The following is a 135,015-nucleotide window of genomic DNA, read 5'->3' as shown; positions in this document are numbered from 1 at the left end:
CCGCCGCAGTCGGTTAGGTTAGTTGGGGTACGATAACCGAAAAGTACCATTTTATTAATTGTAATGAAGGTACGTAGTTTTTAATATAGATTGTACATTTTTTTCGTTACCTGCCTATCTATTTATTTTTTATTAAATCACAATGTGACAAATACAATTAGTTTTATACTGTTTCAAAACAGATTATATCGTTAACACGTCCACGCTCCTGTCAAAATCTAACATTGTTAATGATAAATGTCATTTAAAAAACATAACTAAGTTCCTTCTTTACATAAAAAAAATAAAAAAAATACGTACTCGTGTTGACTGTAAATGATAACGTTCAATTAATTTTTAACTATATGTAGATACTTAATATTTTTCATAAATAGATTACAAGCATACTATGATTAATATAATGACTCTAGATATTTGGGGAAAAGTATTTCGATTGTTGCAGATGTTTTCAAATAACAAAAATTCTGTACAAATACGTACGTAGGTGATCTGTAAATGATAAAGTTCAATTAATTTCTACTATGTAGATACATAATATTTTTCATAAATAGATTACAAGCATACTATGTAATGTAATGACTCTAGATATTTGGGGAAAAATATTTCGATTGTTGCAGATGTTTTCTAACCTTTTACTGATTAAAGTTATCTGACAAATGAAATAACTTCTTTTCTAATCAATATTTTTAAAAAAAAGAACATTTTTAAATACTAAAAATTTATATTTTTTTTATTATAATGTTTCTAACATAAACTAGATCGTAATTTACTTAACAAGAAAATTGTTATTTAAAAAGTTATTAAATATCATCCATTTGACTTAGATATATTTTTTTAGAATATACATTTTTCTCATAATAAGATTTACAAATTGTTTATGTAGGTAATAAAAAATAACAAATCGAATTTCTGTAGTTATTAATCACTTTTGAAAAAAAAAACAAGTGGCATTCGGGGATTGCCGCGATAAAGTTATTGCATATTAAATAAATAAGAAGTTGATAATATTTTAAATTGTTTTATTATTATTCTAGTTATACAGAAGTTTGTATCATAGAAACTATAGGCCTATGATAACTAAAATATGAAACAAAAGTTTAAGATTTAATATTCTCCAAATATCTGGAAAATACGGCGTCGATGGAGGTCCCATATTTTGTAGTAGATTCTTGTGGATCATTATTTATACGTAAATTTAATTTTTCTAAGAGAAACGTTGTTAGTCGCTCTGATTTTTTATCAGTGAAGTTGATGTTGAAATCGCCAGCCAAGATAAGTGGAAATTTATGGGAATTTCCACCAAGTATTTTTGACCCTTCTACAGTGTACTCGTTAGGTAAATTATAGTAATTTATAGTTAATACGTCACATATTATTAAAATAAATACAATAAAAAACTAATTAGATATTAACATGCACTTATCTATTTAAAAATGTTCTTATAAAATATTTTTAAAAAAACTATTATTATCTGAAATTACAAGATTTCTAACATAAACTAGATCGTAATTTACTTAATGAAAATATTGATATTTAAAACAATTGTAAAAAATCAGCCATTTTACTTAAATAAGTGTTTTTACCATATAACTTTTTCTAAAAATCAGATTTACAAATTGGCTATATTGAATATTTCGAAAAAAATTTTTATCAATTTTAAGTTTTTTATTTTCAGTATTAAAAAATAAAAAATAATAAAATAAAAAATGTATTCTAAAAATGTAGTGCAAGTGTCTATGAATTATATTCAAAAGAAATTTTTTTTAAATATTGATTAGAACAAAAGTTATTTCATTTGTCAGAAAATGTCAGATCTCTGTGGGACACCCTGTATAATATATTATATGTATAATCTGTAAGTTAGGTATATATGTATTTTTATAAAATACTTACACATTTTCTTGCAATATTTCTGCACCAGATGCACTTCCTTCACTTTCCATTTTTTTTTATATTATATTATATTATAACACTACCCTGGCGTGCACACTGCACGCGTTGTATATAGCAACTATATATCGTCGCTAAATTAACCGCATATCTCAAAATTTGACAAAATGAGTTTGTTTTGTTGGTAGATAAGTGAATAATAATAAAAATAATAATAATAAAAAAAAAAAAAAACAATAACGCAGCATGTCTCATACACTGTGTAATTTTATCATAATATCCACTATCCAGATATAAATATATAAATGTATATTATATAATATAAACCGTATAATTATTAATTATAGGTACATTATTATTCCTTGGAAATATATCTGCAAACAATAGCCGCTGACAGCGGAACTTCGACCGCAGATAGCACGGTATGACAATACGGTTCACCGCGCGTTAGACAGAGAGGGGGATTACGGGATCCCGCAGGTAGTCGTTACGAAAAATTTTTTTTCAGTCACTACACCAGACCTGCGATAAAAGCTATGCAATAGCTTAAAAATTAAACTTAGAGATATTTTAATCATTGTCGAGTTTAATTATACTTATGCAAACGTTGTTGCATAGTAATATTAATCATATCAAATGCAGCGATAAAGATAAAACGATTCTGAAAAAACCAGCAACAGTGTATATGTCCTAGTTAATTTTGGATTAATTATCTAATCATTCCAGAAGAAGATATATTACCTATAACTATATAAGACAATAAACATACAATATACTTACTTGTTGATGCTGTAGAAAATATACATAATATACAATTAATCATTGATAAATAAATTATATTAAATTTTAAATGTTAGTGATGTTCGTCATTGCAGGTTTTATCTACCTATACTGATAGCGAAACAATATAAAATATTAATTACGTACGATATGCGAACATTCATAATATTATATTTATATTGTATGACAATTATTATATTTCTACGTTCATATTTTCGAGTATTATTAAAAATAATGTATAACATGGCCGATCTAATAACATTAAAAAAAAATCAAAGCCAAACCTAGAAATATACTTAAGACCAGCAAAACAAATTCATGGTGTAATTTCACTACATTGAAGTGTGGTGTACCGTCGTGTGAGGTCTATCTTAGTTGTTAGTGTCAAATGAAGTAACACAGGTGTTGGTTATAGGTATATATATTATATTATAATTACTGATTTATGAACTTAAAACTGGATAAATCAATATTGATATGACTTAAACACTAAAGAACTGAGTATTTAAATGAATTACACACTAAAGAAATGAATATTAAAATACTAATATTACGAGAGGATCTGATTGAAACTATACGAGGTTCTGCTATACAAATTATAAGATGCTCTGCCGAGTAACGCGGGTGTCACTCACTCTTTTGACCAGACTCGACTGCCTACCAACAGACGGGGTGCGTTGCAACGGTCCGTCCGAGGCCTTCAGTATGTGCTGACCCAGCCTTTTTGGTCACGTAGACCATCGTGAGAACCGAATCGGTCACACAGTCATTTTATCCTGAGTCAACACATTTGAGCGTTATATATATAAATATATACGTAGTACATACATACATACCTATATACATACACACAGGCATGCATATACAACAACATCTTTTTCATCTCGGTCCAGCTTCAATGAGTTATGGACAATTAATCGTCAACATAACCATTATAAGTTAGAAATAATATTTAGTTGACAGCAAATCAATATTCGATAACCTTTTGCGATTCACAACTACAAGTATATTTGGTTTGATTTTATTGTGATATAATTTATCTTATTTATCCATTACCCTTAGCTTAGATTAAACTTTCACAAGATTTTATTAGCATTTTGTAACGAAATGTAACTACGATTTACGATTAATATATGGTTTGTAACTTTTAACATTAAATTTACTACAATAATATCACAATAGTATTGTCTATATTATATAGTATAATGTACTTATTATAAATATATAATAATAAAGTAATATACCTTCTTATAAATAATACATACGAGTATTTTAGATCTAACTAATCTTACTAATCTCTATTATATTGATATATATTTTTGTTATGTTTGTTTTTATTTATATTATAAGTAATAAGATTATTCTTATATAAATCATTTAATCTCTACTGCTAGAAATAGTTTTATAGTAGTGACAAAAAGCTAGAAAAGAAACGGATGAGCTCATACTTATTACGGACAAACTCGAGTTGGGTCCCAGATTTCAAAAACAGCACGAGTTGGGTCCCGGTTTACTTTATGGAGTACATTAGTTGGGTCCTGGAATATTTTATGCAAAGGTGGGCAAGTTAATGAAAATAATTAACTGAAATAAATTAAAATTAAAGTTAAGATATAAAATAAAATTAACTTAACTCAGTAAAAAATTTTATTTAATTTTTTCCAAGTCATAATTAAGTCATAAATTGCACGAGTATTTTGGTTTGTATAAACATTTATTAAGTTAAACTTTACTGTTGTAAACATAAAACTTAAAATTATTATTATAGTACATACTACATTATTATTTTTTACTAGAAAGTTATAGGCCACATCTATACAATAATGATAAATAACTATAATATACAATATATTCAGTGCTGGTGGAAGGCGTGTGCGACCGGCACTGACAATATTACCGCGGACCCAATTCGAGTATTATCAAATGATAACACGGACCACACTCGTGTTTTTTTTAAGGGATCAAATATCTCGGGACCCAACTCGCGTTTTACCCTTATTACTACATTTTTAGTCTTATTTGCAGTATAAAATTAAGACAATTACGATAAGGTTATTGGGACAACGTTCAACATTTTGTGTGAAACTTCAACTTTTATATGAATTCATATATTATGTAGATATGTTTTTAGTCACGGCTGAATGTCATTGTGTGTGAAATCGGAAGTCCAGCCCGTTAACCATTTTATTGACGACCTAATGCTGCAATTTAACATTAATATTAATAGCTGTCACCAACCACACTAACGGTCAACCATTCAAAAGATTGTAGACCAACTATAATATAACATTGTATGTACGCGCCAAACTATTTTGGGCATCAAGCAACACTAAGCCACTGCCTACTTGACCGCCGAGTATTGGTCGGGTAAACTACTTGGTATGCCTACGCCTCAATTCCGTCCGGATAGGCAACGACACGACGACACCGAGTAGCGGGACAATGGAGTTTGGACTTAGGATGCTTCAGTTTAGTTATGGGGCGGGGGTCTCTGTTGTCGATCCGGTCTGGTGCAATGACCACAGAGCTCACAAAACCAGGGACAATACTTAAAACTAAAACTTAAACTATTGAAGTCCGGTCACGGTGGTGGTCTGCCGAAGATGTGAACAGTACTGCGGGACTCGACGACCTGGACGGTCTCTCACACACCCACAGTGGGTGCTGGCGGACTTACGCAACGGAACTCACACGCTGATGGAAATATGGCCTCGACAGCAGCGACAGTGCGACACCCATATTCGGGATACACTGGCCAATAATTGAATGACGTGAGGTAACAATAAATAAACTTACGAGATGAGCCTTGGTGTAAACAGTTAATTTATTTTCTTCACAATGAAGGTACACACAAAAACTCAGACGTGTGTTTATCACGACAATAATAAGTTTTAAATATGCGCTCAATGCGACTTACAATACAATATATCTCAAACTAAAACAAGGTACAAAGACGCTACAATAGCGGGAAACAAAAACAACTTACGTAACACAATTTTGAGTCGCTTTAATAGCGAACATCAAAGACGACACAACGGCAGGCAGCACGACGCCAAAAAACAGCAACAATAATAATAATAATAATAATAATAGTAATAATAATTCAGATAATAAGGGCGTTGGCCGCAGAACAGATAAAACGAGAAAAACACAATGAGAATATAAATTAAGGCAAAAAGGCCGAATAATAATTAATAATTGATTACACAAAAGACAAAAACAAAGAAATTAAATAAAAATAATCAGTGTCACAATAATTGGAGCCAACATGGCTAAGTGGTGGATGGAGGAGACGGGAGACCAGATTACGACAGATGCCGTCGCACAGCGATAGCCCAGTTTAATTGCGGCGCTAACATTGTATATAGAGTCCAGTATTTCCCGACTACTCAAAATAATCTACAACCTACACAATTATGCACATTAAGTAGGTTTGACAATTAACATATAATTTAAGTTAGCAGTAGTTCTTGAGATTAGGGAGGAATGGAGGATACTCATTATTAACACCCTTCGAGTGATGATCATAAATAGATTTATTTGCATTGTTACGGAACAAAGCCACTCACATTTAAAAAAGGTCTTTCTCAAGACCACCAAACAAATTGATAGGGCAAAGTGAAAATCACACCTTTTAAATAGAAACGACCAAACAACGGTGTGATTTTCATCTGCCAAACGAAGACCCGCACGACCAACCAGCGCAGGACTAGATTGTCGAAAAGGGTATAAATACCAGACACTTTCGACAATGAGGTCAGTCCACTTCAAGCCTTTAGACTGTCAACATCATCAATCTAGCGAAACCACAGCCGGGGGGACGGGCACGGATTAACTTCGGTCGCCCGTCCGCCGCTGGGGTTTCGGCTGGCCGGGCGTGGAAAACCCGGCCAGCACACGAGCGTACCTCCCCGTGGTTCTGGATGGAAACACGTGCATATGACTGCACGTGGCGAAAGTTGCTCATCTCTAACCGTCTTCGGACGGGTGCGAACTACCCGGCTAGCGGCGTAGGCCGCTAGTCGGGTTTTTCTCTTTACAAACTCGAATACACCGCTACGCCAAATCTTGCATAACAATGCAGCCAAACGAGAGAGTTCACCGGGGGAAGTTGAAGGCCGACCGCGGCGGACCTCCGACAGTGGTCGGGGCGCTCGTCGCGGTCGGACTGATGCACTTCCTCGTGGAAAGAACGTCGGGTCTGAACAGGCCGACGGATAAATGCGAGCGGGTGATAACCGAGTGGTTTACTCGGGGAAGTCTCGGGCCGGTCGCGGCGGACCTTCGGCGGTAGCCGGAGCGCTCGTCCCGGGTGGCTCGACTCGCTTCCCCGTGAAGGACCCTTCTGATGGTCAGTCGGGCCCCGGGCGTCCGGGCGGGTCTGACGCGCCTTGGTGTTCTTAAATATCGTGCATATTCGTAAAAGCCCCCAAGGGGACATGCCGCATAGATGCGATAGTGAGTGGTCACGCCGGACTAGCGAGCAGATGGCATCGTTCCGGAGACTTCGGTCCCCAGTTACGACGCGTTAGCGCCGTCTCTGGTGCCGCGTAAGAAATCCGACAATGATAACTCACTGTCCTGATCCGATTACTCGGTGGCTATGATCATGGAATGACATGCTGGATGTTCGAACGGGAAAGGCGCGGCGGACCCGCGTTGACACACCGGCGGCACGGGACAGGGCCGCCGCCACGCGGGCAGCGGTGGGCCGGTATATCGGCGCCGGCTCGCCGGCTGGGCGCGTTGCGGTGGCTAATGTTTGACGATCGAGAGGGGCAGAGGTTGCACGAGATCGATTACAACTTGGCGAGACCGGAGTTGTGGACCGGCTCGGATAAGGACTGTGTCGAGAATGGGCGGAACCTAACATGGCTAAGCCCGACCGAGAACCCCAACCGGGTTTAGGGAGCGCGGAGACGGCCGAGAGGCTGGCCGTGCCCGTGTGAAATAACCCTAATACCGGTGGGATTGCGGCGCTGAGAGCGTGCGCCGTGTCCCTCCGTGGCGCCGCGCGGCTCGTCGATTTTGGTCGGCGGGCGGGCGGTGCGCCTCGGGGGATTGGCGCGGGCCTCGGATTGACCGTATTGAGCGCATAAACACAATTTGCACGGCTCTAAGACTTAAACCGCGTAAGCGGGCGGCGACCCGGGACCACATCCCGTGCCGCCGGGCAGGCCTGCATCTTAGCGATGCCGACGAAGGACCGGGACGGACTGGCGTGCCGGCCGGTGGCTGGCGGCTGGCTGGTTAAAGAAACTACTGGCTGGTCGTCCGGTGGCCGGTCGGCGCGTGGGTTTCCTCTCGCGGGACTCGTAAGCACCGCAAATACCTTGACACGACCGGGGCGCGTGAACGGCCATGGAGCCGCGGGTGGTAAGGCACCCGCCGGACGGCTGGGACGGTGTGCCTACGCCTAGCCAAACGAGGCACCCGTTGACGCGAGTCAACGCGAAACGAATTGCCGGTGAGGGCGGGGCGCACATGGGACCAGCGTCTTACGCGCGCGGCTTGGTGGCTCGTGCGGGGGCCCGAGGAAGTGACGAGGGAAGTCTTAGCATTACGCGCAAACCGGACGCGCGGGGACGGATCACGTCGCCTGCGACTTGCTGGTCATTCCCCCCGCGGAAACGAGGCGAGTGACGCGGAAGACTTAACGAAGCTCGTTCCTAGCTTCAGATCCATGGGATCGAGATTGCGTAAAAATTTGAGGCAGGTGATGTAGGGCGTAACACGTCTCCGCTAACCTCAAGGACTTATGCACCACCTAATCTCCGGGTGGCGAAGAGTCAGGACGCTTGGGATATACCAGGCCCCGTAAACTCTACGTAGGGAAAGGAGTCGGGCGGGCGATCGCTTAAGGCCGTACCCTTGGTCGCCCGCCTGGATAAGCCCAGCTTCGGTTGTACCGGGACTGATGATGGGCGAAACCGATCGTGGGATTGAGGACACGGTCATGCGAGTTCCAGACGGAAGCGGAACTGGGAAGGCTGGCAGCGGCCTACTCGGGTCTCAGGACCCCGCACCACACTCTCAACGCCGGCGGAGGGCGCATCTCCGAACCGGCTCCCCCGGTGATATGGGGAGAATTCTGGAGAGTGGTCGACTCCAGTCTTAGAAGACCCTAAATCCCACAAACGCATGGACAAAATAGCGAAAAGCGCAACTACTCCGTGTATGCCGAACTGCGGTTCGGAAGGTGGGGATCGGATTGCGGAGTCCCACCACCCATGTGTCAAAGATTTAGGTCTTTGGACGGTGCTGAGCGGCCCGTCGACAGAAAGCCGCTTAAGCCAGGCTGCGGCCGCAGCTGTTAGCTGCGACCCAGTGCGGGCACCGGCTCGCTCCCGGAAGGGAGTGAGACGGAAAGTACTCAGGTTGAGAAAACGGGCTAAGTGCCCAAAAAAGACTGTCGATCCCGGGGATGTGGCACCCGGAGACTTACCAACCGAGTCAGGTGGTTTGGCAGATGCGGAAACCACTCTAGCTGTCCTCGCGGAGGAGCCAGCTCAAATTGAGGGTGACTTTGATAAAGAAGGAACGGCTGGCTCAGATGTCAGCGCTGCATCTGACGCCAGTAGACTTGAAAACACGGTCGGCCAAGTGCCACCGGAGACGCTAATTAAAATTTATCAAATAAATGCAGCCAGAAGTAAAGCTGTCATGCATGAAATTGAAAGACTATTAGTCAGGAACGAAATAGATGTCTGCCTGATACAAGAGCCAGCGACCGACGGCAGAGGGGTCTACCTACTGGATAGGCGCCCCTTTAGGGTGATAGCGACCGGTCGCACGCCCATGGCTGCGATCGTCGTCGTGAACCCTGCCGTAGGACTCCTGACTCTTAGACAATTTGATTCCAGCCACTTTGCCGTGGCCGTGCTGAGCTATGGAGACGTTACCTTGACGTTGGTCTCCGCTTACTTTCAGCACAGTGAGCCGACCCAGACATACGTTGACGAGCTAGACGACATTCTAGGCAAAGTCAATGGTGCCGTATTGATCTGCGCGGACGTAAATGCACGGTCATCGGTGTGGCACGACACGGTCTCGGACGCCCGCGGAGACATGGTCGTGGACTTGATTGGTCGGAAGGACCTCTCAGTGCATAACAGGGCGGGGCACCCTCCGACGTTTAGGAACAGGGGGTCGGCCTGCCTGGACGTGACGCTGACGCGTAACAACGTCAGGGTTGCGGACTGGTCGGCCACTCACGACCTTACGTCGAGCGATCACGCGTTGATCAGCTTTAATATAATAACGAGGGCAGACGTGCGCGTCGAGACCCAGGATACGGCAAGGAAATATAATTGCACCAAAACGAATTGGACTGAGTTCCGGAAGTTCCTGAGGGAATGCAGAGACGCGAAATCGCGAAGTCTCGAGTCGCCAGACGTTGAAACTTGCACGGCAGCACTCGCCGAAGTGCTGGAAATGGCCTGTGAGGTCAAAATGACCAAGAGGACCCAGGCCAGACGGAGACCTCCCCCGTGGTGGAACGAAGCGCTGGATAGCGAATTGAGTGCACTCGGCCGCTGGAAGGTCAAGCTTAGGAATGCAAAAACTGCGTTCAGAAGACGGGCTATCCGTACTGTCTACATGGGACGTAAGCGCACGTTCAAGAGGCATTGCTTCAGAGCGAGAAGAAGCGCTTGGCGAAAATTCGTCACGGACGCGGGAGATAGCGACCCGTGGGGACCCGTCTTCAAATGGCTGAAAACCGGAGGGACTAAGCCTTCGGAAGACCTTCCGGCCTCGATCCGTAAGCTGGACGGATCGTACACGTTAACTCTTAAGGAGACAGGCGATGCACTCATGGATGCCTTAGTTCCAGGTGATACGGAAGTAGGCGAGAACCTGGAACAAAAAGAAACCCGGGAAAGAGCGGGGGTCGGCCTGGGAACATTTCGACCGGAACAAGTAGAGTCGGGACCGATTGACCCTTGCGATGTGGAGGAGGTCAAGGGAGCCATCTGGAGAATGGCTCCGAACAAGGCACCAGGCTTGGACGGCATAACGGCGAAAATACTGAGACAGGCGTGGCCTGTGATAGGCAAGGACATAACATGGGCCTTCAATTGTTGTCTTAGGACGAAGCGATTTCCGAAATCGTGGAAGATTGCACGTCTAGTAGTGTTCAGGAAAGCCCCGGGTAAGGACCCGGCGGAGCCGAAGTCGTATCGACCTATTAGCCTGCTGCCGGTGATCTCGAAAGCGCTTGAGCACATTATAGTAGAGAGAATCCGCAAAGATACGGATCCCCGCATGTCGAAAAGACAATTCGGGTTCACGAAAGGCCTCTCCACGATCGACGCGATCAATCACGTACTCAGCTGGACCGAAAACAGGACAGAGAAATACGTGCATGCCGTATTCCTGGACATATCGGGCGCGTTCGACTGCCTCTGGTGGCCCCAGCTCATACTCGATATGCAACAGGCAGGCTGCAGCAGTGGGCTCATCGAACTGACAAAGAGTTATCTCGACGGCCGTCGGGCCGGTATGAGGATCGGCGGCGTCGACATAACGAGGACCCTAACTAAGGGCACGCCGCAAGGATCGAGCTACGGCCCGGACTTGTGGCGATACGCGATGAATCCGTTGCTAACGCAGGAACTGCCTGAGGGAACAGAAATTGTCGCGTATGCAGACGACATCGCGATTCTAGTCTCCGGTAAACACCGACCGGAAGTCACTAGCAGAACAAATGCGTTACTCGAGAGAGCGTCGCAATGGGCGGAGCAGCGAAAACTCACCTTTTCCGCGGCCAAGTTTCAAACGCTATGGCTTAAAAACTCGCTCTCGAAGCCGCTGGAACTCCGACTGGGCGGAGTAAAGATAAGATCGACCGCCAAGGCGAAATACCTTGGGGTCACATTTGACCAAAAACAGGACTTCAGCCTTCACCTAGCGGAGAAGGCGGAAGCGACGAAAAGCCTGTTCAGCAGACTGCATGGAGTCGCCAAGACCCGATGGGGACTTAAGAGCAACGTGGCACTACGGATCTACAAATCGGTGTTCGTGCCCCAGATGGGGTACGCGGCATCGATTTGGGCGGAGAAGTGCATGGCTTCGGGACACAGGAGAGCGAGAGCAAATATGGCACAGAGACAACCGTTGTTAGCGATAACGGGGGCCTATAAGACGACGTCCACGGTGGCGTTGCAGGTCCTAGCGGGAGTGCCCCCGCTGGACCTCGAGCTAAAGAAACTGGCCAGAATTGAAAGGGACAGAGCCGCGGTAAGGCGAGGCGCGATGACGGCCCTCGAGGCAGCGAATAGGGAGGAAAGATATACCGCTGAAACCATCCTCCTTTGGCAGCAACAGTGGGTCGCCTCTAGTAAGGGAAGGTGGACTGAGAGGTGGTTCCCGGACGTCCGGACGCGGCTGGACCGTGGGTGGTGTATCCCAGACCACTTCACGTCTCAGCTAATGTCGGGGCACGGGGACTTCAATCATTCACTCCACCGTTTCAACCTTACTGGCGATGCAGCTTGCCGTTGCGGGTTCCCGACAGGAACCGCCGAGCATCTGCTGTTTGAATGCCCACTTGCTGACCGAGAAAGAGAACAACTCATAGCTGCGGCGCAAGCGACCGGTGCGGACTGGCCGTGCAGCTTAGAGCACATGACCGAATCTGATGTCATGTTCCGGGCGCTTCAAAGATTCGCACATGAATCGCTTGAGAAGCGCACTGATGAAGGGCTGGCTCGTTAGGCGTGTTTCGGCGTTAATGTAAGATTCCGACACGGAATCCTGGGGAAGCCAGGATCGAGGGTAAAGAGGGATAACCCCTTCCTAATCCACACGAGGAAAACCAGACCCGAGTAGGAATAGGGGCACAACTGAAAAGAAATGCCCGCAGATCTGCGACATACCGATGGGGAAATTGGGCGAGTGGAGACGGAAGGATCGGGAGAAAGTAACCACGCGTAGGTACCTCACGCCAGCCTATCCGTGGAACTCCGATCACATGCCGGCTATCACTCGTCCGACTCCGATCGAGAGTCCGACCAATTGAACCCAGACCGTTCAGGACGCCTAGTGCACGGAGAAGACCGGCTCGGGGTCATCGCCGCTAGTAAGCACCGCCGAGAAATCGGTGCGGGAACGGAAACCCGCGACAAAAACCGTACCGCTCCAACAAGGGTTGCGCCGCGGCGGACTAAAACTTCGTCCCCGGCGATAATGCCAGCGGGAAAACGGTCGTTGTGGGTACCGGGAAGAAAGGCTTCCGAAATCCCATTCCACGGGAACCAGAAATACGCCCCGCCGCGAAGACCGACAATGCCTCACGGCCCGGAAGGAAAGCGGTGTTCTGGTTAGCAGTGGAGCGCGTGCCCGGCGGGCCGCACGCGTGCGCCGGCCAAGCCTTGCGCCCGCGCCCGGCTCGTCGCACACCCGCGCCTATGTGGACGGCCTCGTGGAGACTGTGGGAGTAACGTATTAGTAGAAGGGGAGAAACTTGTCCGGAGGTAAGATACCGGCGGTCGCCGACACGGGACTCGAGACCCAACGATCGATCTCAGAAAGAGAGCCGCCGGCGGGCGGGAGGCGTGACTGGCGTCCGGGCGCCCGCGCATAAAACTCGCCGGAGGGATGAGACCGTGTCACGAAGGCGAGGAGAGAGTTCGCCCGTGCAAGACGGATAAGGGCTTGAAACACAGCCACCGGGGTCAGAGCCTCGTTTCTCCCCGTCACAAAGTTGGTTATGTCTGTCAACATCATCAAGAGTTTCAGACAGCAGAAGGATCTACACGAGGCGATCGCTCTACAGTAATAAGAATTGGGAAACAATCCAAAACAGCGGATATCATAATTGATTCAAGAAAACGGCCCTCTTCAGGGCCATCACCTTATTTTGACACGACACTTAAATAAGTTGTTCGTTCCGGGCCAGGTTCGACGTCGGGATACCGCTTTATTAAGTTTGTACCGACGACGGCCGGCTCCCTCTCCCCATTATTTGTACATATTCAATTAGACAATGTCACATAATATTGTAAATAGTGTTCGATAGATACCCGACGAAACACAAGCACCACCTATTGTGTTGACTCACTTAGTAGTATGTTTTAGTATGTTCTGGGTCCCCCGCGAATCCGGCTACCCCGCCCGCCATATGGTTCGAGCTATCGCGACCGTGCTCGGCCGTACCCCCTCCCCTCTCATCCATGTCATGCCCTGCCCATCCCCCTCCCATCTATACTTATCATATACCCCTCCCCCCCTCCCAGAAAAAAAATAATAATAATACTGTTTGAATAGTATTGAATAAGTAAATTAAATAATATACTCTCCCCTCTCATCCATCACATACCATACACTTCCCATTCCCCTACCATCCATGCTCGGCCTTACCCCCCCTCTTATCTATTCCTATCATATACATACCCCTTTATTTATGTATATACCTTCCTCACCACCCTCTTCTATATAGTAGAAATTATATATTATATATATTCAAATATAATACATTGAGATATTGTATACAACTACCAGCGGATGAAAGTATTGGAAATGTTATTTAGAAAGTCTTCCACTTTTAATTATCCTTTAATAAATTCTGAAGTGTTAATATCCTTCGATAATATTATAAACAATCAAATCTAATTTAAATGATATTCAATTATCTTATTTCGATTGTAATATACATTTAAGTATAAGATTATATGTATTTCAATATAAATAATATTTATACATATTTAATACATATTATGTAGAGTGGTGTTTATACATAACATTACCAATACCAATAATATAATTAGCTACTATATTTTTTCTATTAGCCTAGAAATTTCACATTCAAACAAAACTCATTAGAAAAATTACATTATTATATTTATATTAACATGATAGATCAAGTTTTCTAATAACTTAACTGTAGATATCAATATGTTATGATAAACCTATTATGAAAAATAGATATACCATATACTTTAACACTATGTAACGAGGTCAGATATAAGAGGGCTGATTTCCTATCATATACATACAACCTCCTCCTAAAAATCCTCTTCCATTCTCCTATCAATATAGGTACGGTCTTACGCTTACCTCCTCCATCCATAAATAGTCTTACCCCTCTTATTCATGTTTATTATAGAAAATATACTATATTATTATACATATCCATACTCTACAATCTATCTATACCTATCTGATTGATCATATACTTCGCGATCGAGTTCATGTGTAAAGAAATAATATCGAGTAGGTATTATTCATATTCAATTAAATAATATTGAGTATAATATCTATTATGTAAATTCGAATATAATATTATATTAGTATAATTTATATTGATATTTTATTATGAAAGTGTATCATTTTAATTATCCTTTAATAACTGTTGGAGGGGTAATAGCTATCGATAATATATTATAAACGATGGATTCTAATTTAAATCATATTCGATTTTCTTCTCTCAAAAATAATATATACCTACATAGGAGAAAAATTATATTTAACTATCATATAAATATATTACACTTTTAATTTTAATGATATGTGAAATATCTCTCTATAATGTAATGATTAAGCATTATGTAGGTATATGTTACTATAGGTATCACACATTGATATATTATATAAAACTAGTTGGAATAAAACTCTTGAAAATGTTATTACAGACTGTGAAAAATTGTTTTTACTTATATAATTATCCTTTAATAACTAACGATCTTCTATCGAAAGTAATATGTTCTTAAGTGGGAAAATTATATTTAATTATCAGTTAAATATATTACATTTAAATAATATACTGTTCATGATGTTAGTGATATGATTATCATCATTTAGATATCTATGATAAGATAATATCTTACATGTATATGATTGATATGTATGAGTGTATGAGAGAGATGGATGGTGAGGTGAGGATCAACATGTAAGTGATAAACTTAGGTTATATTTAAATAAATTATATATATATATATATATATATATATATATATATATATATATAATATACATATATATTATATGCGTAGAGTTTTCCATAGCATTAAGATATTTTTAAATATATATACTATATTATTGTAAACATATCATATCATATTAAAATAAATGCTTAAGAATTTAGGTAATGGATGTAATGATTCTATATAAATTATATAGGAATAACGAGAATATTTATTGTAAATTATTATTATTATATGAAAAAAAATTAACCTAGTTTATAGATATCTATCTATCTATGTATGATGCGAGTATGTATGATAGTATAAAATTTATGAGGATATAAATTCATAATCAAACATAGTGTAGATAAGTTTTTTTTTTTTTAAATAATTCATTATTTGAAAATATCAAGTTATTATATAATTATATCCATATCAATTTTATACTATCATACATACTCACATCATACATAGATAGATACCTATAGACTCACTTAATTTTTTTCATATAATAATAATAATTTACAATAAATATTCTCGTTATTCCTATATAATTTATATAGAATCATTACATCAATTACCTAAATTCTTAAACATTTATTTTAATATGATATGATATTATGTTTACAATAATATAGTATATATATTTAAAAATATTTAGCTAAATATATTAGAAATCAATAATCCTATACTCTTTTAATTATAAATAATAACTCAACCTCAAAATAATTGAAAATATTATATCAATCATATCTTTTATATACTTAACACTATTTAATAATCAGATATATAGATATTATATTTATATATAATATCAATATCCCATTATCAAATCAAACATTTTTCTAATATCACAACATCATTACAATTATGATGCTAGCTAACAACTTAATGATTGAAAGTTATCTAATTCAATCAATGGAATATATCGTAAAACTCATACATATTATCTAAAATATCATCTTAGATAGGTGTTCATAATGATAATTTAGTAAAACCTATGATATTTAGTTGATAGACTTAAATATATTTAATTACCTATTAGACAAATATATCACACTTTAATATACTGTTTACTATAGTATCAAAAATTAAATATGTTATTATGAGATGTGTAGGTGTTATTACACTTTCAATTAACCTTTAATGTCTATCGAAACGTTAACAGTCATCAATAATATTATAAACGTTTAATTAAATTAAAATTATATACATCATACGGTATATCTTCTATCAATCTAGTGATTACATACTATACGTAATATCGATGATAGAGAATACAATATACAATGAAAAAATTATTAAGAGAAGATTTATTAAGGTTAATAGAAATTATAAGTATATCAATTTTAAATAAAGGTTGTATTAAGTTAAATACTAACGAATTAACAATGATTAATTAATTAATTTAAGATAATTATTTATGATAAACATATATATATCATGATTAATTAAATTATATATTTCTAACTAACCTGAATAAGAAAATTAAATAATATTATACTACTATTTATAACATACCGTCAATATATCACCTGATAATATTTAGTGATATTATGTAACTTTCACTCGAAATTCTTAAAATTGTATTATGAAAATATGAGAGTGTACAACTTTTAATTGTTTTTTAATGATCTATATATAGTAAACAAAACTATTAAACCTATTTCATCACAATATTTTAGGTATAAATAAAGCATACCGATGTCGAGAATATCATCAGATGTGATACCTACAATTGCTTTACTGATAAGTTGTTATTCTATTTAATTAAAATCATTTTTATACCATTAAAATTGTACAAGTGTTTCCAAACATGGCTGGTTCAATCACGGATAATGTGGCTATATACAAGAAAACCTTTACATATATCTCACCGACACCACCTTCAGGGCTCATCGATTCTACTAACTATACGTTAAACTTCGAGAAACGTAAGTTAATACACATTGGAATCAATCCTAGTGATATGTTCAGAGTAGCAGTGCAAATAATAACCCCATCACGTTATGTTAATATTTCAAATGAGTTTCTCAAGCAGATATTTTCACTAATGGATAATATCTTATCATTCATTTTAAAGCAGCCGGGGAAGTATAAAAGAACCATATTTCTTGAGACAGAGAATTTCAAATTATCTAGTATGATGTATAGCGGAGAAAACACCTTAGTAATAGAGTCTAAGACATATGATGGATGTCGAATTCTTTTAAATCGTACAGAACTCATACGACTTCAATGTTTATGTTAATTTTGGAAAAAATAATTCAGTTTACAAACTACTTTTTCAAGATAATGCCAACATCTTGCCTGCAGGGTGTTCAGCACACATGGTACACAATGTCATCCGTCATGCTATGGAAAAGTGTGAGTTTGACGTGGAAAATTTGGTACTTAAAGTGTATGGGCACTTATCCTACCATGCCCAAAGAGTACAAACTCTAAAAGAACATTTTGCTGATGCTGGAATAGAATACCAAAATATTATAAGACACGTCAAAACGAGGTGGCTATCATTGCATCCCGCTATTGGAAAAATTCTACGCGGATTTCCAGCGTTGAAGTCTTATTTTATGTCTCTTGGAGATAACTGTCCAGTGGCATTAGGAAAATATTTTAATGAAAACCACGCAAAAAAAACAGAATGTTTTCTTGGATTTCTAGATAATACTTTAAAAATATTTCAGAATGTCATCATGTTTTTGGAAAAAGATAATGCTTTATCTTGTGAAACTTTTAACATCTTAACAGATTTACGCTTAAAAATAGAACAAAGAATCAACGACAAATTCTTTGGATTTATTTGTACAAATTCCCTGACCAGTTTTACAATTGATGAACAAGAATCCATAAAAATTGTTTTGGTTACATGGTACAAAAATGCATTGAAATATCTGGACGATCACTTTAATTTTTCGGAAGATAATAATTTGGCTACAATGCGAATATTTGCTTTGGAAAATACATTTATCTACAAGGATCTCTCTATGTGTCGTGAAAAATTATCACTCACCAAACTCATAGATATGGACGAACTTTATAATGAGTTTTGCAGTATTAAAGAAACTCTGGATAAAATTATTGAGGAGCGTAAGCAAACACATTCGTCGAATAAAAAAAAAACTATTTATGAAACTTGGCATGAACTGTTTCGGCATTTGAATATACCGAACTTATTAAAGATTTTCCAGTTTATTGTGTCTATTCCATGTTCAAATGCCGCTGCTGAGAGGGCATTTTCACTTTGCGGAAACGCCTGGACTGATTCAAGAAATAGACTGAGTGTTGAACACGTAAAGGCAGAACTGCAAGTAAAAATTAATTTTCAGTACAATTGCAAAGATTTTTATGACTATGTTATAAAAAATAAAAAATTGCTCAAATGTGCCAAATCACAAGATAAGTACTCTTTCAAAAATAAAAACTAATTGTCTTGTGATAAGGTAGGTACTCTTAACTGAGCAAAATGTTTTATTTAATGATTAATATTGTGTTAAAAAACTTAAGACGATTATTCTGTTAATTTTATTTCAAATTTTAAATAAAACTGATAAAAATGATAAAAATTGTTTTTCTTTCGATTTTGTAAATTTGTAGTATTGTCCCGTTTTTTTTTGTCGAGTCCCGCTTGTAAATATCTGGTTTCCCGCTTATCCGCAAATAAGAGTTGGCAACCCTAGTTACGAGACATTTACTATCAGTCGTCCAGCGTTTACTAAAGAATCGAGAAGAATCAGCTACAAAGACGAGAACCATCATCAACATAGCTTTGACGACTACGAAAGCTGAATATCTATTGTTAGCAAAGGTATATTACGGGAAATCATCTGCAACTTGATAACTATTGAGTGAGTATTTATTAGATATTCATATATTATGTATTGTATATAAATTATAGATGTGTATTAATATATAGAACACATGATCACCATACATTTCACATGTAATAATTATAAAATCTGATTATAGACTATACACATCATGGACTTATTGAAGAAAAGTTTAACCGCACAGTGTAATGTGAAATTTATCTCAGTCGGAGACTTAGTCCTCAACAGACCTTATCCTATCACCCGAATGCAGAACAAGGATACGCAGTATGGACGGGCAGTGTTATGTACATTATCTGGAGAAGGAGGGGAGCTGGTAGAGGTGTATCTTCCACGACCAATCGAGCTGGCTGATGAAGATATTTTGGAGTTCAACTGTAGGGATCAAAAGGATCTCAAATTATTATTCAAGGGTCGTAGAGGAAGAGCATTCGATATCACATTCGAATGAAATATTTAATTTTTTTTTTCCTTTATAAAATAACTGGATATGCTTGATAAATAATAATAATAACATAATTTAATTGGAGAATGTTTTTTATTTATTACAACAATCTGAGTGTAACCCCATTGTCTTCTTATGAATATATAAATATATCAAATTAGCAGCGTTGGGTATTCTAGTAATTTTATCATAGGAATGATATAAGGTAATATAAAAATTATATATATATTAAGATAATAGTGTTTTAGTTATTAGCATACATATTTTACTGAAGGTGATAGCAGTATTCGATATATTTATTAATTGAAACGATTGAGTGTAATGAGGGTAAAACAGAGGTCAACTCAACCTTCTATATATTTCAACACTTAAATACGTGCTCAATGATTTTGATGTACGTATATGTATATGAAATAAATTAAATATTATTACTTAAAAATGTTTTCCATATTATTATTATTATTTTATAATAAGTATAACCCACTCAACTCACCACTACGTTATTTAATATGATGAATACACACGAGTAGAGCTAATAGACTTTTACTCACATACAATTCTCTAAACAGTTATAATATCTAGTGATAAGTATATATCGTATGATTAAAGACTATTCGATCGAAAGTGAGCTGTTGGTAGTGGTGGTGACAGCGATGGTGTACGAGTACTCTAATTAGTATATCGGAGTAGCATATAATAGACTAGCTGGGCGCGGACATACAATGAAAATCTTACTAATATTTTCATATATCGAGTTAAGATTTAAAATAATAACTTTAAAAATTAATTTAAGTATATCAGAGTCTTTGACGACATCATCAGTGACGTCGGTGATCATGATGATAGTAAAATTTCTCCCCATATTGTAAAAAATTTAATATCTATGTGTAAAATAGATGTGTAGAGCGGTTTGGTATAAAATATTATTTATATTTAGATATTATAGTCATGTATATGAAAAGTAAGAATTAGCTCTAATGATGTTATTATTACTATCCATATCATAACGAATGAGGTATCACTATACATGTCTCCACGAGCTTTGATTTCACTCAAATATTATACACGTAGATACGAGTGCTCTACTCTAATTACCGAAGCTAACGGTAAAAATATATTAATACATATCCTAGGGAAACATGGAACCGGTCCTTAGAGTTATTATTATTATTATTAGTATTATTCCATGTTTCCCTAGGATATGTATTAATATATTTTTACCGTTAGCTTCGGTAATTAGAGTAGAGCACTCGTATCTACGTGTATAATATTTGAGTGAAATCAAAGCTCGTGGAGACATGTATAGTGATACCTCATTCGTTATGATATGGATAGTAATAATAACATCATTAGAGCTAATTCTTACTTTTCATATACATGACTATAATATCTAAATATAAATAATATTTTATACCAAACCGCTCTACACATCTATTTTACACATAGATATTAAATTTTTTACAATATGGGGAGAAATTTTACTATCATCATGATCACCGACGTCACTGATGATGTCGTCAAAGACTCTGATATACTTAAATTAATTTTTAAAGTTATTATTTTAAATCTTAACTCGATATATGAAAATATTAGTAAGATTTTCATTGTATGTCCGCGCCCAGCTAGTCTATTATATGCTACTCCGATATACTAATTAGAGTACTCGTACACCATCGCTGTCACCACCACTACCAACAGCTCACTTTCGATCGAATAGTCTTTAATCATACGATATATACTTATCACTAGATATTATAACTGTTTAGAGAATTGTATGTGAGTAAAAGTCTATTAGCTCTACTCGTGTGTATTCATCATATTAAATAACGTAGTGGTGAGTTGAGTGGGTTATACTTATTATAAAATAATAATAATAATATGGAAAACATTTTTAAGTAATAATATTTAATTTATTTCATATACATATACGTACATCAAAATCATTGAGCACGTATTTAAGTGTTGAAATATATAGAAGGTTGAGTTGACCTCTGTTTTACCCTCATTACACTCAATCGTTTCAATTAATAAATATATCGAATACTGCTATCACCTTCAGTAAAATATGTATGCTAATAACTAAAACACTATTATCTTAATATATATATAATTTTTATATTACCTTATATCATTCCTATGATAAAATTACTAGAATACCCAACGCTGCTAATTTGATATATTTATATATTCATAAGAAGACAATGGGGTTACACTCAGATTGTTGTAATAAATAAAAAACATTCTCCAATTAAATTATGTTATTATTATTATTTATCAAGCATATCCAGTTATTTTATAAAGGAAAAAAAAAATTAAATATTTCATTCGAATGTGATATCGAATGCTCTTCCTCTACGACCCTTGAATAATAATTTGAGATCCTTTTGATCCCTACAGTTGAACTCCAAAATATCTTCATCAGCCAGCTCGATTGGTCGTGGAAGATACACCTCTACCAGCTCCCCTCCTTCTCCAGATAATGTACATAACACTGCCCGTCCATACTGCGTATCCTTGTTCTGCATTCGGGTGATAGGATAAGGTCTGTTGAGGACTAAGTCTCCGACTGAGATAAATTTCACATTACACTGTGCGGTTAAACTTTTCTTCAATAAGTCCATGATGTGTATAGTCTATAATCAGATTTTATAATTATTACATGTGAAATGTATGGTGATCATGTGTTCTATATATTAATACACATCTATAATTTATATACAATACATAATATATGAATATCTAATAAATACTCACTCAATAGTTATCAAGTTGCAGATGATTTCCCGTAATATACCTTTGCTAACAATAGATATTCAGCTTTCGTAGTCGTCAAAGCTATGTTGATGATGGTTCTCGTCTTTGTAGCTGATTCTTCTCGATTCTTTAGTAAACGCTGGACGACTGATAGTAAATGTCTCGTAACTAGGGTTGCCAACTCTTATTTGCGGATAAGCGGGAAACCAGATATTTACAAGCGGGACTCGACAAAAAAAAACGGGACAATACTACAAATTTACAAAATCGAAAGAAAAACAATTTTTATCATTTTTATCAGTTTTATTTAAAATTTGAAATAAAATTAACAGAATAATCGTCTTAAGTTTTTTAACACAATATTAATCATTAAATAAAACATTTTGCTCAGTTAAGAGTACCTACCTTATCACAAGACAATTAGTTTTTATTTTTGAAAGAGTACTTATCTTGTGATTTGGCACATTTGAGCAATTTTTTATTTTTTATAACATAGTCATAAAAATCTTTGCAATTGTACTGAAAATTAATTTTTACTTGCAGTTCTGCCTTTACGTGTTCAACACTCAGTCTATTTCTTGAATCAGTCCAGGCGTTTCCGCAAAGTGAAAATGCCCTCTCAGCAGCGGCATTTGAACATGGAATAGACACAATAAACTGGAAAATCTTTAATAAGTTCGGTATATTCAAATGCCGAAACAGTTCATGCCAAGTTTCATAAATAGTTTTTTTTTTATTCGACGAATGTGTTTGCTTACGCTCCTCAATAATTTTATCCAGAGTTTCTTTAATACTGCAAAACTCATTATAAAGTTCGTCCATATCTATGAGTTTGGTGAGTGATAATTTTTCACGACACATAGAGAGATCCTTGTAGATAAATGTATTTTCCAAAGCAAATATTCGCATTGTAGCCAAATTATTATCTTCCGAAAAATTAAAGTGATCGTCCAGATATTTCAATGCATTTTTGTACCATGTAACCAAAACAATTTTTATGGATTCTTGTTCATCAATTGTAAAACTGGTCAGGGAATTTGTACAAATAAATCCAAAGAATTTGTCGTTGATTCTTTGTTCTATTTTTAAGCGTAAATCTGTTAAGATGTTAAAAGTTTCACAAGATAAAGCATTATCTTTTTCCAAAAACATGATGACATTCTGAAATATTTTTAAAGTATTATCTAGAAATCCAAGAAAACATTCTGTTTTTTTTGCGTGGTTTTCATTAAAATATTTTCCTAATGCCACTGGACAGTTATCTCCAAGAGACATAAAATAAGACTTCAACGCTGGAAATCCGCGTAGAATTTTTCCAATAGCGGGATGCAATGATAGCCACCTCGTTTTGACGTGTCTTATAATATTTTGGTATTCTATTCCAGCATCAGCAAAATGTTCTTTTAGAGTTTGTACTCTTTGGGCATGGTAGGATAAGTGCCCATACACTTTAAGTACCAAATTTTCCACGTCAAACTCACACTTTTCCATAGCATGACGGATGACATTGTGTACCATGTGTGCTGAACACCCTGCAGGCAAGATGTTGGCATTATCTTGAAAAAGTAGTTTGTAAACTGAATTATTTTTTCCAAAATTAACATAAACATTGAAGTCGTATGAGTTCTGTACGATTTAAAAGAATTCGACATCCATCATATGTCTTAGACTCTATTACTAAGGTGTTTTCTCCGCTATACATCATACTAGATAATTTGAAATTCTCTGTCTCAAGAAATATGGTTCTTTTATACTTCCCCGGCTGCTTTAAAATGAATGATAAGATATTATCCATTAGTGAAAATATCTGCTTGAGAAACTCATTTGAAATATTAACATAACGTGATGGAGTTATTATTTGCACTGCTACTCTGAACATATCACTAGGATTGATTCCAATGTGTATAAACTTACGTTTCTCGAAGTTTAACGTATAGTTAGTAGAATCGATGAGCTCTGAAGGTGGTGTTGGTGAGATATATGTAAAGGTTTTCTTGTATATAGCCACATTATCCGTGATTGAACCAGCCATGTTTGGAAACACTTGTACAATTTTAATGGCATAGATTAAATAAAAATGATTTTAATTAAATAGAATAACAACTTATCAGTAAAGCAATTTTATCACATCTGATGATATTCTCGACATCGGTATGCTTTATTTATACCTAAAATATTGTGATGAAATAGGTTTAATAGTTTTGTTTACTATATATAAATCATTAAAAAACAATTAAAAGTTGTACACTCTCACATTTTCATAATACAATTTTAAGAATTTCGAGTGATAGTTACATAATATCACTAATTATTATCAGGCGATATATTGACGGTATGTTATAAATAGTAGTATAATATTATTTAATTTTCTTATTCAGGTTAGTTAGAAATATATAATTTAATTAATCATGATATATATATGTTTATCATAAATAATTATCTTAAATTAATTAATTAATCATTGTTAATTCGTTAGTATTTAACTTAATACAACCTTTATTTAAAATTGATATACTTATAATTTCTATTAACCTTAATAAATCTTCTCTTAATAATTTTTTCTTTGTATATTGTATTCTCTATCATCGATATTACGTATAGTATGTAATCACTAGATTGATAGAAGTCAGAAGATATACCGTATGATGTATATAATTTTAATTTAATTAAACGTTTATAATATTATTGATGACTGTTAACGTTTCGATAGACATTAAAGGTTAATTGAAAGTGTAATAACAACTACACATCTCATATTAACATATTTAATTTTTGATACTATAGTAAACAGTATATTAAAGTGTGATATATTTGTCTAATTGGTAATTAAATATATTTAAGTCTATCAACTAAATATCATAGGTTTTACTAAATTATCATTATGAACACCTATCTAAGATGATATTTTAGATAATATGTATGAGTTTTACGATATATTCCATTGATTGAATTAGATAACTTTCAATCATTAAGTTGTTAGCTAGCATCATAATTGTAATGATGTTGTGATATTAGAAAAATGTTTGATTTGATAATGGGATATTGATATTATACATAAATATAATATCTATGTATCTGATTATTAAATAGTGCTAAGTATATAAAAGATATGATTGATATAATAACTTGATATTTTCAAATAATGAATTATTTCAAAAAAAAAAACTTATCTACACTATGTTTGATTATGAATTTATATCCTCATCAATTTTATACTATCATACATACTCGCATCATACATAGATAGATATCTATAAACTAGGTTAATTTTTTTTCATATAATAATAATAATTTACAATAAATATTCTCGTTATTCCTATATAATTTATATAGAATCATTACATCCATTACCTAAATTCTTAAGCATTTATTTTAATATGATATGATATGTTTACAATAATATAGTATATATATTTAAAAATATCTTAATGCTATGGAAAACTCTACGCATATAATATATATGTATATTATATATATATATATATATATATATATAATTTATTTAAATATAACCTAAGTTTATCACTTACATGTTGATCCTCACCTCACCATCCATCTCTCTCATACATATCAATCATATACATGTAAGATATTATCTTATCATAGATATCTAAATGATGGAAATCATATCACTAACATTATGAACAGTATATTATTTAAATGTAATATATTTAACTGATAATTAAATATAATTTTCCCACTTAAGAACATATTACTTTCGATAGAAGATAATCGAACATCATTTAAATTAGATTCGATTGTTTTATAATATTATTACTGATTATTAAAACTTTGTTAGTTATTAAAGGATAATTATATAAGTAAAAACAATTTTTCACAGTCTGTAATAACATTTTCAAGAGTTTTATTCCAACTAGTTGTATATAATATATCAATGTGTGATACCATTGATTATAAATACTATAGATTGCTCATTGGCCGTATTTTCGGTGGCGTACAATAAAACTCTCGGTAGATGGCGATAAGAACCAATAATACTAATAAATTCGTATTTTATTCCAGCCGCCGTAACTATGTTGGAGTGAAGTGCGGGGATAACTGGTTTTTATCCGTTTATCGTCGTAATCGTGGTGTCCCGCCGCGCCGGCCGCCTGTTAACCACCGCTCCGACATATTTATATTAGGAAAATTATTAATTAGGATTTATGAATGAATTTGGCGGAGTGTGGTGCTGGAGAAAACAGGCGTACTAACAGGCTAAATAAGCCTAAATATATTTTTTTTGTTTTACAGAAAAATAGTGAAATGTTATAAGTTATAAGCAAATAAACAATATTTTAACAGTTTAAACTACACAACAAATTTTTGATTGCACGTAGGTACCTTAATAAATTCGTGTTATTTAACCATACTGCAGTGGCGGCGTGAACTATTTTTTCCTATGAAGCAACTGCATCATAAAATAGCTTTTCACGCCACCACTGAACCATAGAATAATCTATGACTTAGCTAACTACTTGTATATAGAGTGTAGTCACACTTCGTCAATTTAAATTCGAAACATAAAGTAAACTTGCCATTTATTATTAATTATAGTTATATAATTATTATTAGTTATACTACTTGTATATAATATATATATTTCATAAAATTATTTAAATGTTTAGAATATACTCACGGGCAGTCACGGCGACTTAATACAAGTTGTAAAATACTAAAATTAAAAATTAACATTAATATTAATTATAATAATAAAAAAAAAATATAATATTATCATTTATTCTGTAATATACGTAACTTATCCGTGTCCTGCACTACTCGCTTTCTTACGTTAGTATTTTCCTCTTTACATTCTTTATATAATTTTGTTCTAAACAACAACTCAACAATATACATATAATGATTGTGACATGTGGAGTTCTCGACATCAGGATATTTTTGGTATATTATTGGTAGAGCCTTTTCTTTAAATGAAAATATAATTTTTTTTTCAGTCTTGATTTTTGGAAAATAATTTTCAAATACATTTAAACAAATTTCAACTATTTCTACAAGCTTATCCGATGGAATTTTGAGACCTTGCGCCAGTCCAACGTTGTCGAACGTTTTTTTTAGAATTAAAATTTGAGGTGGTTCGTTTAAATATTCATTTTTGTTTTTAGTCAAATCACAATCTGTGCATAAAAACTTATCCAAACACTTTTTTGCTAAGTAGCCTGCAAAATAAACTATGGAACAAGATTCTAGTGATGGTTGCTCGCAGTACACTTTTCGATTATTTAAATCTTCCGGCGAAGTACTTAATTCAACTCCTGTTTCTTCTGTATTCGTAACTAATTCTTCAACTGCAGGATCAATCGAAACATCTTTCAAAACGTCTACAGTAAGAAACTCGGCTTCATCAGTTTCACAATTCTTACACGTTGAGGTACATTGCATCAAACTGTATGAACATATATGTCCAAAACAGCATCGGAACGTTCTAGCGGTAGGATTCCTGTTATACCTGTTAGCATTTAAATATTATTATAATCACAATTAATTTTTAATTAAAATACGATTTTTTTGTACGAATAGTGTAACTACACACATTGTATAAAAAGAATGAATTAAATTAAAATAGTAATTTTTATATTTAAATTTATAATTTATAAATTTTAATAATTAATAACATACCTATTTATTATATAAATAGTATATAATAATAATAATTATTATTAGGTAGCTATTATACTATTATTATAATTTATAATTTATAATCAGTGAAAATATTAAGCTAATAAATTATAAATTATATTTTCTACATACCCATTCTTCTGACGCATTATTGAAAAAAAATTTTCTAAAGCATCTTGCGTTAAGCGATTTGTCAATAGAAAGTACTCTCTATTTGTGAAAGGGGCTACTGCAGACATTTCTAATTTTTCAGATTCATAAAGCTGCTGAATAGCTGTTGTTGTCCAAACAATTCCAATAAAACATGGCGGAATGCTTGTTTTTTTCGTTCTGTGACAAATTTTGATTGTGTTTTTAAATAGTTTTTTTGCCTTTTCTAAATTCTCAAATATTTGTGGATTACGGTTAGACATTGGTCTTCTATTTGGATTTGGGTCACACAAATTTTTACTATTAGCCGAATCAAACATTTTGTTAACTACGTCAATGAAATTAGCTGTATTAATAGCTGTTGATGACTTAATCTCACCAGTGGCAATGCAAGTTTTTATTGCTGCAGAAACTGAATTACTCAATAATTGTATAGCCAATTTGCAATTCATTTTCTGAAATGGATTTGGATTTAAATGAGTCGGTGTTATTTTAATCATTGCCCTCGCGGTATTTTTTGCATCTATTTCATACGCCTTTCTTATATCGTTCATTGACACTTTTGTACTATTATTTATCTCAAAATCGCCATTTAATAAATTGTTCCTCACACTCTTAATAAGGTGTGGCATGTCATAAATTAAAAATAGTTTTTTACCACATATTGTGGTCGAAGGTTGATCTTCGTTTCCTCCGAGTAAAGTATACATACGACGGTTTTGTGCTCCCTGATCGCAAATAATGCACAGTCTTTGATTATGTTGACCAAATTATCTCCTTTTACACCACTCCCAGTGAAAAAGTAGCATAAAGGAAACTTCCAGTTTGAATAAAGACCGCGAACCATAACAACTAATGCTTGAGAACCTATTTTATTTGTTCTCCCTAATGTCCCCAAGTCTTCATATCCTTCAATTTTATCCAACACCTTATTATACTCCAACGTTTTCATAATAGCTACTTCATCAAGTAAAATTGTACATTTTTTTTCATTTTCACTCATTCCGGAAATCTTTAATCTTATCTGCTCCATATACGCTTTAGGAAATCCAGTAGAAAAACTAATTGAGTTAAGCCAACGTCTAACAGTAGTCTCACCTGGTAGAATTATGCCATTTTTACGCATAAATTTGTAGGTGGACGGTGACTTGTAATATAATGATAGAGCCATATTTTTTTCAGTTTTAGACCACGGTTTGCGTCTTTTATGTAACAATTGCATTGATATTAGAGCCTTAGAATTAATTGACGGAAACTTGGTCCCTTCAAAAAAACGGTGCACATTAATTTGTTTGTTTTGTTTAAGTTTATTTTTTTCATTGGTTTTTTTTAGTGAAGTAATAATAGCGCGTTTATGCTTGATTAATTTTTTCATGATTTGTAACTTTTTTTGTAAAATTTTATTCTTTGCAGCGATTTTTCTCGGACTATTTATTATTTCATCATTAGATCTATCTGATGGTTTTTGAGGACTTGGTAGGTCAATTAATTGCGATACCCATTTTTTCGTTGAAGGAGATATTCCTAATAATTCAGGACTTTGATTAAAAATTGAAATGTTTGGAGTAGATGTTTTTGAATGTAAATTATTGTATGTATAATTAGGCGTTAACACTTTAAGGTGTTCAGGTGTAGATGACGCATTTTCTAAAAACAGAAATAAGTTTCTAATAGTATAGGTGGAACCTACACACGAAATGTTTTTGAATTATAACAAAATTACTAACCTAACATCATTATTCTTTGAAGCAAGGCTGGGCATTTACGAGTTAAAAAGTTAAAGTTAATTTTATTTTAACTTTTTAACTGAAATTATCTCATTAACTTAACTGTTAACTTACTAAATTTCTCTTTTAATTAACGTGAAATCAACGAATTAATTTTTCATTTTAAGAAGTAAATTAAGTAAATTAATTTTGTTTTTAATTTTATTATACTTAACTATTTCAGTCTATTTCGTTTTCATGTCAAAAAATATTTACCGTGAATTGTTTAAAGTTAAACATGTGTATCATTCAAATCTAACTTATTGGAAATACTGTATAATATACATATAAACACTATATTATTATAGTTTATGATTTTTAGATTCTGAACGAAGTGATGAATGTATTGATTTTACAATGATGTGTGTTTTTTTTTGTTTTTTTTTTTGTGTCTGTGTACAGCATAACTAGTCGAAATAATGCTTCGATTTCAAACTTTGGGGGTGGTTTCCGATGTAAAATTGAAGATCCTTGGTGCATTATAGAGGTCAAAAGTAAACATTTTCCAACAGTTTTCAAAAAAATCGAGAAAAACAAAAAAAAAATGACAGAAAAACGGGAATTTTTACGCAAAATCAGTTTTCGACCAAATCGATTTTTTTATATGATTGTAATTCAAAAAATAATCACTTTAAATACTTGAAATTTTCACCAAATGTTTATGTTAGTGTTCTGTATATACAGTTTAATTTTCAAAAATTTTTGACATTTTTGAGTTATTTATAGACCACTGAAATTTACACTTTTTTTGAGAATTTTTTTTTGAAGTGTCGGTAAAAAAATGTTGGACGACCAAAAAAACTTGAAAATTTAATACAAGGTTCCTTATGAGTTTTTCTTATTGTAGCTAAAAAGTAGCAATTTTTTTTAATAAGCTTTTATAGTTCAAAATTTTACGAAATCTGTCGAAAACGCGAAAATTTGCAAGTAATTTTGAAGTTCAAAATTCATAATATTGTTTGTATTTATATCTAAGGTTATACAATTTAACACCAAATTTTCCATAAGTTTTGCTTCAAATAGCTATAGAGAAAATTTGAAGTGTCATTATAGGAAAAATGTTTTGAGCGTTTGAGTTTTAAATTTTTATGAAATCGCGTAATGATAACGATTTATCCTCAAACCAGGTATTCGTATATCTATGATAATATAAGGTATTATGAATTATGATAACTACACTAATTAATTAACCGTGCCTTATGCAAAATGCGTCTTAATTGAAAAATAAAATATTTGTTTCAAAATAGAATATATGACAATATTTAAATATAATATATCCTAGACTGACAAATCATCTCCGTTCAGAATCGTTTTTCGTATACAATGATACCTATCATTGCATTCAAATTTAATCCCATCCATTACAGTAACCTACTGTACAGCAGAGCGACATCCACGACTTACCCGCTTTTTTTTTTTGATTTTTATAGAAAAAAAAAATTAAATTTGAAAACAGTTCATAGCTTAAAAAGTGTTAAGATATTTTCAAAATTGTGTAGTGTATATAAAATGAAAATATAAACATTCAGTGATATTTTCATAATTTCATGGTTCTACAGGTATTCGTTTTATAATTACAAAATCGCTACACGAGAGAGAAATCGAGTGAATATCCAATCTTAATAAAAATAAAGCTCGCATAAAAATGTAATTTCATTTGCTTGTTGACATTTTTTTTTTGATAAAGGTAGAAAAACTTAGGAATCTTGTAAGTAATACATTTTCAAATCTTAGTTTTAAAAAGAAAAATTTTTATGAATTTCTAGTTTGAAATAATTTGCGAATTTTCGTGATTTTTACGTATTTAGTCAAAATTTGAACTTTAAATGCTTATAAAAAAAAATTGTGACTATATATTTCTTTTATTTTTCAATTGCTATTGTAAAAATTTATAATGAGCCTTGTATTAAATTTTCAAATCTTAGATATAAAAGAAAAAATTGTGACTATGTATTTATTTTATTTTTCAACTTCTATTGTAAAAATATGTTAGGAGCCTTGTATTAAATTTTCAAACCTTAGAATTAAAAAAGAAAACTTTTATGAATTTCTATCTAAGATAATTTGAATTTTTTACTTTTGACCTCCCAAAGTACCAACTAGATTCACTTTCTGATCGAACGAGGTACTGAAGTCAAAAATCGAAGCATTTTTACTGCCCCAAAACGTGATGACAGACACAAAAAAAATTAAAAAAATTAAAACACACATCATGGTAAAATCAATACATTCATCGCTCCGCTCAGAATCTAAAATCATTCATCGCTCCACTCAGAATCTAAAATGTTATGAATTTCTAACTTAATTTGGACATTTTCGTGAACTTAACGTATTTTGTCAATAATTGAACTTTAATGCTTATAAAAAAAATTGTGCCTGCATTTTGAATATTTTTCATCTGCCTTTGAAATAATATATTATAGGACCCTTCTATATTAATCGAATACAATTTTACTGATATTTATAGAAAAAAAAACTAATAAAATTGTAAACTGAAAATTGTACGTAAACAGCTCAAAATTTTGTCGATATACATAAATTCTAATACGTGTATTGATTATTTATGTAAATAAAAATGTTCTCGTCGTTTTATTATAAAATAAATTTAAATAAATCATACCTTCGTCCATTTTATTAGTGCGCCTTCGCGATTTTGTTGGCGTCGTGTTAACTGTCTCATTAACACATACATCTTCAGATAAAATTTGTGTGTTACCCTCGTTTACTCCTAGTTTTGATACACTCCAAGTCCAAGCTCTAGGAGATTTAACTACATACGTTTCATCTATACATACAATTTCAGCAATCATTATATTATTCAAGTATTAGATATTTGTTTGTTAAACATAATATTCTTATTAAAAATGTTTACCATTGACGGAGTGTATTCGTTTTAGTTGTGGACTGTTTTGTATATGATTCGTACCTATAATTGGTGTGGCATCAATATTTAATTCTATTTTATAAATGAAACATTTTTTTTTTTGTTATACACTAATAATTTTTATTGACTTCCTATATTATATAAAATGTATTATGTTTATTTTAAATATAAACCTGAAAACTTTACTGGTACAGCATTTGGCATTAGCCGGGATTTCGGATCATTAGGATTCATATACATTTGTCTTTCGAAATGATCCGAACAAATGAATCTTTTTTTTAATGTTTTCGGACTTAACCCTTCTAAGCGTATGTTTCCTAAAAAATGTTTAATGCATATTAGCTATTTGCTTAGGCTTATGTATATTTTATTTTTCTAGTAATTATTTAGTTTCCAAAATTACTTACCTGAGTTTATTATCCATTTCCTATATATTTCTAGATTAGATGATGGGATTAAATGAAAAACATTATTACTCGTTTTTCGAGTTTTATTACAATTAAAGTAATAACATTTATCACCACCAGACATAGTTAATATCTACTTTAGATAAATTAAAAACAAACAAAACAGAAAATAATATGCACTATATATGGTCGACAATAATAAATACGTAACTGTTGATCGGATATTCAAATTTCATTTAAATAACAAGACCTATTCTAATATTTGTTAAGTTGTAAATAATACAAAATTATTTAGAATCAAGACGATGTGTTCACGACGACACACAAACGTATACAACTCTATTTTATAAATTTATAATAATAATTATTATATCGAATGGTTAAAAATAAATTTTTCTACAACCCATAATATTATGACTATGTAAGAAATATCCAAAATAACACTTATAAGTTATAAATAATTTATACAGAATATTATATAATATCATTGACGACTACAATTCAGAATAACATTTACTATAACATATATTAATTAATTAAGAAGATGCTACCTGTGCGCGCCCATACGGGAGCTGGGCAAAATGAAGGACCACTCGGTAATGCCCGAGAACAATTATTTGAAAAGCGACTCCTATTAAAAGTCGAATAGGCAACCAAATGTGACAACTCCTGATTCTGAGTGGGTCGGCAACCAAAGATACACGACGACGACGATGTCAGGACGGGAACTTGCCTATCATGGGAGGTAGGATGATGCAATTTAGTTTTGGGGGAGGGGGTCTCTGTGATCGATCCGGTCTGGTGCAATGATCACAGAGCTCACAACAAAAAAACGGGACAAACTTAAAATTATCTTAACCTAGTGAGGTCTTGAGGGGGTGGCTGGACGCAGTACTCAGCAATTGTTGAACCTGGACGACCGGGGCGGCCTCACACACAACACAATGTTGCTGGCGGACTTACGCGGACCCGTTTACAGCAATTTTGACCACTCGCAGTATTGCCGAGTGTACTGAGTCATAGGAGTTATATAAAATGACAAACTTACTACGGTGTTTCAAGGTAATGAAGATTGTCCATATATTGTTGAAAATGATGTGTACACTGTGCATCCAAATGATAATAGGCACAACCAATTTATTTTTTTAATACACAATTTAGAAGTGAGATCAAATGTGGTCGCTTTAATAGCTGACCAGAACAAAACAAAATAAAAATGTCGCTGTAATAGCGGAAAAAAAGGTAACAACTATAACTGGTGCCGAACGACCAGACAAGACGTCGTCGACAACAAGTGATAACAAAAAAGAATAATAATTCATAACAAGGGCGTTGGCCGAGCAAAGACAGTATAAAGAACAAATCACAAAGAGAACATACAATAACTCGGCGAACCCATAATAATAATAATTATAATAATTAACATAATTAAACAATACATTGACTGAGGTGATTAGGAGTGATACGGAACAAAAACGGTCGTCGTCGCCGTACAACGTTGCGTAACATGATAACGGTCTATTGCTTGGCGCGAACATCACCGCCCACGTTGAAGGAATATCCCTTCAAGATATTGGGAGTGGACATGCTTTCGAGAATCGTAGACAGTAGGCGATAATGTGAAGAATTTTATCGAACGACGAGAAACGATGCAGAACATCAGTAATTGAGCATGTAGTCTTAATTTGGAGAACAGTACAATTTCGAGCTTCAGTGGAAACATGAGCACCTGTGTTGTCTGAACGAGTAACAACAGATGGCCAATTTTCCGGTGATTCTACCAGAAACGCAGGGCCAGTCCACCACAACGGGTGATCAACAAGTTCCGACGGGAATAGGCCACGGGAAGCACAATCGACCGGGTTTTGCTGAGTGGGGACGTGATGCCAAATGTCTGGTGAGGTGAGTTCATGAATTTGACTTGTTCGATTTGCCACGAACGTGGCCCAACGATGTGGTGAGGATTGTATCCAGGCTAACGCAGTTGTTGAGTCCGTCCAAGCATGCAACTCATCAATTTGAAGACTCTTTGAGTAAGTGTCAGCAACGAAACGTAATAGTTTGGCGGCTAATACAGCTCCACACAGCTCAAGACGTGGGATAGTAGACTTTTTTAGAGGTGCGACTTTGAATTTACCTGTTACAAGGTGACAATAAGCTGAAGTAGCTGTTTCTGTTCGAAGGTAAACTGCCGCCGCGTACCCTTTCTCTGAGCTATCCGAGAAAGCGTGAAGTTGCATTGTGGTTGCCTCGTCAACCGTTATACGACGAGGGATAGAGATCGATTCAATCAATTTCAGTTCGGATTGATATCGGGTCCACAATTGAGCAAGATCTGTGGGTATTTTGTCATCCCATTTGAGACCAGCGGTCCAGAGCAATTGCATGACGTGTTTTGTCCAGAACGTGATGGGAGACAGCAAGCCTAACGGATCGAAAACTCTGGCAATGTCAGAGAGAACTGACCGCTTTGTCGGATCCGTTTCCGATGGTTTTGTACCAAATGAAAACACGTCAGCTCTCGGATCCCATTTCAAACCAAGTATTTTTAATTCACATTCATTTTTGTCATTGTACAGAAGTGCTGGAGACATTGCTTGAGCTTCTGCGGGAACAGCGTGTAAGATATGACTATTATTGCTGGCCCATTTTCGGAGCTCAAACTTGGCTAATGAGCACAATTGTATAAGTTGCGACTGATATTCAAGGGCATCCTTTTCGGTGTTAGCTCCAGTGAGAATATCATCCACGAAGGTGTCGTTCAGGAGAATTGACGCAGCGATCGGAAATAATTTTCCATCAACGATTGCCAATTCCTGAATTGTACGAAGAGCTTGATATGGTGCCGCTGATGTGCCGTAAGTGACCGTACAGAGACGGTATTCCTGCACTGTGGTATTTTTCGAAAATCTCCAGAAAATTCGCAGGTAATCTCGATCAGCAGGCCGCACCACAATTTGCCGATACATCTGTTTGATGTCTGTCATAAATACATATTTCCACAACCGTGCACGAAGAAGAACAATTTGAATGTCGGGCTGAAATTTCGGACCCGTATACATGCTCTCATTCAAGGAACACCCAGCACTGGTACGAGACGAAGCATTGAACACAACACGAAGCTTGGTGGTGCTACTGTCCGGCCTAAGTACACAATGATGTGGAATATAATAATGAAACACATTGTCTGTGTGTTCGAGTGGAACTAGCTCCATGTGACCAGCGTCCAGGTAATCTTGCATGAAGTCTGCGTACTGGCGTTGAAGGGTTGGATCATTACTCAGTCGGTTTTCGAGTGCCTGGAAGCGGCGAAGGGCAACAGATTTTGAATCGCCCAACAGAGGTGATGCTTTCCGAAATGGAAGAGATACCATAAATCGTCCTGTACTCAGCCGAGTTGTTGTCTTTTTATAAATTTCCTCGGCAGCACGCTCATCTGGACTGAGGTGGCGAACAACAGGTAACTCTTCAAGTTCCCAGAACCGCCTGATCGACAAATCAAAAGTTTCAGAAACAGATAAACACATAGCCGTGACAGTTGACTGAGCATTTTTGTCGACAGGTCCCATCAAAATCCAACCGAAAACAGTCTCGAAGGCAATGGGCTCGCCAGGTTTGCCTGTGGCTTTTCCATTGAGAAGTAGCATTGGCAAGATATCGGCCCCCAACAACAGATCGACTGCCTGAGGACGATGGTATAACGGATCAGCGAGGGAGAGGTTTTGAATATGCCTCCATTGTCCCGGCACGATAGGAGCTTGAGGAGTTGGCCCTGTGATTTGTGGGACGATGTAAGTGTCCACACAAAACGACGGTGCCTGTTGGCCACGTGGCATCACAGTGATGGTTGTTTGACCACGGACTGGGGAAGTTGTACTACTGGCAAACGTGTTAATTGCTACTGTCGAATGATGTCGCTTTAGCATCAACACACACGCAGTGTGTTCAGTTATAAAACTCGCTTGAGCACCACTGTCGAACAGGGCTCGAATTGAATGACGGGTGCCATCAGCAGCGACCACATCGAGTAGGACAGTGGAGAGTAAAACTACATTCTGAGGCTGTCCTCTGACAATCATTGCTTTGGCACTCTGACCAGCCTCGGGTTGGTCTGCTGAGGGAACCGTAGACGAGGAGGGAGGGTTCTCCTTTAAGTCAAAGTGAAGCAAACTATTATGAGACCGAACACAAATTGGGCATTTATATTTTGAAGGGCATAATGAAGTAGCATGTCCTGTGAACAGACAATTTATGCACAAACGATGCTTCTTGGCTAACTGAAAACGATCAGTCGGTGATTTTGACAGAAACGTTGGACACTTTCGGATCGTATGTGGTTTTGTACATAATGGACAGGTAACCACGGTGGACGAGGTGGTAGTAGCAGCTAAAACCTTTGGTGCAATTGGGTGACGAGATTTGGAAGTTACCGATTTTTGCAGAGGTTTTTGCTGAGACGTGAACGACGTCAAACTCGATGTGTACTGTCCAGCACGTGCTTCCGCTGATCGTACATGACTTCTTAGAAATTCAAGAAAATCGGCAATCGATGGTTGATGGCGGTCACCCACCAAATGATTTTCGAAAATGTGGACCAAAATTGGGCTCCACTGCCGAGTGATAAGAGTTTTAATTGAAGACGCGTCGTTTGCTTTGACTGTATGTGGGGATAACAGAGCGTCCAGATGGATACGAGCTAAGTCACGCTTATTTCCGTATCGCGAACGTAATACTTCCCAAGCCTTTTGATAGTTTGCCGATGTCAACGGAATATGTGCGATAAGCGTCAAGGCCTCACCTTCTAGCGAAGTTTTCAAAATCTCGAATCGTTCGACGTCCGAAAGATCAGCTGGGACGTGGGATAGAATTGATGTAAACAAGTCTTCGAAACCCTGCCATTCAGTCAGAAGTCCAGAAAATGTAGGGAACTTCCGTGTTGGAAATTTGTAAGTTGAAAGGTTTCCGAAACTAGCTGAATGATTTTGTACTGACTGAGAAGAGGATGAGTCGACAATTTGAGACAATGAAAGGCCATAAACATCTGCGAACGCAACCAACTCGTAGTACAAATTATCAAACTCAGCAGAGAGCTTGAGACTTATGGAGTTATCTACCACGTCCACTGGTGCTAATTTCTTTCCAACAGAAATCTCCATAACTTGGATATCGGATTCTGCAGTCAAACGAATTTCTTTCAGCTCTAGTAGCATGGCTACGATTTTGGCTCGTTTACCAGGACTATTTTTGTCAGCTGAAAACTCGCCCGCAGCCTTGACAAAGGTGGTGACTTTTGCAATGGCACGGACCATCCGTGCCTTTGCATCGACATACGTCATCGAAGCTTCAACAACCATGATGACAGAAGGACAATTGGGTCGATACTAAGGTTGAACGAAAATGAAACACAATGGTTCAATTCGATATGCAATAGTTGTGTGATAAACAAAGAAAATATAATGAACGTGTATTTTCTTTTCGGTCACGGTTTGTAGTTACATCCGGTTTGAAGGACCAAAAATGTGCGCGCCCATACGGGAGCTGGGCAAAATGAAGGACCACTCGGTAATGCCCGAGAACAATTATTTGAAAAGCGACTCCTATTAAAAGTCGAATAGGCAACCAAATGTGACAACTCCTGATTCTGAGTGGGTCGGCAACCAAAGATACACGACGACGACGATGTCAGGACGGGAACTTGCCTATCATGGGAGGTAGGATGATGCAATTTAGTTTTGGGGGAGGGGGTCTCTGTGATCGATCCGGTCTGGTGCAATGATCACAGAGCTCACAACAAAAAAACGGGACAAACTTAAAATTATCTTAACCTAGTGAGGTCTTGAGGGGGTGGCTGGACGCAGTACTCAGCAATTGTTGAACCTGGACGACCGGGGCGGCCTCACACACAACACAATGTTGCTGGCGGACTTACGCGGACCCGTTTACAGCAATTTTGACCACTCGCAGTATTGCCGAGTGTACTGAGTCATAGGAGTTATATAAAATGACAAACTTACTACGGTGTTTCAAGGTAATGAAGATTGTCCATATATTGTTGAAAATGATGTGTACACTGTGCATCCAAATGATAATAGGCACAACCAATTTATTTTTTTAATACACAATTTAGAAGTGAGATCAAATGTGGTCGCTTTAATAGCTGACCAGAACAAAACAAAATAAAAATGTCGCTGTAATAGCGGAAAAAAAGGTAACAACTATAACTGGTGCCGAACGACCAGACAAGACGTCGTCGACAACAAGTGATAACAAAAAAGAATAATAATTCATAACAAGGGCGTTGGCCGAGCAAAGACAGTATAAAGAACAAATCACAAAGAGAACATACAATAACTCGGCGAACCCATAATAATAATAATTATAATAATTAACATAATTAAACAATACATTGACTGAGGTGCTTAGGAGTGATACGGAACAAAAACGGTCGTCGTCGCCGTACAACGTTGCGTAACATGATAACGGTTTATTGCTTGGCGCGAACACTACCCATGTATTTGTTGTCTCCGTCTTACACACGTACGGCATCGCAAATTTTAATTCACTAGTTTCAATAGTGTGCTGTTAGTTTTGATATTAGAGGGATTTGACCTATTTTATATTTTTTAAATAATAATATTATCTGTCCTTAAGAGTTGACTTTTATTCGATATTTTAATTTTCAAGCGAGATATGAGCATTTTTAGTTTTTGATATTTCACATTTTCTTGCTTGAAAATGAAAATTTCGAAAAATCGGAAATGCTTAAGCACAGATAATGTTCATACCTAAATGTTTTCAATGCTTATGTTAACATCAATACATCTTAATATTGTAATATACTAATATCATATCAAATAAATGTAATTTGTAGATGTATCAAAAATATAATGATTCTACAAAAATCAGTCATATTTATTAATTTCTGATAGGTTAGGTTAGGTACTGCCATTAGGTATTTGGCGCATTGTAAATTGCGAGTCACAACTTTTAACTTCATGAAATAACTCGTGAAATAAGTAATTACTAATTAGTAATGAACATAATATTAAATATTATTATGCGCGATATGGCATTGTGATTTGTGGCACTGCAGCCACCACCCACCACTGTATGTGTAGACTACTACTAGCGATTACAACGTTATCCGATCTAACTAGCCAAGCGTCCGCAGCGCCTTGTAGCGGCACCCGATTATTACCACGCCGCCGAAAACACGGCCAGTGAGCAATCTATAGTATTTATAATCAATGGTGATACCTATAGTAACATATACCTACATAATGCTTAATCATTACATTATAGAGAGATATTTCACATATCATTAAAATTAAAAGTGTAATATATTTATATGATAGTTAAATATAATTTTTCTCCTATGTAGGTATATATTATTTTTGGGAGAAGAAAATCGAATATGATTTAAATTAGAATCCATCTTTTATAATATATTATCGATAGCTATTACCCCTCCAACAGTTATTAAAGGATAATTAAAAGTGATACACTTTCATAATAAAATATCAATATAAATTATACTAATATAATATTATATTCGAATTTACATAATAGATATTTTACTCAATATTATTTAATTAAATATGAATAATACTCGACATTATTTCTTTACACATGAACTCGATCGCGAAGTATATGATCAATCAGATAGGTATAGGTAGATTGTAGAGTATGGATATGTATAATAATATAGTATATTTTCTATAATAAACATGAATAAGAGGGGTAAGACTATTTATAGATTGGAGGAGGTAAGCGTAAGACCGTATATTGATAGGAGAATGGAAGAGGATTTTTAGGAGGAGGTTGTATGTATATGATAGGAAATCAGCCCTCTTATATCTGACCTCGTTACATAGTGTTAAAGTATATGGTATATCTATTTTTCATAATAGGTTTATCATAACATATTGATATCTACAGTTAAGATATTAGAAAACTTGATCTATCATGTTAATATAAATATAATAATGTAATTTTTCTAATGAGTTTTATTTGAATGTGAAATTTCTAGGTTAATAGAAAAAATATAGTAGCTAATTATATTATTGGTATTGGTAATGTTATGTATAAACACCACTCTACATAATATGTATTAAATATGTATAAATATTATTTATATTGAAATACATATAATCTTATACTTAAATGTATATTACTATCGAAATAAGATAATTGAATATCATTTAAATTAGATTTGATTGTTTATAATATTATCGAAGGCCATTAACACTTCAGAATTTATTAGAGGATAATTAAAAGTGGAAGACTTTCTTAATAACATTTCCAATACTTTCATCCGCTGGTAGTTGTATACAATATCTCAATGTATTATATTTGAATATATATAATATATAATTTCTACTATATAGAAGAGGGTGGTGAGGAAGGTATATACATAAATAAAGGGGTATGTATATGATAGGAATAGATAAGAGGGGGGGTAAGGCCGAGCATGGATGGTAGGGGAATGGGAAGTGTATGGTATGTGATGGATGAGAGGGGAGAGTATATTATTTAATTTACTTATTCAATACTATTCAAACAGTATTATTATTTTTTTTTTCTGGGAGGGGGGGAGGGGTATATGATAAGTATAGATGGGAGGGGGATGGGCAGGGCATGACATGGATGAGAGGGGAGGGGGTACGGCCGAGCACGGTCGAGCACGGTCGCGATAGCTCGAACCATATGGCGGGCGGGGTAGCCGGATTCGCCGGATTTGCGGGGGACCCAGAACATACTAAAACATACTACTTCACTTATTTTAAGTCCGGTCGACACAAATCGACGCTTTTCTCAGTCCTTGTTTTGTAAATAAATATATTATGAGAAACTATAGAAATAGATAAACGTGATACTCAAAAAAAAAGTTTTATTTTATTCATTCACGACACGGAACATATATTTGGACGAACCGTATCAGAATTTGATTTATAAATCACAAAACAATTGTACAAAAAACAAGCAAATAAAAGCATAAAAGCTTATGATACTAAAGAAATTGGAGTTTTCACATTTCATCGCCTACATAATATGTACAAGTGTTCAATTACCATTTTTTAATTAACTTCTAGAGTCTTTGAACATTTATAATAACTTTTTCATCAGAAAAGTTTAATATATTCATGATAGTGATATCTAATTTAAATACATTGACTAGATAAATATTTATTATAAAAGATATCACAGATATATTATATTAATTAGTCAGTTTCAAATACATACTTCTGTTCAAATTAGATTTTCTGAAATCCGAATTATCATCTGAAATTTTATTATTTTAGTATTATATATAGCTGTATATTTGTAATATTATTACTGTTCTATTATTGTTTATAATATACTTTTTGTAATTGCCGTTTGGCGTAAATAAAACAAAATAAAAGCATTATACTATTATATAATATAATAATACTAAACACTAATATATAATCTGCTATATTTATTTTTAATAAACTACTAACTAGTAAAAGATACGAACAATGAACTATATTGCTTTTTTTTATAAGTTATTAAATTGACGCGGTAGAAATTTCGTCTGGATAGGGATAATATTATTTGATAAAGCGGATTCACAACATTAGGTTAGGTTTTATTAGTATACATATCCAATATTTCGTAAATACATAACAAGATAACTATTGTAACATAGACATGTTTTGGTCAGGAAAGAACTCGCAATAAAATAAATACTAAATGTAGTTAGTAAAATGTATATATATATATTCTAATGATAAATTTATTTCCAGATCTTTAGTAAAATTTAATGACCAAAATAATTTATCTTTAAAATCAATTAAACAATATACAATGATTATTAATATGTCATACATATTTTTTTTTTAATAATGTAATATAAGTAAAATCACTTATTAGTCTGTTAATTAAATAATCTTACTCTTAAATCCACAATAAGTTTCTATGAAAACTATAAAATTTTTAAAATGTCAATATAAAAATATGCTCTTCTTTATAATACATCAATTGTATGGGGCAACTAAATCTTGTTTGAAAAACAAGAGACTTGTTAAATATTAAAAGTGGTTGTTTATATTCTGTTTACAATCCAATACTAAACTATAATTTAAGAATACAAATAATACATAGGTAATATATCAACCTTTAGATTGTTTTAATCATGTAGAATATCATACAAATTAATTAATAATTACAAAACTTACTAGAACAAACAGCTAAAAATAAAATAATACATTTGTATTAGCCAATATTATATTATTTATTTTCTACGAATTTCTACTATTTATTAATTATTACTAAATAAAAAACTATTAATTTCAAACATATCAGATCGATACTTTTATATACGTTATTCTACTTTTTAACAACTATAATAGTATAATAATTCATCTGCATAATGTACCGGAATTAGTTTATATGAATGTGATGTACAGAAAATTTTATGTTTCCTCTAAAACCAATGAAATGTCTGTTTTTAAAAAAATTCTTAAACATACAATTCTTACAATTTTATTATATTCTATACCAATAAAATATAAATATGGCATACATTTTTTTTTAATTAAGTTTATTATAATATAGTTATGATTGGCTTCAGTTTATAAATAAGTTCTAGAAAATTTGAAATTCAATACGGATAAACATAAAAACAATAAAAAATAATCAAAATAAAATCGTTATATTGTATCAAAAAATATTCCATACTTTGTCCGCACGTCTCAACACCTGAAGTAGGTGGTATAGTAACTACAATTGCAATAAATATACCTGTGATCATTATTAAACTGTGCATTTTGATTTAATATAAGAAAATAATGTGAACGTTTAACAATGATTAAAATAAAATAATGTTTCTCGATGTCTTTTATAAGCGACTTTCACCTAGTCCATACTCCCCCCCCCCCCACAGCATAAATAAAATAATGCTCACAAATAATAATTCATTTTTTGTTTGTCATAAAAAGTAATGATATTTTTCTTTATTCGTTGGTTAATACTATATTTATTTTTAAACACATGTGTAAATGAGGTATATTTTTCCTAGAATACATGTTACAACTTCACACAACGACTAACAGTGGCACAAAAATGTTCTTTTACTTATAATACCTAAAATCTAATTATTTTTTCGGTTGTAAATATTTTTGTTCCGTTACCTGTGTTTAAAGTTTTTCGTTCTGAATTAAATTTATATTTGGTAACAAATCGTTACCAACCACAATATGCTAAACAACGTAGCATCGGTTTTCCATTGAAATATGTATCTGCTCTTCCCCAAAAAAATTTTCTCAGATTATTTAGAATTTAAAATAATTATTCGATGTCTAAATGAAAATTAATTTATAATTGAAAATAAATACATTTGTGAGGTATAGTTCGGCCAGCGAATAAAGGCAAGTGATCGTCGCTTGCAGTTCAATTTATTTAACAAAGTGGTCCCATAATACATAATATAATATATTATTTATTGAATTTACAGTGCATTCATTTTATTCAACATCGTAAAAATTACAATATTAATTTACAAGTTTCACAGTACTTAATATTTATTCAAATATAAAATGATAAAAACAGTTTCGAATAAAAAAATATTCTAATAATAGTTTTCGATGAAAAATAATCGAATAAATACCAACACTTCCCTTATGATTACTACTTGAAATTATAATAACATAATATTTTCGATAAATAATTTTTTGTTGTGTCAAAAACTGAAAAACACAACACAAGTTTCCGCAATTCTTATAATAAAATCAAAAAACTAATGAAACATATCGGTATTACATGATATGTTAATCTACGATGTTATACTATTTTTATATTTTCTTTTTGATATCAAACCGTCAATATTCTAACTTTGAAATGTTATAATCATAAAGAAAACATAAAATATAAAATTATTTTTAGTAAAATATAAACAAAATAATGTGAACGTTTAACAATGTATAAATTAAAATAATGTTTCTCGATGCCTTTTATAAAGCGACTTTCACCTAGATCATACTCCCCCCCCCCACACCATCATTAACGAAATAATGGCCACAATAAATAATTCATTTTTTGTTTGTCATAAAAAGTAATGATATTTTTCATTATTCGGTGATTCATACTATATTTATTTATTAAAACCTGTGTAAATGAGGTGTATTTTTCCTAGAATACAATACATGTTACAATTTTCTCACAACGACAAACAGCGGCGTGCAGTTTGAGAGTTGAGATTATTGAGATTTGAGATACACCCTTTATCGGTCGTACACAGCTGCCTTCAATATTATATCGTAATATCTATCTTGTACATAAAATTACATAATTTATTATGACTCTTATATTACTATGTTCTATCTCTCTCATGGTTAAATAATTATTTGTGTGGGTAAAAACTATCTAACTATTGTTGGTTATTTTATTTAGTATCTCAAATATATTTTTTGTATTTATTCAAACGTGTTTCATAACAAGCTGAAAATTAACATAGCTATTGTTGTATATGCACTAGCTAGGTAGGTACATTAATTGTACAAACTCCTAAACTACATCTTCACTGAACCCTCATCGCACAGCACAATCCACGGGCACGTCAATGGCAGACCACAGACATAGTGACACCACCTACTCAATAAAGAAATTTCATAAAATTAAATGTACATTTGAAACATCTTTAATATTGAAAGTGCGGGGGATGGTGTGTAGCAAAAATAATTATCCAGGATAATTAATATTATTGCTAAAGATAGTTCTTACAAAGTTACAAACTACGTATAATAACACTTTTAAACTTTTACCATATCATTAATAGTCAATATGTTAAAGTATAGCCTACGATAATGAAAACATGAGAAATAAAACAGTACTAAAACGAAAATTGATGATAGTTTAATTATTCTTATACAAGTTACGGGCATAACTATAATGGTTTAGTTATTTATAAAAGATTTCTTGCCACTTGTTTTTGGCGGATTGCATAGTATAACACTTGATATAAATCGAACTTGGTTCAAACCGCTCTCTATATATTCTCGATATCTTCAAGAAAAATGCATGAAAATTAATTATAATAAATTATAATAACATCATTGTCAATCTATAATTTAGAGATAAAGATAAAGATTTACAAACTTGTAAGGAATCTTGTGTTAAATTTTCAAATTTTAGATTTAAAAAGAAAATTTTGTATGAATTTCTAGCTTAAAATAATTTGTGAATTTTCGTAATTTTTGCATAATATGTTGTCAAAATTCAAACTTTGAATGCTTATAAAAAAAAATTGTGACTATGTATTACTTTGATTTTTTCAAATGCTATTGTAAAAATATATTATAAGCCTTGTATTAAATTTTCAAACCTTAGATATAAAAGGAAAATTTTTTATGAATTTCTATCTAAGATAATTTGAACATTGCCGTAATTTGTACGTATTTAGTCAAAATTTGAACTTTAAATGCTTATAAAAAAAATTCGTACCTACGTATTTTTAATATTTTTTAACTACTATTGTTACAATGTGTTAGAAGCCTTTTATTAAATTTTCAAGCTTTTCTACCTAACAAATAAATTTTAATCAATATTAATTTTTAAAAAAACTAATAATGATCGAAAATTGCATATACCTCTTAATAGTTAAACTTAAGTCGAAAATTGCATGGTGGATAGTATATACTTATATAAACATTCGGTGAAAATTTCATGTGTCTATGGTCATTTGTTTTAAAATTACATCAAAAGCCAAAATCGATTTTGTCGAAAAATGAGTGTGCGTAAAATTTCCTGTTTTTCCCTTAATTTTTAGTTTGTTTTTCTCGATTATTTAGAAAAGTGTTAAGAATTTTTCACTTTTGACCCCCCAAAGTACCAACTAGATTCATTTTCTGATCGAACGAGGTACTGAAGTCAACAATCGCGGAACTTTTACTGCCCGTAAACGTGATGACAGACACAAAAAAAATTTAAAAAATTAAAACACACATCATGGTAAAATCAATACATTCATCGCTCCGCTCAGAATCTAAAAAATGTTAAGTTTTTTTTTGCAAAGTGTTCCCATAATCCGTATGTTATTTATTGTACTACAGTGTATTCAAAATCATTCAACCTTAACATGAATGTTATTCGATTATTTTTAAAGCTATAATATAGGTAATACGATTTACTTCGAAAAAAAAAATTGAAACTATTTTATCGCTAATAATAGTTTTCGATGAAAAATAATCGAATAAATACCAACACTTCCCCTATGATTACTACTTGAAATTATAATAACATAATATTTTCGATAAATAATTTTTTGTTGTGTCAAAAACTGAAAAACACAACCCAAGTTTCCGCAATTCTTATAATAAAATCAAAAAACTAATGAAACATATCGGTATTACATGATATGTTAATCTACGATGTTATACTATTTTTATATTTTCTTTTTGATATCAAATCGTCAATATTCTAACTTTGAAATGTTATAATTACTAATTGGACAGCGCGATCCAAAAATTGATTACTGGAATACATACAATTTAAGAGGAAATTTGAATTTAGTCTCAAAGAGTAATATTATCGAGACCATCATGTATTCAATGTATTGTATAGAAATACTAACATAAACATATTTATGAAAATTTAAAGTATTCGGTGGATATTCAACGTTTTGATAAAAATCAGGTTTTTCGAAAACAATTTTTTACTATACCTTATGTTCTCCTAGGTCGATTGTACATCTGTTTAAGGTAACAACGGACACAGAGCGGCATATTTAATTTGCAATACCTATTGTTTAAACAGTTGATATTGTATTACTACCTATATTGTTTTTCAGTCGTTGATTTTATTCTTTAAAACATTTAAAAATATTCTAACCTATACCAAATTTTTATTATGAGATCTTCTTGAAATTGTAATGACATAATTATCCATCTATAATGCGTTTTGCTTGATCAAAAATCGTAAAAACATAACACAAGGTCCTGCAATTCTTATAGTATAAAATCAAAATATTAAAAATAAATGTATAATTCTCACAAATTTGGCGAAGTAATGATTTGCAGTAGGTATCTTATTTTGTATTGATATACAAACTACAAAACTTAACGTAAAACAAAAATGTTCTTTTACTTATAATACCTAAAGGCTAATTATTTTTTCGGTTGTAAATATTTTTGTTCCGTTACCTGTGTTTAAAGTTTTCGTTCTGAATTAAATTTATATTTGGTAACAAATCGTTACCAACCACAATATGCTAAACAACGTAGCATCGGTTTTCCATTGAAATATGTATCTACTCTTCCCCATAAAAATTTTCTCAGATTATTTAGAATTTAAAATAATTATTCGATGTCTAAATGAAAATTAATTTATAATTGAAAATTAATACATTTGTGAGGTATAGTTCGGCCAGCATATAAAGGCAAGTGACCGTCGCTTGCAGTTCAATTTATTTAACAAAGTGGTCCCACAATACATAATATAATATATTATTTATTGAATTTACAGTGCATTGATTTTATTCAACATCGTAAAAATTACAATATTAATTTACAAGTTTCACAGTACTTAATATTTATTCAAATATAATATGATAAAAACAGTTTCGAATAAAAAATATTCTAACCTATACCATCAATTTTAGATTCTGAGCGGAGCGATTTTACAATAAAGTGCTTATTATTTATTAATTTACTTTTTTGTGTCTTTGTACATGATACGTTGTCGAAATAATGCTTTGATTTTAAACTTCAGTAGCTTTTCCGGTTAGAAAGTGAATCTAGTTGGTGCTTTGGGGAGATTAGGGGAGACTAGGGCAAAGCGCATAGGTTAACTTTATGTGTTAAAAAATGGTGTCCAAACTATTATTTTAATATCTATTTTTAAACACAATCCTAAAATGACTTCTTAAGTTCATTATTTCTTCCTTCAAAAAATTCAATAAGCACTCCTTTAATAAAAAAATTTAAAAAGTGGAATTTTATTCACTTTGCCCAGATACTAGGGCAAAGTGGTAAACAATGAGATAGATAAATAATGTATGTTAATCCATTTAATAATTATATATTATAAATGCATACATATTAATGAATTAACTCAAGATAAAAAAAAAACAAAATTTTTAAATAACGATCTTCAGAATCATAAAGAAAACATAAAATATAAAATTATTTTTAGTAAAATATAAACAAAATAATGTGAACGTTTAACAATGTATAAATTAAAATAATGTTTCTCGATGACTTTTATAAAGCGACTTTCACCTAGATCATACTCCCCCTCCCCACACCATCATTAACGAAATAATGGCCACAATAAATAATTCATTTTTTGTTTGTCATAAAAAGTAATGATATTTTTCATTATTCGGTGATTCATACTATATTTATTTATTAAAACCTGTGTAAATGAGGTGTATTTTTCCTAGAATACAATACATGTTACAATTTTCTCACAACGACAAACAGCGGCGTGCAGTTTGAGAGTTGAGATTATTGAGATTTGAGATACACCCTTTATCGGTCGTACACAGCTGCCTTCAATATTATATCGTAATATCTATCTTGTACATAAAATTACATAATTTATTATGACTCTTATATTACTATGTTCTATCTCTCTCATGGTTAAATAATTATTTGTGTGGGTAAAAACTATCTAACTATTGTTGGTTATTTTATTTAGTATCTCAAATATATTTTTTGTATTTATTCAAACGTGTTTCATAACAAGCTGAAAATTAACATAGCTATTGTTGTATATGCACTAGCTAGGTAGGTACATTAATTGTACAAACTCCTAAACTACATCTTCACTGAACCCTCATCGCACAGCACAATCCACGGGCACGTCAATGGCAGACCACAGACATAGTGACACCACCTACTCAATAAAGAAATTTCATAAAATTAAATGTACATTTGAAACATCTTTAATATTGAAAGTGCGGGGGATGGTGTGTAGCAAAAATAATTATCCAGGATAATTAATATTATTGCTAAAGATAGTTCTTACAAAGTTACAAACTACGTATAATAACACTTTTAAACTTTTACCATATCATTAATAGTCAATATGTTAAAGTATAGCCTACGATAATGAAAACATGAGAAATAAAACAGTACTAAAACGAAAATTGATGATAGTTTAATTATTCTTATACAAGTTACGGGCATAACTATAATGGTTTAGTTATTTATAAAAGATTTCTTGCCACTTGTTTTTGGCGGATTGCATAGTATAACACTTGATATAAATCGAACTTGGTTCAAACCGCTCTCTATAATATATTCTCGATATGAAGATATATCAATTTTAGATTCTTAGCGGAGCGATTTTACAATAAAGTGCATATTATTTATTAATTTACTTTTTTGTGTCTTTGTACATGATACGTTGTCGAAATAATGCTTTGATTTTAAACTTCAGTAGCTTTTCAGGTTAGAAAGTGAATCTAGTTGGTGTTTTGGGGAGATTATGGGAGACTAGGGCAAAGCGCATAGGTTAACTTTATGTGTTAAAAAATGGTGTCCAAACTATTATTTTAATAACTATTTTTAAACACAATCCTAAAATGACTTCTTAAGTTCATTATTTCTTCCTTCAAAAAATTCAATAAGCACTCCTTTAATAAAAAAATTTAAAAAGTGGAATTTTATTCACTTTGCCCAGATACTAGGGCAAAGTGGTAAACAATGAGATAGATAAATAATGTATGTTAATCCATTTAATAATTATATATTATAAATGCATACATATTAATGAATTAACTCAAGATAAAAAAAAAACAAAATTTTTAAATAACGATCTACAGAATCATAAAGAAAATATTGGTTGAAGTTATGACACATGGACCACTGTGGTATAATGTGTGGGTACTTAATCATTAACTACTTAATTAACATTCAAATATATTATTAAATATCCTGTGTATAGGATGGATGGGTATCTGATTGATGATTGTTATTAATTATTATTATTATTTGTCGGGCATTCACAAATTTGACATTAACAAATACATACATAATTTGGTTTTTTTCCAATACCTAATATTAATTTAAAAATTATAATTAAAATTTTAATCATAAAAATCCATTCATTACATAATTGCTCATAATTTGATCATTATGTATTGAAAAATTCGGGTTACAACTCGTAATGTTTTGTTTTAATTTATATATATAGTACTTAGCTTTGTGATTGATAAATTAAAACAAAATGTTTAGAAAGTTGACGTGTTAGCCGTGTTAGCATAATATTTAACTTTTAAGTATGTTTTCATACACAATGATCATTATTATGTTATTGTATTTTTTATTTTATTTTTTTTTTTTTTGTGTAATATAAGAAATCTAATAAAAGTCAAATGTCACTTACAACAAACATGATTTTTACGGCGCAACTCCATTCACAATAATTTGAAACATCAACAAATATTGTTAATCGTGCAAAAAAAAAATTGTCTTAAAAAAACATTTGTACGACAAAAAAATGTATTAATAATAACATGCGTGGTAGGTACGATAATTCGATAAGTATAATATATTATTTATTATTGCCTATATTGGACGGTTTGTTTCTAATTTATATTATAAACAATTATTTAATTAATCACTTTGACTCTGCAGCGCCAGCACTGAAATAATGATGATAATGGTGGTTGAATGCACATAATATTATAGAGCGGACTTACATTTCGGAAGTCGTGAATTTAATGCACGTGCGGCGCGCAACAATCTCGGCGAATCCTTCGCTCACCTGGAGCGCTACAGACTGATGGCCGCGGGCGGGATAATAAAAACGACGAGCACGCGTGCACGCTGTTCATAGTTACTCGTACACGGACGCGCGCGCGTTCAACCTTGATTGAAGATAATATTAGATTATAATACACTGAGCTGACAGCACGTATTTTTTCTGTCGTTAATTTAACGCTGCAATTAATAATATTATAAACAATATAAATCCATTTCGGACTTTATCCACTTACCGCATCAAGTGCCGCAAGACCCCTTTTCGATATAATACATAGGTGCCAACTGGTCCCCGAATCAGTCAGCCGGACGTCGTCGTCTCGCCGCCGACCAAGAGACGAGACCACGGGAGTCATCTGATCGTGAAAATCCAAACGTTTGTGATCCAAGTACCGGAACGACGACGATAATATCATGGACGGCTCTTGGTGGAACTCAGTACGTACCTAAATTACTATGATATGTTTATGTATTCAATATTTTATTACGATCGACTACCTATTGATAATGATATAGAGTGAAACATCTAAATATCGGACACACTCGGTTGCCAAAATGCTACCTTCTACTACAAATATAAATTTTAAAAATTAATTTTTTGTTTCTCGTTATCAGGTAGAAGGGGCAGCAGTAGTTTTTAAAGATTTTCAACTCAAAAATTCTCACTATCTCAGTCTATTTTGTCTAATCCAATCATTGTCAATCTTAATAAATTATCAATCCTCGCCCACCCTACTAATAGCCATAAACTTCATACTTTGGTCAATAGGACTAATTTCTTGGAATAGAAAACTTTGTTAAGAGTTTATTCGAAGAATAATCATTTACTCGCGACTCGCGTATAAAAATTATATATATTTAATTTTATATTATATATTTATTTAATTTATAATGCTCTATATATTTGAATGATTATCTTAAACATTAAGTATTAACAATCATTTTTATTATTTTCGACTATATAAATAATACATTATCAATAAAAGCCAAGCATAGATTTTCAATAAAATTACAATTATCGCCAACGTCAATATACTTGGATAATAAAACAAAATTATAAACACTTGAGAACGTTTAAAATGCTTGTAATATTAATACAAATATCGGTGTATAAATCAATGAATAATTTGAATAAATATAATATATTAGTTACGTTAAATTTTAGATTCTGAGCGGAGCGATGAATGTATTGATTTTACCATGATGTGTGTTTTTTTTTTTTTGTGTCTGTCATCACGTTTTGGGGCAGTAAAAGTGCTTCGATTTTTTACTTCAGTACCTCGTTCGATCAGAAAGTGAATCTAGTTGGTACTTTGGGGGGTCAAAAATTACAAATTTGGTCGCACCCTACCCTATCTTGGTTCGGCTGTTACCTAGTTGACCGTGAACTAGACAATGCGGGACGCTAGCCATAGCAATATAATAATTGTATTAAAACATTCACGTAGTAAATCATCATTCATACTTCAATACAAAAATCTGTACAAATTTAATCATTTCAATAAAAACATAGACAAATTTCGTCACACCTTATTACAAATAGTAATTTTCAGCATCATTAATTGCTAAATACCTCATATGATGTCTAACTACACATGACTACATCATATGCATAACAAATTAATACACAAATTTGTATAATAATATCATATTTTCTCTGAAAATATATACAAACTTCATATTCATATCCATATTAAAAATTAGGAGATTTTCAAATAAAAATCATATTATATATTTCGTCAAATATATACTATTTTCATTAAAAATTCTTAATACTTTTCTAAATAATCGAGAAAAACAAACTAAATATTAAGGGAAAAACGGGTAATTTTACGCACACTCATTTTTGACAAAATCGATTTTGGTTTTTGATGTAACTTTAAAACAAATAACCATAGATACATGCAATTTTCACCGAATGTTTATATAAATATATTCTATTCACCAAGCAATTTTCAAAAATTTTGGACTTAAGTTAAACTATTCATAGGCATTTAGAGTTTTCGATAATTATTAGTTTTTTTTAAATTAATATCGATAAAAATTTATTTGTTAGGCAGAAAAGCTTGAAAATTTAATACTAGGCTCTTAACATATTGTTACAATAGCAGTTGAAAAATAAAATAAATTCATAGTCACAATTTTTTTTTATAAGCATTCAAAGTTTGAATTTTGACAAAATACGTAAAAATCACAAAAATTCACAAAATATTTTAAGCTAGAAATTCATAAAAAATTTTCTTTTTAAATCTAAGATTTGAAAATTTAATACAAGATTCCTTAAAAGTTTTTCAATCTTCATCACAAATAAAAAGTCCACTAGAAATTCAAATTAAATTTTTATGAGAATTTGAAATTTTAATTTTTACAACATTGGATTTTCACTTTTAGCGATTTCCTTATTTGGTTGTAACTCTAAAACAAATGACCGCACATACTTGAAATTTTTACTAAATGTTTAAATAGGCATTTTATATATTTGATAAAATTTTCAAAATATTTAGATTTGTTTTTAGCTGTTTACTGACATTTTAAATTTTCAACTTTTTTAGTTTTTTTCCTATAAATATCGATAAAAAATTATTTGTTCGGTAGAAAAGCTTGAAAATTTAATACAATGCTTCTAACACATTGTAACAATAGCAGTTAAAAAATATTAAAAATACGTAGGCACTATTTTTTTTTATAAGCATTTAAAGTTCCAATTTTAACTAAATACGTACAAATTACGGCAATGTTCAAATTATCTTAGATAGAAATTCATAAAAGTTTTTCTTTTTAATTCTAAGATTTGAAAATTTAATACAAGGCGCCTAACATATTTTTACAATAGAAATTGAAAAATAAAAGAAATACATAGTCACAACTTTTTTTTATAAGCATTCAAAGTTCAAATTTTAACTAAATACGTACAAATTACGGCAATGTTCAAATTATCTTAGATAGAAATTCATAAAAGTTTTTCTTTTTAATTCTAAGATTTGAAAATTTAATACAAGGCTCCTAACATATTTTTACAATAGCAGTTGCAAAATAAAAGAAACACAAAGACACAATTTTTTTTTTATAAGCATTCAAATTTAAGTTTTGACAACATATTATGTAAAAATCACGAAAATTCATAAATCAGTTTAAGCTATAAATTCATAAAAAAATTTCCTTTTATATCTAAGATTTGAAAATTCAATACATGGCTCCTATCATATTTTTACAATAGCAGTTGAAAAATAAAAGAAATGCTTAGTCACAATTTTTTTTTTACAAGCATTCAAATTTTGAATTTTAGACAACATACGTAAAAATCACGAAAATTCATAAATTATTTTATGCTAGAAATTCATTAGAAATTTTCCTTTCATATCTTAGAATTTAAAATTGTATTTAGGGCTCCTAATATTTTTACAATAGCAGGTGAAAAACAAAAGAAATATATTTACACAATTTTTTTTTTACAAGCATTCAAAGTTTGAATTTTCACAACATTGTGTAAAAATCACGAAAATCACGAAAATTCGCAAATTATTTTAAACTAGAAATTCATAAAACATTTTATTTTTAAATCTAAGATTTGAAAATTTTTAATAATCTATAATATATTCTAGACAGATAAACCGTCTTCGCTCAGAATCGTTTTTCGTATACAATGATATAATATCATTGGATTCAAATTTAATTCCATCCATTACAGTACTGTATAGCAGAGAGACATCCACGACTTACCCGCCTTTTTTTATTTTATTTTCAAATCATGTTTATTTTGTACTATACACTTCATTACATCTAAAATGAAAATAACATTTAGTATGCATATATAGAATGCTATACTGTAACCATAGTTCCATAGAATGTTTACGATCGTATTCAGTTTGTATCGTAATATTGACTCACCGACATTTGTTTGTAAAATACATTAATCTTCATTTTCGTATGCGTATTTCTGAAGAAAATTAAGAATATTACCCAATAATATAGCAGCCGTTTTAAATTAGGAGTATTATGATAATATTTGAGTATATTATACTACCAATACGTCATAATAAATTATATTACACAAGCAAACATTTTTTTGAATTGAACTACTTGTATATTATGCAATCTATGGTGAACTCTTGCAGGTGTATTATAAGAATATAAGATTACGTAATTTAACAATCGAAAAAACTTTTAAATTCTTAAGTTAAGTAATTATTTAACACAATACCTACATAGTTCGTAATAAGTATTATACATTTCCAAGATAAGACTTTATTTCGATTGATCTGTTATTATACACCACATATAGTTGTTTTAATAGTTGACGACTTTAGTATTGAAAAAAAGCTACATTTCATTCTTATCTTGTTATCTCTTATAAGTCTACATGTGGGATTATGTTTACAGATTAGATAAAGAGACATGCAAACATAAATCGTTTATTATATAGTGCACTATAATTATTGGGGTAAAAAACGATGGCGTACGTTCGTTATCGGCAATACCTTTTTAAGCTGAACGATTTCTTATGAGTTTACCTGATTTTTAACTACCCGATTGCGTACGAAGTTTTAGGCTTTGTCACCAATTTCCATACCAGTATATGACCAAGATTGAGATTTTATAGCGCATTTACATATTTCTTAAGAGATGCTTAAAAATTAGCACAAAAATGTTTTTATGATACAGAAAACTCAAATCAAAAATATTGTTTTGGATTTTTTGAGAATTTTTCGCATTTTTACCTGTTTTTGAATCAATATTGATCCTATTTTATGAAATTATATTTTTTTTGTCAATCGAATTATCAAGTATTTTAGTACCACAAATGGACCTGATAGATTTCATGGGACTGATAATGGACAATTTCACAGTGCTCTTCCTCCAACACATGTTGTTATTCAAATATTGAAAGACCAGATCAATTATACAATTGGCTAATAATAGGAGAGTATAGAAAATGGCAAAAATGACTTAAACAGAATTCAAAATACAATAAAGGATTATGATGAGTATAAAATCCATACAAATGTAATTCAATATTTAAAGTTAGTAAGCTATAGATGTCAAAAAATTTAAATTCAAACATTAAAAAAAATGTATTTACGATAATTTTATTAAAATAATAATTGATGATTTTATTTATTTACTAATTATTTTTTTATTATTTAGTTAACCTCATTTTATTTATTATTTATTTTATATATGATGAAATTAGTAAATTTGACAACGTTGCATACAATTTCATACGCAATTTATTAGTTTATTTTTTTTCTTAAAGGTACTTTTAACCCATCTATAAACATACGACATCGTGTTGCCAAAAAGGACAAATGTACGCGTGTTCTACCCAATTATTTTTGGTGAACAGAAACGCATACAAAACAAGATCAAAAAATATTATATAAAACACCGTATTTGTGTAGTTTAATGAACCATTGATTCGGACATGTTGCAGGTGTTCACAATATATTTTAATCTTAAATAGCTTATACAAAATAATTACTTGACATTAAAATCAAGATAATCTCATATTATACTGTGTATAATGTATATGTAACGAAATTATTAAAAATATGTTGCACTGTGTCTCAAACTTTTTGATATCACGGAACACCAAACAATAATTTTTTTTTCATTCGGTATCCCTTTGTAAATTATTTTTAGAGTACCGGCCGCTGGCGGTCTCTCTCTTTTGCGATTTTAAGCTTTCAAGAAACCCTTAAGTGATCTTCGTGGAACACAGGTTAAGAAACACTGAAATGTTGTATATTGGCATTGTATAATAGATAATGATTCGACACGAAATATTTAATATATAGTTTTCTAATAAGACTGTTATTTTATACATAAAAAAAATGTTCTAGTATTAATTTAAATAATTTTATTTAACACATAATTTTTGACAGAAACAATAATAACCATTTCCCAATTAGTTAAAATTATTAAACACATAATTTTATATTATATTTATAAAGAACAATTCACCGAGCATGCAATGCGTTGGCCATTTTTCTTCTCCAATAATACAATTATTCAAAATCTGGTTTTTGGAATTTTAAAAAATTTCCTCAGACGATATTCATTAATTATTAACAATTTGTATACCACATAAAGGAATTTTTTGGTGAAACAAACTTCTGTTTTTCTGATGAGAACCTATCCTTTTTAGTTTGTTTACTGCAAAATATTTAGTGGATGATTTTCTTGAAAATATTAATGAAGTAATGAAATACCTAATTTAAAATTCAAACAAGTTGTTTTTCAGTTACAAAAATGTTTATATTAATGATAATAGTCCTTAAAAATTGTCTTGTAAAAATATTATGTAATTAATTTAATTATGGAATTGACGGTATTGGTTCTACTATTATATACCATTTTTACTATTTATACGAATTATAAATGTTGATTGATTAAAATTAATGAGAAACATTTTCATAAAATTATATCTTTTAAAACATGAACTTTTAATATTTTTCTTAGTTAGGAACATTAAGTTAAATAACTCAAAAACTACTAGTTCAAAATTTGATTTTAATCTTTTAACATTATTAGAAAAATTATCCATTAAATAACTTACAAGTTTTTCATTTGAATAACAGAAGTTTGTATTTTTATTTTTTGCGGTACTTATACTTCTTATAGTAGTACAAAAAAATTTCAAGAATTTGAAAATAATAATAGTGAAAATTGTAATATTTAAAAATCCATAAATTAGATGTCAAATAATTACATTATTCTAATTGTTCTAATAAAAAATTGTTCTCTAATAGGCTGAGTGTACAGTAACCGTAAATTCGTGAAGTTTATTAAATGCAATTCATGAATATTACACGTGCAATTAAAAATTTTTTTTCCCCACGAAAATGATCTATAATTAATTTCTATAGTGAATATTCTAGTCATATTTTTTGTTACACAACATTTTGTTCTTATTATTGTACCAGTTAGAAATAATATATTTAATTGTACATAGTGACCTACAAAAAGTATGTTATAGTATATTAAACTATTCATTCTATACACATTAACTTTCAGATTCTGAACGAAGTGATGAATGTATTGATTTTACAATGATGAGTGTTTTTTTTTTTGTGTCTTTGTACAGCATAACTAGTCGAAATAATGCTTCAATTTCAAGCTTTGGGAGTGGTTTCCGATGTAAAAGTGAATATCCTTGATGCATTATAGAGGTCAAAAGTAAATATTTTCCAATATTTTTCAAAAAAAAATCGAAAAAACAACAAAAAAAATGACAGAAAAATGGGAATTTTTACGCAAAAACAGTTTTCGACCAAATCGATTTTTTTATATGGTTGTAATTCAAAAACTAATCACTGTAAATACTTGAAATTTTCACCAAATGTTTATGTTTGTGTTATCTATAAAGAGTTTAATTTTCAAAAATTGTTGACTTTTTTGAGTTATTAATAGACCACTGAAATTTTCGATTAGTCGGTAGGTAAAAAAATGTTGGACGACCAAAAAAACTTGAAAATTTAATACAAGGTTCTTTATGAATTGTTCTTATTACAACTAAAAAAAAATTAAAAATCGTTAGTCACAATTTTTTTTTAATAAGCGTTTATAGTTCAAATTTTTACGAAATCTGACGAAAACGCGAAAATTTGCAAGTAATTTTGAAGTTGAAAAATCATAAAATTGTTTGCGTTTATAACTAAGGATTAAAAATACAACACTAAGTTTTCCTTCAAGTAGCTATAGAGAAAACTCAAAGTATCATTATAGGAAAAATTTTAAGTGCGTTTGAATTTTAAATTTTTACAAAATAGCGTAACGATAACGATTTATCCTCAAGCCAGGTATTTCTATGATAATATAAAGTATTATGAATTATGATAACTACATGCAATGTTTTTGGAAAAATTGATTAACCTTGCCTTATGCAAAATGCGTCGTAATTGAAAAATAAAATATTTGTTTCAAAATCGAATATATGACAATATTTAAATATAATATAGGTATCCTAGACTGACAAATCATCTACGTTCAGGATCGTTTTTCGTATACAATTATACCTACCTATCATTGCATTCAGATTTAACCTACCCTAGTCAGAGGTCCACCCCACCCTCTAATTATTAGAATCTAATATACAGCAGAACGACATCCACTTTTTTATGTATTCTTGTTCAGTTTCAGCAAAAATATTGTTTTAAAGTATACATTTTTTTAAAAACATAAACATATGGTTCAAGAAAATAACATTTATTTGTTCAAAATAGGTTGTGAAACAATTTATGACGAATCTGTACTTTACACATTTCATACACACATGGAAATTACGATTCAAAATTAGTATTGCAGTTGTCAAAAAAAAAAGCATTATCATTTATCAAACGAATAGAAGCGAATAGATTTTACATGTTCTATTTTGATTTTTTGTAATATATAATATACAAGAGATAGATCAAAGGTTTATTATTCTCGATTTTTTTTTAATTAACATTTTTTTGTCTAAATTACACATTATAATAATTAATTTAAGCCCTTGAATGTATATGTATATAATATTAACACAGTAAAATAATGTTTGCACAATATTTTGTGTCGGAGGTGTATTGGGGGTTACGTCGAAGACACACTATACACTCTGAGGCCATACAATAATACGACGACTACGAATTGTAATCACTTTTAACTTACCCTAACGCACATCAACATCAACATGATATTAAGCAGTATACGGTACTAATTTGCGCATATAATTATAAACAATACAGTCCTTAGTAGGTGAGTGTCCAAATAAAAAAGCAAACAATACAATTTGATATTTTCTATTACCTACAATAATTGCAAAAAATGCACCCAAAATTATATAGTTATATTGTTGTAGCATGATATACAATATAGTGCCATGAAATATGTGTATGGAAAAAGACATTTAATGTATCAATTATCCATAATTATATAAAACATGATAATTATACATACGTGTATGTATATATATATATATATATATATATATATATATATATATATATTAAATATATCATCTTTTAATTTTAGTTGTCTCTTTAATTTTAACACTTAAACACTAATCAACTGCATAATACTTATTAGGGAAGAGGGGGTTAGTACATGGTATATTATGTTAATAAAAAAAAATAATTTTCTGGCCTCGTACCTATTAGACTTATTGTGGGATTTTGATGTCTATTTTTTTTATCTCAAAAAATAGAACTTTCCCCAGCCCACAATGAACTCTTAGTTTTTGCATTATTACAAATGTATTTTTTTTTCAATTATTAAAATTGTCTCTCTTTAAAGACGTATTAAAAAAGTGAATATTAAAAATATTAAAAATCTAAAGCTGAGTTCAATATAGGTTTTAGAATACTTAATAAAAACAAAAATAATATAATTTGATTTATTTTAATGCACGCACACAACCAATATTTCATTAGTTTATATTTCTGAGGACAAAATGAAATTAAACCAAACTTAAATTTAAATACGGTTTTATTGAATAATAATAATTATTTATTAAAACTAAATGGTCATAAAAATATGTTATACCACAGGTTGACATTTAAAATAAATAATTGCACCTACATTCGTAATAACACATCATGATTGTCGACATTTGGTACATAAGCGATGTCGATAATTTGTATTATATTATGCTAACCGGACGCAAATTCAGTGTTTAGTATAGTTGTTGAACCAACTACTTGCTTAAATTATCTTTTTTGGTGATTACAAATTAGCACTGAGAAATCCAACTCAAACAAATCTTGACCGTCGTCTTCTTTTGATAGGTATAATATTATTGCAATCGAACATAAAAACATACACAATAAAGTAATAACTAATAAGTATCAGTAGTAAGATATTATTATAATTATTATGTTTACAAACCTACAATAATATATCGTTTACTTTACCTATACCATTCGTCGAGGTGAAATTATATTATTTGAGTGGTCTTGAATGAAAATTGGAATTTTATTCATTTTCTTGGCAATATACCTTACTATTTATACCACTTAAAGCCTTCAAGGACGGACCGAACTTACCTTGAGGTGAGCGCTACTCAGAGCTACAACGAGACTATAGTAATTATGTAGGTGTCTATCAGGTTAATTGATCAATAATAGGTCGAAGTAAAAACGGATTGTAGGAATGGAATCCGACGACACCATGAATTTTTAAACCGGTCTATGTTCAAAATTATAATAGAATAAATTTGACATTTATATATTAATACAAACTACAAACTGATTATTTTAGTCACGTGCTCTAGAATTATGAATTAACATGAGGGACACTAATCCGTCATTTATTTAGAATAAATAAACTCATTTAGAATACAAAAATATAAGTTTTCATGAATCCACTAGGGGGGAGTGAGAAGGGTAATAGCCCCTACACGATCAAGTTCGTAATATTTGCATTTCTGAAGTAACATAACGCAAAATTTACGTTTTTCAAGATTTTGATAATTTTACGAACAATTTCTCACCTTTCCTAATAAATATTTCATGAATTGTAATTTATAATCGAATAATTGGCGTTTCGCCAGCACCACTCCAGAGTGAAAATTTTCAAATTTATAAAATTGAACTACACCATAATTTAGCATGAATTTGCACGACTTTCGCCGAAATTCACACGATCATCACATCCGTGTGAAATCTCCAGTAATTTATTGTGATTCAAATTATAAAAAATCAAATTTAAATACAAACCACAAGTGGAATATATAATTTATATTTAATAAAAAAAATACATTTATAAAAATTAGTTTCATTTTTTATCATAACAGTGTTTTTTACAAAATTTTTGATTTCTTATCAAATATTAATTTTTATCAATTAATATTTTATAAGGTATATATTGAAGTTTTAAGTTGAATAAAAAATATTCTATTTTTATAAGAAATGCTAAAAAATATGTCTTAAATAAAAAATTTATATTTAATTAAAAATTTATTTAATATACAATCCAAATTTTATAAAAAAAAATGAATTGAATAAATAATCAATATTGGATAAAAATCAAAAATATTGTAAAAAACACTGTTATGATAAAAAATGAAACTAATTTTCGGCGATAGTTAGTCGCGCAAATTCATTCTAAATGCGTGCTAAATGAAGGTTATATAAAAATATAAAAAATTCCTTTTTTTTGGTCGTTGATTTTTACGATTCCGGAGACACCGATGTCCTGCAAATTGCAAAATTAGTCATGCAAATTCATGCTAATTGCGTGCTAATTATTGATGAAATAGAAAGTCAAAAATTTTTAATGGGCGGTGCTGGTGCAACGTACGTAATATATATTGCATATTGACAAACCACAGACGACTAAAACTAAGATTTTTTAAATTTATATTTATTTGAGTGTATATTATATTTTAACAATTTTATTGATGGGTCACGCGCAGTAATAAAATATCGATTGTTATTCTCCTGTTTATATCATAAATTATAATAATATATAACATTGTTTTTGTTTATTATTTTTGTTTATTATTATTGTAATCATTTATTCATTTGTGTTACAGCTGATGTTCTTAATATTGATAAAACAGTGAATAGTGATAATAACAGGGAATATAAATTGTTTTGTGACTATCCAGTTTCCACACATCCTCTTAGTTCTATACACGTCTTGCATAAAGGTATCCAATGATAATGAATATGAATCATTATTAATGATTATAATACCGATGGTAAAAATATTTCGATGTCATCGTCGTCATTCGAGATTTAAAATTTAAATAAACCACTGAAGACGCACTTCCACCTGCGAAATATAACACAACATTATACAATATTTGTATGTTCATGCAAAATGATCTTGAAAGAGAGTGTACATAATATTTATCACCACGGCCGTTTGTGCATAATATCTTTGATATATATATATATTATATATATTAGTGACATCGCTTGCCTAGTTGCCAAAAACAGTTTGTCGCCGTCGTTCGATTTTTTCCTGTTCACGTATAGTCGTAAAATATAAATGAATAATAATATGTATTCAATTTATTTTTTATTTACTGACCCCCCGCCACATGAGCCATTGGGTAGTAATTTTTAGTGGATTTTTTAACTGTGGTTATTTTGAATATCTGTATGTGATATGCAAGGTTTTTGTCACTATAAGAACCCGCGTGCTCCCCCATCTGGAAATTAGTGGCACCAGGCAGTGCGTATAGTCCACTTAATCACGTTGCGTGAATCTACAAATAACGCCACGCCAAGCCACTTGAATTATTTTATTGTATTTAGTTGTGTTTTAATTATAATATAATATACAATATACATATTAGATATTATATCTCATATTTTAAAAAAAATTATATTTTGTGTAGGTATGCCATTTTGTACAATCAATCAGTTAATACAACAAACTACGAGATCCCTCATTAAACGTCATTTTAAGCAATTTTTGCATGTTATAATAATATTTTAATATTATGTTTTGGCAATTTAATGGGTAATATAATTCGTGGTTATAGTAAAATGAGACGAACTACGATGATGACCACGGAGAGTGAGATACATCAGCAGGATCAAAACTGGTATTGTGATGACATACCTGAAGGGTTATATTTTGTCGTGGTCATATTAAGTATAGTCTCAATTAACTCCTTTATTGATAAGCATAATATTAAATTTAAAAACGGGCGTAACACAAGACTAAGGTTTATTCAACTTTTCGAACAATTATAATATAATAGGAGTAAAATCTAGTTTCGTTCTAGTTATTAACATAATGACATCAATTGCCAACTACCTGCAAAGATATAATAAGAATTATAATAATTGTTTATAAATAAACCAGTATACAGTAGATAGAGCTTTCTTTTGGTTGATGCAATTATAAAACACTTGAAATGTAGGTAATAGTTATTATACCAATTATAATAAATATACTCGTACTGTCGAAACTAAAAACAGGTATTTAAAACCAAACAGTTTTAATATTTAAAACAATTGCGATAATAATACTCGATTTTTGTTATTATAAAATATATTGAATTAAAAAAAAAAGCGGGTAAGTCGTGGATGTCGCTCTGCTGTACGGTAGGTTACTGTAATGGATGAGGTTAAATCTGAATGCAATGATAGGTAGGTATAATTGTATACGAAAAACGATTCTGAACGGAGATGATTTGTCAGTCTAGGATATATTATATTTAAATATTGTCATATATTCTATTTTGAAACAAATATTTTATTTTTCAATTAAGACACATTTTGCATAAGCATGGTTAATCAATATACCTGGTTTGAGGATAAATCGTTTTCGTTACGAGATTTCATAAAAATTTAGAACTCAAACGCTCAAAACATTTTTCCTATAATGACGCTTCAAATTTTCTCTATAGCTATTTGAAGCAAAACTTATGGACAACTTATTGTTGTATTTTTAATCCTTAGTTATAAACACAAACATTTTTATGATTTTTCAACTTCAAAATTTTTCGACAGATTTCGTAAAAATTTGAACTATAAACAATTATAAAAAAAATTGTGAATAACGATTTTTAATTTTTTTTAGCTACAATCAGAACATCTCATAAGGAACCTTGTTTTAAATTATTTGGTCGTCCAACATCTTTTTACCGACACTTCAAATAAAAATTCTCAAAAAAATTGAAAATTTCAGTGGTCCATAAATATAAATGAATTTTTGAAAATTAAACTCTATATAGATAACACAAACATAAACATTTGGTGAAAATTTCAAGTATTTAAAGTGATTAGTTTTTGAATTACAACCATATAAAAAAATCGATTTGGTCGAAAACTGATTTTGCGTAAAAATTCCTGTTTTTCTGTCATTTTTTTTTTTTGTTTTTCTCGATTTTTTTGAAAACTGTTTGAAAATGTTTACTTTTGACCTATATAATGCACCAAGGATATTCACTTTTACATCGGAAACCACATGTATTGAAAGTTGGCCCCCCGACTTTGTCCAATCGATTCCAAAACTATATCAATATTTTGCAAATTAATTGCAAATAATTGCAAATTGGTTTTTAGAATTTGTAAATCGATATTTTATTTTTGGCGTTTTTTTCAAGTTTTTTTGCCAGCCCCCCGACTTTGTCCGATCCATTCCAAAACTATGTCAATATTTTGCAAATTAATTGCAAACCAAAAAAAATTTCAAGTGTTTACAATGATTAATTTTTGAATTACAACAAAATTTTCATGTTTTTTTGGTTGTCCAACATTTTTTTACCGACACTTAAAAAAAAATTCTCAAAAAAATTTCAGTGGTCTATAAATAACTCAAAAAAAGTCAAAAATGTTTGAAAATTAAACTGTATATAGATATCACTAACATAAAAATTTAGTGAAAATTTCAAGTATTTATATTGATTAGTTTTTGAATTACAACCATATAAAAAAATCGATTTGGTCGAAAACTGGTTTTGCGTAAAAATTCCCGTTTTTCTGTCATTTTAGATTCTGAATGAAGTGATGTATGTATTGATTTTACAATGATGTGTGTATTTTTGTGTCTGTGTACAGCATAACTAGTCGAAATAATGCTTCGATTTCAAACTTTTTTTGAGTTATTTATAGACCACTGAAATTTTCGATTTTTTTGAGAATTTTTTTTTGAAGTGTCGGTAAAAAATGTTGAACGACCAAAAAAACTTGAGAATTTAATACACGGTTCCTCATGAGATGTTCTTATTGTAGCTAAAAAAGATTAAAAATCGTAGGTCACAATTTTTTTTAATAAGCGTTTACAGTTCAAAATTTTACGAAATCTGTCGAAAATGCGAAAATTTGCAAGTAATTTTGAAGTTTAAAAATCAAAAAATTTTTTGCGTTTATAACTAAGGATTAAAAATACAAATCTAAGTTTTCCATAACTTTTCCTTCAAGTAGCTATAGAGAAAACTCGATGCATCATTATAGGAAAAATTTTAAGTGCGTTTAAATTTTAAATTTTTACGAAATAGTGTAACGATAACGATTTATCCTCAAACGATTTTAAACATTTGTTATTATTCAAAAAGTATTAGTCATAGATACACGAAAAATTTTACCATTTATTTAGATTGACATTTTCTTTACATGATTTAATTTTCAAAATATTTTGACTTTTTTTGAGGTATTTATAAACAACTGAAATTTTCAATTTTTCTGAAAATATTTTTTTTAAAGTGTCGATAAATTTTTTTTGGCCCAATCAAAATACTTGAAAATTGAATACAAAGTTCCTCATAAGTTATCATAAAGTGATTAAAAAATTACAAAAATACATAGGCACGATTTTTTTTTTATTAGCATTTGAATTTCAAATATTGACTATACGTAAAAATTACGGCAATTTTAAAATTATCTTAGATCGAAATTCATAAAAGTTTTTGTTTTTAATTCTAAGATTTGAGAATTTAATACAAGGCTCATAATATAGTTTTGCAATAGCAGTTGAAAAATAAAAGAAATATATAGCCACATTTTTTTTTTACATGCATTCAAATTTTAATTTTGACAACATACGTAAAAATCACGAAAATTCGCATTATTTTATTCTATAAATTCATAAAAATTTTCCTTTTAAACCTAAGATTTGAAAATTTAATACAAGGCTCCCAAAATATTTTTACGATAGCAGTTGAAAAATCAAGAAATCTATAGTCACATTTTTTTTTTTTATAAGCATTTAAAGTTCAAATTTTGTCTAAATACGTAAAAATTACGAAAATTCGCAAATTATTATAAGCTAGAAACTCATAAAAAATTTTCTTTTTAAATATAAGCTTTGAAAATTTAATACAAGATTCCTTACAAATTTGTCAATCTTTATCACAAAAAAAATGTCCACCGGAAATTCAAATTAAATTTTTATTAGCATTTGAATTTCAAATATTGACAAAAATTCGTCAAAACCATGAATATTTGCAAATTATTTTGTAGTTCAAAATTCATAATATTGTTTGTATTTATATCTAAAGTTATAAAATTTAACACCAAGTTTTCTATAAGTTTTGCTTCAAATAGCTATAGAGAAAATTTGAAGCGTCATTATGGGAAAAATGTTTTGAGCGTTTGAATTTTAAATTTTTATGAAATCGCGTAATAATAACGATTTATCCTCAAACCAGGTATTCGTATATCTATGATAATAAAAGGTATTATGAATATGATTACTACATGATAACTACACTAATTGATTAACCATGCCTTATGCAAAATGCGTCTTAATTAAAAAATAAAATATTTGTTTCAAAATAGAATATAATATGACAATATTTAAATATAATATATCCTAGACTGACAAATCATCTCCGTTCTGAATCGTTTTTCGTGTACAATGATACCTATCATTGCATTCAAATTTAATCCCATCCATTACACTCATTACAGTAATCTACTGTACAGAAGAGCGACATCCACGACTTACCCGCTTTTTTTTTCTCAATTTTTTTGAAAACTGTTGGAAAATGTTTACTTTTTACCTCTATAATGCACCAAGGATATTCACTTTTACATCGGAAACCACTCCCAAAGCTTGAAATTGAAGCATTATTTCGACTAGTTATGCTGTACACAGACACAAAAAATATACACATCATTGTAAAATCAATACATTCATCACTTCGTTCAGAATCTAAAAGTTAATGTGTATAAAATGAATAGTTTAATATCCTATAACATACTTTTTGTAGGTCACTATGTATGACTCTTTTTTACATCGATTAAATAAATTGAAAGTGCATTTAGTAACACAATTAAAAGATGATTTTTTAGATTTCATTAAATTAAAAAGTAATAATTATATTTAAAATGACTACAATTTTCAGTACATATTGGTTTTTTAAGCAAAGTTATAAATGTTAGAATACCTTTAAAATATTTTCACTTGAGATAAACAATAGATCAGTGGCGTATTTTGGTAGGGCGGGGGTTGTCCTCCATGTCTTGACACCCCCCAACATTTAAAAAAAAGTCCTAATATATTGGACATTAGTGATGTCACTTATGTTATAGTATACTATTTTTATCAAATGTAAAACTTCTTGTCAATTCTTAACATATTAATTTGTTAAAAAATTAATTCAATGTCTTTTTACATTAGTAAATAACTATTCAAACTTCCAACGCCCTATCTGATATATTTACTCAAGAGAATGGCGTACCCCAAGGATCTACCATTTCAGTGACGCTATTCAATGACATTTCCGAAGGAATACTCAACCCCAAAATTCCCCTATTATACGCCAATGACTTCAATATCATATGCCGAAGCACCGGTAGCAACACTATCCAACAGTTGCTACAAGACTCAACCAACAAACTCGTATCTTGGTCCAAAATATCTGGCTTTCGTTTTGCGCCGAATAAAACCAGCCTAATACTCATCAACCAAAAAAGAAAAGTCATCAATACAAATGGGCAATCACATCATCATAAATCAAACTCGAGTTAAAATCCTCGGGGTAATCTTCGACTCTAAAGCTACATGGTGCCCCTACATATACAACAAATAAAAAAATCTTGTCTTTCAAGAATTAATTTAATCAAAACACTATCTCACACAGCATGGGGAGCACAAACACAAATACTACTAAAGTTCCACAAATCACTTATCCTTTCCAAAATAGACTACGGAGCCCCTCTAATATCTACCGCCAAACCCACTCACCTCAGAATGCTTGAATCGGTACACAACGAGGGGGTCCGACTATCCATAGGTGCTTTCCGATCAAGCCCCATTAGTAGCATCCTTAGCATTGCTGGCATTCCACCTTAGGGTATCATATTGTCAGAACGAACACTCAAAATCGCAGAAAGAATGGCCCGCGCCCCCCAAGGTTTCCACTCCTCCCCCAAACACATTTTCGACATATGCAAAAAATACGATCTAGACAACATTCTGACAACTGAAATGAACATCTCCCCACCATGGCTCATTTCGATGAACATCAACCTGGGCCTTCACCAACTTCCCAAGAAATCTACAAGCACCACTCACTACATAAATCTATTCATGGAAATACTGTCATCTAAACTGCAACACGCATTCATATACACGGACGCATCGGTCATGGTAAATCGTGTCGGAATGGCTATCATTTATGGGGATACACAAATGCAATGGAAACTATCAAACAAGTGCTCTATTTACACCGCCTAAGCACTAGCCATTCACAAAGCCATCGAATGTGCAACGCATAAAGTTGAAGCTGATCAGATCATTATTCTAAGTGACTCACTTTCTACTCTCACGAGTATCCAGAACCAATGGAAACCAACTGACATACCAAAAAAAATCCACAATGCACATTCCACCGCTACTCTTTCTGGTAAACAAATTTCCTACATGTGGATCCCCGGCCATTGTAATATCGAAGGCAATGAACTCGCTGACAAGGCCGCCAAACTCGCCCACCTAGCCAATAACTCTTTCACGTCCTTGGATTTTACATACCAAGACGTTAAGAGAATCATTGCTAAAGATGTGCATGGCCAATAGGAAAAAAAATGGGCAGAACAGACAACCAAATTACATGAAATCAAAAGAACCACATACCCTTGGCCGTTCCCTGCAAACATATCCAGGAAACACCAAACAGTTATTACTCGCCTCAGGATTGGACATACCCATATAACCCATCAACACCTCATGAAGAGGGGAGAACCTCCTGATTGTACCAACTGTGGCTCCCCTCTTACCGTTAAACACCTCCTCACGGATTGCCGATGCTACGAAAAAGCAAGGAGAGATTTGAACCTTCCGGACCAGCTCTCCGAATTACTCAGTCCCGAGCAGAGCAATCTCACAACTACCCTGAAATTTCTCCGCATCACAGGACTTCTTAACAAAATTTAATACAATAAGTTAACGTAATGTTTCATTGTTTTCTCTCCTTTATATATTGTATCTCTACATAAAAATGTATTACTATGTTTAATTTTGTAAATATAATGTTCGTCCAATGGCCAAAGTAGCCGCGGACTTGATTCTATTAATAATAAAAATAAAAAAAAAACCTTTGACCCAAAAAATTTTGTTTGTGAGGTTCAATAAATGTTGACACCCCCCGATAAATCACCCAAAATACGCCACTGCAATAGGTACTTAATCCATTGATAAATTATTGAAAAATATGAATAAAATACAAGTATTTTTGGAATGATTATACGAATTTGTATCTTGGTGAATTGCAAATAAAATGCACAAAAACATGAAAATTATGTTTAAATAACTGATTGGCTATGGATATACCTAATATTCTTATAAATATAATATGTAATAAAATAATAAGAAACAAAAAATAATCAAATATATTTCCATATGTTATCAATAAATTATCATAACTGACTCGGATAATTGATTTTATGTAGGTACCTTTCAATATCCCTAAATTATATAACTACACATATGTATATAAAATTTAAATAGTAAAATATATGTAGAAGTATTACAAGTATCTGAATTCAAAAATACAAAATTGTTATGTTTTTAGAACAATAATATTATCAATAATAGGTACATTGATAACAATTATGATACTATATTTATTATAATAATTCAATGGGCTATATGTATAATATGATGTATATATCTTTAGGTTGAAGTGAAGTATCTACCTATAACGAATCATCACTAAAAATTAAACAGCCATGTTTATATTAATGTATTCACATGCAAATCAATTAGGTAGGTACATATATTTTATAAATTAGTATAAAAAAAGTTTTTGCAAAAATGTTGTATGAACCTTGGCAAATAATTAGTAATTGCATATATTTAGAACCTTTTGAAACGTGTTCAACACCTGTCATTCAGATAATTTCTTATTCTCTACTTAGATACAAATCCAAGTCCTAGTTTTCACCTTAATAATATATGACATAAATTCAGACGCACAGTAATAATTTTAGCACAATAAAAACAGTTTAACACGCATAAAATACATTCAAATCATGCAACATCCAACTCCAAACTTCCAAAATTAAATTTCTGACAAATTTGTCTTGACTCTTGAGCTTGAATAATTCAGCAGTTGTGCATTTCAGCATTTGTGCATGATGATATTATTACTTATTAGTAAATAGATTAATTAATATACCTATTATCTATGGGTTTGAATGTGATAGTGATATAGAAAATGGTATAAAACTATTTTATGTTCGTGGTATAAGACTATGATAGTATTAGTATCATTATGAAGGTAAAACGTTAAACACACTACAAACATCAAAATGTATTATTAGAATTTCGGATAACATACAACAGGTATATTATAATCTCTTATACCTACTGGTGCGCGGAAGCATTATGACGGAAACATTATGACGTGATAACTGATAAGCGAACCATTAGCTTAGCTACGTGTCGGCGCGCGTCGTGTGGTTAAAAATTGAAAATGCAATTTCTAAAAATTTTGAATAGCTCTCAAGCATAGAGTTTTGCATTAATTAATGTTGTTTAATCTCTAAAATGTATTTAAAAAAATACTTTACATTAAGATTGCAAAAAAAGTATAGGCTTCCATTTGAATTTTTAAAGATGACCTCTCAAAACCCCTCTAAAATTTTGTAAACATTTATTCATTTGTGGAATCATAATAGATGTTTTTAAATAAAAAAACTTTTGTATCCTACATTTTTCACTATTTTGAATATTTATATGATAAAATGACTGTAAAATAAATTTTGAATCACCCTGTATATAGATTAAAGCTACCTGAAAGCGTTTTTAGTATTGTTCAATAATTTTTATTTATAATATATTGTACCTATTAATTAAATGTTCCAAAAATAAATTTTTTTATTTTCCATGCATATTTTAACATTTTAGTGCATATATTTATGCATATTTAAGATTTTTTAGCGCATATTCCATTGATTTTTAATGCATATAAATCCGCGCTCTATTTATCACGTATGCGATATGCAGCGCAGTACTAAATCACCTTATTGAAATAAATTGCTTAACATAATATAGTTTTGGGTACAACTTTTTTTAACCGATTCTTGCGAGGCTGACTTTCGTAACGCATTGTTTATTGCCATAAAAACATAAACTCAACAATGAAAACAAAATGTTTTACTTTATTCCTAACAAAGGAAACTTAGGAACTAACGTGGCACGCTCCTATAGGTATAGATATTTTTTCAATATACCCAAATATATATTATTTATGAGATTCCATAATATTTTCATTAAAAAAGACAATGTGTCTATAATAGCATGCTACTTTGATTTAATCCCCGATACTTATACATTTTATACAACATAGATACTCTGTACGTAATGTAATTGCCAATAATTGGTCATCAGTTATATACTTATAAGAATATATTTTTGTATTTTCCGTATATTTCTGTTTTTATACGATCCGAGAATCGCCGTCCTTCCGCGACTCCGAGTCTGAGCGGATAGGTAGCTGACTAGTGACTAGTGTTGATCACTCCTTTCGGCCACCTTTTCTAAAGGAAGGCTAAAGAGTGAGCAGTCATTCGGCCTAGATCCTCCAAAACCGGTATCGCCCGCGCTTTTTTTTAATATCGCGTCGTCGTTATCACAAATCTCACCGTCGTCGTATAACACATAATACCGTCATCATTACCGTGCAAAGGTGCCGTCGTTATAACCGCGTAATTTAAAATGTTTGTTATTCTCGGCCACCCACCCATGATTAGGCTAGAATGAACACATCTCGTCGTACCGTCATAAGTGTTATTACCGCCGGCATAAGTTATTTATTATTACAATCGTGCATTACCAATTACCATGGCTATTGAAATACTGAACGTATTGACAACACCGAAACAACCTAAAATCATACGACATCATTGGTAGAACAAAACAACCAGCTATCAGTGAATAATTTAAATGTCTGACTTGTGAATGGGAAAGTATAATTGTATGAAGGCATCGCGTGTTATATTATATTCAAAACGTCGTTGTATTACCTAACTTTTTTGTATCTATTCATATTAATTCTTTAACATTATATAAAACTTTACATTATTCAAATTAAATATCAATAAGCCATCATGATTACTATATGACACGAATTTGTTATTGATATATTTTATTATTTTGTAATAAGAGTATAGGCACACAAAAAAATCTACTTGTTACATTATTATACATTATGATAAACAGCAATTGACGATCGCATCAACTTTCAACCACGTCGTTCAGTTATTTGCTCTGACTGTTGATAAAAAAGATATAATATAATGTGTTGTGCACTTAATAATCCTAATAATATGTTCACGTACACTAAACTCTTGCTAATGTTTATTTAAATACGATGATCGTATACCTTTAATCGTTGCTTGTATGAAATATATAGTTTGAATTAATAATTGTCAAGACTCAATGACATCTCAGTTCAGCACATAATAACATAAAAACCTTCGATCAGAGTCAAAAAACGTGGACATGGGTATGATATATACGATACGTATACATATAGAACAGCAGCGAACGAAGTATGAATAAACTTAGGAATTACAAAATGGTGGGATAGAATTTTATTTAATAATTACACGTAAAAACGATCAATCAATTAGAATTATTGTTAGGATAGTAAATATTAAAATATATAATATAATGTTTAGATTGTGTCAATGCAATTCAGCGGGGGTAGATCAATGCCTATGCAAATCAGTGAAAGGTGGAAGGGGCAGCCGTAATAAAGAAATTCGATTGACTATTGGCTCAACTGCATAATATTTACAAACAATACAAACTATGGTAAATACAACGCAGATGATAATATTACTATACTCTGTCCAGCGAGAGAAGGCGCGGCGCACCGACCAAAATTGGTTCCCCACGCAACAACCTGCCGTAGTGGAACTGGTTTCAATAGGAGTGTGACACGGAGGGATACGCAGAATCGGCGCGTTCTCTCGCTGGACAGAGAGCTTATACAAATTCCGTCGAAGTGCATCGATATTTATGCGCACCTCTACAATAGTATAGAGTGCCGAGCATAACAATATAATAATGTATGGTAAAATCTGGTAAAATATCGACCTATAAAAATGTTATGTTTTGCGACTGTGGTTTCGCATCTATCTCGGATTAAGGTGCAGACACTACTTAAATGCTTTCCACTCTTCTGATATCAACAAATCGACGACATACTCACATACTGTGTGTAATTTCGTTAGACTATTTAGAGTGTAACGATTATGTAATCATTTTTTATTGGCAGGTATAGTCGTATAGATACTAGTAATAAAATTACAGTCAATGTATCGTTAGAAATAGGTACTTATACTGGTACCTCTCCTATATACGTGTAAGCTCGATAAACATAATTATTATAACAATCACGCTATATAGGTACTTCTAATTTTTATACGATATAATACTATGTTAATCCGTCGTGACGCATGTTGCGTTGATCGATCTTAACAACATAGGTGAATAATATTATATTGCGAAAATCAAATACAAATCATTACAAACGGTGCCGGTCGTCAGTTGTCTTTGTTTCGAGACCAGAACGCGTCTTATATCTATTCATAATACCTATCTACAATAACTTAGAAAAAAATGTTCCGAAAAAAAAAAAAATAATAAATAAATTGGTATGTGAAAGAAAGCATAAATATAATACCTATATATATTATTATAATTATACGTTTATGGTTATAGCATTTTTTTAAGTAGGTATCAATTTCTTAGTATTTGCTAATCAGACTGCTACGCACTACAAACCGGTCATGTGTGGTGTACCTATGTACGTAATTGCATTTACCCATCTATACCTACAGCTGGTACTCTACTTACATTGTTTCAATCTACTTAGACTTTAATAAACATTTTATGGGTCACGGAACGTAATAGGTATATATGATATACGATATATATATACGTATTTTAAGTAAATTATATGTTTATTGTTTTTGAACAGTCGCGTGACAGATGATAAACTCGAAAACTCATCAAAATGTTACGAATTTTAATCGTCGACCTAAGCAATACGCCAGCACGGGATGAAAATAGATCTGTCTCATTTTTTATTTTTCTAAGCTTCAATCAAAAACCTACACATTTTTTTGTCGAAAATAGATGTAAAATTATGCAACAACTCGTCATCCGATTCATTAATTAAAACCATAATCGAATCTATAAGAAACACAATTTATAAAGATAATTCGAAAACTAACTTTTACAAGTTTTACAATTAGGTACAATTCTGTTACCTACCCTATTTATTTTAACGATTTTGTTTAAAAAAATGTTTCATTCTATCACAAATAATTAATAACAATAATTCATACATTTTATTACAGAGATTTTTCATTTCTTACATTTTTAAAATCAAAATAGCTTTACATATTTTTTTTTTTTATGAATGAAATCGTTTTATTCTCTAACTATCTCGCATCTAATTCAAGGCCAACAGCGCGAGACGCGTGCATTTCAATCATTCGCTGTTATAATATATCGTATTATTTTTTTTCTTCAAAATTCAAGAGTTAGAACTTTTTTATTCCAAGTTGACAAATTTATATTGTTATTTACAATAATCGCTTGAAAGGGTTAGGTACGTGATTATCTCAGCTGCGTTACCCCAGCACCCGTACTTTCGAAATCATGAATTGTAATCAAACAGTATTATGTACTTTATTTTGTACAATTTTGTACAACTCTCAAACCCCTACAAATTGCAATTTAATTACCTAAAAGTTATATTTATGTCGTGTATTAGGTATAATTTACTTGAGTTAATTTTGTTTTATAATTTTGTGTATTACCTACTCTACTCGTAATAATAAGTGATGGCAAACGATAATAGAGGAAGAAACCCAAATAATTTAAATGAAAATATTGATGATGAAATTTTAAATTTGAAAGATAAAATTATTTTGGAAAAAAAAAACACACATCATTATAAAATCAATACATCCATCACTCCGTTCAGAATCTAAAAGTATTAACATAGTTGATCTAGAATCTAGAATTAAACGATAATAAAGAAATAAAAAGGGAAAATAATTTAATACATAATAAAAGAATTGGGTTAAATTAATTACCAACAGAAGTTAAAGATGGTAAACTATGATAATAGATAAAGGGGAAATATTTAAATTTTTTTGCTCCGACTTTTATGAACCCCACGAGTCGCCCTTATTGGTTTGAGAATTGTACAAAATAAAGTACAAGACGGATTTAAATTTTTAAAAACGAATTAGGATTGATTAACAACATTACTAGGATTTTATCGTATTTTATATTTATTGATAGCACAGCTGGAAAAATATATTTTCCAATCACCTCGATAAATTAACTATCAGGCCTTGCACTGTTAAGCATCGAAATTGACTTACTAAGATCATTGGATTTTTCACAAATTGTTGAAAAATTTGTGGCGATGAAATCTCTCAAAGTTATTACATAATAGCAATTATTATTTAAGTTCTGTATATATATATTATGACTAAGGCTCGGGACTTAAAGCATTTGCTTTTTTTTTTAAAGATGCTTATATTTTCAGTTTTTGTGATTATTTTTGCTTTTTTGACCAGTTTTTCTACTTTTTATAGTATTATAGTATATTTATTCATTTGAGGGTTGTACAAAATTTAATTATGGTTGTACAATTTTGTACAAAATAAAGTACATAATAGTTACTGTATGGTTTAAAGTTGAAATTTGTGAAAAATAACTGATCCCAACGGTAACGTTACCCCAGCACCCGTAAGATGAAATTGCAATTTGTAGGGGTTTGAGGGTTGTACAAAATTTATATTTGGTAGTACAGAATTGTACAAAATAAAGTACATACCTAATACTGTTTGATTACAATTCATGATTTCGGTATTGCAGAAGACTTCCGCGAAAACTCGTAACGCAATAACCGAATCGTATTTTGTTGGTAAACAGTATTAATATTATAACGACGTCGATATTTTTTTAGTACATTTCACGTAGGTGTATCAGTTTATGTGACAATGCGAGTGCTAATCAAATTGTCATTCCTTTTGTTCGCGTTGTTTTGATATCCTAATCTTTCGAATATATTAATTGTTGTGTATATTTATGACATGTAATCGACGAAAATATTATAATTAGCTGCTAAAGATAGATCAACCGTGTCCCTGTCAATGGAGTTGCTATTGCGATAACGATTATATTTATGATTCATGTAATAATAATAATGTATTTGTTTGTTTTTTACACAACTTATATGAAAACAATACCTAGGTATGTTATAGACAATTATTCACGCATTTTTCGTACATTTCCACGATTTGGCACGATGATATAATATTATAAGCTATAACAATAATATTATTATGTATGAGCAATAATCCAGCGTCTACAGCTATACCTATAGGCTATAATATAATTGTTACATAATGTGTGCGTTTCATTGAATTAACTACATATGGAAGACAATAAGTTTATTATTGTGCAATAAAATAATTTTTTTTTCACGTCGTAAAGTAGGTATAGGAATGTCGTGTATAATTATGTATAGTGACAAGAAAATCAGACTCGTATTACTTTTCTAACAATAAATCAACAAAATGTATACATCTGTCTTATATAAATATTTTGAGAGATAAATGTTCATTCATTTTTGGTTATCAGGGCTATAACAGTTGTTGGTAAATGATAATGAAATATTGTAAAGTGTTCGTTAAAAAAGTGGCTGTCCTTTATACGAATAGTACGCATAATATAAAAAAAATATTAAATAATGCGATATTAGGTATACCTACTATCTACCTACTATCGTGTTGTAAGTTGAAGAAGGTGAATCTACAAAATTACCTATAACAATGTAGGTTTCAAGAATTTTATAATTTGGAATACATTAAAATAACTATATTAACAATGTTAATGGTAACTATCTCTTATAGTATCTATGTTTCCTTGATAACCTTGTACGGTGGTATTCTACAGCAATAAAATCAAATTTTGAAATGTAGGTAATATTATTGTTGATAATGGCAATACGCTAATACATTGTAAATATATAGGTACCTACACTGCTACACCGTGATATTATATCAACGTAATCTTACAAAATATATTATATATTATCTACATACTTCTTAGAGTAAACCACATACCAAAAACAGCGTAAAAATAATATGAGATCTACTGTTGAACACATAAAAAAAAAAATCGTTTTAAACTACTTTTTGTTGCTTTATTTTGCGTATAATAACCATCATAATGTTTTTATGCAATGATATAATGTTTGTTGGTGTACTTATTAATAAGTACTCGATCGATCGATAAACAAGTAAACCGGAACATTGCGGTCGTATTACGATATAGCCGTACACAGAATAAAACATGTGTACGATATTAGCTGCAAGATGTACGGTTCTAATGCTCAACAAAAAAATTAAAATAAATAAACCGAACACCAACGCATATAATACTACTACTACTAATAAACATAATAATAATAATATTATACATATTATTATGTCCTGCAAGTCGATCGTAGTATACTATTATTATTGACCATCAGCCGAGATCGAATTGATCGATCGTTCTATATACATATAATTAAAGCACCAGACGCCATCCTGTCGACCTATATAATTAATGTATAATACATTTACATAATACGTATAATTTTTTTTTCATAACTTGGCATAATGCGGTAATTAAAACTCAATTCGTATGGCTCCAGCCGGCGACGAGCGTTTCGGTCAGATTCATCGAGACGTAAAATGCCACTGAAATATAAACCATATAATAATAAACATTATAATATTTTTATGTAAATATCGTTATGAACACACAGGATCGGTAAAATCGCAAAGTTCAAGGATTCATAAATTATTATTTTAGAGCAGCGAACGCATTGAATCGATTACATAATACAATGTAATGTATATACCTTATACGAGTACATATTGGCTATTATACTGTACCATAATAGTGTAGGTATTTATTCTCTAAGGAATAGTTCTAATTCCTCAGATAAACGATGATAGTTTTTTTATGCCGACAAGTATTCTTTTTATAAAAGTATGAACAATATAGTATCTGTTTTATTCTCGATGTTTATAATAATATGATTGGCGGTAGGAGCAGCTTGTTGGAATAGTCGAAAAAAAAAACGACAGATTATTTTTTTCTGACTGCATATCATAACATAGGTAATCATTGTTAGGCCTTAGGCCAACTGCACTTTTGGTATTTCATACAGGCCAGTATGAGTATGTCCATTAGAATAAAAAGGCTTATCAAATACGTAGATACAATAATATTATGATAATATATAATAATATGTAATATTTGTTTATATTAAACATATATTGATATATTGTTATATTATTTTGTCCTTATTTAGTTATTTATAATATTATATGTATATATGTTAATAAAATTATTTTTATCCATCAGTGGACGGCAAGTGATCGCAGCTTTCGTTTTAATTGTTTATTTTCGTTCTTATACATAATAATAATAATAATAATATTATGTTGATCGCCGCCGGCCAGCCACAACAGCGGAGTCGTTCTACTCGAGCTAGTGGCACAGTTCGCACATTTTTTGGCCACAAGTCACAACCTCCCGTGTGATTATCAATTATCATTGCATCAGCTGTTGCCGCCGGTCGTCTGAATGCACTTCGTCTACGCCGTAGACTCTACGGGAACACAACGATAAATAAAAATAGACAGTGACCAGACGAAAGCTTAACTCGATACCTATACGATGATGTTCTCGGTTATATAGTAGCGAGTCATTTTTGGAAATTCGTCAATACCGCTCTGCAACTGTATAGTCACATTTGTTATATTAATAAATAGGTAATAATATAATATTTTGATACATACCAAGTTTATGTGAACACAATATTAAATTATTTTGGAATATTTCGCAAATGTCAACTAAAATATTTTATATTACAAAGATGATTATGATGCATAATAATATGTTATACGTTTAAGGAAAATACAATATCTAATCGTTCGCTGACGTATAGGAATTTGCGAATTTATTCCCAATCGTCGACAAACTCTATAAACTACCATAACTAGTACAACATTATATTGTAAATATATATTTTGAAATCCTCTTTTCTCTGTAAATCAAAATGTATTTATTATTTTTATATATATAAAACAAAAAATATCATTCATTCAAATTGATCTAATATAAATTATACAAATACTTGTTATATTCTTATTTTAAGCTGAACAATAATTAATCAAGTACGAGATTTTTCACTCACAAACTCTCGGGTTTATATAAACATCTCAAAAACAATCTTATAATATTTGTTTCAGGTCAAAAATTAGAAACGATTTTCAACATAATATAAAGTCTTGTCGTTTTCTTGGTATTTTGATAGCATTATAATAATGCGACATGTTTCTAAAAAAATCCAAAAATGGTCTTGCTATAAAAATCTTTTTGTATGCACATCTTTTACATTGTGCAGATTAAATGTAGCAATACGTTACAAAACGCTCATACAAGGATGTATTAGTATAAGTGGTAAAAATTAAAAAAAAATTCTTAGTTATGAGGAAATTTAGCATAACGAATTACGCGTATAGCATATATAATTATAGCTTAACAGTTTGAGTAGATATAATATAATAGGTATTCAGTTAACATTTTTTTCCTGTAAATTTTCCGAAATTTGATGATAAATGTTTTTATTGAATATGTATTTTCAGAATAGCATATAAAAATGATTATTTCATGAGGGATTTCTCTTCGTGTTTGTTTTTTACTAACTAACTTAACAATATAATTAGGTACATGACACGCTTTAAATCTATATACAACAGTATACATTTATAACCTCCAATATATTATGTATTAGTATGAAAATATGAAACAATGAAGTATTAAAAAGTGTAAGTATACGTTTTTATTCAATAAAACGATTATTATTTATTAAATATTCATCATATAAATACCTAACAATACCTAAACTTATTCATAATATTGTAATATTGTAAAATACTTTCCGCAATCTAGGTTATATATAATGTAATGTTCTTATTATTATATTTAGATAAAGAGATTCTCATAAAAATACACAATTTTTTTTAAATATTATGCTCAACGCATCCATGACCTATATATAAGTAAAATGTATAATGATAACAATTTAAAAAATATAAATATCACATTGAAAATGTATATATGTCATCAATGCGTTGGTGTTTCCATGCAAATATTTCAAAATGTTAAATTCATATATGCAAATAAATAATACGACCATTATTGTTGTGGTTAAACATATTAGTGGTATTTCATATTCGTGTAGTCTATGATTATACGATAAATAGTGTATAATATCTACTCATACAATTATTATTGAAACGTTTTGGTTATAGTAGTCTTTTATTAATTGGTGCACTAATAAAATATGATATTGTGTGGTGTACTTTGTACGAAATGTATAGCAAAAAAGAAAAAATTATGTTTATAATTTATAGATTGGAGTCTATATAGTTATACCATGCGTGATTAAGATGTAAGATCAGCATCTCGCCTATTTTATCAATTGTTAAATATATAAAAATTACACTTTTAAATGTATAAAATAAATAAAACTATTAAAATATAAAAAAAACGTATTATATTATACTATGTATCTTCAAACATAGGTACTTCTTTTAATTCATCATTGTTGAGTATTAATTTTTTAAATATTATAACCAAATACCTAAAATGATATTAATATTTTAAAACAACCAAATTTTTGGTTTATTTTTCAGAAAGATTTCAGTTCATATCAAATATTCATGGAATTTTAGTTATAAGCATTTTAAACAGAATATTTACGTACCTAGCTTATATTATTGATAGCTGATATTTATTTATTTATTAGAATTGATGTCACGCAGCTGCCGGGTGGTGTGAGTAGGCAATATTGAGACGCTAACTGCCAAAACTCAGAAATCGATTTTGAACATTATATAGATTAGCGTTTCTTAACCTGTGGTACGTGGAAAGCTCATAATAATCTCACTTCATGGAAAAAAACTGGAATGGAGCATTATTTGCATTAAATATTTCTTGCTTCATTGATATTAGTAATAACTAAGAATATTTAATTTTTCATTAATTGTGTATTAAATACTTAAACAATTATAATTTTATAGTTCCTGGAGAAATAATATTTCATACGTCATGTAAAATAACGTTACGTTTTTTGATGACGAGCAAAAAAAAACATAATTGGTTAAGTGGTACACGAACATTTTCAAACTGTGTAGGTGGTACGCATACATAAAAAGGTTGAGAACCACTGATCTAAATGTTATATTTCATAAATGATACGATTGATCTTTTAAGAAATAAAATTGAGACGCATAAAAATCAGTTTCATAAATAGAATATTTTAATTACAAATAATATTAATTTTTCATCTATATAGAAACGCCCATGAGAGCAAATAATTATGTAATAAAGAATACAACTATTTTTAGTATAATAAAACAAAAAACAACAATAAATATTTATGAATTATGATCAATGATTACAATTTAACAAGCTGCTTATTGTTTAGGTATCTGTTTAATAATCATTTAAATAATTAATCAAATAACTATTAATGGAATCAAACGTTGTGGAACACTGTATATACAATATACATAAGCTTATGTTGTATATATTATTATGTAACATAGACTTTTGAATTAAAATATATCTTACTGGAATAGAAATGTACAAGAAACCTTAGAAAGTATATTCGCTATACTTAGGTACTAGGTAGCTAATATAATCTTATTTAAAACTTTTGAAGCCACATTCTGTAGTAGCGACCTATGTATTTTCTACACTAATACGTATAATATAATATGTATACCTTTATTTGCTAATAATATATGATATATTCATAAGTTTTTCTTTAAAAGTCTTCGCCGTTGTAATTTAAAATATTTTTAGTTATAAAATGTTTAAAATCCAATTCGGTTTACTAAATTACATCATTCGCTAAATACCATTATTATTCTTATGATCAACAATGATATAATTAAACTTATAATGATTCGATGTCTTTAATAAAATATGTTTTAACAATTAATAATTTAGCTACCTAGTTTACCGATTTAATTTGATGAATATGCAATATTATCTCTTATTAAATAATTAAATAAACAAAATGTGTTTTTAATAACGATTAATGCTACGGAATGACGTGCTAAACACGTGAACTCACTCTTGCATAATCATTTATTTTCGAGTGATTAAAGCTTCGATAAAACAAACCCTAGTTAAACTTTTATAAATTACAATAGGATATTATTATATGGTATTATAATATTATAAATTTTGTCTTGGTGTGGATTTGTATACATTAAGACGTAGCTAGTGAATATTACAAAACGGTGTAAAACCATTTGACAAGTCTTGAAACCTAAGTGCATTTTGACCTAAATAATATTTATTTTTTTTATTTTTTATTATAATATCAATCACATATGTCATATTGATTAGGCAGGGAAAACATTTTTATGGACTTTATAATTAATTACTATGTAGATCCCAATAATTTATTACCTAATATATTATCTACGTTATGCGATACTCAATAAAATGTTTGAATAATCTTTCAGTATATTTTGTTTTAATTAATATATATTTATTTTAAATTGTACATGTACTCTCAGCAACATAGGCCATTAGGTTTAAAGTGAAATAATTAATTGCATAATAATTTTAATTAATATTATAATTGCATTTAACAGATGTAATTTAATTTTTTACTTAAAATCTTAAATCACGATTACAATTATGACCATTTATTGTAAAAAGTGTAAAGGCATCTATAATTTTGTATTCTTTAAATTCACTACTTACCTTTTCCAACTTATTCAATCGGCTTTAAATTTTAAACATAATTAATCCACATCGCAATGATTTAAATTATTTAATCATATTTGCAGAATTATTCAATTATGTATTTCATAGCTATTTAGAGTTTGCATAATAGGTACAAATACAATACACTAAAATAGACACACGCGTTTCAAAAACCTGCCTAACTTAAAAAAAACCCTACAGTACCCTCCCTACATCCATTGGCCTATTTTGCCACGGGTTAACTAAATAAAAAAAAAATACACTTTAAAGTATAAAGTGTTTATTGAACATTATTTAATCAAATTTAAATAGTTTCAGTCAAAATCCAACCAATATTACATTATATTTTATGTTATTTGGTATAACATTATATATATGATTTCATCTCAATTCACAATCAAAACTCATAGATATAGTGAATCGCAATTATTTGAAAATTATTTTCTGTAATGTACAATACATTGTACTTAGTTATTTTTATGTTCATGATGAATATTCCAAACCTACAAACAGTAGTTTACTTTTTATGTGTACTAGCGCGAATTTTATATTGCATAGGAAGTCATTGTTTATACATATTATTTAAAGACAATTAAAAAAGTATGCAATCTAATAAACTGTTGTAATATATTTTATAGTATTCTATACATATTTCAGATTCTTCGTTTAATTATGAACGCAGGATCATTAGGTACATATTACAATATAAAAATGCATAACGTTAATTAATAATACTGTATACAATAACTAAAATTTAATTTATTTGGTATGCAAATATTGAAGATTTATAAATTATCATTAAAACATAGCAAATGCCAACGAGGTTACAATTTTCATCAGTTTTTATAATTACTTATTTCTAGGGAAAAATAATTAAACAATAAATTGTAATCCAAAATACTTCAAAATCAAAATGAAAAATAAAATTATCTAATTTATGTATCGCATGCATGATTTTGTAAACATGTCGAGAAATACTCAGTAAAATGTCTCAAGAAAATTCGTATTCAATAAATTGAAAGGCAAATTCAATTCTTAGCTATTTAACAGTACTTAAGTATGTTACAATTTTATTGACATGCTTATTCAGAAAATTTTTAGTATTTTCTAATAACGATCGAAAATTTAATAACAAAATATTAACGTTCATTACACTTTCCATAGTTGGCAGAATTCAGATATTGTGTAACATAAAGGTGCATTTCCCTGGCACCCCCACCTTGGAATTTTGGAACCAAATTAGGAGCTTTTTTTGTGCTACGTTTTTGCTTCTTTGTGCTCGACTTTGAGCGTTTGTGCAGCAAAACCCGATTTTTAAAGATGGTGGTGCACTGGTGCTTCGGAAACCACAACTCACTCTTAACTCAACATTTTAGTATACTAATTAATCCTTAAAAGACTTATTTTAACTTCTCATAATCTAAATAATCAATATTTATGAAAATTTAACCGTTTGGATAAAAATGTTCATTCGTTAAAAAATGTAATATGAAAAAAAACAAATTTAATAAAAAAATTCAATAAAAACATTTTGTAAAATAATGTAATAAGAAAAAAATCAACTTTGGATAAAAAAATAATAAAAATGTAACTAATATTAATAAAAAAAATCACCGGACACCCTTTTTTTTTTGAAAACTGTAGTTAAGTACGCTCAAAACGATGGTGAAGTCAGAATTTGGGGCTCGAACTTAGTTTTCAAGTTATAGGCTAATGAAGTAAAACGCTTTTTCATAATTCTTTTAAATAAGTAGTTTGATACTAAATTTTTAGTGATCATTTGTGGTGCGGTGTTCACGGAAGCTATTTCCGCCCGCCACGTCCACGTTCATTACCAACACGGTAGACATTTTTTTGCACTATTTTTTTATAAATCAGAGCATTTTGAGCTTTTATGAAGATTACGGAGCGGAGTTATTTGCTTTATCAGGCATAATTAAAATCGAAAATATCCCTCGATCTGTTATTCAACTCCACCTAAAGTAGATCATTGAGTTAAATTAAAAAGGTAAATTCGTCGCACCGATTAGTTTACTGCTCGGGTCAAAAAAAAATGAAAACACATTTTATTAGGTGTACTGTTCCATTAAAGTACCATTAAATTAAAATCGTATAAAAGAAACGACGAAAACTAAAAAAATTATATAAATAACACATTTTATTAGGTTTATTGTTCCATTTAAATACCATAAAATTGTAGATTAAGTATATCTAACGAAAACTATTACAGTGAAACCTCCTTTAACGGACACTTCCAAATAACGGACGGAATTTTTGGAACGGTGAAGTGTGTACTCATTGTATTTCCCCTCTTAATAGCGGACACCTCCAAATAGCGGACGACACTTAATAAGCGACCAAGAGTGTCCGGTATTTAGAGGTTTCACTTTATACATTTTGATAACAAAAAATGTCAATTTTCGCAAGTTTTAATTACCACGTACAAAATATTATCGATCACTTCGTTTTTCTCTACTTACGCGAATATATTAAAAGTAACGTAAACTATGGCAGCTGAAAAACATGTAAATTTATTCAACCTTAAAGAGTTATTGCAAGAGTATGGTATTTTGCCAACGGAACAAAAATGTCTACGTGGACATTTTATGAAATTGGTAAAAGATGAATCCACGAGTGACAATTATAAGTGGATTTTTCGTGAAAAAGTTGGTGGCAAAAAGGGTAATAAGACATGCAACTATAGGTAAGTACTGTACTACTACAATTTTCTACAATTAACAAAATTAAAAAACAAAAAGAATTTAAACAAAAATTAAAACTAAAACACAAAAATTAAAAACTAAAACTAAGAATTAAAGAAATTAAAACTAAAACTTAAACATATTATTATTATTTGTAGCCTTTCACTCCGACATAAAACATTTTTATAGTGATGCTCGCGTTGCTACTCGCACTGCGTAACCGCCGTATAAACAAATAGGTAAAATCACGATGAGTATGACAGCTGCTAGGAACCTAATTGCGATAACAAAATAATATTTGACCAGGTCACAAAATAAAACCATATTGCTAAGTAGTTTTTACTACCTGCAATGTTTTGAAATACAATATTTTATTATAAATGCGTGTAGTATCTTTTCTCATTCTGGTACAAAAGACGGCTACGCAGACTTTTGAATTTTAAAATTACACTAATAAATTGACAACTTTAATTATTACTCGTTGGATGTTTAGGATATCTATAATACCGAAAGAGTTTGACTGTAACTCCACAAATAATTTTACATACACGCTATAACACCTGTAAACAATAGCTACCAATTCAAAACGACAATGATAATAATAATAATAACGATAAGTCTTTATTTTATTTTTCAGCGAGAAAAACTGATTCAGGTGATGTCCAGACGGAAAAGTGACGATGACGTGCTGATCGACCAACCGGGAAAGGAGAAATTAGCCAGGGTTCTTAACCTGTTAGACCTTACAGCGCTCGGCGTTGGGTCCACGTTGGGCGTTGGCGTGTATGTGCTCGCCGGAGCCGTTGCCAAAACAGATGCGGGGCCGGCGGTCGTGTTGTCGTTCATTTTGGCCGCCTTCGCGTCGGCTTTCGCAGGTGAGATGAGCAGAAAACAAAAAATGTTTAAAAAAAAAAAAAACTAATCAAACCACAGGTGACGTCTATTTCCGGACAAAATACGTCCTACTGTAAAACAAAAAAAAAAAAAAAAAAAAAACGAAAATATCCAACACTGATCTGCCCAATGAAAACGAGTTACGTAAATCGTGATATATATATAGGCAAGCTTGGGCATAAACGCGTTAAAAAGTTAAAAGTTAATTTTAACTTTTAACTTAACTTTTTAAAATCTAATTTTCATAAACTTAATTTTTAACTTAACTTATTTTAATTGATATAAACTTAATAAATAACGAGTTACTTTTAATCAAATTCGAGTTAAGTTAATTTATAAATAATTAAATAATAAATATAATGAAGTATATAGTTGACTATATTCTCAAACAGTTTTAAAATTTTAGTTTCCTGAAAAAGTATTCAGAGTACATTCCTAAATACCATGTTATTTTTATTTAATAATTTAAAAAAAATGTATAATACTTGTCAGTTGTCTGTATTAGTGTGTTAATAAATCAAAAAATTGTATTTGTTTCGGCATTTTCAATTTTGTATTTTTTTCATACTTACTACATAATTATATTAATTCAATACCTATATATAGAAAAGCTATTGGCTATTTCCTGTGGTCAATAATATTTAGGATTTTTATTATTTATATAGATATTATATATATAAAAAATAAAAAAAATAACTTAACTTAAGTTAATAAGTTAGGTAATTGAAAATGTTCATATAACTTTTAACTTAACTGAGTTAAAAAAAGAATTAGATTAACTATTAACTTTAAACTTTTTAAAATGTTTTCCATTAACTTAACTTAACTCAGTTAAAAATTATCATTAACTTGCCCAGGCTTGTATATAGGTATAGATACATATAGGTATCCGTGGTCGTATTACAGTAAATACCGCCATGGCTCTATATATTATTACATAATATTATTCATGAATAGAACCGTGATAAATAATTAACTTCATCGTGTATTTGATATTTTTCTATCGTACATCAAAATATTTTACCTAAGTATCAGAAATGCATCTTAAGTGCGATACGAACTTAATTATAAGGTACCTATTATAATCAAACTAATTGGACAGGGAACCAATTGACAACGAACGCGTTCTATACAAACCAATGAAACGATATTTTCCCGTCATAAACAACTTTTCTAGTATAAGTGCTTGACATTGTATAAAATATACAATAATAATATTGATAATATATACAATAACCATCACCTTCGGAAAAATTATTAAATTATAGGTACCTATTATTATACCTACATACATAGTGTACTATGCGACGTGCGTGCACCCTAGTTAGTCCAAACCGGAAATAATATCATTATTAACGTATCAACAGCTTAACAATATATTATTACATAATAATATTATCTCGTTATGTTCGCAGGCCTGTGTTACGCCGAATTCGCAGCGAGAGTGCCAAAAGCCGGATCGGCTTACGTTTACAGTTACGTCGGTGTGGGTGAATTCGTCGCGTTCGTGATCGGATGGAACCTGATACTCGAATACGTCATCGGTGAGTGAAGTTTAGTCAAACCGAGCTTGTAATGCATAATAATATACAATGTGCAGGTCAGTCTGTGAGCCGATACCGATAGATCTGTATAAATCAGAGTAGACCTTTATTTTATGCCGATATCATGATTAGCTATAATATAGCTGCTAATATTATAGCTAATCATTGGGTTTAACTTAGAAAACATTATGAATTTACAATAGCATATTTAATCGAAAACGAGTTCTCCTTCAAACGACACTATAAGGTTATACATTAAATTTAAATATTATAAAATGGAAACATTAATCTATAAAAAGTAGCGTTCAACTAAATTTCATGAGGAATTCAAAAATATTTTCTGAAATTTTATCGCATTAATGCTTAGTTTATATAATCGGTAGAAAATCGATAATTTTGATTAAAAAAAAAAAGTAATTAACCATTCGTTTAGAAGGCGTTATCGAAATGTATTACACTTTCTGGTCTGCTTTGCCGTTTAATTTACACAACAACTCACACTAATTATCACTTACTACACACACATTTACACGACCAGCACGCAAACACATAGACAATATTATTGTCTATACTGAACTCCTTTTACGATTTGATTCATATAACCTTATATCATACTGGGAATATTTAAAAATAAGCACAAAATAAACGATTAGATATATGTGAAAATAATATTAAATCTAACAACTCGCAGTTAGAAATTTTAATTATTAAAAGGAAGTATTTTCATACAGTAGACAGAATTATGCTATATTGCATGCAATACTAAACTTCGTGGACGTCCTGAAATTTAGGAAATTAAATTACATGTTAATATACACGTTACGAACACTTTAAGTTTGAGAGTCTCAGAATAGCCTCAAAGAAACGTGTTGAAGTTCAATATATTATTATACCTATTAATTTGCTATGTCGCAGGCACTGCAAGCGTGGCCAAAGGTCTCAGTAACTACATAGACGCGCTGTTGGAGTACCCTATGAAAAGAACCATGACAGATCTGTTCCCGATGAACATCAGTTTTTTGTCCGAGTACCCAGACTTTTTGTCGTTCAGCGTCGTGTTGTTGTTATCAAGTGAGTAGAAAATTTCTCCAAAAACGAATCCACTGCAACAACCGCGTGTTATATATTTTATTTAATAGTCACGTTAAATCACGACGTATATGTTTAACCAATGTCCAACATTGCAGTCTTACTGTCATGGGGAGTTCGCGAATCTACGATGATCAACAACGTGTTTACCGTCGTCAACTTACTGACCGTGGCCACCGTCGTTATAACCGGATTATTCAAAGGTAGGTAACGTAAAATAATTATTTAACGTGAATTGCCCGCCATCATCGGTGTAGGCACCCATAAATAAAACGACATGGAGTGTTGCTATGTCTATTAACATAGTTTTTCGTCTATATTATATAGTTAACTCGTACAATTGGAACATACCGAAACAAGACATCCCGAAGACCGCGAAAGGCGGCGAAGGTGGTTTCATGCCTTTCGGTTGGGCTGGAGTGACCGCGGGGGCTGCCAAATGTTTCTACGGGTTCATCGGTTTCGACACGGTAGCTACAACGGGTGAGCATCGTCGAATGGAAAACAATCATTAATGACCTGTTCATTTCGTAAAAAATAATAGTATAACTACATATAACATAAAAACAAAATGTTTTCGTGCACAGGAGAAGAAGCGAAAAAACCGAAACGTGATATCCCGTTGGCAATCATACTGTCGTTATCAATCATAACGTTTGCATACTGCTGCATAAGTTCGGTTTTAACTCTGATGTGGCCGTATTATGATCAGGTAAATCGATCATTTTCAAAATTCTCCCGCCGTGTATAATAATTGTGGCTTAGTTTTTTTTTTTTTTTTTATCAAAACGACCAGTATTAAGACATTTAAGTTTGAAACTTCGTAAAAAAAAATGTACATACAGACATGTTACATTCTGTATATGCGTATATGTGGTAGGTACGTCGAATTTTTTTTTTTTAATAATATTAATAACAATTTATAATTTTCATTGATAATATTAACTGAGTTTGAATTTTGCAAGTTATGCATTGTAAATTAGGTAGAATTATGCCTTTTCTAAAATAACATTGTTAGTTATAACAAATTTATTGTATTGTAATTATTTTTAAAATAATCAGATATTATTTAGGAAGTAGGTAGTAGGTAGTAGGTTTATACGCAGTAGATACATAGGTATTTTTGTATTATTATACATATATTTTTTTATTTCACTTCCGACTACACATAGAGCATTTTTTTTTTATTTGAACACTTTTTTTCTCATCAAATTAATGATTCATTTATTACATACATACATATATACAATTAATGAAACACAATTAAATAAAATGTTGTTAAACAACATTATCAAAAAATAACGGTCAATAATTTTTATCGATGTTCTGCTTTAAAAGAATATTATAAACAAGTTTTTTAACTTCAAACTTTTTGTGGCTTGACATTTTGGACGTTATAGGACGCTGACGCGCCGTTCCCGTACGTCTATGATCATCTCGGCTGGACGACGATAAAATGGATTGTTTCTTCTGGTGCTATTTTTGCTCTGTTCACTAGGTAGACATGCGTTTGTCTAGACACATAGTTCAATTCATTTTAATCACATAAACTATATGTTTTACAGTCTCATCGGGACCATGTTTCCGTTGCCGAGGATTTTGTATGCCATGTCTTGTGACGGTCTCCTGTTTAGCATGTTCTCCGACATTCACCCAAGGTATCAGACACCTGTATTGGCCACCTTGCTGTCGGGCATGTTTGCGGGTAAATAATATAATAATTATCACTGTGCGATTTATAAACGGAGAGTGCGATATCGACTCTACGCGATTGGTTTACGTCAGGTATTATGTCAGCGATTTTCAACCTGGAACAGCTGATTGACATGATGTCGATCGGTACGCTGTTGGCGTACTCGATCGTATGCATTTGCGTACTGGTGTTAAGGTACAGGAACGACTCGGACGTGGAGTTCGTGATCAAGGGCAACGATGAATCGGAAACCAGCGGATTCTTCGAAACGGTCGTCAAGACGGTGGTGAGGTACTTCAACCTGTCCAACATCAAATACGCCAACGAAGCGACTGAGAGCGTGGCCACGATCATCACCATGTGGTTCAGTGAGTATAATATGGAAACGGAAATATTCTAGCAGATAGTTATACATAATATTACAATATTGTTAAAAGCGCCGATTGACTTTTTGCAGTTTGCACGTCGGCGCTGTTTTGCTTCATCACTGTCCAACAAGAAAGCGCCGAAAACAGTAGCGACGTCGTGGTGTACTCGAGTGCTATTTTAGCCATAGGACTATTGCTTCTGTTGCTATTACTGGCCAGACAGCCCCAATCGACCAAAGAACTTTCGTTCAAGGTATAAAAATCATTATTGGTCTGTAGTTGTGTAATAGGTAGCTATATAACATATTTTAGCCATTTCTCCGTTATACCTATTAAGTTTTTACAAAAATGTCTTTTTTTAATCGTTTTTATCTTACAGGTGTCTAATAACAACCTAACGTCTTAAATTAATAACGAATTCGGGATCAGAACACTTTTCTGAGAATTTTTTTGTAATTATAGCAATTCGAAATTTGAAGTTTAAATCAACGTACTAGTGGACAACTGACTAAAACCTCATACTAGAAAATACGTTCAATTAAAAAACCATATTTTATTCAATATTCGAAAACAATCATATCATATTTTCGTAAACTTGTGTTTTTTTTTTCAAACTTTTATGCAATTAAACACTCGTAGTCACCTAATGAATTCTGAAGGTTTTCAAAATATTGAAATAATAACGACCATGTCTTTTTTTTCAAAGGTGCCGCTGGTCCCGCTTATACCGTGCATTAGTATCTTGTTGAACATTTACCTAATGATGAAACTCGACATACACACTTGGATCCGTTTCGGGATTTGGTTGCTGATCGGACTGTTCATATACGTATTGTACGGCATGAAGCACAGTGTCGAGGGACGCAAGCAGTTGGGAGAGCCGAAAAAAAGACCGTCGACTGCCGCACCTGTGCACCCGATTTCTATCATCAAGTTATAGGAAATGCACGTAAAGTGCATATAAGTATAATAGTGGCAAGGATATGTTGATCAGAATATTAACATTCCGTTACAAACACAAAGCAAAACCGACTGTCACGCGAACGATGCACTTTTCAAAACGCACTGCGCGAGGAGACCGTCCTTCGCAAAAAAATATTTACGTATATCAGTATTATATTATTTACGTGTCACAAACGAAGGATATATTGAACTATATTAAAATTAAAGGACGACTATATAATATCATTAAAGTATTTCACTTAAATCGGTCGTTCTACAAACCCATTTTATAATAATATTGTTGATATGACTTTTAATACCTAAATTCATATTAAATGTCTTTATTTTTTTTTTATGATGTGATATTTATTTATAGACATAAAATTATGTTTGTATTTTTTTCATATATATATATATTTATTTATTTAATATTATAACAATTACTGAGTAATTTAAAAAAAATTTGTTTTTCGAAATTATATTATTATTATAATAAAAACTTAGTGAGGAAAATTCGTTATACGAAAAAAAATTCATCCTAGGAAATTTATTTTCCTTAAAAGTTTATATTATTTATTTATTTTTTTTTAATCATATTATCAGCAATGTTTTTTTATATTGCTATTAATTAATTATTGTATTATGTTATTATATATAATAGGTATTTATTTTTAGTATCTAGTACGCGTTTGTTACAAACACAATATAATAATATTACCTATAGTATTTTTATTTGTTTAGGTATGTGTATTGTGTACACTATAGGTACAATATAGGTCCTATATACATATATGTATAGTATATATATATATAATATATATATTATATATATTATATTCGTGTAAATTTATGAATGATTTGTAAAAAATTAAATATAATATTATAATGTAATTTAAAAATTAAAGTACCGACGTCATCCAAGTGGTACCACTTAAAATCAGAGAAGTAATGCTCATATATGCTGTTACTGTCCATGTTTCGATATTTTCACGCGGAAATGACTTATTTAACGTAAAGGTAAAAGTAGTAAGAGAGTAAAACTTTTTTTAAGGAACAAAACCGGACAAGAAAGTTTAATAGGACTAGTCGTTATGATAAGTGTAAACTACTCGTTTAAATTTTGATTTTGAGACATAAAAATTCTTAAAAAAAATATCTGCTGAATAATTTACAGTAAAAAAAGCGGGACTCTCATTTGAAAAACAAAATTTTGTATCACCGCAGGACACTATTTAAGTGGTAAAAAAATTGTCAAGAATTTTAAAATATGATCATTGAGTATATTAAATTTAAAGATTCCAAATATCAGATAACATTAGCTTTTGAATAACTTCATTATTAAAGAAAAAATTGGTGAGCAAGCTTGGTGTATCACCCTGTATATGTGTATACATAAAAGTTCCATATATAGTTATATATATTATAATATTTTCTTCAAAAACATAAATAAATACTTAATTATAATAATAAATATAACCAATAATTCATACAATTATTTTCAAAATTAATAGTTACTTTTAGTTTCTAAAGATGAAAAAAAAAATGCAGAAAATTAATAATATTCAAATTTCACAACTTGAAAATGTTTAAATCATGAATCAAATCTCAAATTGTCTCGGTTCGATTAATGTATGTTGCTTTGTTTAAGTTCATCAGCTCTTCCAGTTTCTTTTCCTCCCTTCTTTGATTTATTAATAGGTGGATCAAACGACATACAAGTAATAAGAATATGACCTGTACCACAGCAATCCACATAATTACTTTTGCATTGATATTTTTATCTTCATCATGTCTTACTGAAAAACCTATATTAACAGAGAACTTTTTTTTTTATAATAATTCAATTTGTATGTCCTTTATTACTAAAAATAATACAATAGATAATTAATATCAAAATATCTATAAGCAGAATTTTAGTATTTTTTAGTAAAATATAATAAATAACACAGGCACACAAATATTAGTAACTGGAAACCAAATGTTTGTGTGGGGATATTATCACTACTGACACTAAGAGATTATTTTAACTATTATTATTAATTGAAATTTATTTTACTTTATTTGGCAGAAAATCATTACTTGTACACTTATAACATTGATAGTAGGCATTTACTTGACTAAATATGCGATGCGGCCGAGGTATAATAGTAAGAACGGGAGTTAGAGTGCGCCGTCTGGTTTAGAACGGTAGGTACACAAAAAGTGTTCGATAAATCAATTTACTAACGTAATAACTCAACAAAAACTATTCTTATAAAATAACACCGGAAAGACTATAGAAAAAATTATAACGATCAAGTATTATCAAAATCACATATTATTAAGAAAAAATGAAGGAGCAAAACCATAAGATACAAGGAACGGGAGACCCGCGGATAACATATAAACATGAGCCACTGCCGCAACGAGCGACATCGTCCCGGCTCACGTAGTACAAGTTCGATATATACCGGATGGTACTTAGAGATCATCATACAACCAAATCTAACGTTATTACTACCACTGCCAACACTTCCCCGAGTGCATATTACCATTCTGCACACGAAATAAAACCCATATGAAAATACAGCTTTCTCATTGGTTCTAAATTTGTCGGGATAAAATATTTATTATTATTATCATTATTTTTTTGATTCTAATTTAATCTAATTTATTACTATGTATGTATATTGTATCTAATTAGTATGTATGCTATTTTTTTTTCGTCGAATAAATTATTATTGTTATCATTAGATAATTGAGAAAAATAAGAATATATAATCTCAGGAATCTCTTAGTTTTTTTTTATACTTTAATTTAAAACGAATTCTGAGATCATTGAAATTGTAATGCTTATAACTCGCATTAAAATAAACATTTCAAAATATGACATCCATTACATTATAATCTTAATTTTAAATAGAATAACATTATGTATAACAGAGTTTAGTGAATTATTAAGAACATACTATTTGCAGGTATTTTATGTATTTGTAAGATGGAGATGACAAATAATAATGACTAATGACATGTTTTTTAACATTTGTATAAAAAGTAAAACTATATCAAGTAATGAATTGGATAGTTATTATTTAAATTAATATATTCAAAAATGATCAATTATCAATTATATTAATGTAATCTAGACAAAAGATATTTAAATATTTTAAATATTTAATTCATAATCATGCAATAGAAATATTTATTATTTATTAATATTATTTTTGTTGGAGGCTGGCTTTATAATATAATATATTAGTATATTAGAATTAATCTATTGTTAATCTTAATTTGTATTGTTTTGTAACTGTCAAGTTACCTATCATAGTTGTATACTAGTGGCTTTAAAATAAAATAAAAATAGATTTTTATGCATCATGTAATAGAAATATTAATTTTAATACCCCCCTAATTGATAAATTAATGCGAAAACAATGTCATCATGTCCAACCCATTTTAAAGATTTTGTTGATAAATTAAAATCATGTTGTATAAGTACAATAACACCATGTTACCATGATATAACAACTTTTAAAAATAAAAGTTTTACATATTATGTTTATTGCCTACAAAGTATAATATAAAAAAATTAATTGTAAGTTATATAATAATCAAATCAATAATACTTAATTAGATGTTGGTGAGATTATTATGTAGGTAGCAAACAAATTTTAATTCATATTAGTCATATGGCTATTATTTAATTAAGCCCATTGTTTACAATACTTGAAAAATCATTTAAATTTGACCGTATTGTTGTAATATCATCATTAGTTACAGTTATAACGTTTTTAAATGATGAAGGAAGATTTTCAAGAATTAATTTAAGAATCATCTTTTAAATTCAAGAAATATACAATAAAAATAAAAATAATGAACTTGAACTAATAGACTTAACACTTAAATAGTCTATGTGTGATAAAATATTTTTTTTTCTAATCATCATATAATTATATAATAAAATACAGCATAATTTTAAGATAGAACAAATCTTGTACCTCTTGAAACCCCAATATTTGTGATCCCCTAATTTTATATATATTTGTTCAACCCTCATGGGTAAAATGATTTATTGTAATATTGTAACATAATAATAAAACAAGTTAACTAACATAAAAATAAGAGTAGAGTTTTGTTACACGATAGACCAAAAGAGATGGTTATAAAATGTATGCTTACAATACTGCTGTATTCATTCCCTAGCTTGATCTTCTGGCCGTTCTCCAGAGTTGTTGGAAAGAAAGACGTCTCCTTCCAATGATGGGGTGGGGGTTGTCTGGCCGAAAATCTAGTGATCGAAAAAAAGCGATCGCAAAGGTATCTGGTCGAACACTTTTTGGTCGAAAAATATATATTTTGTGTTAATTATTTAAAAAAAAAAAAACATAAATTTAATATTAGTATAAATAATATAATATAATGAGTAATTAAAACTATAAATTTTGAGCTATTCCTCTTAAATACTCTAATAAATCATAACCCGGATCAGCTAATAGTCTTTGTTGCACTTCTTTTAAGCGTATATTTTGGGATTGTACTTGAATTTTTATTTTTTTATTACTACGTCCATAAGTAACATCTCAATTACTGCTTTAGTTTCGTTCTGAGTAGATTGTAAGGTTTTGATTAATTTAATATGCAGTCCTACGACAAATAATAATAAAATTAATAATATAATTAGTGATAAATAATAATATCGATTTCAGACAAACATGGATGTGGCGATATTGATCTATTTAATTTTCTATGCCAGGATTCTGCCGTATTTGTCGTCCTGGGCAATCCTGATGATAACCTTTCAGCTACAGACAATAATTCTGGAGTGAAAAGTGGAGGTGTGTAAACTGATTCTTTTCTTGGTCTTCCTCTTGTTTTCAAAGTCTGTTATTATTTCCAGGTCATTAGTTTGTGTAATATTAATATTGTTTTTGAGGCAAAATTCATTTAATAAAAAAAATACTTGATTATATAGCTATTCTTTTTTACCATTCATCAGAGCAAATACTAATGGTACGAACATTTCATCGGTTCCGCGTTTAATTGATCCGTGAATAAGATACATTTGTTCGAAAATTTGAGGGCAAGCCTCGAATGTTCCATCTGCTAACCAGCAAATAGATTCGCTTAAATATTTACAGTTATCATTCGTCGTAAACAATAGCAAATTTTCATTTTTTTTAATTAAAAATAATTCACCTTTTAGTGTTTGACACATTGTTGGGGCTAGGCATATTTTATCAATGGATTTTGGTTCTCTGTAGATTTCTACATTGCGTCTTTGACGTTTTACTAATTGTTGAACTGAGTTCTTACTCACATGGGAAGCAACAATTGTCGAACACTCGTTAATAGATTTCTGATAGATCTGTAATGGTTTATCTTCGATTGAATTTTTCGTATTCATTTTAATTTTTTTTACTTCCAAGCCTATAGGATCGGAGCATGACAGTGTTAATCCGGAAAAAAACGTTGAATTTTTATCTAGTTCATGTTTTTTTTTTTCATTTGTCTCCACAGTTCGAATTTTTGCACCACATTTATTAACATAAATCCAATAAAATACGTGTTTCCCGTCAGTTTTACGTAATAAATCTTTATTTTTTTTATATATGAAATTATTTATATTTAATAATATTCCTCCATGGATGCTAGGTACAATATCAATATTCATATTTATATATAATAAAAAAAAATTAACTGTTGTTGCAAAAATATTTATAAAATATCAAAGTATATTTCTATACCTTCATATGTAGGTAGTAGGTACCTTCATACTATATTATAATATATAAAAATACTAGATAATGTAATCGAAATGATAATCATTATCTTTACTTCGACCAAAAAAAGATTCGATCACATGACATTTCGATCGCTTTTTTTCGATCACTAAACCTTCGACCAAATGACTCGCACCGCAATTATGATCCACGTGAGTGAAGTTGCCTCTGTTGTCTGAAGTTGACGGAATCCAAAATATTTATGAAAAATATTTCAGCTGTTCTGTCTCGTTCTTGGAAATCAAACGCTGTCCACAGCGCCAATTTTCTGTTACGTCCCGACTGAACGTCGATTCATCAACGTAGACATGAAATACTGATGAATACCATGTAATAATGTCTTTATTTTCACAATTTATTAAAAACTTGATACAAAAATACAGTTTATATGCTATAAAGGTGTTGGTGAGCAGTGTTACGACCTTTCTTTGAAATATTGTTTTAAATGATCATAAGTGGTTTTACGACCTGCCTCTAAGCGTATTAAATGTCCCTAACCGTCTAACATAAATTTAAGAACCGTTTGGCTCACATTTTAGAAACCGTCTGGCTCACATTTTAAAAACCGTCTGACTAGCTCTTGTCCCCGTCTCTCTTATATATGATTTGGTCCTTAGGAGTGGTGGTGACTTTCCTATTACATGTCAACATTCGGTCTTGTGATTCAACTTAATATGCTGACCATTTCTTGGCCATTTCTGAGAAGAGACGTGTGAAAACAGTTTTATAATTCAATCAATTTTATATCACCACGTTCCTATTGTTGAATATTTGGATGCTTGCTTTTGATATTAATGGCTTATTAGTTTTAGTCATAGTTAATACTTATTTTATATCACAATTTCGTGATATTTCGTACATATTTTATAGATACGTAACACACGGACGGCCACAACTTTGACCTTGTGTGTGCCATGAACGACACAACACGGAGCGCGAGCACTGTCGGCTCGGACGCTAAATACACCGTTGACACGTGGGTAACCACGGCTCGGGGTCGCACTGCGAAAATCGGACGGGCGACGGATATAAAACAATGAGCCGTGGGTTCGGCACATGGGCCGGAGATCGAATCGCGTTAACTTTCGTACGCGACGAGATAATGAGCGGTGATTCTCGGTTGCATGGAACAATAAAAATGGCGCATTGACGGCGGAGACGCACCGGGTTGAGGCATGAAGAAGATGCACGGCAAAATGCCTCGATGGCTGAAAGACGAGAGACGATGGCCGTCGATCGTCGACTTGACCACGACGGTTCCGTCCCTTCCTTGAGGTACAAAGTTCACTAGTTCAGACTTCGGAGGCGGGGGCAACAGGGTGACAAACGTTGCGACGTATTCGAGTCGCATGCAACCGCCACAAATTCAAATTTTGATTATATCCAACAATACACAAGTCACAAACTTGATTATAATATAATAAATTACATTATAAATTGTCAGTCTCCCCAATTAATTTACTTGCGAGCCGCCACTGATTATTATCAGAATGTATTAATCAATATACATAAATGGGTACGAATAAAAATCATAAATAATTATGTTCACATAATATTTATTCTTTATCATCGTGTGTGAATTGTATAATATATGCAGATCACAAAGCGAGTTATTGCATTCCGCCGCGTAGGCAGTGCTCCGACAAAACTGTGAGTTATATTATATTCTTATAACATTATTCTATTGAGCCAATATCCTTATATGTTCCTTACATGTTCCTTATACTTATATGTTATATGTTTATATTATTGATAATTATTTAGGTAATACATTATCATTTTAGATTCTGAACGAAGTGATGAATGTATTGATTTTACAATGATGTGTGTGTGTTTTTTTTTTTGTGTCTGTGTACAGCATAACTAGTCGAAATAATGCGACGATTTTAAACTTTGGGGGTGGTTTCCGATGTAAAATTGAAGATCCTTGGTGCATTATACAGGTCAAAAGTAAACATTTTCCAACAGTTTTCAAAAAAATCGAGAAAAACAAAAAAAAAAATGACAGAAAAAATGGAATTTTTACGCAAAACCAGTTTTCTACTTCTAACTTGAAGTATCATTATAGGAAAAATTTTAAGTGCGTTTGAATTTTAAATTTTTACGAAATAGCGTAACGATAACGATTTATCCTCAAACCAGGTATATGATGTATATCTATGATAATATAAGGTATTATGAATTATGATAACTACATGCAATGTTTTTAAAAAGTAAAATATTTGTTTCAAAATCTAATATATGACAATATTTAAATATAATATAGGTATCCTAGACTGACAATTCATCTACTTTCAGGATCGTTTTTCGTAGCTATTTGAAGGAAAACTTATGGAAAACTTAGTGTTATATTTTTAATCCTTAGATATGAACAGAAAAAATTTTATGATTTTTAAACTTCAAAATTACTTGCAAATTTTCGCGTTTTCGACATATTTCGTAAACATTTGAACTATAAACGCCTATAAAAAAATTGGGACTAACGATTTTTAATTTTTTTTAGCTACAATTAGAACAACTTATAAGGAACCTTGTATTAAATTTTCAAGTTTTTTTGGTCGTCCAACATTTTTTTACCAACACAAAAAATTGAAAATTTCATTGGTCTATAAATAACTCAAAAAAAGTCAAAACATTTTGAAAATTAAACTGTATATAAATAACACTAACATAAACATCTGGTGAAAATTTCAAGTATTTACAGTGATTAGTTTTTGAATTACAACCATATAAAAAAATCAATTTGGTCGAAAACTGGTTTTGCGTAAAAATTCCATTTTTTCTGTCATTTTAGATTCTGAATGAAGTGATGAATGTATTGATTTTACAATGATGTGTGTTTTAGATTCTGAACGAAGTGATGAATGTATGGATTTTACAATGATGTGTGTTTTTTTTTTTGTGTGTCTGTGTACAGCATAACTAGTCGAAATAATGCTTCGATTTTAAACTTTGTGGGTGGTTTCCGATGTAAAAGTGAATATTCTTGGTGCATTATAGAGGTCAAAAGTAAACATTTTCCAACAGTTTTCAAAAAAATGACAGAAAAACGGGTATTTTTACGCAAAACCAGTTTTCGACCAAATTGATTTTTTTATATGGTTGTAATTCAAAAACTAATCACTGTAAATACTTGTAATTTTAACCAAATGTTTATGTTAGTGTTTTGTATATATATTTTAATTTTAAAAATTTTTTGACTTTTTTTGAGTTATTTTTAGACCACTGAAATTTTCAATTTTTTTGAGAATTTTTTTTGAAGTGTCGGTAAAAAAATTTTGGAAGACCAAAACAACTTGAAAATTTAATATAAGGTTCCTTATGAGATGTTCTTATTGTAGCTAAAAAAAATTAAAAATCGTTAGTCACTATTTTTTTTTATAATTGTTTATAGTTCAAATTTTTACAAAATCTGTCGAAAACGCGAAAATTTGCAAGTAATTTTGAAGTTGAAAAATCATAAAATTTTTTGTATTTATAACTAAGGATTAAAAATACAGCAATCAGTTGTCCATAAGTTTTGTTTCAAATAGCTATAGAGAAAATTTGAAGCGTCATTATAGGGAAAAATGTTTTGTGCGTTTGAGTTTTAAATTTTTATGAAATCGCGTAACGAAAACGATTTATCCTCAAACCAGGTATATGGATATCTTTGAAAATATAAGGTATTATGAATTATGATAACTACATGCAATGTTTTTGGAAAAATTGATTAACCATGCCTTATGCAACCTTATGCGTACTCAAAAACTATGTCAATTGTCAGTGAACAAGTTTTGGGAATTATAGGTGACCGAATAGAGCCTCTTGTGAATTCATATGATGATGATACTAGCTATACAGGTTTAATATTGACTATTGTTTTTAATTTACATTGATAAAGTTGAAAATATAATTTTATAATTAATTATACAACTTATGGAAAACTATACAAACAATTGCAAAAATATTCAGGAGAATAGTGGTAATATGCATGATGTAGAAATTGTTACTTTAGACAATGAAATGGAGTGTAATGTTTCTTTAGAAGATTTTACATATACTGGTAATCAAAAAATTAAATGGGGTAAGAAATCACATAACAGTTATATTTAAGTATATATGATAAATATTAGATATGTCTATGCTAATTTATAAATTATCTTTTAGATATGTTAGATACATGAAATGACAAATGTGAGACAGTAACATCGAATGCTAATGTTATGTCAAATTCAAAACCATCAGACACAGTTTCAGATTTAACATATAGTGCCTCATCATCAAAAATAAATAAAATAGCAAAAATGAAACTGTTTCTAAAAAACAATATCATTCAACACAAAAAAATCGTTTGTGAAGGGTTACAAGAGTTAACAAAAAAAAAGAACAAATAAAGTGGAAGCAAAAAATGATTTTTTAATAGAATTACAAGACATAAAAATGAAAAAAGCAAAACTAGAACTTCAAGCGGCCGAAATAACAATTGATATATTAAATATTGAACTTGCAACTAAAAAAATGAAAATGAATTAAAAAAAAAAAAATTACAAATACGAGAAGACATTTTGCATTTAGAAAAACAAAAATTTGTAAATGACTAATTTATTAATAACAACAGGAAGTTGTTATTTTGAATTAAAGGGGGGGGGGGGTTTATTTGTGTATAAATATATCTTACAAGATTATCATCTCTATTGTGATAAATTACTACTGGTCCAATTACTAATTAGAGTTCCTTTATTATATAATTTTATATTCAATCTATATTAAGTTTCAAAGTTTAGAAATACTTTTTTTGTTATATTGTCTTTAAATATAAAAAAATGTTTAATTTATATTTATGTAATTTTATTGTTATTACAAGGAAGTATTGCTATTCAGTTATTATTTAATAAAAAAATAAAACAATAATAATTATAATATGTAGTATATTATATGTTGTAGGCATATAGTAAAATATAAAATATAGTAACAGTCAAAATTACATATTTAATTAAAAACAGTGTCAATTAATGTTCTGCGCTTTATGTTCCCAGTTTGAGGAACAAAAAATACAGGAACTTGTTGACGTAAATCGTCAATTAAAAGAGTTTCTTCTATAGGTAATAGGTATAGGGTAATTTGATTTGATAAGCATATTATGTAATACTGCTGTAGCCAGTCTTGTAAAAGATACTTTTAAAAAGTATTCAAGTACAGATATAGATACTTTTTTTCAAAAGTATTTAAAATACATATTTGAATACTTGAAAAAAAAGTATTTAAGTACAAATACAAATACTTTTTTTTTTTTTTAAATATGTTTTATTTTTTTTCTTGGCTTAATGACCCTATAAATAAATTGAATTATTATTTATTAATCAACTAAATTATTATTTTTATTTTAGAACTCTAATTTTACTTAAATTAATTAGAATAAGAATAATTAAGTTAGAATAATTAAAAAGTAAGACGAAAAAAGTATTTAAAAATATTATTTGATTTTAAATACAGATACCTCCAAAAAGTATTCGAATACTATACCCAAGTACTTTTTACTTAAAAAGTATTTGAATACTTTTACTCAAGTACTTTACAAGTCTGGCTGTAGCTATAATAGTTACAATTGTAGTTGGGATTTTAGTTCGAATTCCAACCGATAGCACAGGAAACTGCCTTTTCCAAACACCAAATGTTTTTTCAATAACATTTCTTGCACCATTTTGTGCTTTCTAAAATTATAATAACACCTTATTGCTTTGTACAGAGCAACACAATATATTATAGTTATATGAAATATGCTTATGGTTTTCTTACTTGATACCGTATTTCTGCTTCAGTAATAGGGTTGGAAAGAGGTGTCATCATATAGTTTCGACATGCATAACCTTCATCTCCTACCTCCATAACCTAACCATTACATCATCTCCAAATTCATTATTTTCAAATTGTGCTCTTAATAAAGAATTATCAAATATTGTTGAGTCATGAACTGAACCAGGCCATCTAAAAATGTTTGTATATCAATAAAAAGTGAATTTAGAGTAATTAACAGGTGACAAGTTATTTTTACTACTAACCGAGATACAATATTTGTGAACTGCAAATTACTGTTGTATACGGCCTAGTGCCGCAACTAAGCTTTTTGGGCCCTAGGGCAGCAGAAGTTTTAGTGCCCCAATTGTCCGTACATCATATTACCACCCTCCTGTAATAAAATTATTTCAACCCTGCCACAATTATACTATAACCGTGATGTATTGTAAGATGATTTCTCGAATTTGTTTACATCAGTGTTCAGTAAACAAAACAAAAAACATAAACATCACAAATTGTATTATTAGAAATATATTGAAATATCACTTACGTAGGTAGTTCAACAAATAATAACAAATATAAAAAGTAACTATTAAAAGTAAGTATTATTTTTAACAATCAAAGTAAAATCTTAACTTTAAAACTTCATCCTCCTTGCTTTTAAATTTGAAAAGTCAGTTATAATTTTGTCTAAAGATAACTCTTGAGCACGCTGTTGTTCAATATTTAAAACTGTAATATTTGATAGTCGGTCCTGTCCCATTGAATTCCTTAAATATTTTTTTATTATTTTCATTTTAGAGAATGATCTCTCGGCAGTAGCAACCGTGACTGGCAAAGTCAAAAAAATAATACAAGCGGCTAAAACTTCTGAATAGCTACAGGATTAATCATTTTCTAAAAAAATAGTGCTAAATCCCGAATAGACCTCAATTTTTTATTTATTATTATTTCTTTGAGGGACAGAATTTGATATGTTAATTCGGAACCAACATCCGACTTGTAATTTTGAACAAAATCATAACAACTTTTGATTGTTTCAGTTTCTTCAGATTTAATAATTGATTCCGGCTTTAAATGTATACATCTTTGAATGTATCACAAACATCTTGAAAACTTTCAAATCTTGATTTAAGTTGCACCAATACAGTATCAACAAGGGGAAAAAATATTTTTATTTTAAAATTATTTTCTGTGATATTTAACCGTCGATCGCTACCCACTTCATCAAAAAATTTTTTCGCAAGTCGTTGTCTAGTTTGTGAACTATTTAATGGTATGTCCCATTTTATACATAAGTCTTTTGCATAATTTACAATATTAATGTAGTCATTTCTAAGATTTTGTATTGATGAAAATGATTCAGCTAATCTATCACGTGCATTATGAAGATCCATATTACGCTGTTGTAAAAGTTTTGAAACCCCATGCAATGGCCGTAATACTCTTTCCCACAAACAAAGCATTAACACAAATTGAAAATGCTCCATTTTTTTTTTCTTCAATGAATTAGCCATATTTCTTTCACCTAGCTTGTCACTTGTTAAAATAATGCCAGTTAATGATTTAAGAACATCTATATATCTTTCTTTTAGTGCTGATACTGATTCATATCTTGCTTCCCAACGTGTAGGGCAAACTTTTTTTAATACGTTTTGCCTAATTTTTTTAGCAAAATCTAAATTAGCCCACCTTGGAGCACTAGTGCTAAAAAAATTGTAAATTGATTGAACAATTAAGAAAAAATTGTTTGCGATTTCCGTTGATGCTGCTGCATCACAAATAACTAAATTTAAATTGTGGGCACAGTAGTGAATGAATGGTGCATTTGATACATTAGATGAAATTCTTTGTTGTACCCCTGAATATATGCCACTCATAACGGCCGCACCATCATAACCTTGACTGCGGCAATTTTGTGTATCTATGTTAAATGACTGCAAAACCTTATATATAAGATTTTCATGATCAGCTGCTCCGTGTTTTTTTAACTCAAAAAACCCAAAAAAGGATTCTTTTACCTCAATTGATTTTTGGTCATAATTTACAACAACATACCTCAAAATAATGCTCAGTTGATCAACTTTTGTAATGTCCTGTGTGGAATCAACTATAATTGAATAAAACTTAGAAGTTTTCACTTCATTTGCGAGAATATTTAGAACTTCAGTAGATAACAATTGAATAATTTCATTTTGTATTTGCCAGCTTAGATATTTTATTTTATATTTGTCTTCATTTAACAACTGGTGTAGAACTGGATCAAAATCTGCAAGTAATTTAACTGTCCTTATAAAATTTCCTTCAGATAGATTTTCTTTTTTATTACTACCTTCATTACCTCTAAGAGCAGTGTTGCCTGCAGTTAAAAATAAAATAATTTTAATAAGACGGGTTAATACATTTTTCCAAAACAATGCTTCTTCATTTATCTGAATTTCCAGTTGACTGTCTATTGTTCTGATTTTCAACCATAGACAGCGAGTGTCGACAGCTTGAATGTGTTGTCTTGATGTTTCATGAACATTAATTTTATCAACTATATGGTGCCAGTCATTTATACCTAAAATCCAATTATTTTTGAAACTTTTTTCAAGTCTGTTTGAAAATAACCAGCAAGTTTCACAATATACCCGATCTAAAATTATAGGATAGCATAACCACAATCTAGGAATGCGAATTCCAGACTTAACTGTTTTGAAATAAAAGTGTGGTGTAAATTTCCGATTGTAACCACTACCATGTGGAGTAAATGGAACTTCAAATGTGGTAGGTCTACATGGCCCATACAAAATAATACTTCTTTTTAAATTAGAACTAATTAGCATACTTTCATCAAAATGACCACGATCAGTTGGAAATTCTTTTGTTAAATCCAACCCTGAGGATTTTAAAAAAAAACACTCATAGTATCACTTTCTATTGTTTTATCAATTATAATAATATCAATTATAAAAAAAAATCATAATTATCCTACTTAATTTTCTTACAGTTAAATATTTAGATGTTTTTTAAATAAAATTAAAATATAAGTATAATAATATGATACCTGATTTTCATTAAACTCATAGTTGCCATTTTTCATCAAACCCTTCATAGCTATGCTTTATAATCATCACCAATAACGGCAATAACATCACTTCCACTAACATTATTACTACTATAAGTTTTGACATTTACTTTTACAGCATCTATAATAGTTGGTATATAATTAAATTTATTATATAACAAAGTACCTATATCAGCTATAAGAGTTTAAAAGTAGATACCTATTTATTTACTTAAATTACAAACATAAAAACCTCATTATAGGTACTAACTATTTCTTAATACCAATATTTTTTTTGAAATATTAATATTTAGTACTAAACAATATAGATACATTATATGTATTATAATAATACTATATATGAATTATTATTTATTATAATATAATGCAAACTTTCTATTTTGCCTGTATTTTACAAATTAGTTGAGTAGTTATTAATGTAATGAATTTAGTAATAAATAATAATACTACATAGAACATACCACTTTTATCTAAATTATTTTTTTTCACAAATGCATCCAATGATCCTTTGACTTTTTAAAATTCAACATCTTTTTTTTCTTTTATTTTTCGTTTTTGGTGACCACTAAGCTATTTAGGTTTGGTTGACATGTTTTTAATTTTTATAATAATAATTAATGAGAATAGTCAGAATTTAGTTACTCGTAAACCGAAATTGAAAGTCGTTAACTGAAAAATAAATCACAATTCAATTTCGAGATGGAAATGATGGAATGAGTTTATAATTCTTGGGCTATTTAATTATAAAACTGATAAGAGAATAAATACTGTGATATCGTACAACTATAAAATCGATAAGAAATTGTTAACAAAATATAGATAAACATATTTTCATATTTTTTAATTTTCATTATTATTGAATCTAGAATTCTAGACTAACACAGAATGTATTCAATCACAGAAATTGTGCCCCAAAATTAATCTCATAGTGCCTTTTAGCAGGGTGTCGCCCCCCCCCCCCCCCCGATAATTGCGGCGCTGATACGGCCTGATCATTAGTTGAAAAATAGCCTTTTCTATTGCACAATCTTTCTCCAATATTTTTATTGGGAGATTGGATTCTGATGTGTGTACAATCTATTGTTCCAATGACTTTGGGAAATTGACACATTTTATACAAATCTTCATACACTAATTTTCTGTCAGCTTCTGTTTTTGGCATTTGAATATATTTTGGTTTAAGTGATGCTATACATGATGACACTTTTTTTACGATACGACACACTGTTGATTTATGGATTCGTATATTATGGTCTCCTAAAACTGCCTAAAATTTGACATACATACATACATACATACATACATACATACATACATACATACATACATACATACATACATACATACATACATACATACATACATACATTCATATTATATATACAATAGTTTAAAATGCTTCAGTGGGCATGCATAACAATCTAAAATATTCACCTGAAAAACACCAGTTGCATAATATCTAAGTGCAATCAGAAGCTGTAATATTGGTGACAATGACATATTACGAAGTGTATTTTGATGTAAGGCATCTTGAACTATGTCCAGTAATTCAATTAACATTGTTTTAGACAACCTGATATGCATATATATATATCAATCATTACACATTAATACAGGTATGAAGTTCATGAAAATAGAGACGATTATTTGTGTTAAACCAAAAATCTATTTGAATACTTTAAATCTCCTTTATTCTGGACACAAAATACAAGTATTCTTTAGATTTTAGAGACTGCATTCTTAGGCCAAAGATCCGGTTTAAATGCAGTCCAATCAGTCCATTACTATTCAGTATTCATAATATGTGAAAATATAGTTAAATCAACTATTTTTTAAGTATCTGAATCGATGTTTAAAATCTATATCATCATATTCTGTAAATGGATTCGATCTATTACGAAAAGAACGTGGTATCGGTAACACCTGAAGAACCTCAATGATAAAATCATCATCACTCGTTGAATCAGAATCAGATGAAGACATATTATGAAAAAAAAACGTATTCTTTGAGTTTAAATGTATATTATATATTTTTATTATAATTTAAATTACCTATATTTAAATATTTTTAATAATAAAAGGTGTGTCTGATAAGAAATTATATTCTTATCGCCTTCAAATCGGACCTGTAGTTTACAGGTCCAATAGCCGATAAAATACAGGCCCGTTAACGCTAATGAGCGTTCAAGCAACACCCAATTTTTTTTTAACTGATCGTTACTGCGTTAACGGCTCTGTAATTGGCTAATGAACTTTTATGCAACCCACCCTAAGAGTTACACCAAAATAAGAAAATCGCTAAATGTGAAATCCAGTGAAAATCCAATGTTGTAAAAATTTAAACTTCAAATGCTCATAAAAATTTAATTTGAATTTCCGATGGACTTTTTATTTGTGATAAAGATTGATAAACTTGTAAGGAATCTTGTATTAAATTTTCAAATCTTAGATTTTTTTATGAATTTCTAGCTTAAAATAATTTGTGAATTTTCATGATTTTTACATAATATGTTGTCAAAACTCAAGCTTTGAATGCTTATAAAAAAAAATTGTGACTAAGCATTTATTTTATTTTTCAACTGCTATTGTAAAAATATGTTAGGAGCTTTGTATTAAATTTTCAAATCTTAGAATTAAAAAGAAAAACTTTTATGGATTTCTATCTAAGATTATTTGAACATTGCCGTAATTTTTACGTATTTAGTCAAAATTTGAACTTTAAATGCTTATAAAAAAATCGTTCCTATGTATTTTTAATATTTTTTAACTGCTATTGTTACAATGTGTTAGAAGCCTTAAATTAAATTTTTAAAATTTTATCAAATATAGAAAATGTCTATATAAGCATTCAGTCAAAATTTCAAGTATCTGCGGTCATTTGTTTTAGAGTTACATCAAAATAAGGAAATCGCTAAAAGTGAAAATCCAATGTTGTAAAAATTTAAATTTCAAATGCTCATAAAAATTTAATTTGAATTTCCAGTGGACTTTTTATTTGTGATAAAGATTGAAAAACTTTAAAGGAATCTTGTATTAAATTTTAAAATTATAGATTAAAAAAGAAAATTTTTAATGAATTTCTAGCTTAAAATGGTTTATGATTTTTACGTATTTTGTCAAAATTTAAAATTTTAATGCTTATAAAAAAAAATTGTGACTATGAATTTCTTTTATTCTTCAACTTCTATTGTAACAATATGTTAAGAGCCTTTTATCAAATTTTCAAGATTTTCTACCCAAAAAATAAATTTTTATCGATATTAATTTAAAAAAAAAAACTTATAATTACCGAAAACTTCAAATGCCTATGAATAGTTCAACTTAAGTCCAAATTTTTTGAAAATTGCATGGTGGATAGAATATATTTATATAAACATTCGGTGAAAATGTCATTTATCAATGGTCATTTGTTTTAAAGTTACATCAAAAATCAAAATCGATTTTGTCGAAAATGAGTGTGCGTAAAATTTCCCGTTTTTCCTTTAATTTTTAGTTTGTTTATCTCGATTATTTAGAAAAGTATTAAGACTTTTTTATGAAAATAGTATATATTTGACGAAATATATAATATGATTTTTATTTGAAAATCTCCTAATTTTTAATATGAATATGAATATGAAGTTTGTATATATTTTCAGAGAAAATATGATATTATTATTGTAACGAGACTGGTTGTTGTTGTAGTTTGATGGTTCTTTATTTAAATAATTACAATCATACAACCATGCGTTAAAGTTTTTTACAATTTTTTCTTGAAGTTTTATGCTCAACGAGCGTACATTTAAATTATAGTATTCTAAGGGATTTTACAAAACGGGGGGGAAAAAACATATATAGGTTTATTGTATTTGACTCACGGTGGTTTTCGTGTGTTCGGATGTATAATATTTGATGATGGGGACAGTGACAGTTCTGTCGCGGCTCGACGGCTTGGCTGTTGGATGATAGGGACGGTAGCGGCTCCTGTATGGCTCGACGGCTCCACGGCTCGACGGCTTGGCTGCTGGTTGATAGGGACAGTAGCGGCTTCTGTATGGCTCGACGGCTCCACGGCTTGGCTGCTGGATGATAGGGACAGTAGCGGCTTCTGTATGGCTCGACGGCTCGACGGCTCGACGGCTTGGCTGCTGGATGATAGGGACAGTAGCGGCTTCTGTATGGCTCGACGGCTCCACGGCTCGACGGCTTGGCTGCTGGATGATAGGGACAGTAGCGGCTTCTGTATGGCTCGACGGCTTGGCTGCTGGATGATAGGGACGATTCGGATTAATCTGTTGAACAGCCGTGAATAACAGTCGCTAGTACCGTCCGGTCTGTTCAGATTAGGGAATCAAAGAGCGCTTTGCTGCGGATCGCCTCCGTGGATAACGGTCACTAGTACCGTCCGGAGGACGTTCACACTGCTAGGCAGGGAGACTGAGTGATGATACCGTGTTCAGCGACTTATATATCTGCGGTTATGCGCTATCCGGTTGGATGTAGAATATAGTTTTGTTCTTTTGAATATTTTAAGGGTTTTGGTGAGTAGGTGCATATTTAATGCTAATGAATTTGCTAGTAAATAGATTGACGATTTCGATTCTGCCATCGGTTTGGCGCTAAGTTTTATTGTTACTGATTAATCTTGACTTAAGTTACGGGCGGCAGGTGGTTATGTATGCGCTTCTGACCAGCGCTCTCTATTGACCGTACCGTCAGTGAGCGGCGGCGTGTGTCGATTACACTCCTCGCAAGAGTGTTGTATGTGCGCGTTGTGGAATGGTTGAGTAACGGGCAAACAGAGCGCGCCACCTAAATAGGCGCTCTGTTTGATCCCGTTACATTATACAAATTTGTGTATTAATTTGTTATGCATATGATGTAGTCATGTGTGGTTAGACATCATATGAGGTATTTAGCAATTAATGATGCTGAGAATTACTATTTGTAATAAGGTGTGACGAAAATTGTCTATGTTTTTATTGAAATGATTGAATTTGTACAGATTTTTGTATTGAAGTATGCATGAATGATGATTTACTACGTGAATATTTTAATACAATTATTATATTGCTATGGCTAGCGTCCCGCATTGTCTAGTTCACGGTCAACTAGGTACCAGCCGAACCAAGATAGGGTAGGGTGCGACCAACTTTGTAATTATAGGAGAGAAAGTATTTCGTGGAAATCATTAACGTTGGGGCAACACGAAATCATGTGGTTAGACGACCATAAAAGATCATCGATAGGTGTGCACAGGATGTGGGGTTATGCTTCAGTACAAAAGTTCCAAGAACCAATATCATAATGTAATATCATAATATATATTTTTACATAATAATAATGTTAATAATAATATAAATTATCGAGGTCTGTAGCTGCATGGGATGCGCATTTAGCTCTTAAGTGGGCGAGTGGCATTTCCGTCAGTTTAGATGATTATACCACATCCGTGAGAGCAGCGACAAGAACGAGTAGACTATGTTGAGTAGAGGGTAGCACTATATAAGAGACCCCGAAACGGCCTGTATTCAGACGCGACTTCACCGGACTAGCCAGAGCACCTTCACGCCAGTCTGTTCTTTAAATTAATTAAATTGGACTTAGAAAAATTCTTATAAATAATATTCTGAACTTAGAAAATGATCGAGTCAAACCGAATTCATTCTAGTCATTCAGAATACTTAACTTATTAAATAAATTCAGCTTTCATGTTTATAAATAAATATATGTTTTGTCAAAATAAATAATCAAATAATCTAACTAAGAAGAATCCCACGTTGTTTAAATTAACTCAAGAGTCACCTTCCAACATCATCATCTTTGACTACTGATACCTGTAGGCGACGTGATCACTACAATATATACATAATTTATTGTATATATTTTATATAGGAGGATATTTTTATTTTTATATGTTCTTATATATATATTTATCAAAAATGGTTTTTGAACGGTCTCTGGGTATATTTAATGTATTCAAACACCTGTGTCAACCAAGATAACCTGTAGATCGTTGTAAGAATTATCTAATTATGGTTTACTGTGGGTGAACTATAAAATCAGAAAAAAAAATGATGAAAATGTACTCTGAATAAGTTTACAATAAATATTTGATGAAGAAAATAAAACTAATAAAATATACTAGTTTTAATGAAGCTATGAGGCTTATGTATTTATTGCATGCTCTTTAAGACATTTCCACTAATATAATAACTTTAATATTTTATGTGTACCGATACATAAAACATGTATGTTGTTTAACGTATAATTTAAAAATAAATTTTTTAGAGATGAGTATTCATAAAATACAATTTTATAATAGTATTTTAAAAGTATTCTTAATACTATTTTATTTTATTACTAGTATTAGTATTTTAATACTTTTTCAAAAGTATTTTTTACAAGACTGTATATTACGATATAAAATTAAAGGCAGCCATGTACAACCGATAAAAGGTGTATCTCAATTTAGTCTCAACTCTCAAACTGCACTCCACTGTTAGTCGTTGTGAGAAGTTGTAACATGTATTGTATTCTAGGAAAATACACCTCATTTACACAGGTGTTGATATATAAATATAGTATTAACCAACGAATAAAGAAAAATATCATTACTTTTTATGACAAACAAAAAATGAATTATTTATTGTGAGCATTATTTTATTTATGTTGGGGGGGGGGGGGGATTATAGACTAGGTGAAAGTCGCTTATAAAAGACATCGAGAAACATTATTTTATTTTGATCATTGTTAGACGTTCACATTATTTTATCATATTAAATCAAAATGCACAGTTTAATAACGATCACAGTTATAGTTATTGCAATTTCAGTTACTATATCACCTACTTCAGGTGATGTGACGTGCGAACGAAGTATGGAATATTTTTTGATACAATATAATGATTTTATTTTGATTATTTTTGATTGTTTTTATGTTTATACGCATTGAATTACAAATTTCCTAGAACTAATTAATAAACTGAAATCAAACATAACTATATTATAATAACCTTAAATAAAAATAAAATGTATGTCATAATTATATTTTATTTGTATATAATATAATAAAATTGTAAAAATTGTATATTTACGGATATTTTTTTAAAACAGACATTTCATTGATTTTAGAGAAAACATAAAAATCTTCTGTACATCACATTCATATTATAAACTAATTCCATAATAATGCAGATGAATTGTTATACTATAGTTGTTAAAAGGTAGAATAACGTATATTAAATTATCGAACTGATATGGTTGAAATTAATAGTTTTTTAGTATGTAATAATTATTAAATAGTAGTAATTTGTAGTAAGTAAATAATATAATATTGGCTAATACAAATGTATTATATTGCTATGTACTGACGTCCCGCTGAGACATCTAAACACGCATATACACGTAGATATGTATAAGTGACCCTGGGGCGTATGATTTCGCCAACCAATTCTATTGTGTAGGACATCAATAGTTATATCGAAGGCCAAACTTCTAGCCTTTCCAAAATATTACTATAGTAATTAGATATACGAAATATTATATATGAAATCGTAGTATGGACAGGCGTAACTAGAGATATGATGAATGTCGTCGGGTTATTGAGATTACGTATCGCGAATAACCAGGATGTGGACCGACCGGTCGCATGGGCGTGGGAAGCTGCGATATTAAAATAATACACGCGTACGCTTTTGCACGACTCGGCCATGGACACATACGTATCTTATCGATAGGAGAGGAAATGCAGAGAGTAGGACTATCTGGACTATATAGGAGAGCCCCGATTAGACCCAATTCAGACGTGAGCCACCAGAGTCAGAACAAGCACCTTCACGCCAGACACCAGTCCAATTTAATTATTCGGACTTAGAATATTTTGCAACCAAATCATTTTGTGCAGTAAAAGTGTTTTATTTACATAGTAATCAAATAAATATCTAATAAATTAATCACAAATTAAGTTGTTATACTTATTAAACCCAATCCATCTACCTCAACACCAGTCGTTTGTCCTCCTGTATGCTGGGACGCTACAATATTACTTTTAGAATTTTGTTTACGTAAGTTTTGTAATTATTAATTAATTTGTATGATATTCTACATGATTAAGAAAATCAAAAGGTTGATATATATAGTGTTTTTTGTATTCTTAAATTATAGTTTAATATCGGATTGTAAACATAATAATATAAACAACCACTTTTAATATTTAAAAAGTCTTTTGTTCGTCAAACAAGATTTAGTTGCCCTATGCAATTATAATTGATTCATTATAAAGATGACTCATTAAATAAACTGAATGTTTATGTTACTTGAGCATATTGTTATGAGGCCGTCGTGGTAAAAGTAAAAAACATACAACGCTCAAGAGATGGCGTTGTATTCCGTATCGCCGCCGCCGCGGCTGGCCTTAACCACGCCCATCATCTACGCGCCGCGGCGCGTGTGTTATAATCGCGGGAGCGGTACATTATTATATCACGGACTGTCGTTATAGACGTTTCGCGTCAATGTAGTTGACCGTTGCGTAAATTGTCATCCAAGTATTTCTTACTATGTACTAGCGCACGGTACGTGGCTCCTAGTTCACGAGTCACGAGACGCGACCTATTTATTAATTAAAGCCTCTGCTTACTTAAGAATATTAATCAATAAATAAAGCATACAAATAATAATACACCAAAACTTGATTTGTATTTCTAACCCAATTACTTTTTAAAATACATGTAATAACATGTAGTAACAATAATTTCATTACGATTAAATAGGTTTTTTTAGTAACTGTGTCACGTTTTTTACGATATTACTTATTAGTGACCTGAATTACTTATCGTACGATATTTTCATCTCCAATTATTAGTATAACGTTTTAAATATTTTTGTTAGTATAAAATACATACCTGTTTACTTATTTTATTTTTAAACTTAATATAGGAAGTTGAGTGTTATACATAACATATTATATGAAATAAATAGAATAATACTTTAATTTTTTATATTATTTAATACAATAGCAATTTGCAGTAAAAAAACAATCTGTATACAAACATTACAAACTTATCATGTTCATATGATCTATATAAATATAAATAATGTAGGTACTTACAAATGTAAAGAACACATTTAATTTATGTATAATAATTAATTGAAACATAACATTAATATATATTAGTAGTATATATATACCATTCCTGGCACAGTCCTTAAATCCATCAATAAAAGATCACAAAGAAAACAATGTGCAAAAAGATCAGACAATTTAAATACAATAATTATTAAAATATTTTTCATAGAACTTATGATATTAATAATTGAAAATTCAAATGCAAATATAATCGCAAAATATTTTATTATATTATATTTTCAATCTTTTTTATTTTGATTTTCAATTAATGTATTAAGATGGTTTACAAAATTATTTTTATCTATATTTGTTTTATGATGTCCCCAAGCTAAAGGATCAATACCATTTTCCAAAACAAATCTTTTATCATCATAAGCACTTAAAGCTTTTTTGTTTTGTTCTACAGTAAAAATATCATGTTTCTTTGTTCTAAATAAATTTTGTTTAACATATTTTGGGGTTTTATCAAATAAACAATTCTTAAAGTCATTAAAACATATTTTATTTTCCACTACATTTTTTTTAACACCTTTAGCTTTTTTATTTTCTTTTTCACTATCTAAAATTGTATGTGGATATAATTTAGATCTTAAACCTATAAAATCTGTCATAATTTTTCCATTCAACTCATCTTTAAACTTACCTAAAACTTTTTTGTTAATTAAAGGTAGATCATAAATATTATCTTTTGGATAATCAGATGTATCAAAATGATCTAAATTAATTTTCATATCCTGATAGAAATCATCAGTTTTTATTTCTATTATTAATGAGTCTGTATCAGTATATAACAATCTAACTCTATTTCCACATTTTTTCTTTGGTATATTATAATAAAAATCATACATTAATAATTTAGATAAATCTAAAACACACATTCCTATATAAATTGGTTGTTTGAAAGTTATTTGTGTTCTTTTCATATGGATTGCAGCTAAATTTTCTGTAAAAATTGTCCTTCTATCAAAATTTGGTCTCACAATTAATTTGTCTAGTTTTGACACATTAGAACATAATCTTATATCAACATGATTTCTAACATTCATCATAGTACGTCCATAAACACTATTGTTCATTAATTTGAAATATTCTTTTTCAAACTCATTCTTAGCTTTTGATCTAAGATTAGTATTGAAATCAATATAAACTTTTAACCAAGGAGATTGACTAAATTCTAACACTCTATGAATTTTCTCTATCTTTAAACCTAATTTAATATATAATTTTAACGTTTCATAATGTATTATATATTTTTTCTTATCATACAAAGTTGTTAATAATTTTGGGAGTTGTTCACCATCAAAATGTCTTTCTGGCGCTAAAGGGAAATCTGAATGTAGATCATGAAGTTCTTTAGGATAAGCTAAATCAACTTCTAAAATATAACCTTTAGGTGATTCATCAGAAATATTCATTACATCAAAATTATTCAGATTATCAATCCATTTGAAATCTCTAGTAGGTAAATATTTACTCATTGCCCATCCATAAAGATTATTTGCATCCAAGTATTGTAAGAATATTGATTCCTTAAGAGTATTAAAATTTTTTCCCATATATTTATTATTTGCTTTAGAATATCTTTGACTACATTGAGATAAGCCCCCTCTTATTCCGGATTCAAACATCAATATTTGATCGATATCTGTTAATAAATCTAGTTTTATTTTTGTCATTCCTAACATGCTATCCCACGCAAATCCTGTTGTGTAATACCACAGAGGATCTAATTTATAATTTTTTAAAGAAATGTCTCTAAAATTTTCTATTATATCTGTTAATAGTAAAACATCGATCTTATTATATAATCTGGTGAATTCACGAAGATTTTGTATATTAAATACTTTCCAAATTTTTTGTGAGTTTTCATATTCCTCTTTGGTTATATTTTTATCAGTGAGAGAACTATATAAATTTTCTATAGGTGGTAAACATGTTTCATTAAATTTTTCTTCAGAATCCATATACTCATAAGGATAAGCTAACTTCCTAGTTATTAAATTTAAATATTTTTTAGGAAAATATTTACTAAGTTCTTTAAATTGATGTTTTTCAAGATTATTTGCTAGTTTATCTAAAGAACTTGGTAAAAATTTAAATGAATCAATAAATCTTAATTCTGTTGTTAATATTGTTTCTTCACCTTTGATAACTTTTGTACGTTTTATAATTTTTGAAAACGAAATATATTTTTCCTCATTATTTGGAATTAATTTTATATTATTGTCATCATTCCCAAATTCTTTTATAAATAGATGAGCATCATAACCTGAAAGATTATGACATACAATTGGGATAAATTTAGGATTTTGATAAGTAAGATTACATATAGAATGAGCCGCCCCTCTATATTTTCCTGTCAAATGATCATGATCACAAACTTTTCTCATATTAATGTTTTTATTTTTTATTTCTTTTTTCCTTAGATCTTGATATTTTTTATTATTTTTATCATCATTATATTCTTTATAATATTCAATAGCATTGTGAAAGATTTCTAATTTTTTCTCTAATCTTGGGGGTAATTCACTTAATAATCTTTCACATATATGACATTTATTAGAATTATTAAAATTATTTTTTTGGTTTGCAGTCATTAATTCCTTAGGAACTATTTTATCATATATTTCTGAAATAGCTATTTCTTCATCATACATACATCTTAAAAATTCTTGAGCTACATTTGGACCAGAATATACTACAGGAGGTTTATAATCACCATTACTATATTTAATATAGTAACAAAAATTATTAGGTATATGTTTCTGATAATATTTTGTAAAAGACTCTTTATCATTTGGTTGACAAGTGTATATTGGTACGAGTGTACATTCATAGTCAACAATAATCTCAAAAGGGATTCTAAAAGAATGATTATACTTCTCAAATTCTAAAGTTTTATTAAAAGGTTCTGGTAGAATCATTTTAGCAGCTTTATTATTACCACAATAATGTTTATGTTCATTTAACTTATTTTCTGTATCAAAACTATTGTAACAATTATAATATGTTACATGATACCTAAATATATATATATATATGTACTACACGTCTACTCACTTAACATTATGTACGATGAACTGCTGACCAATACAATAATATTAACACACACTCATAACTGTAAGACCTATGGTCAATACACACCATGTATGAAGTAAGGTAGTTCACGGTGTACCTTAGACCTCAACACTCAACAAACATCGAACTCCGTATAACTACGATACAGTCAGATAGTTGGATAGAATATAATTTATATAGCTTGTGAGTATTATTATTTGTAAGTGTTTAATCTATAAAAAAACTTAATGATAACTGAAACGGAATCCTAGTTATTTAAATATATTTAAGATCCTGTTATATATATATATCTATCTACCCCTGGCTACGGTAATTATATCTATAGAGTCCTACGACTTTCACTGGATATCTTATATTTAACTGGTCGTTCCCCCGACCACGTTACATATTGGTGGAGGCGCCGAAGCCTGTTATAATTACAGTTGTATTTAAATACAGGGAGTCTGTTTCAGTTTTAATTAATTTATAATTTTAAGTAATATCTTTTTTACGATTAAAAATATAATAATAAGTGAGATACAGCTTTGAAAAGAGAATTTTCATGGAATGAATACTGAATATACGTTTTAAGAGAAAATTTTAGTTTTAAGAGAGATAAAAAAAAAAAGAGTGAAAGAAAAATTTTAATTAATAAGTGAGATTAAGTTTGAATAACGGATTTTGTAGTGATTAATATCGATTATAAGTTTTAAGAGAAAAATTAAGTTTTAAGGGAGATAAACAAAGTGAAAAATAATTTTTTTTTAATAAGTGATATAAAGTTTGAATAACGGATTTTTTAGTGATTAATACGGATTATAAGTTTTAAGAGAAAAATTAAGTTTTAAGAGAGATAAACAAAGTGAAAAATAAAATTTTTTTTTTAACAAGTGAGATAAAGTTTGAATAACGGATTTTTTTAGTGATTAATATGGACTATAGGTTTTAAGAGAAAATTTAAGTTTTAAGAGAGATAAAATAAAAAGTGAAAGAAAATTTTTTTTTTTTTTAATAAGTGAGATAAGGTTTGAATAACGGATTTTTTAATGATTAATACGGACTATAGGTTTTAAGAGAAAATTTAAGTTTTAAGAGAGATAAAATAAAAAGTGAAAGAAATTTTTTTTTTTTTTTAATAAGTGAGATTAAGTTTGAATAACGGATTTTGTGGTAATGAATACGGATTATAAGTTTTAAGAGAAATTTTAAGTTTTAAAAAAGATAAACGGATTTGAAAGGAAAATTTTAGTTATAAGTAGAATAAAATTTTAAATAACGGACTTTTAAGTAATTATACTCAACATAAATGTTAAGCTTTAAGATAAAAATTTAGATATAAGGGAGAATATATAACAAACGGTGTAAAATATAAATAAATAAATAAATACAAAATTAAGAACTAGATAATCTATTTAGATATAGCATGTTTATAATTAGTAATGGTAGATAAATAAGGGAATGTGGTATTTAAAAAATAACGATAATAATCTAACTATAAATTTAAATACAGAAAATATTAAATTGGTTTCTCAGAGCTTTAATTTATTGAAAGCTGATAGGGAAGAATTAATAGAATTCCTCAATAATTTGACATTAGAACAAGTACAGATTTTATTTAATGCTAGTAACGCAATTCGAGTAGAACATTTTAGGGGTAACATAAAAAATTTAAACAACAAAAAATTAAATATTTTCGAATCTACCTTATCACAAGACGAATTTGACATATTTTTTAACGGTAAATTAGGACAACTACCTTACATAAAGAAAGATAGACTGCAAACGATTTTACATGAACAATTTGGCATAGTAACAGACGTCCACACTCAGGAACAATTAAGAGATTTAGCACGTTATATCATACGGGAAAATATTAAAGTTAATAACGAATCGTTACAGATACTAACCAATAAACTAGTTGAAAACTTAGGAAATCTAGAGAACAAAGACGATCAAGATAATTTAATTCGCGATGATACAACATCTATTCTAGACAAAACAATAGATAGTAAAAACTTCAATATAAATCAAACAAATTGTATAGAACCGACTAAATTAAATAATAATTATAACAATAAAACTGAACCGGAATCAAAAATGGAATTTAAACCAATTATCCATCAACCACAAACTTTTTCAGGGAAAATGGGAGAAGACGTTGATTCTTTTATAGAAAATTTTGATTTGGCCGCAATAATAAATAACTGGGGTGAAACAGAAAAAATTACGTTATTACCATTATATTTGAAAGATTCGGCATCAAAATTTTTTAAATTAATAAAAACCAAAACACCAAATATAAACTGGGACCAGACAAAAAACAAATCAAAGAAAAATTTACTAATATTGGGAATGATAAACTACTTAGAATACAATTAAACCAAAGAAAGTTAATGGAGAATGAAACTTTAAATGAATTTATAATAAATATGATGGAACTTTGCTATAAAATTAATCCAAATATGATAGAGGAAGAAATTATTGAGAAAATATTGGCGGGCTTACCAGATGAAATATACAATAAAATCGAAATATTAGATAACACTAACATGACTAAAATATCAGGAAATTTAAAAAGATACGAATTAGCAAAAATGGTTAGAAAAACTGATGTAAAACAAAATTCAAGTACAGATAGATTAAATGAAGAGATAAACATTTAAAAAAAACACATTCAACAATATTAACCATAGATAAAAGGGAAATATCAGTACAAAATTATACACCAAATTATACAAATAGAACTAATTACAATGGCGAATTTTATAATCAACAATTTCCAAGTCAATATTTCCCACCGTATTTTAATCCGAACCATCAAAACCCTAGATTCACATACAATCAAACTAGCCAAAGTATACCAAATACATTTACACAACAACAAAATCGGTATCAAAACTATCAACACGGGAATACTCCAAGGCAGATACCGACGTGTTATGGATGTGGAAAAGTTGGACATATTAAAAGAAACTGTCATGGCCAAAAAAAATTAAAACTCCTGCAGGCACCTGGGTCTGTAAAGGATATACCTCAAAATACCAGGAATAACAATAGTATTATAACCAATAAAATAAACCAAGTATTATATAGTTGCTATAAAATAAATGAACAAATAAAATATAAAATTGAAATATTAGGAAAAATTAACGATAAACCGACATTGCTACTGTTAGATACAGGAGCTAGCGTGACAGTTATAGATAAAAAAACTACATTAATTGACAATATTAAACCAATTAACGATATATACTTGGAAGCAGCCAATAATTCAAAATTAAACATTTTAGGCTCTACGATAATTAAAATACAAATTGCATCAGTCATAGTACACCATCAGGCAGTGGTAGTAGATAATTTATGCGCCCCAATCTTATTAGGTTTAGATTTTATGGTAAAAACACAAATAGTCATGAATTTAAAAGACAATATAATACTACTCAGATATGAAAATCAAGAAGTTAAATTACCAATAAAAACTCAGGAATTAAAAAAGGATATACAGGAAACCAAACCACAATACGTTTCCCACGAAATACGAAACGAGTATCAACAATTTTTATTGCTTAACAATAATGAACAAAACTTTAACCATAAATATCAGGAAATAAATGGCGATTTGTTCAGTGATCAGTCAAGTGACGCCATCGCTCATTGCGTCAGCGAATGCCTAACAATGAATCGCGGTATCGCTTTACAGTTTCGTAAAAAATTTAATAACATCGACAATTTAATTTTACAAAAAATAGGTGTAAGGGAAATCGCATTCATTAAAACAGAAAAACGATGGCTATTATACTGAATTACAAAAAAATACTATTACGAAAAACCAACGTAAGATAACATATTTGCGACATTACAAAACCTGAGGACATTTTGCTTAGAACAACAAATTAAAAGAATAGCATTACCAAAAATATGCGCGGGACAAGACGGAAAAGAATGGCCCATTATTTCCGGTATGCTGAGGTTCATATTTCGTAATACATGCATAACAATATCTATTCATGACATCAAAAAGCCAATATTAAATTATAACGAAACCACCAACACAAATAAGTCAATATTAAATAACGATGAGTCTACCAAAAAAATTAATAATAATGGAATGGAACTTGTTTTTACCGACATTATTGACCACACACTGATGGAGAGTGATCGGTCGCGATCGACGATCGTCGCGACACAACGAAAGCGAGCGCACTCACCCTCCCTACCGGACCGACCCGTCGTCAGTAGTCGAGTCGAGTCGAGTCTGCGCGTCGTTGTCGTTCGCAACAACTAATCGGCCATTAATCCTTTTAAATATTTTAATATATTATTAATTATTATAATTACTTATGTGAAAATAAATCAAAAATCGTTTATATTATACGAAGTGCGTATTCTATTTTATATTATACAGTCCTATTCGTAACATGGTCAATCGAACCGGATTATTAGTAGTGTTGTTCGTATTGTTTGTATTACGGCCGTAGTGCGTAGGCTCAGTAAATCGTTTGTGATCTAGCTTTCTTAAGCTTATTCGAATATTCGTTTATTTAGTGCGATGGCGAATACCGAATATCGTCTATTCGTATAAGAATACGCATTTTTCACATTTGTTTAATTTCGTTTCCGTGAGTGTTCAAATATTCACGCTAGTATCGAGTGAATTTATACACAAAAGTCGTTGTATTCGCGTGGCCTTCGGGTTTTTACGCGGTCACCATTAAGTGTGTGTGTATTGTGTTTCGACTGCGCGTGTTATCGCAGTTTTAATATATCGTAAAATCGTCGCCGCCGTCGCGTCGTGTCGTTAGTATTATCGTTATATTTATATAATATTATATTCTTTCGATCGCGACCGCACGCGCGGATTATAATACGAATAATCGTTATTATTCTTTACGGCTCGGTTGCCGTCGTCTGATCTTCAGTCGCAGGCCTGGTAACAGTGGTAACACATTAGTGTTTCTACTGTCGTTTCGTTTCTATTGTCCAGCCTCCGGCGTTATATTTCAAATATCGCGCACGCGTCGTGCTTATCATCGATTCATCGTCTTATCGTTTCGTTTCCGTAGTCCAGCGTAAATACAGTGATAACTATTGTTTACGTTCGTGTAAACGTTGTGCGGTAACGTATTTATTCAAAATTATAAATTCGTATAATTTTATAATACTAATCTCAGTACGAGTACGGAGTGTCGGTGCAGCAGAAGAGTAATTGGCGTTCACAGTTCAGAAAAACAGCATAGAGGTTAGTCGCCAGTAGTTTATTTATTCTTGTACAATTTTCCTTTATAGCTACTAGCGTCGTATGTAGGGCTGCCTTCACTCGTAACGTTGTTCAAATTATTCGTAAAATGTCCGAAATAAGTTCTCTGTTGACCCGAAGGGGGCTGCTTAAAGGCCAACTGACTCGTTTCAGTAACTTCGTTCAAACCGCTAAAGCAACAGAAGATATAGACGTCACACAACTTAAATTGAGAAAAGAAAAAATAAAAGAAGTTTGGCAAGATTTCGAAACAGTCCAAACTTCTATAGAAGAGATAGATGCTAATGAAGAAACTGAAAAATATAGAGCTAGTTTTGAAGACTTATATTTTGAGAGTGTCGCCGTTTGCGAAAATTTAATTATCAATCATACCGAAAAATCGTTGAATAATGATAGTAACAAAAAAATTGAAAATAGTGAAATTAATGACAGCTCGAAAGCAAGTACCGTTTTGACTGATACGTCGAAATTTATGCCGATGGTCAAATTAGCTCCACTAGAAATACCAAATTTCTCGGGCATTTATTCCGAATGGTCAGCTTTTCACGACATATTTTCCGCGTTAGTACATCAAAATTCTTCTCTCACTGACATACAAAAATTCTTTTATTTGCGTTCGTCAGTGTCAGGTGACGCACAAAAAACTATTCAGTTTTTAGACACTACGTCGGATAATTATAAAATTGCGTGGGACGCTCTAATTTCGCGGTACAGTAATAAAAAACTCGCTGTACAACTTCATACGAAAAAGTTATTTGATTTAGAAAATATAAATAACGAATCGTCAACTGGGTTGCGTAAGCTCGTTGATGCGATAAACGGTCATATTAAGGCTCTCGCGTCGCTAGGCCAAAATCCAAAGGAATGGGGATCACTTCTTTTACATCTTATTTCTATAAAATTGGACGCGAGCACATTAAGACAGTGGGAAATAGAATCGTCGAAGTCAGAAGTAGCATCGGTAAATAAATTACTAGAATATTTAGAAAATCGGTGTCAGATACTAGAAGCCATAGAGGCCTCGGGAGGCCTAAAAATAATACAGCCTCAGCAGCGTCAATTTCAAAAAAATAGCTTCAAATTTAAAAAATCAAATGATCAATCGTCCTCATTTATCGTTACGGGAACTTTGAAATGCTATAACTGTGACGGCGCACATACTATTTATAAATGTCCAGCCCTATTAGCGTTTTCAATATCCGATCGCATAAAACGAATAAGTGAACTAAAGCTTTGTAAAATCTGTCTTCGAAATCACATTGGTGAAAAATGTACTTCGCGGCGATGTGCCAAATGCATGAAAGCGCATAATAGTTTGTTACATCTACCCAAGTCTAAATCGAGCATGGCGGGCGGTTCCGAAAATGAAACGGCGTCCCTAAAGGCAAGCACTGTCGCGAACGAGTCAAAGGAAAAAAATGTTTCCAATCCTGAAACTATTAGCGCTCATTCGTCCCAACGAAGCTCAAATAAACAAATTTTATTATCAACCGCGGTCGTAATCATGAGAAACGCGCGCGGAGAATCGACAGCATGTCGCGTATTGCTAGACTCGGGATCCCAAAGTAATTTTATGTCCGAATCGATATCGCAAACGTTAAGATTAAATAAAACGCGCGTATCGTGTACGATAATCGGTATAAACGAATCAGCCCATAATGCATCGTATATGGCATCGGCTAATGTCGAATCGCGTGTGTCTAACTACAAAGTAAATATCGATTTTTACATATTACCGCGTTTAACTGGAAATATTCCGCTATCCAAAATCGACGTATCCAGATTTCAAATTCCGTCTGAATTTAAATTAGCTGATCCGTCTTATAGTGAACCACAAAGAATCGACGCTATTTTAGGCTCGGAAGTATTCTATGATTTATTGCGTACAAATCAGTTTAAGCTTCCTCAATCCAATTTAATTATGCAAGAAACACAACTAGGTTGGATTGTAGCTGGGTCAACACAAGCTCGTGAAAATATCAGTAAAACATCAACCGTCGCGTTATGCACAAGTTTATCTAAGCTCGAAGAACAAGTTTCAAAATTTTGGCGCACAGAAGAAATTGGTTCAAAAACAGCGTTCACATTGGAAGAAAAAGCGTGTCGTGAACATTTTGAAAATACTGTACAGCGAGATGAACAAGGCAGGTTTGTTGTTCAGCTACCATTTCGAGACAAGACGAAAAAATTAGGTGATTCGAAGACAACAGCTACGCGACGTTTCCACGGTCTTGAGAAACGATTATTATCCAGCCCTCAACTCAAAATTGAGTACTCGAAATTTATGAAAGAATATGAAGATTTGGAACACATGACTAGAGTTAAGTTATGTTCAAACATCGAAGAAAATTATTATTTACCACATCACGCAGTTTGGAGAGAAGACAGCGTAACTACTAAATTAAGAGTAGTATTTGACGCATCATGCAAAACCACATCTGGAGTTAGTTTAAATGACGTCTTGCTAAAGGGTCCCTGCATTCAAGAGGATCTTATAAATTTATTAACTCGTTTTCGTAAGCATAGATATGCAATGACTGCTGACATATCCAAGATGTACCGTCGAATATGGGTCGCTCCAAATCACAGAACCTATCAACAAATAGTTTGGAGACCGGATCCCGATCAAGAATTGCATCAATTCCAGTTAAATACAATAACGTATGGCACAGTTCCTGCATCGTTTCTTGCAACCGCGTGTCTTCATCGTTTAGCAGATGAAGAATCAAATTCGTATCCTGACGCTTGCAATGCAATTAAAGAAGATTTTTACATGGACGATTACCTGGGCGGTGCTGAATCTCTGCAAGAGGCAATAACATTGCGTGACAATATCATAGAAGTGTTACTAAAGGGTGGATTCGATCTTAGAAAATGGACAGCCAGTGATCCCGAACTTCTTACCGGTCTTGAAAACAAAAATAATGATCCTACATTAATCTTGGACTTATCCGAAAATTCAACCAAGATTCTAGGTCTTCGATGGGATCCGTCAGGCGACGTTTTCAAGTATAAAGTGAAACTTTCGGAAAGAAAAACCATCGTTACCAAACGTCAAATACTATCGGAAATAGCGACTATATTTGACCCGTTAGGCCTAATTAGCCCTGTTGTTATTAAAGCAAAAATAAAAATGCAACGTTTGTGGGCGATGGGCATCGGATGGGACGAAGCATTGCCAGAGGAGACTATGTTTGATTGGTACAAATTTCGTGAAAGCCTATTATTATTAAATAATTTATTTATCCCTCGATGTATCGTAATAACTGGAGAAATTATAGATGTCCAAGTCCATGGATTTTCAGATGCATCGATTGAAGCGTTTGGCGCTTGTTTGTATCTTGTAACAACAAATAATCAAGGCAAGCGTAGCTCACGTTTAATTTGCGCTAAATCACGCGTAGCACCTCTAAAATCGATTTCGTTACCACGTCTAGAATTATGCGGAGCTGTCCTTTTGGCACGTTTAGCCGACAAAATAATTGCAAAATTAAAAATGAACATCAGTCAAAGGACATTCTGGACGGACTCTTCAATAGTTCTTGCCTGGATCTCTTCACCATCGGCACAGTGGAAGACATTTGTCGCTCATAGGGTTGGTGAAATTCAAGAAATTACGTCCATATCTGAATGGGCGCACGTAGATACCAAAGACAACCCGGCAGATATTATTTCCCGTGGACGAGAACCTCAAATGATGTTAAATGACAGTTTTTGGTGGGAAGGTCCTAATTGGCTTCAGTATGATTCTTCCAAATGGCCGCTTATGAACAAAAATCAAATCAACTTCAGCACAGTTGAAGAACGCCGAACAATTAGTTTGATTACGTCTGAACAACCAAAATTATCGTTTTTATCTCGCTATTCAACCTGGAGTCGCCTTTTACGGGTAGTAGCTTTATGTTTACGTTTTATTTATAACGCTGCTCATCCTAATGACAAAAAAACGGGACCTTTGCTGCCCTATGATTTGAATAATGCAATAAATTGCGTTATTAGATTTGTTCAAAGTCAGAATTGGTCGTGCGAAATTGCTGATCTAAGAAAAAACGGACAGTGTTCTCCGAAAAGCAATATTTTTCGTTTGCGTCCTTATCTGGACGAAAATAACATTATCAGAGTTGGGGGACGTTTAAAAAATGCAAGCCAGCTCGATCAGTTCCAAAAAAATCCAATGCTTGTTCCTCCGAATAGTTCAATTGTTTACTTAATATTTCAAGATGCTCATGATGTATTATTGCATGGTGGTCCGCAACTAATGTTGGCACATGTAAGGCAACGTTTTTGGCCCATAAATGGCCGAAATATTGCGCGGAAAGTTTCGTCCAAGTGCGTAAGATGTTTTCGTCTGAAGCCTACAATATTTCAACCTATAATGGGTAATCTACCCAAGCAAAGAATTGAACCTAGCCGTCCTTTTTCAGTTTGTGGTGTTGATTTCGCAGGACCGTTAATGATCAAAACAAGTTTGAGGCGAAATGCGGCTCTTAGCAAGGGGTATATTTGCGTGTTTATCTGCTTCGCAACAAAAGCAGTGCACATTGAACTGGTTGGAGATTTAACAAGTGCATCGTTTATAAGTGCATTAAGAAGATTTTCCGATCGAAGAGGAAAATGTACGGATATTTATTCGGACAATGCAAAGAACTTTGTTGGAGCAAATCGTCAACTTCAAGAGTTGAGCAACTTGATTCATAGCGAAGAACATCAATCAAAATTGCAGAATGTATTATCTGAATCCGGCATCCGTTGGCACTTTATACCACCTCGCTCTCCTCATTTTGGAGGATTATGGGAGTCTGCAATAAAGTCTATTAAACATCATTTATTTCGTGCGTTAGGCAACGCAAACTTTACATACGAGGAGTTGAATACAATATTAATACGAGTGGAGGCATGCTTAAATTCACGACCTTTAGTTCCTTTATCTTCCGATCCCTCAGATCTAGCTCCTTTAACTCCTGCTCATTTCCTTATTGGCGACTCGTTAACCGCTTTACCCGAAATTGAAGTATCATCAGTACCAACAAATCGATTAACTAGATGGCGCAGAGTCATACAGGTTTCTCAGCAAATTTGGTCCCGTTGGAACCGCGAATATTTAACGCAGCTTCAGGAACGTAAACGGTGGTCTATCGAAAAGGGTCCAAGGATAAAATTAGGTTCCATCGTTCTTGTGAAGGATGACAACGCCCCGCCTCTTCAGTGGAAGTTGGGCCTTGTTCAAGCTTTCCACGTAGATCCGGATGGAGACGGTGTTCCAAGGGTTGCCACCGTAAAGACCCTCAGTGGTATATATCGTCGTGCTATTCGGTATCTATGCCCACTTCCTTTCGAAGGTAATTGTGTCACAAATGATCAAAAATAAAATTTTGTAAAATTACAATGTTAAAATTAAGTTTATATAAAAAAAAAAAAAATGCTTGTTTCTTTGTACAATATTATGTTATTCTGAAATATTTTGTTATTTTATGATTTATTGAAATTACTATTTTGTTAAATTTAATGTATGTTAAAAAAAAATTTTGTTTGTTAAACTATCGTTTAAGGCGGGCGGTATGATCGGTCGCGATCGACGATCGTCGCGACACAACGAAAGCGAGCGCACTCACCCTCCCTACCGGACCGACCCGTCGTCAGTAGTCGAGTCGAGTCGAGTCTGCGCGTCGTTGTCGTTCGCAACAACTAATCGGCCATTAATCCTTTTAAATATTTTAATATATTATTAATTATTATAATTACTTATGTGAAAATAAATCAAAAATCGTTTATATTATACGAAGTGCGTATTCTATTTTATATTATACAGTCCTATTCGTAACAGAGAGTATTTTATTTGATGCGTCACACTTAAACAAAATCGAAGAGGTACCTTCCGACGGTGATTGTGGTGCACATGCAATACGTGTATGTTTGAGGGAAGAAGGGCTAGAGGTATCCACAATAGAAATACTAAGAAAAATTAATATACCAAATACGAAATCGGGATATTATATGACAGAAGATGACTTGGCATATTTAGCAGACCAATTTATTAAAAATTTAACAATAATCTCTAAACACAAAAACACAGATAATAACGTATTAAACACCGCTATAATATACTGGAAAAAAAACCGACCGACGATAGGAGTAATTCATGAAAATAATCATTGGACTCCAGCATTAATAAATCAAGAGTCATCACCACTCACTTTACATAACACATGCATGTATACAGTTATACCCGATGTAAATATTATTACAAAACATACAAATCGGCACTTAGACGAATGCTACAATCGATTAAATTTATCTAATCTTAATGAAAAAAAATACTCATTAGACAATATTAACATTATAAACAATCCCGTAGAAATAAAAAATAACGATGTAAACAAAACACCTATTATGTGGTACACTCAGTTTTGCCAGGATTGTCAACATCTGTCAACATCTGAATCAGCATTAAAATCTCATGAATATACGAACCATCCTTACTGGACCGAGGGGAGAGAGGTAATGTTTTGCGAGGTGTGCAGAAGCTATATTAGAGAATATCGTAATATACCAATGAATGAAAAAGAAGAAAAATTACTAGATAGACACAAAAAAACAAGATTTCATCATATAACCAACTTAAAACAAAGTAACCTGAACAACGATAATGAAATATTAAAATATAACAGTACACAATATATAGATAAACAAAACACGGACGAATTAAAATTTGATATAAACCCGGAGCTAACCCAAACACAACAGACACAATTAAAAATAATTTTAAATAAATATACAGATTGCTTTGCCAAACATTCCATGGACTTAGGGGCAATAGACGTAGGAGACGTACCTATACCAACAATAACAACAGAACCTGTTAACTTGCCACCATATAGATTAGCGTTGACAGAACAACAGGAACTACAGAGACAAATTAATGAATTACTAAAATCTGGTCTTATAACTCCATCTATTTCCTCATACGCCAGTCCGGCATTTCTAGTGAACAAAGCAGACGGTTCGAAGAGATTAGTGATAGATTATAGACGGTTGAATAAACAGGTACCACATCAAAATTTCCCAATAACTCATATGCAAACGGTTTTCGATTGTTTAGAAGGGGCAAAGTATTTTAATATAATGGATATGCAACAGGGATTTCTGAATATTCTATTAGGAACAACAGATAGGTACAAATTAGCATTTATAACACCATTTGGGCTGTACGAATGGACACGATTTCAGTTTGGTTATAAAAATTCACCACGACAGTTTTCAAAAGCAGTAACAAAAGCTCTCGCTGGATTATTATATGTTGGAACAATTAACTATGTTGACGATATAATAAATTACGCAAAAACATTTTATGACCTATTAATAGTACTAGAGAAATTATTACAGCGAATAAGAGAAACAGGATTTAAATTAAAAGCTACAAAGTGTAAATTCGGATATTTTGAACTTAAGATACTCGGGCAAATAGTAAATCAGGACGGAGTTAAACCAAATCCTGATGGTCTAGCTGCAATAAAAAATTTTCCGACCCCCAAAACAATAAAACAAACAAGAAGTTTCTTGGGTTTGTGCAATTTTTTTAGAAAATTTATCCCTCGATTTGCAGAATTAATATCACCGATAACTGATCTAACTCGGGGACATTATCCCACCAAAAAATCACCCATAAAATGGTCCATATTACATCAAAATGCATTTGAAAATCTAAAAAACAAACTAACCAGTCCACCCCTTCTAAAACACTTTAACCCGAGGTTACCTATAATAATATGGACAGATGCAAGCAAAATCGGTATAGCAGGAACTTTATTGCAAAAAACAGAAGAAGATAAGCAACTACACCCTGTTTATTTCGTATCCCGGCGGTTAACCACAACAGAAGAAAAATATAGTGCAATAGAACTAGAATTGCTAGCAATAGTATTTACGTTAGAAACATTCCGCACATATATATATGGTGTCGAAGTAGAAATTTGGACAGACCACGCCCCACTTAGATATCTAGACAGCATTAAAACTCTATCAGTGCGAATTCAACGACTAAAAAGTAAAATAATTGATTTTGACTTCATAATAAAATATCGAAAAGGACTTTTAAATCAAGTGTGTGACACGATGTCAAGAAACCCGGTATTCGATCCACCCACGTATGAAAAAGAACTGCAAAAGGATAATGACCTAACCATTTGCCACGTTACAGTTATTAATTTACTGATAGAACAACGTAATGACCCAATACTTAATAAAATAATACAAGCATTAGACAACCCGGATATATCGGACCAAGTATGGATAAGAAAATCGAAAAATTACTTTTTAAATCAAGAAAATATTCTTATGTACAATCATACGTCCAAAGGGAACACAGTACAGTTAATAGCATTACCCAATTGTCGTAAAAACGAAATTTTATGTAACTTTCACGAACATCCACTCGCGTCCCATTTTGGAGTAGACAAAACATACAAAAAAATCATAGAACGTTATTTCTGGCCAACCATGTATAAAGATATCCGCATATTTGTAACTTCATGTTTAAGTTGCCAAAAACGAAAGGCTGATAAAAGAGCTACATACGGTCATATGTTAACATCACCAAAAATGACAGGAAGGCCCTTCGAGAGGTTCATTATTGACTATATAGGGCCAATCAATCCGCCGAGTAATGGATATTATTACATTCTAGTAGGCACCTGCGCAACTACGAAATATGCCATAGCGAAGGCATATAAACATGCCGACTCAAAATCAATGGAAGCTTTTCTCATAGATGTAATACTACAATTCGGGGCGATAGGGGAAGTGCATTCAGATAGAGGGCTTC

General features: G+C 31.1%; 8 protein-coding genes across 11 annotated transcripts; 2 read left to right on the top strand and 6 right to left on the bottom strand.

The window, feature by feature from the left end:
- Positions 1-19,023: 19,023 nt before the first annotated feature.
- LOC149056836 (uncharacterized) lies at positions 19,024-19,868 on the top strand. The gene is made up of 2 exons (XM_089223328.1): positions 19,024-19,420; positions 19,542-19,868. The coding sequence occupies exon 2, from the start codon at positions 19,554-19,556 to the stop codon at positions 19,851-19,853; it is 300 nt and encodes a 99-aa protein (XP_089079454.1). The 5' UTR covers positions 19,024-19,420; positions 19,542-19,553; the 3' UTR covers positions 19,854-19,868.
- A 2,285-nt stretch (positions 19,869-22,153) lies between these two features.
- LOC149056835 (uncharacterized) lies at positions 22,154-22,999 on the bottom strand. The gene is made up of 2 exons (XM_089223327.1): positions 22,602-22,999; positions 22,154-22,480 (listed from the first exon to the last, which is right to left on the bottom strand). The coding sequence occupies exon 2, from the start codon at positions 22,466-22,468 to the stop codon at positions 22,169-22,171; it is 300 nt and encodes a 99-aa protein (XP_089079453.1). The 5' UTR covers positions 22,469-22,480; positions 22,602-22,999; the 3' UTR covers positions 22,154-22,168.
- Positions 23,000-23,021: 22 nt separating this feature from the next.
- Positions 23,022-24,793, bottom strand: LOC149056834 (uncharacterized). Its single transcript, XM_089223314.1, has 2 exons — positions 24,516-24,793; positions 23,022-24,363 (listed from the first exon to the last, which is right to left on the bottom strand). Exon 2 carries the CDS (start codon positions 24,117-24,119, stop codon positions 23,022-23,024), a length of 1,098 nt encoding a protein of 365 aa, XP_089079440.1. The 5' UTR covers positions 24,120-24,363; positions 24,516-24,793.
- A 2,397-nt stretch (positions 24,794-27,190) lies between these two features.
- On the bottom strand, positions 27,191-29,279 carry LOC149056833 (uncharacterized). Its single transcript, XM_089223313.1, has 2 exons — positions 28,371-29,279; positions 27,191-28,068 (listed from the first exon to the last, which is right to left on the bottom strand). Exons 1-2 carry the CDS (start codon positions 29,096-29,098, stop codon positions 27,336-27,338), a joined length of 1,461 nt encoding a protein of 486 aa, XP_089079439.1. The 5' UTR covers positions 29,099-29,279; the 3' UTR covers positions 27,191-27,335.
- LOC149056832 (uncharacterized) lies at positions 27,241-44,987 on the bottom strand. Its single transcript, XM_089223196.1, has 9 exons — positions 44,147-44,987; positions 43,645-43,656; positions 43,362-43,391; positions 42,689-42,727; positions 33,446-33,475; positions 33,212-33,355; positions 32,775-32,939; positions 29,487-30,035; positions 27,241-27,276 (listed from the first exon to the last, which is right to left on the bottom strand). Exons 1-9 carry the CDS (start codon positions 44,232-44,234, stop codon positions 27,257-27,259), a joined length of 1,077 nt encoding a protein of 358 aa, XP_089079322.1. The 5' UTR covers positions 44,235-44,987; the 3' UTR covers positions 27,241-27,256.
- A 7,268-nt stretch (positions 44,988-52,255) lies between these two features.
- LOC107171127 (cationic amino acid transporter 3-like) lies at positions 52,256-94,678 on the top strand. Of its 2 annotated transcripts, XM_089223308.1 has the most exons (13): positions 52,256-52,608; positions 74,730-74,865; positions 88,273-88,510; positions 89,945-90,073; positions 90,989-91,144; positions 91,261-91,365; positions 91,490-91,645; positions 91,750-91,874; positions 92,563-92,660; positions 92,728-92,867; positions 92,948-93,223; positions 93,313-93,476; positions 93,930-94,678. In XM_089223308.1, exons 2-13 carry the CDS (start codon positions 74,863-74,865, stop codon positions 94,161-94,163), a joined length of 1,824 nt encoding a protein of 607 aa, XP_089079434.1. In that variant the 5' UTR covers positions 52,256-52,608; positions 74,730-74,862; the 3' UTR covers positions 94,164-94,678. The 2 variants fall into 2 exon arrangements, with proteins under 2 accessions (XP_089079434.1, XP_089079433.1); XM_089223307.1 differs by lacking the exon at positions 74,730-74,865.
- Positions 94,679-95,571: 893 nt separating this feature from the next.
- On the bottom strand, positions 95,572-105,792 carry LOC149056831 (uncharacterized). The gene is made up of 5 exons (XM_089223195.1): positions 105,703-105,792; positions 105,510-105,617; positions 98,857-99,025; positions 98,324-98,788; positions 95,572-95,970 (listed from the first exon to the last, which is right to left on the bottom strand). Coding segments are annotated over exons 1-4 (369 nt in total). The 3' UTR covers positions 95,572-95,970; positions 98,324-98,786.
- A 6-nt stretch (positions 105,793-105,798) lies between these two features.
- Positions 105,799-109,411, bottom strand: LOC149056830 (zinc finger MYM-type protein 1-like). Of its 3 annotated transcripts, XM_089223311.1 has the most exons (5): positions 109,234-109,411; positions 108,752-108,893; positions 108,044-108,583; positions 105,966-107,971; positions 105,799-105,891 (listed from the first exon to the last, which is right to left on the bottom strand). In XM_089223311.1, exons 3-4 carry the CDS (start codon positions 108,528-108,530, stop codon positions 106,776-106,778), a joined length of 1,683 nt encoding a protein of 560 aa, XP_089079437.1. In that variant the 5' UTR covers positions 108,531-108,583; positions 108,752-108,893; positions 109,234-109,411; the 3' UTR covers positions 105,799-105,891; positions 105,966-106,775. The 3 variants fall into 3 exon arrangements, with proteins under 3 accessions (XP_089079437.1, XP_089079436.1, XP_089079438.1); XM_089223310.1 differs by having other exon boundaries at positions 105,966-108,583; XM_089223312.1 differs by lacking the exons at positions 108,752-108,893; positions 109,234-109,411 and having other exon boundaries at positions 105,966-108,265; positions 108,336-108,480.
- Positions 109,412-135,015: the final 25,604 nt, after the last annotated feature.

Source organism: Diuraphis noxia, unplaced genomic scaffold (genome assembly GCF_037042655.1).
Source record: "Diuraphis noxia isolate RWA-SAM2 unplaced genomic scaffold, SU_Dnox_SAM2 contig0003, whole genome shotgun sequence".
NCBI lineage: Eukaryota > Metazoa > Arthropoda > Insecta > Hemiptera > Aphididae > Diuraphis > Diuraphis noxia.
Note: the sequence above shows the minus strand (reverse complement) of the source record. Positions and strands in the feature narration are given on the sequence as shown.

Bases quoted from the DNA above. Each gene is read 5' to 3' on its own strand.
- LOC149056836 (XM_089223328.1), top strand. From the start codon at position 19,554: ATGGACTTATTGAAGAAAAGTTTAACCGCACAGTGTAATGTGAAATTT.
- LOC149056835 (XM_089223327.1), bottom strand. From the start codon at position 22,468: ATGGACTTATTGAAGAAAAGTTTAACCGCACAGTGTAATGTGAAATTT.
- LOC149056834 (XM_089223314.1), bottom strand. From the start codon at position 24,119: ATGGTACACAATGTCATCCGTCATGCTATGGAAAAGTGTGAGTTTGAC.
- LOC149056833 (XM_089223313.1), bottom strand. From the start codon at position 29,098: ATGTATACTTTACTCGGAGGAAACGAAGATCAACCTTCGACCACAATA. The intron at 28,069-28,370 runs GTATGTAGAAAA...AAATGCTAACAG, and splicing joins ATAATGCGTCAGAAGAATGG to GTATAACAGGAATCCTACCG.
- LOC149056832 (XM_089223196.1), bottom strand. From the start codon at position 44,234: ATGCACAGTTTAATAATGATCACAGGTATATTTATTGCAATTGTAGTT. The intron at 42,728-43,361 runs GTAAGATTATTT...ATAAAATTTCAG, and splicing joins AACTTATTGTGGATTTAAGA to ATGATAATTCGGATTTCAGA. The intron at 33,356-33,445 runs GTAAGTAATTTT...AACATTTTTTAG, and splicing joins GAAATGGATAATAAACTCAG to GAAACATACGCTTAGAAGGG.
- LOC107171127 (XM_089223307.1), top strand. From the start codon at position 52,585: ATGGACGGCTCTTGGTGGAACTCA. The intron at 91,366-91,489 runs GTAGGTAACGTA...TATATTATATAG, and splicing joins TATAACCGGATTATTCAAAG to TTAACTCGTACAATTGGAAC. The intron at 91,875-92,562 runs GTAAATCGATCA...TGGACGTTATAG, and splicing joins TGTGGCCGTATTATGATCAG to GACGCTGACGCGCCGTTCCC.
- LOC149056831 (XM_089223195.1), bottom strand. From the start codon at position 105,792: ATGGAGGTAGGAGATGAAGGTTATGCATGTCGAAACTATATGATGACA. The intron at 105,618-105,702 runs GTAAGAAAACCA...TTATAATTTTAG, and splicing joins AAGCAGAAATACGGTATCAA to AAAGCACAAAATGGTGCAAG. The intron at 99,026-105,509 runs GTAACTATTATA...AAATAATAACAG, and splicing joins CTAAAATCCCAACTACAATT to ACTTTGAAAACAAGAGGAAG.
- LOC149056830 (XM_089223310.1), bottom strand. From the start codon at position 108,530: ATGCTAATTAGTTCTAATTTAAAAAGAAGTATTATTTTGTATGGGCCA.